The sequence below is a fragment of the Schistocerca serialis genome, chromosome 2, assembly GCF_023864345.2.
Source record: "Schistocerca serialis cubense isolate TAMUIC-IGC-003099 chromosome 2, iqSchSeri2.2, whole genome shotgun sequence".
NCBI lineage: Eukaryota > Metazoa > Arthropoda > Insecta > Orthoptera > Acrididae > Schistocerca > Schistocerca serialis.
Window position 1 is genome coordinate 1,102,287,288 of NC_064639.1, and position 144,179 is coordinate 1,102,431,466.

At 41.3% G+C, this 144,179-nt stretch overlaps 1 long non-coding RNA gene across 1 annotated transcript; it reads left to right on the plus strand.

Moving 5' to 3' along the window:
* The first annotated feature begins 35,398 nt into the window (after nt 1–35,398).
* On the plus strand, nt 35,399–107,445 carry LOC126458561 (uncharacterized). The gene is made up of 3 exons (XR_007585660.1): nt 35,399–35,507; nt 61,065–61,239; nt 107,309–107,445. It is a non-coding gene; the product is annotated as an uncharacterized LOC126458561 (long non-coding RNA).
* The last annotated feature ends 36,734 nt before the right edge of the window (nt 107,446–144,179 follow it).

Below are 144,179 nucleotides of genomic sequence, written 5' to 3' on the forward strand. Positions count from 1 at the left end.
TCATTACTTTCATTCCACATCCACACATGTTAGTTTTTTAACCATCTACTTCCAAAACTTTCTTTTACTCACTCTCTCACTCCCTTATTTTCTGATGCCTCTATTCTCTTTATCTACTTTTATCTCCATTTCCCACTACGATAGGGAAGAAGGAAAAAACATAGCAAAAAGTTGTGAATGATGAAGAGTTAGGTTGCCAATATGAAACGAAAAGAAAATAATGTTGCCAACAATTCAGGATGCCTGGTGTTCGTCAAACACCAGACAACACAAAGAATGCACGTCCCCTGAGGCTAATTATGCCTCTTTACCACATTCTTTTCTATGATTGGGAAGAAGGAAAGAAGATAACAAAAGTTCTGAATGATAAAGAGTTAGGCAGACAATATGAAAGTAAAATAAATAACATTGCCAACAGCTCGAGATGCCTGGTGTTCGTCAAACACCTGATGACACAAGGAATGCACGTCCTCTGAGGCTTGTTAATTGCTACTGTCCCCATCGACCTTTTGTATGTACCTCTAAAAGTCAATGATGTTTCGCAATCCTAGAAGTCTGTGCGATTTGACATATTCTAATTTATAGCCATTGGCATGAGGTTCGGTCACAATCCTAAAGGGTCCCACTTATTCATCTGTTAACCTTTTGGTTTCAGTGATAAGTTTTTTAGATTTTTCCTTTGTTTTCACCAGCACTAAATCGCCCACTTGAAAACTTGTCACACACTCGCATATTGCCTTCTTTTTCTCTTCAGAGCCTTTTTTCTAATATTCGCCCATACTATCCTCTTTTTCTGTTCCATGGCCATTTCCATAAGAGTAGGAAATTCAACTAGGTCAAATAACAAGTTATTTGGTCTGCTTCCACACATTAACCATACAGGTGCAAAACCAGTTGCTTCATGTTTCGTGATTAAGTACTTCTTGTCCACCTTCAGTAGCTGACTGGTCAGTGTGACAGAATGTCAATCCTAAGGGCCTGGGATCGATTCCCGTCTGGGTCGGATATTTTCTCCCGTCATGGGCTGGGTGTTGTGTTGTCCTAATCATCATCATTTCATCCCCATCGACGCGCAAGTCACAGAAGTGGCGTCAAACCGAAAGAATTGCACCCAGCGAACAGTCTAACTGACGGGAGGCCCTAGTCACACGACATTACTTCTTCAAAATATTCCAAGTAGTTGGCCCAAACTGAGTCCTTCTTGTGACAATACGTTCTGCAGAGACGATTCAGTTCATTCATTATCTTTCACACATATTTCCCTGGGGAAAATAGGCTGAAATCCTTACATGTTCTATATTTCTTTGTTCAAACATTCCTCAGACCGCTTGGATACAAACTGTGTCCCATTATCTGATAAGATGGCTTTTGGCACTCCAATATTTACAAAATAATCTTTCTCTAGTTTACTGACAATCACTTTGGAATTTGCCTTTTTTATTAGATAAAACCTGACATGCTTCGTAAATTCATTCACCAGTACCAATACGTACTCACAACCCCCCCTTAAAAGTGGTAAAAGGCCAAAAAGGTCCACAGTTATGAGATCTAGCCTATTTTGTGGTTCTGCAGAATACATTTGTCCCTTTATGGTCCTATTATTTGCTCATACCTTCTGACATCCATCACAAGATTCCAGTCTTTCCTGCACTCTATGCCATATGTTATCAAAAATTATGACCTCATTCAATTTTGCAATGCATTTTCTGGCTCCATAATGCCCATACTTTCCATTCATGTAATCTATTAACAAGCTCACATGTTGTTCTGGGAAACAGATACACCACTTTTCTTCATTATTCTTTCTTCACCTAAATAGAATATCCTGATGTATTTTTTAATATTCCACTATTTTCGGAAAATCTGGGTGACCTAGCCTGCATTTTACCAATTTAATATTGCCATCTTGGTTTTGTTTCCTGCTGAGGTTTTTACAATTGCGTTTGAGCGATCCTTCTTCCTGTAATTGTATTGTTGCCAAAAAACATTACTCCATTGCCGTTGTCCTAAGGGATCTGATTTCTGCCCGTTTTCTTTCACATTTCTAGACAACACATCTGCTACCAATGTTCTATGATGTACTTTATCTCTATATTAGAACAAATAAGCCCTCGGTCACAAATATTAAGTCAAAATTGACCAGGTTTCGACGCTTCTATGAGCGTCGTCTTCAGAATTAGACTAACTGTTCTAAAACATATTAAGTATGTAATACATTAATGAAATTAAAGTTTGTACTGACTGGAAAAAGATGCAGTACTTACAAGTCACATACTACAAAATATCTAAGCCGGAAAGGCGACGTCATGAATAGTTGTAAGTAAGATGGCGAGCCGCTAAGGGCTGCTCGTACTTTAGTGAACAAGGGTTCCAACAAGACTGAGGTGCCCAGCTATGCCCTGAGGTGGGCACCTCAGTCTTGTTGCAACCCTTGTTCACTAAAGTACGAGCAGCCCTTAGCGGCTCGCCATCTTACTATTCATGACGTCGCCTTTCCGGCTTAGATATTTTTTAATATGTGACTTGTAAGTACTGCATCTTTTTTTCCAGTCAGTACAAACTTTAATTTTATTAATGTATTATATACTTAATATGTTTTAGAACAGTTAGTCTAATTCTGAAGACTAACGCTCAGAGTAGCGTCGAAACCTGGTCAATTTTGACTTAATATTTGTGACCGAGGGCTTATTTGTTCTAATATAATTCTGACACGGTCACTGAACCTTAGCAGCTATGTTCAAAGTTTTACTTTATCTCTATATCAAATTGCTGGAGATACATTGACCACCTTCTCAGTCTGCCATGTTTAAGTTGGCATGTCTGCGAATAGGTTAAGATGTCTCAGAAGCGATCTCACAATCTCAGGAAACTATCTCATCAGTGGTGAAAATAGGAACTACTGTGATTGTATTCTTCTACCCACTACCGTACAAACCAGGTCGATATGTGACCTTATAGTGACCTTCTACTAAGCATGTGTTTGATACGGTGGTAAGATATCGGGTCGACTTTAAATTATTGTAAACTCCCCTTTCAAATTTCTACAGCGTGCAGAACAAACACGGAATACTATCGCATGAAAGGACATTCGACAGTTCTACGATCGTGTCTATACACATTGCTGCACTACTGCAGATAAAGAAAACTGCGTCGATAGTTGACAAAGACTGTGTCCATACGTCTGTGATCCTGAACAATGTACGATATGTATAATACACCAACAGGAATTCATTCTAGGTTTAGCGCTGTTGTAGGAATTTTACTTTAGATTCCTTGTTAGTGCAGGTATGTCTGTGCTGTTTGGATGAAGTATCCTACGGCGATGAAGGAGTCATATTTCAGTGTTAATTTCCGAGCTCATTGCTCTGTGGGATGTCTACAGCCGACGACTTCCACATACACAACGCTGATGCAGCACTGCGTTATATACTGCGTGTTTTAGAATTCCTATTACAGGCATCTAGAGGTCGTAGAGGCCACTTACTGTGTGACACTTATATCGATTAGGAGCAGGTTTATTTTAACTATATATGAAGGATGTATCTGTTCCCGAAAGAATAGATACCATTGATGACTGTGCAGCTTATCTAGAATGAAATGATAATTAAATCGACGCCCTAGCTGCAAACAGGTTTATTTTACATAAATGTGTATCTGCAATTTATGAAGGAGCGTTTTGTGTTGTTTGAACTCTTTATGTATGGAAAGAAAATTAAAGTTTTGTGATGTATATATAAAGATAGCAAAATAATATGATGAAATTCTAAATTATTATAATATGAATATGTTTATGAAAGGAGTATGTTTGTTAAAAGCTGGTTCATGCTTAGGGCACTTGTATTTGTAACATGTAAACGCTGTAGGAAAGTCCCTCCGCAACGGAAGTGGCATGGCGTGATGTAAAAGGTGGGTGTGGCGGTCGAACTGAGCGGCTCCTTTGTGTGAACGGCACGCAGAGTGTTGCTAGCCTTAGCGTGGTACACCTCGAAGGTGTTAAGAGAGGCGACTGGAAGCTGCATTAGAAGGGATTTGACTTGGATGTGGATTTGGCTATTATTTGGTACCCACGAAATAATGGAATGGCTCTAATATGTTGAAAATCCGATGTCAAGAAGAGATTTTATAGAGCATTTGCACATCAAGAGCTGTGAGTACAGTTAGACGCCAGTTCACCTGCCAATAACCTTCGTTACAGCTTCACGGATATCATACATTTAGAAATGTAATGCATACTGGTATGGACCATACGCACCTCAACGATAAAATTCAGATGATGAGCCAGTCGTATATAAAACAAGGTATGAAGGACGACACAAAGGAAGACAGTGGTTATGTTAACTAATCAGTGGATATGTTCAAATCATCGAAAGTCGAAAGTGAGCCGAGTGAAACAAGAGAAGTACAATCTGAATGTGAGGTCACCTTACAACAAAGTAGTGAAAAACCACTGAGCATGAACGATTTGTTAAAAATGTTGTCTGCACAAATTGCAGCACAAGGTAGTAATATTAACAATCAGATTAAAACACAAGGTGTTAAAATCAGTGAAGAGATCGGATAAGTAGACTCAAAAATAGGTGTTGTGAGTAATGCTATCAGTTATTTAAAAACTGAAATAGATACTATCAATAACAATGTCGCAACTATACAGGGACAGATTAATGATATCAACGATAGATTCGATACCGTAACAATGAAGACTAGAGACGCTGTAGAACCTCTGGTTGTAACAAACGTTGATGAATAGGTTTTCGGCCTCAAACCCAAAACAGAAAACAAATGTAAAACAGAAGTTTCTCAATTCAGACAAACAATGATTCCGAAAAGGCACTGATTAAACAAGTAAAAACATGCGAAAAGTAAAACTTTCCAAATTCAAGGTAAAGTGAACGACCTTGAACGGAAAATAAGAGAAAAACCGAATTATATCACTGACAGAATAACGTGTAACAAATTGCTAGACGGCAAAGAATTATTCGGTCTGGCAGAAAGGTGTAATGGATGGCACCCATTAGATTTTTTGAAAAATTGTGAAAAGGAATTTTCCTGATTATGTAAGGCACCAGGAAAAGATACATGTGGTCATTAGCACATTAGCTGCCAGCCAGAGTGGCCGTGCGGTTCTAGGCTCTTCAGTCTTGAACCATTTTTGAACCAAATTAGCGCATTAGCTGGCGATCTGACAAGATGGGGCCTAAATTTGGATACAGAGCAAATGTCATTTGGCGATTTTAAACAGAAACTCATAGAGGAAGACTGGTCAGAGCAAAAACAGGACTGCCTATGGCGGGAGTTTATCATGGCCAGGTTATATGACAACAGAGGCAGAAACTCTGTAAAAGATTTTTGGGAAATTGGGTATCAGAAACTGACACACTTGAGGAGCAGATAAACAGAATCTGAAATAGAGTGGGAACTATAGTAAAAGCTTCTAGATTCAAAATATTACGTGGGAAGTCATCACAAAAGCTTCTCGTCATTTTTGGAAAGGGTGAAAGACGAGGATTACTGTTGAGGGAACTGTGATTATCGTGAAAATAATAAAAACTGGAATCGGGTTAATCCGAGAATAATGAACAGAATGAGAACAAACGTTACCACGTAAATATGATGCAAAAAGGTAGAGGCAGAGGTCGTGGTAACGTGTTATTTCGTGGTAGAGGATTTGCACTGCAAAACTATCAAAACCAATATGAGGCGTAAAACTAAGGCCTGCGTGTTTTATGGGCCAGATTCGCGCGGACTAATATTACAGGCCCAAACTAAAGGAAACATACAGGCCAAAACAAAGTGAAGACAGCACAGCGGCACAGGACTGTGCACACAGAACAACAGATGCACACATAAGTGAGTGACAGGCGACAGACAATACTACAGGGGCGAGCGTGCGAACTGATCAATGGCGTCCAATGCTCTTGACGGAATTATCAGCTGTCCGTAGCACAGCTGCAGTAAAGGCTGCAGGGAAAGATGACGTCACAAGGGAATTCAGTGGACCTGTTTAGGTGGGAAATATCACCGAAATGAGAAAGGAAACGGACATGTTGTTAAGTAAAAGTGCAAGCATTGACAGCCAAAGCAAAGACAGACAATTTGTGCGAAAAGGAGTCTTTAGGGATTGTGAAGTGGCGTGATGATTTGTTTTACAGTTTAACACAATATGAGTGGGAAGATTTTAAAAAGGGTTATAAGGCCAGGTGATTAACAAAAGGGAGAAACGAAAGTGGAAACGTCGAAAAGAGGGCGTTGTCCGAAAATGAAAAGGAGATGAAAATAGTTAGCGCCACGCAGGGTGCACGAGCAGTGATTTCGGATGAAGTGGTTGGTAAGGGAGAGGAAAGCGCCACGCAAAGCATGCATGCTGCCAGTGTTAAAGAAATTGGTGCTAGAAACAGAAAAATGGTCGGTATAAATAGGAATGTGGAGGAGGATGAAATCCTCGATACTGCGGATGAGGCGATCCTGGTTGACGAAAGACTCGTACAATTAGCTGTTGTTGATGGTTAAGAGAACATAGATTCAGATGAGTATATGCGAACCACTGAAATCCATGATGATTATACTAAATATGAAGTTAAGGTTGACTTCATCAAAAGTGATATTGAAGATAGTTTGGACGAAGAACCACATTTGACTGTAAACGCAATAGAAATTTTAGGAAAGAGTCGAAATTTTGGAAATACCGAAACTGACGGAAGGTCAAAAGAGGAGCTTGCTCGTTGTCTAAGAGTAGCGTTCATGTTAGAATCAGACAGTGAATATGAAATAAATGATGGTTCAAATAAGGAATACGCAGAAACGGAGGAAAGGGAGCAAAATATAAAGGAAGATGTCTCTGGAAACAAAAAGGAAATCTTATCCAATCAAAATGCGGTAGTAAATACCGAACCGAAAAAGAAAGAGCCACCAGACCTTACGATATCAGGACAAGAAATGATTATAGTCGTAAATGCAAATGTCGTGTGACTAGGGCCTCCCGTCGGGTGTATTGGCAACCTGCAAATCCAGCAAGCCTATTCGAAGACAAGTGTTGTTGACATCTGAAATTAATGGGCGGAAATTTGAACACGACTTCCTGGTCGTGCCTGAATTGAATACTAAGATGATAATAATAATGGCGTGTGACCTGAGCTCCCAGTTGGAAAGACCACATAGATAATATTGTGGGGAAGGCGAGCCAAAGGTTGCGTTTCATTGGCAGGACACTTAGAAGATGTAACAAGTCCACTAAAGAGACAGCTTACACTACACTCGTTCGTCCTCTGTTATAATATTGCTGCGCGGTGTGGGATCCTTACCAGGTGGGATTGACGGAGGACATCGAAAGGGTGAAAAAAGGGCAGCTCGTTTTGTATTATCACGTAATAGGGGAGAGAGTGTGGCAGATATGATACGCGAGTTGAGATGGAAGTCATTAAAGCAAAGACGTTTTTCGTCGCGAGGAGATATATTTACGAAATTTCAGTCACCAACTTTCTCTCCCAAATGCGAAAATATTTTGTTGAGCCCAACCTACATAGGTAGGAATGATCATCAAAATAAAATAAGAGAAATCAGAGCTTGAACAGAAAGGTTTAGGTGTTCGTTTCTCCCGCGCGCTGTTCGGGAGTGGGATGGTAGAGAGATAGTATGATTGTGGTTCGATGAACCCTCTGCCAAGCGCTAAAATGTGAATTGCAGAGTAATCATGTAGATGTAGATGTAGACGAGGGTCTCCCGTCGGGTAGACTGCTCGCCTGGTGCAAGTCTTTCGATTTGACGCCACTTCGGCGACTTGCGCGTCGATGGGGACGAAATGACGAAAATTAGGACAACACAACACCCAGTCCCTGAGCGGAGAAAATCTCCGACCCAGCCGGGAATCGAACCCGGGCCCTTAGGATTGACAGTCTGTCGCGCTAACCAAATACTGAGATGATTTTAGGTATCGATTGGTTAGATAAGGAAAAAGTATTCGTTGATTGTGGTAGCGGAACTGTCAAAATTAATAATAAATCTGGTATTTTGGAAGTTGGATTTGAGGAGAACGAAATTTCACAAGACACCAAAGTTGATTCATTGCTGTTAGAATAAGACATTAGGAATGATCGTTTGTCCAATTTATATGAAATATACCATGTAAAGAAATTAATGATTGTTGATCCAAAAATTTAAAGAAATTATTAAAGAGATACAGAAACTTACGTCAGAACAGAAAGCCTATCTGTTTAACATTCTGACTAATAATCAGGAAGTGTTTTCAGATAAATCAGGAGTAGTAAAGAATTCTGAACACCGTATTGAAGCAATAGAACGTGAACCATTTTTCGTGAGACCTTATCCAGTACCTTTACCTAAGAAAGAAGCTGTGCAGGCGAAAATCGACGAAATGATTGAATGGAGAATTATCGAAAAAAGTATAACAGCCCTCTCATTATCGTAAACAAGAAAGATGGAGGCGCGCGAGTTGTAATCGATGCACGAACACTAAACAAGGCTGTAAAAAAAGAAGTAGACCGTCCAGAAAATTTAGACGAACTGATGCAAAAGTTCCACAATGTGCGGTATTTGACTAGCTTAGATCTCACGGCGGGGTACTGCCAAATTCCATTGCATAAAGAGTCTCGAAAGTATACCGTATTTCTATTCGTGGGAAAATGTTCTCAATACAAAGTTGTTCCTTTTGGTCTTAATACTTCCGTCTCAGTCTTTATTAGGGATTTAGATTCCGTGTTAGGAAGGGAACTAAGTGCCAGATTGACCATATACGTGGACGACTTGTTGTTCGCCACGGAAAATTGGAAAGAAAAGTGCGAATTATTACACAAAACCTTTTCTGCTCTTCACCAGGGATGACACTAAAACCGAAGAAATGCGAATTCGTAAAATAGGAAATAAAATTCTTGCGGCATATTATTACTACTTCTGGGATTGGAAAGGACCCAGACAAGTTAAATGCCTTTGAAAAATGCACACCACCTGACACCCGAAAGCAATTAAAAGCGTATCTCGGTCTCTACGGATTTTACCACAAATTCGTGAAGGGGTAAGCATTTCATAGTCCTCATTTAAATGGGTTACTTAAGAAAAATAGTGCATTCATTTGGACAGAGGAATGCCAACAAGATTTGGAAAATTTGAAAAATGAATTAATCAGGAGTACTGATAGCAATGCATATGCAATCGGCATAGAAATTATCCAAGAAAACATAGATACAGTATAATTAAAACATAGGACAATAGCTTTCGCTAGTTGAACCCTGACTAAATACGAAAGAAATTACACCATTTCAGAAAAGGAAGCTCTAGCCATCATATGGGGTTTGAAAAGGTTTCGAAATTATTTGTGGGGGCATAAAACAGTTATGCATACTGATCACAAAGCGTTGAAGTTTCTTAAAGACTGACAATTATTTACCGGCAGGGTAAGCCGTTGGGCACTGTACCTCCAGCAGCTTGACTACGAGTTTTTTATCTTAAAGGAACTGACAATCATGTAGCAAAGCTCTATCCAGACTACCTGAAGGGATAGACAGTGCGCCAAAGGAAATTAACGATGAAGGCACTTTCAATATCAGGTTCTTCAAAGAGGTACAAGGGAAAAAGAAAATCTAACAGATTTGCAAAAACGTGCGGTACTACCAAAATGAAGACGAAGCCTTGAAATCAGTTATAGTAAATTTTAATAATAAAAAAAATATCCTCAAATTATTAAGTATTATAAGATCTCCAAGGGTACTCTATACAAACGAAAAGATGTGAGTAGAGAGGAGTGGAAAGCGTGTCGGCCTTCTAAATTTAGGCCGAATTAAATGACTATTTTCACGTCACCTTAGGGCATTGTGGTCCGATAAAGTGTATCGAAAAACGTTCTGACGTAATAACAATAAATATCAGTGCAACAAAGAAAGTAACAGATCGAATTAAGTCATGTGATATTTCCCGGAGGACAAAGGTCACAAATGGAACCAACCCAGGTAACATGAAAAACAATGTGCCAGAAGATACTGTTGACTGATTGTCAATGGATTTATATGCACCTCTCCCGAAAACTTCCGGAAATTGTACCTACGTTTTAGTGGTATTAGAAGTATCTTCGAAGTTTATCATACTTTTTCCCATTAGGAAAACTACCGCAAAAGCAGTATTTAATAGAATGACTCAATATTTCAATGCGATAGGAAAGCCAAAGGCAGTACTATCAGACAATGGATCGCAATTCATTTAAAAAATCTGGAAGGAAGGGATGGAACAGAATGGCACTCAAGTGAAATATATTTCGGCATACCATCCTGCAAGTAATCCAGTGTAGCACTATATGTGTGAACTAGGCAGATTGCGTCGAACTTACTGCCACCACAATCATAAGGTGTGGGGCAGGTTTATTGCAGATTTTGAAATTATAATGAATACCCTCCACCATGAAACTATAGATTTACACCTGAGAAAATTCTGCTTAATCATAAGAGCATACGTATAATTGAAGAAACCTTGCAATTTCCACCCTGTGTAGAACTAGATCTGAGGAAGGAAAAAAAGGCTTAGTAAGAAAAAGAATTAAATAAAAAAACGGAAGCCAGATCCAAAGGGCATGATAAGGGCCTTAAAGTGAGCAAATTCAAAATTGGGGGATTTGTTCTCGTAAAAACTAACGAAGAATCAAGTGAAATAAACCAAGAAATTTCTAAGTTCAAATATATTTATAATGGTCCCTTTGAATTGCAAGTCAAAGAAGCCATTAGGTGTTCATAACATTGTAGATTTAAAAACTTACGTCCACAGAGATGAGTAATATGGGGCAACATTAAAAAGTGTACATGGAATTAATCAAACAGTATTTTACTCTTTATATTCTTGTTCATGATGTTGTGTTATCAAGTGTTGTTATGTTGAAAAACTCTTCTGTTATGAGACTTCTGACACATGTGTGTAAGTTTCAGATTATGTACAATATAATTGGATATATAAATTATATGTAAACTCCAGGCTATGACATGCTTAAGGTCTGCATTGACTGAATACTTGCAGCATAATCAGGAGGACTGCCAAATATGTTAATAGGCAGACAAGTGTTGAAGTTGAAAATAAAGGTGGACTGCCTAGAATGTTGAAGGTGCAGTGATGAAAATTTTGTATAGTGTACTAAGTGTTACGTTTTTCGTGATGAACTGCATGAATGTTTAAAGCAGACAAAACATAGTTTCTTAATGCTCATACAGTAAAAAATATGTATGAACTAATCATGTGAAAGGAAATCATTAAAAATGTTGACATTTATTATCATCCAAATGAAAATATTGTGTAATGTAAGCTGTATATGTAAACAATATGTAAATTCCTATATATGTTTTTCGCAACATGGATACGTGAATAGACTAGTATATATTTTCTAAATATGACAAAAATTTATGTTTTAGTACTTGTATAATGTCCTTGTGTAACGTATTTGCAAATTTTTTTCTGGTCGCCCAACACTGTTTTGAAGTGCTATTGATGTTTCATTGATGTATCCCTGTCGAGAAACCTCAATGAAACATGGGGCATGTGTAACATTTATATCAATTAGAAGTAGATTTATATAAAGTAACTGTGTATCTGCAATTTATCAAGTGTACATTCTGTGTTGTTTCAACTCCTTGGTGTATGGCAAGAAAATTAGAGTTTTGTAGTGCAAATATGAAAAAAGCAAAAGAATATGTTGAAATTTTAAATTATTATAATGTGAATATGTTTATGAAAGAAGTGTGTTTGTTAAAAGCTGGTTCATGTGTAGAGCACTTGTATTTGTAACATGTAAACGCTGTAGGAAAGTCCCTCCGCAACGAAAGTGACATGGCGCGATGTAAAAGGTGGGTTTGAGGACGAACTGAGCGGCTCCTTTGTATGAACCGCACACAGTGTGTGGCTAGCCTTAGCACGGTACACTTCGACTACTAAGAGAGGCAATTGGAAATTGTATTAGAAGGGATCTGACTCGGATGTGGATTTGGCTATTATTTGGTATTCACAGAATAATGGAATGGCTCTAATATGTTGAAAACCCGACGCCAAGAAGAGATTTTATAGGGCATTCGCACTTCAAAGGCCATGAGTACAGTTAGCAGCCATTTCGCCAGCCAGTAATCTTCACCACTGCCTCACAGACTTCATACACTCAGTTATGTAATGTATATTGGCATGGACCAGTTAATTTGTGTGTTGTTTCAATAAAAATCACATAAAACGTCAGTTCCTGTGTGAGTGACGTGTGGGTGCTATTCTGTCATTCTGCGCAACAGATTAATCTGAGATGTACCCTTTACCCTGTTGCTCTTGCAAGATGCAATTTCCACCCCCACACTACTACAGAAGTCAGACAGACGCTCCTAACGTTCTGAAGAGAAATGCCTGAAAAACTTTCAGCAATAAATACCTTCTGGAGTCGTCCGCTGTAAGGAAATGACACAAAAATTCACAAAATTTCTTACCTAACTAGTGGGATACTTGGGTACTGGAGTAGTGCTAGTTAGTGTAACAAAAACATGAAACTAACGAAAATTATTATTTATTTAGCTAAAATTCTGAGAAATCACAATGGCACCTTTAGTTATTAACTAAACAAGCTATGTCTAGGTTCTTTTCGGAATGTGAAGTTACCTCTCAAGGGTAGGATTCGCTAATGAAATTTCTGTACAAAGTTTAAGATTAAGATTGTTATTGACTTCGCAGAATAGCTGAGAGCCGCTCCTAATCAACTTGAATAATTATCCGTTAGAATGTTGCTAGGTATGGTCGAGGCTGTCGCGTGTGAAATGCAGTGAAGTGTACTGTTGTGGAGGAAATACGGAGCTCGCAAGATCTGCAGTGTACAATACTGCTATGACTGCTGTCTGCGCCGCTCGCTGCTGACAAATAAGATAACTCTCGTTCTATCTGGATTGACCTTCGCCAATCAAACTCTCCTTGCGCCTTGATGAAGTCAAGGACTCCTATTCGCTCCTAGTCTAACTATTGGCGTGGTACACTGGTCAGATAACCAGTCCACCGCGATGTCACTCAAATATTCGCTCGCAGGCATTTAACTATAACTCTGCCCATTCACACCGCACAAGAAGTGTAGTGGCCAACACAGTGAACAACACTTCATCGCAAGGACTCAATATAGAGTCGCACTCAGATTTGCTCTCGACGGAGGTGCTCTCCCAGTAAAATACTGAGGAGAGACTTGTTCCTCGCTCTTTGAGTACACATATGAGCGCGCACGCTCTCGTTACGTGTTCTCACTCCAAGAGCGACAACGGAACGGCCCCTCTCCACACCAGATGTGAAGGGGTATATCTTTTGGTCTCTTCCATTACTCCTTCAGCTCAAGGCATCAGAAATATCGTCTGCCAATCAGCACTGCTCTTCTAAAACGGGAGAATGACGTTTCGTTTAAGGCGACCAATCCAGAAATCTGTAGCATCGGCGTTTGGCGTTTGCTGTCTCCCTGTGAAAATCTCTGAATCTCTCAAAGAGCGTGCTCTGTTTGTAAAGAATGCGTAGGCTGGGCGCTCCCACACAATGTAGCGGAATTCGCTTTTAAGCCGAACACGGGGTCGTTCTCCCTTTCACTCAGGCAAACGCTGTCTGCTCTATGGGCAGTCACCGGCTGACATAGATAGGCTGTCGTCCTCTGAAGGGACCGGTTCCCCGTTGCGCAGTTTGGGTCTCCCAAACTAAAAGCCCCCGTGATGGTCGGGTCTGGAATGTATGTGTGTACGCCTGCCTCAAGTACTTCAATCTCGGTGCACATTAGTCATTTACTAGTTATTTGCATATCGTTTGCATGAACTCATACAACATTGACTTTAGCTTATCGAGTTTGGGTTTGAATGAAGCGTCTTGATGTGCGGAATATGATTGTGAGGGCGGAATATGTAAGCAATGAAGGTCAGGAGACAACGACGTCTTACACCTATTCGAAACCACAACTTCAATCCTGTTCAAGAACCTACACAGGGTCCTCACCTAAGTGCTACTAAAGCCGAGTATCCTGATTTAAATGAACAGTTCTGGCATTCATATGTTTAAAAGTGATTTTTGTCTAAAGTAAAAGGAGTAGCACTCCAAGTGAAATTGTTAAAGTAGGAAGTTTAAGCACAAAAATGTACATATCAATCAATAGTAAAATGAAAACCTTATTATTTAAAGGCTAATACCATAAAAGTGATGTTGGATAGGCTCTTGCTAAAGTTTCCTTAATTTATTATAAAATATAGTTTTGTAGGATTACAGTGTCAGATTTTGTAGACCAAGAGTGGTAGCACAGTGGTCAGCACACTGGACTCGCATTGGGAGGACGACGGTTCTATACCACGTCCGGCCATCCTTATTAAGGTTTTCCGTGATTTCACTAAATCGCCCCAGGCAAGTGCCGGGATGGTTCCTTTGGAAGGGCACAGCCGAATTCCTCCCCCATCCTTCGCTAATCCGATGAGACCAATGACCTCACTGTTTGGTCTCTTCCCCCAAACAATCCAATCCAATCCAAGATTGTGTAAATATTATTGCCAAGAATACCTGCTTCACAAGTGATTTAAGTACAAGTACATTAACGAACCGATTTGCGGTAGTACTGTTAGAAGTGAAGTTATGCACATTATTAAAGATAGTGTAGTTTTGGTACTCATCATGAATGGTTCGTTTTGAAGTTAATTAATCCCAGTGCTGCATTTTATTACCTTGCGAAGTACTTTAAGTGAATGATTAGCTTTTAGGGATAGTTTTTACTTTTGCAATAATCAAAGAACCCTGGCTAGTGAAAATATGCTAGTTTATGGGTCCCAATCGTATCGTCCTCCTACTAAGAAAAAAATGAACTATTAAGAAAACTGGCATTCTACAGATCGGAGCGTGGAATGTCAGATCCCTTAATAGGGCAGGTAGGTTAGAAAATTTAAAAAGGGAAATGGATAGGTTAAAGTTAGATATAGTGGGAATTAGTGAAGTTCGGTGGCAGGACGAACAAGGCTTTTGGTCAGGTGAATACAGGGTTATAAATACAAAATCAAATAGGGGTAATGCAGGAGTAGGTTTAATAATGAATAAAAAAATAGGAGTGCGGGTAAGCTACTACAAACAGCATAGTGAACGTATTATTGTGGCCAAAATAGACACGAAGCCCACTCCTGCTACAATAGTACAAGTTTATATGCCAACTGGCTATGCAGATGACGAAGAAATTGATGAAATGTATGATGAGATAAAAGAAATTATTCAGATAGTGAAGGGAGACGAAGATTTAATAGTCATGGGTAACTGGAATTCGATACTAAGAAAAGGGAGAGAAGTAAATGTAGTAGGTGAATACGGATTGGGGGTAAGAAATGAAAGAGGAAGCTGCCTGCTAGAATTTTGCACAGAGCATAAGTTAATCATAGCTAACACTTGGTTCAAGAATCATAAAAGAAGGTTGTATACAAGGAAGGATTCTGGAAATACTAGGTGTCAGATAGATTATATAATGATAAGACAGAGATTTAGGAACCAGATTTTAAATTGTAAGACATTTCCAGGAGCAGATGTGGACTCTGACCACGATCTACTGGTTATGAACTGTAGATTAAAACTGAAGATACTGCAAAAAGTGGGAATTTAAGCAGATGGGACCTGGATAAACTGAAAGAACCAGAGGTTGTACAGAGTTTCAGGGAGAGCATAAGGGAACAATTGTCACAAATGGGAGAAAGAAATACAGTAGAAGAAGAATGTGTAGCTTTGAGGGATGAAATAGTGATGGTAGCAGAGGATCAAATAGGTAAAAAGATGAGGGCTAGTAGAAACCCTTGGGTAACAGAAGAAATATTGAATTTAATTGATGACAGGAGAAAACATAAAAATGCAGTAAATGAAGCGGGCAAAAGGAATACAAACGTCTTAAAAATATCGACAGGAAGTGCAAAATGGCTAAGCAGGGATGGCTAGAGGACAAATGTAAGGATATAGAGGCTTATCTCACTAGGGGTAAGATTGATACTGCCTACAGGATAATTAAAGAGACCTTTGGAGAAAAGAGAACCACTTGTATGAATATCAAGAGCTCAGATGGAAACCCAGTTCTAAGCAAAGAAAGGAAAGCAGAAAGGTAGAAGGAGTATATAGAGGGTCTATACAAGGGCGATGTACTTGAGGACAATATTATGGAATTGGAAGACCATGTAGATGAAGATGAAATGGGAGATATGATACTGTGTGAAGAGTTTGACAGAGCATTGAAAGACCTGAGTCGAAACAAGGCCCCCGGAGTAGAAAACATTCCATTAGGACTACTGACGGCCTTGGGAGAGCCAGTCCTGACAAAACTCTACCATCTGGTGAGCAAGATATATGAGACAGGCGAAATTCCCTCAGACTTCAAGAAGAATGTAATAATTCCAATCCCAAAGAAAGCAGGTGTTGACAGATGTGAAAATTACCGAACTATCAGTTTAATAAGTCACAGCTGCAAAATACTAACACGAATTCTTTACAGACGAATGGAAAAACTGGTAGAAGCTGACCTCGGGAACATCAGTTTGGATTCCATAGAACTATTGGAACACGTGAGGCAATACTAACCCTACAACGTATCTTAGAAGAAAGATTAAGGAAAGGCAAACCTACGTTTCTAGCATTTGTAGACTTAGAGGGAACGTTTGGCAATGTTGACTGGAATATTCTCTTTCAAATTCTGAAGGAGGCATCGGTAAAACACAGGGAGCGAAATGCTATTTACAATTTGTACAGAAAACAGATAGCAGTCGAGGGGCATGAAAGGGAAGGGAGTGAGACAGGGTTGTAGCCTATCCACGATGTTATTCAATCTGTGTATTGAGTTAGCAGTAAAGGAAAGAAAAGAAAAATTCAGAGTAGGATTTAAAATCCATGGAGAAGAAATAAAAACTTTCGCCAATGACAATGTAATTCTGTCAGAGACAGCAAAGGACCTGCAAGAGTAGCTGAACGGAATGGAAAGTGTCTTGAAAGGGGGATATAAGATGAACGATGACGATAAACAGTTTGGACAGGAAGAGAATAGAAGCTTTCGAAATGTGGTGTTACAGAAGAATTCTGAAGATTAGATGGGTAGATCACATAACTAATTAGGAGGTATTCAATAGAATTGGGGAGAAGGGGAGTTTGTGGCACAACATGGCTAGAAGAAGGGATCGGTTGGTAGGACATGTTCTGAGGTATCAAGGGATGACCACTTTAGCATTGGAGGGCAGCGTGGAGGGTAAAAATCATAGAGGGAGAACAAGAGATGAATACACTAAGCAGATTCAGAATGATGTAGATTGCAGTAGGTACTGGGAGATGAAGAAGCTTGCACAGGATAGAGTAGCATGGAGAGCTGCATCAAACCAGTCTCAGGACTGAAGACCACAACAACAACAACAATGTTACTAAGGAAAACTTCTATACGCAGAGAAGCTTAAACATTGTATTTAAGATGTTATTCATTTTTATTTGTGTTATTCGTGTCAGTCAAGATAAAAGCCTCTCGTGTCCAAAATTATTTCTGCACTTCATGCAGTGATGGTTCAGTATTTTGATTAAGTAATGCTATTGTTTGTGGCCGTCATTAGTATGAGCTCGGTGCAATTTTGCTATCCATAATTTACTGGAGTGTGTGTTGCTGGTAACTGCTGCTACACACAGTACAGAGTGCACTGTGTCTGTATCCTGTTTGCTATTCAAAGGGAAATCTCAACAAAAGTAACTTCAACAACCAATATCCAGTTTTCTCAGATATATATTTCCCAATTAATGTTCCTAATTATGATGGCGAACGTTCATTTATTTTCATTCACTTGCTGTTTTACTATTTCTGTTAACTCCCAAGGTTAACACCCGTTTGATTTTACTGTCAACTTCACAAACTCTGAAATTATAGTATGATACCCTTTTCCACTAGACACAAGCACGGTCGAACTTTGAAATCCTCTCAGAGGATAACATTAGCGTGTTTCACGGCATTTCAGGGTTATAACTGAATAATGTGTTGAAAAGGAACAAGTGTTCACAAATCCACCGTCTGGCTACAAATGAGTTTTGAAAATTTAGGGGCGACATTTCGTACCTGTCAAGTTCGTTTATGCGTCATGAGCTCTCACGAAAAACTTAATGCGGTGATTCGAAGGGTGTAGCTCGATGTACACTTGTACAATAAATCTCAAATTGCAATTATTTACATATAACTGCCTCAGTCACTGCAGAACAGCGATTGCGATATGCTGGAGACTATGGCATGATAACCAATGAACCTTAACTAAGGAGACTGCTGGAGCAGACAAATTCTCCGGTCTTGCAAACGGTGAGATCTGTCACCGACCTACCTGTCGGCTGCTATCTCTACCTTTCTTGGCACCGAACTTCTTTTCTTCTGGCAGGGATTCAGTTGATGGTTAATTGAAATAATGAACGGAACAACAGGGGAAGCTACAGCTCAGAGAAAATGCGTCTGTTCTGGTACAGTTGTGGTATATTGTACATCCAGTAACACACAAAAGGAAGGTGAGATAGTCTGTTTTACAGGTATTACGGTATATTTATAAAAAATAAATAAAAAATAAACCAGTTCCTGTCTCTTCTTGCTGCAGGTCAAGTACACAGAAAACATTCAATCTGTAGTAAAGCCTCGAATTAGCTTCGTCCAGCTCCTGAGCAATGCGATAGTGTAAGGAGAGAAACCACGGAGGAATCTGATTATTGGAAAGAAATGTAGCGGAAGCCCAGGCAGGGTATTCCATACAGTTATTCAGTACTCATTTGAAAGAGCGCCCAGTCTATGGCGTGCCGTATGACGACAAATATAATCGCGATCGCCGCTGAATGATAGAACTTATTATCATCTCGCTAGTGGAACGAACACGGTAGAGAAAGGTGTATTGAATTTGACCATCGGTGCCAACATGACGGGTAGCTCCGAAATGACGACCGTCGCAGCTGTTGACATCGGTTCCACTTAGTCTACTAGTAACAACTGCCTGTCTCTGGTCACTTTTGTTGACAGAGGAGCCATCAGCAGAGTATGCGACCGCCGACGAAAGGAGGGGCGTACAGCCAACCTAACCAGCGTGGGTGTGACCGTCATCACCTCTGTGTGGTGGTCAGAGCCCCCGGTCAGAGGTTGGTGCTCCTACTGTGGAAGGAATTCTACGGAAACGGTGAGCCCTCACGTGCCCTTCCGAGGTGAGTAGCCGTGGCCTGAATTGGAAGCTAACGGCTGGATAGCCTACGCCGACATTCGCCATCTTGCGGCATTGTAGAATTAATTGAATCTCGACCATGAAAATTCGTCCGACTCCAAGACCTCTATTCCGCTGGTTAGGATAGCCGACAGTGGTCTAAAATCGTCGTGGGAAATTATTTTTAAATCGTATAACCAAAGATTAACTATTACGATTTTTGAGATAATTATTTTATCAGCTCGAGCGGCATATCAAATGAAAAGTAAGTTGAGGAACAGCCCGAATCTGAAATCAAAATTACTGATTTAATGTAATCTGTGCTCTCTCCCTGTGTCACTGAGCTGGACCATGCAGCAATATAGGCAGGTCAGGTCTTGTGGCCAATCCACGAAAAGTCTGCACCCTGCAGCAGTATAATTTGTCAGTACAGATCTGTCAGCAGCTCAACCGCTGCTAATTACTAACGTAGTAATCGCCAGTTGTCGGTCCCAGATATCGCCATCGTATCTCAAGATATCGGCAGCACAGTGGCAAGGAGATAAAAAAGCACAGCAGTCTGCAACATCAAGTAGACAGAAGCTTTGCAGCAGCTGCTCGGCAAACAATACCGCTAGAAATGTAAGTATTAAACACTTCACGGTTGTTGTTCTCAGAAATCATGTTTAGCCTTACTCGCTGCATGAAATTTTCCAGTTACGGTACATCAGTTATGAAGTCTGTGAAGGCTTATTGAAACGCAAAATTCATTGAAATAAGTTCATTTCTCTTATCTTTCCACCTAGTTTTCGATTCCACGGGAATCTTCTACGACGTCCAAAGTGTAACTGAGTGCAACGTCACCGGGTCGAAGTTCTTTTGACTTTACAGCTTATTTCTTACAAATGTCGTTTTGCTTCTCCACGAAGTATGAAGGTATTAAAATTAGTAAAAATATACCTTGACATTTCACGTAATAATGAAACTTCTTAGCGTAAAAGCCATAATACTGGGGGCGATGAACCATGGCAACCGATATCAAACACAGACCACACTACTTTTCATCGTGTAATCATAAAAGATAGTGAGTTGCCATGCACTTTTATGCCTTTCGCCTCTTTTCGGAAAGCACCTTTCGACCAAACAACTTTTCATCTGTAATCATAAAAGATAGTGAGTTGCCATGCACTCTTAAGCCTTTCGCCTCTTTTCAGAAAGCAACTTCCACTATCCTAGTTTGCGTGATATCATTAATCAGAATGATAAAAGACAATTTAAGACATAGGGGAATAGCTTCCATGGTACTAAAGTGAGCTGTAGAGGATAAAAACTGTAGGCGGAAAGAGAGATTAGAATTAACCTGATCTTGTAGAAAGTAGGCACTATGGCAACCGTCCCTGAAATACAGTTATAACGTTCATAAGTTTTATAATTTGAATCCACAATCACCACACGCACAGTTTCAAAAGTTTATTTAAGTAAAATTATTAACTGTATAGGAGCCCGCATCTCGTGGTCGTGCGGTAGCGTTCTCGCTTCCCGCGCCCGGGTTCCCGGGTTCGATTCCCGGCGGGGTCAGGGATTTTCTCTGCCTCGTGATGGCTGGGTGTTGTGTGCTGTCCTTAGGTTAGTTAGGTTTAAGTAGTTCTAAGTTCTAGGGGACTTATGACCACAGCAGTTGAGTCCCATAGTGCTCAGAGCCATTTGAACCATTTTTGAACTGTATAGGATTTGTTACTACGAATCTATCTTCAGCTGGGCCTCAGAAGTTGTTTTTTTTTCCTCTCCGGCTGGGGCCTTGTTTCGTCGTTGTTATTGGTTTTGGGCGTTAAAGTAAAGAAAAAGTTTTGCATTCAAAATTTGATGAACATGGAAGACACCGTTTCTCTTTTTCGTACTTCACGGATACACACATTAATTGACAAATTGCCTGTTGGCTTCCGTCTGGATTCTTCGGCCGACATTCGTTTGATAATTTTTCTGACGCGTCGCTAGCACAAGTGGCTGGCATTGTCAAAGCTTCACCCTCCATTGGTGGTGATGGACTGGAGTCGAGCTCGCGGCCGCACGTTATGTGTGCCTGGCGCGCCATCGTACGAGGGATTTTCCGTGGTCATCACTCTGTGGTTATCCCCTTGCTATCTGAAACGGCCTTTAGCTGCAGGACAGAAATCCAGCATCCATTCACTTTGAGGCTTTCATCTTTCTTGTTGATGCTATTGTTAGCTTTTAGACATGTACAGTCGTGGACAAAACGAGCGAGACCCTTCGCCTTTTCGTTATGCTGATCCGCACAGCTTTATAGTCTGCTACACAGCATAACAGGCAAGGCGACGAAGTGCTACCAACATATTACGCAAGTTCGCTCAGCTGATGTGCTGAGATAGCTCTAGCGCTGGAGAAACTCGCGCTTCGAAGACGCCACAGCATCGTCTGCCACCACTTCGTGGGAAACGAACTACCTCAAGTATAAGCCAATGTGTTGTATTCGCATATCTGTGACTATGACTTGGATCTGAAGTGTAGTTATGGATAGTACGTATGCTCAGATTGCGAATCTAACATCATGAATAAAAACTAGGGGAAATGAATTAGGCGTCCTTCCTCTTCCGTAACATGAAATATATTTTAGTTAATCTTTCTTAAATGAACTGCGCAGAAAATCAATCACCAGAAGTGAATAACTTTTTAGTAACACCAGATGATATTAACAGCTTGCCGGCGCGGGTTAGACGCGCGCTCAAAGGCGTCATATCGCCGACCGCTTGGCTCCTTGCGCCGTCAGTTCGAATCCCTCCCCGGGCATGGATGTGTGCTACGTTAGGTAGGTTTAAATAGTTCTAAATCTAGGGGACTGATAACCTAAGCAGTTTGGTGGCATAGTTCTTAGAGCCATTTTTTGCCCTTTCGCGTTAATTTTCTTCACATAAACTGCCGTATCTTTAGCTTTCGTTGACATAGCTCACTTTTTTAGATCACCAAGGGACCGTATACCGCAGGAAGTGCGATACATTTCCGCTTATGATGTCCACCCGCACTCGAGGTAAACGGGTTTTAAGAGTTGGGTAGACTGATAGACGGTCACGAAAGTGAGACTAGTAGGGTTCCATTTTTACCGATTTACGTGACGAAATCCTAACAACGAAAATAGCTACCACAGTTACTGAAGATGAGGACCGCATAATAATTTCCCCTACTCTTTATTTGAAATGTTCCAGTTGCAGCCGATACATCAGCATATTAATCGTAGCCACGCTTTCGATCCAAATCACGCTTACAGGAATGCAAATAAAATCCATTTGCCTATACACGTGGTAATTCAGATCCCACTATTATTGCTACCGCGTTTTAGATGTGCGAGCATTCCCATTTACTAGCTGCCTTAAGGAACACTTCGGCTAATGAACGTTTTCTGGTTGTGGCACGTCTAATGGAGAATTCGAAACATTGTAGAATACGTTTGGCAGGTACGTCGCCGTTTATTTCCTGGGGTGGTGCAGAATTATCCTACTAAATTTACTAGCTAATAACAGGTTTTTGTTATTTCGATAAACGTCCCGAATGATTGTCACATAAGCGGTGACATAAAGGTAGACAATTTAAGTTTTTGAGTCCAGAAAGCTCTATGCAACAGAAACTGCAGATCATTTTGCCATTTGCAATGCAAAATTGCCGGCTTACTCATGTCTGGGGTAATAATAGAGGGCTGTTTGCCTGGGTTGTCTGCTAGCGTACTGAAAGGTGTTTGCTACTGCAAGGGAGGTCTGGTTTATTTTCGGTTCTAATCTCGATGGAGGCAGATAGACTATCAGTAAAGGAATTTTAAGAAATTCTCGCACCCCAGTACGTTTTACTCCTACCTTTATTCTATACCGGCGCCCTGTGGATGTCGATATAAAACATACTTCTTTCTGCCTACTTTTTCCGCTTCTGTCAATAACTTAATTGACTTAAGTGTGGCACTGAATGATTTTTAACTGAATTGCGTTATGAATCTTCACGAATTGCTAAATTTGCACACTTTGATGGTAGGTCAGCAACGGTAATCCAGTACGACTGGTCTCAACGTTGACACAGACCATTTCGCGGTCGAATGCGCATAATATTTTGCTAATTCGTAACGATCTGGAGTACTTTGTCGTACTAAAACAGTTATGTTATCTCGATAATGTTATGTTACCTGGTTAACACATTGATCAGCATTAATATAGTCTTACACATGATTGAAAACAGTCTCACAAATTTCGGATAGTTCTTCAATTTCACGCCTGTGCATAGTATGCTGGTAGCACTTCGTCGCCTTGCCTGTTATGCTGTCTTGCAGACTTTAAAGCTGTGAGGATCAGCATAACGAAAAGGCGAGGGGTCTCGCTCGTTTTGTCCACCACTGTACATGGAATGCAATATGTTCTCGACATTCCAAGTGGGTCCCTTTTTACTTTTTGCCGATCTGAGACACTTAAGATAAAAGAGTTTCTCAAATCGGAAAAGGGAAAAAGTGGAGCTACTTGCAATGTCGAGAATATACAGCAAACGACGTACACGTGGAACCACGCTTCTGCTACGGTCGCAGGTTCGAATCCTGCCTCGGACATGGATGTGTGTGATGTCCTTAAGTTAGTTAGGTTTAAGTAGTTCTAAGTCTAGGGGACTGATGACCTCAGATGTTAAGTCCCATAGTGCTTAGAGCCATTTGAACCATTTTTGATGTACACTTGGAAAAGTCTATGTTGGAGTAACTGGATGATCAATCAACATCAGGATCACGGACATAAGCGCCATTCCGGGTTGGGACAGGTCGAGAAATCGGCCATGGTGGAACATGCGCTGCATGAGACTGACCACATAACAAAATTCGCCGAAACGGGAGTTTTTGCTGTACAGAAGATCTATCACACCCGCTTGTTCAGGGGAGCTATAGAAAAACACAAGCATGACAGTAGCTTCAACAAGAGAGAAGAAAGCCTCAAAGTGAACAGATCCTGGATTCCCGTGCTGCATCGAACGACCGCTACAGGTAGCAAGGGGCTACGGCCGCGAGCTTGACTCCAGTTCAGCACTAGCAATAGAGGGTACTGCTTTGACAATGTCCTCGTGTTGGCGAAACATCAGAAAAATCATCAAACAAACGTCGGACGAAGAACCTTAGACAGAAACCAACAGGCAATTTGTCATTTCATGTATGCTTCCACGAAGTACGAAAAAGAGGAAAAAAAAATTCTCGTAAATTTACGGAATTGTGAACGAAAATCTTTGTTTACCTTAGCGCACTAAACCAATAACGAAATGGAACCCCGGCGGGAAAGCAAGGAAATCTGTAAGAACCATCTGAAGAAGGATATGTAATAAAGCCGAAACCGTTGATGGCTTTATTCAAAAGTTTTTATGCCATGCTTTTGGTTGGCTGTTGTTTCAGGTTATAAACCTTATAAGAAATTTGAATGTATGCAACAATTAACTGCGAACGTTGTGTATAAATGCTACAATGAGATGAGGAGATTGGCCCTGCAGAGGAACTCGTGAGGGGCCGCATCAAACCATTCAGGAGACGTACGACACGAACCAGAGCCCTCAGCAACCAGGAATTTTCTCATAAAATGAATAATTACATATGTGAACCTGACTAATAATATAACGTCATTGCCTCAGTTTCTAACAAAAGTGAAACAATTTTTCGTTATGCTGCTATGTGCGGATACTTGCTCAATTTCATTATTGTTTTTACCACTTGTTTATCCACATCTGCTTGTATCCTCCCGTGCTCATTGTACTTTTGGCAATAAGTGTATCATATCAAAACCTCCAACCAATTATACGACTGCAAGGCTCAGCTGTCGTCGGGCGTTAGAGGATTAAGTAGAGAATCTTATCTGCTTAATTTTTATATTTTCTTCTTCAACCATATGTCTCATAAGATGTAAATCACATCATCCCCCACACGCGTATGCTTTATTTTATGACAGCGTACGGCCGATACCCTGAATATTCGCACAAAATAGGGTTGGGTTGGGTTGTTGTGGGAGAGAATACCAGACAGCGAGGTCATCGGTCTCAACGGATTAGGGAAGGACGGGGAAGGAAGTCGGCCGTGCCCTTTCAAAGGAACCACCCCGGCATTTGCCTGAAGCGATTTAGGGAAATCACGGAAAACTAAATCAGGATGGCCGAATGCGGGACCGAACCGTCGTCCTCCCGAATGCGAGTCCAGTGTGCTAACCACTGCGCCACCTCGCTCGGGCAGAATAGGGAAGAGACAATGAGTGTTGACGTGAAAGGTGATTTAGGATGCCCTGTGCAAGTGATGTTCACGTTCCCTATCCAAGTGGAAACTAGGAGACGTAAACACTCTCAGAGCGAAGCGCAGCTGTTATTTTTCATATCCTAAGCTCAGGACAATGTGGAGCAGTGGCTGGTCCATTTCTTGACCAACATCCTAGATAATGGATCACTGCCCAAGGATCTAAAGAAAACAAAACTAGTGGCAATTTTGAAGCCAGGTAAACCAGCTGACCACCTTCAAAGTTTCAGGAGAATTTTCCTTTTGAGCTGTACTTATAAACCCTTGAAGAAGCTCATTTATAACTGAATTAGCGCCGCGCGGGATTAGCCGAGCGGTCTCAGGCGCTGTAGTCATGTACTGTGCGGCTGGTCCCGGCGGAGGTTCGAGTCCTCCCTCGGTCATGGGTGTGTGTGTTTGTCCCTTGGATAATTTAGGTTATTAGTGTGTAAGCTTAGGGACTGATGACCTTAGCAGTTAAGTCCCATAAGATTTCACACACATTTGAACAGTTTGAACAGAATTAGCGGCTTTGTTCTTGAACGTGTCCCAGCTGAAAAGCGGGTTTCAGGCCGCAGAGAAGTTACTGCGACCATGTACTGACCTTAATAACTTTCATAGAGGCTGTGCCCAAGAAAACGTGAAGACATCTGTCGCATTCGTAGAGCTAATCGCGGAATGTGTGACACAGTCTGGAGGGAAGGGATATTATACAATAACTATACTAAAAACAATAAGAGGCCGAAAAACTGGAAGTCTCATCAACACCGTGATAAGTAATAGATATTTCTGTGTTTACTTCGGAGAAAGTGTGAGCAAGGAGAAGACATTAAGTAATGATCTATCACAGGGCTCCGTCTTAGCACCCTCCCCCCTATTATTCAAAAACGTATATATCTCAGATCTCCCTGACGAACAATTAAATTCTCCTACGCGGACAATACCGCTCCTGTTCGTAGAACCAAGGATCTCGGAAAATCAGTGACAATCTTCACATAAGATCTAGCCGTTATGAGCTTCTGTTTTAGGAAGTGGTCACTTAAACCCAATACAAGTAAAACTGAAGTATGTGCACTCCATCTGAACGACAAACAAGCTATCGCGGAACTCGGAGTGAAACTTAACGGAAACACTCTTTGCCACAACAAGTGCCCTAAGTACCTTGGTGTCATCCTTGACTGCACACTTTCACATAGAAAAAGTCTTGAAAATACTGCTGTCAAGATAAAAACTCGTAACAATATTATTCAAAAATTGTGTGGAATGACATGGGGAGCTTCAGCAGACACCCTGAGCACATCATCCATTGCGCTGGTCCTCTCAGCAGCCGATGATTGTATCCCTGTGCGGCTAAACAATTGCCACACCAACTTGATGTCCAGTTAAACCACACTGTGCGGTTAATATCTCAGACAATCTGACTAACATCGATTTATTGGCTTCCCCTGCTGAGCAACATCTATCCACCCACCAGCCGTAGAACGAGACCTTGCTTAAGGAATGCCGCAAGCTACAAGAGAACCTGGAATTACACACACCGAAAGACAAGTCTACAACGAAATAGACTCCGTTCAAGAAACCTACCATTTCGGCAAGCAGAACAGCTAGATGCCAATAATACCGGGGTGAGAGACCCATGGAATCTGATCTGTCAACTTATGGAAAATCTTAAAGAGCGTGAGTTCCGAAAGAATAACTGTGATAATGCTGGAACGGAACTCGACAGGGAATTATGGGTCAAATTCGACAGAGCTCGCACTGGGCATGGACTACGCGCAGACTCTGTTTACAAATGCAGCGCTACAGGGGCTGCGGTCTGTGACTGTGGGTCTTCGAACCAGGCAATCAAGGACATTAGAGACTAATGCACTTTGTGTTCCCCTCAGGGGAATTGGAGTGACTTCACGAAGGCTGATGATACAGTTGTTATATGCATTTCGAGGAAATGTTAGAAGCACAGGTCAGAGAGTTATTGAGAGATGACATGGGATGAGTGAGGGGGAATATGCCAATGATGGGGAGATGTGAAAAGACGTCAGTAGTGCCAACGGTGAGGGAGTGAGTGCCATGACATGATACACAAGTAACAGAAACCAAAACGAGTAAATGCATAAATATTGAAAGGAAAAAGATGTTTCCGTTTCACATGTTTTTCTCATTGAGCGAACCATCAGGCCATGATCGGTTGTTTTCTAAAGTTTGTTTTATTGGTATGCACGAAACCTTTGCAGAGGAGACGGACAATGAGTTCTTAATTATTCATTTTTCTACACGTTCCTTCCCCCCACTCCTGTGTCCGCAATTTTCAATATATGTAACCTTGTTTTGTTGTTTCTTGAATGTTTGCTTTGCAAGGTATGATTGTGGGTGGGTGTCGTCTGCTTGGCAGCAGAGTGGTGAAGCGAAAGCTGCTGTTTGAATCTTTGGTTGTTACCAACAGAAATTAACTCTGCTTGGAACCCAAAGAAAGTGGTCACGCCAAAGAGGGTAGTGGACTGTGAATAAGGGTGTGCGGTTGGCCGCAGTGGTCACGTCCGTTTCCCCTCATCACTGTTTCTGGAGTGAAGAATGATCTGGAGGTCGTCATGTTTGACACTCTATGACTAACTTCGGAGGTTTGAGGTTGACTATGATATATGTTCTGTAATTTCATCCTGGAGGAGACAGTGTAAGCGTGTGGAACATCTAAGTTGAATAGTGAAGTAATTCACATTTTCCGGTTCCGGTTTTCAGTACATTTTGGGGGGATATAGAGTCTGTAGTCAGAGTTCTTTCAGTAGCTGCAATCGGTTGGAGCTAGGGTTCCTTTGTGTGAGATAACGGCCATGCAGCACATGGTTGAATCTTAAGAGAAATCTTGGTCGTGTAATTATAATTTGAAATACTTAAGAACCCGTTTGTTGGATTTATTCTGGGAAACTTAAGAATCCGACTGTTAAATTTAGTCTGAAATCCTTAACAAACCGTGTGCTAGACTTAGTCTGGAGTGCTTAAGAATTCGTGTGTTAATTCCAACCTAAACGCCGTGTGTTAAATGTAGTTTTGGTTAACTACTGCATGTGGAATCGTTTTGCTCTTCCTAGCAAGCCACTTGTACAGTGAGTACAGTGTAGCCTTTCGTGCGGCCCCGTGGTCACAAGCTGAACCGACTACTGGGAATCGGCATGCTTTGGCCACTTTTCATTGTAGTTTCTACATCTGATACATCTAAGATCAAATTACTTTTTCATTTGCTGAATTTTGTTGCTGCTCACGAACATTTTATTGAGTAATTCCTTTGTCACTCTCTCCATCAAATATAATTTGTGATACTTTTTCCTTTGATTATCAAGAAGCGGAGTTATGCTGAGTAGTATACAGGGCGGTCCATTGATCGTGACCGGGCCAAATATCTCACGAAATAAGCATCAAACGAAAAAACTACAAAGAATGAAACTTGTCTAGCTTGAGGGGGAAACCAGATGGCGCTATGGTTGGCCCGCTAGATGGCTCTGCCATAGGTCAAACGGATATCAACAGCGTTTTTTTTTTTAAATAGGAACCCCCATTTTTATTACATATTCGTGTAGTACGTAAAGAAATATGAATGTTTTAGTTGGACCACATTTTTCGCTTTCTGATAGACGGTGCTGTAATAGTCACAAACATATGGCTCACAATTTTAGACGAACGGTTGGTAACAGGTAGATTTTTTAAACTAAAATACAAAACGTAGGTACGATTGAACATTTTATTTCGGTTGTTCCAATGTGATACATGTACCTTTGTGAATTTATCATTTCTGAGAACGCATGCTGTTACAGCGTGATTACCTGTAAATGCCACATTAATGCAATAATTGCTCAAAATGATGTCCGTCAACGTCAATGCATTTGGCAATACGTGCAACGACATTCCTCTCAACAGCGAGTAGTTCGCCTTCCGTAATGTTCGCAAATGCATTGACAATGCGCTGACGCGCATGTTGTCAGGCGTTGTCAGTGGATCACGATAGCAAATATCCTTCAACGTTCCCCACAGAAAGAATTCCGGGGACGTCAGATCCGGTGAACGTGCGGGCTATGGTACGGTGCTTCGACGACCAATCCACCTGTCATGAAATATGCTATTCAATACCGCTTCAACCGCACGCGAGCTATGTGCCGGACATCCATCATGTTGGAAGTACATCGCCATTCTGTCACGCAGTGAAACATCTTGTAGTAACATCGGTAGAACATTACGTAGGAAATCAGCATACATTGCACCATTTAGATTGCCATCGATAAAATAGGGGCCAATTATCCTTCCTCCCATAATGCCGCACCATACATTAGCCCGCTAAGGTCACTGATGTTCCACTTGTCGCAGCCATCGTGGATTTTCCGTTGCCCAATAGTGCATATTATGCCGGTTTACGTTACCGCTGTTGGTGAATGACGCTTCGTCGCTAAATAGGGCGCGTGCAAAAGATCTGTCATCGTACCGTAATTTCTCTTGTACCGCGAACTGTACACGACGTTCGAAGTCGTCGCCATGCAATTGCTGGCGCATAGAAATATGGTACGGGTGCAGTCAATGTTGATGTAGCATTCTCAACACCGACGTTTTTGACATTCCCAATTCTAGCGCAATTTGTCTGCTACTGATGCGCGGATTAGCCGCGACAGCAGCTACAACACCTACTTGGGCATCATCATTTGTTGCAGGACGTGGTTGACTTTTCACATGTAGCTGAACACTTCCTATTTCCTTAAATAACGTAACTACCCGGCGAACGGTCCGGAGAGTTGGATGACGCCGTCCAGGATACATAGCACACGCCCGTTGGGCATTTTGATCACAATAGCCAGACATCAACACGATATCGACCTTTTCCGCAATTGGTAAACGGTCCATTTTAACACGGGTAATGTATCACGAAGCAAATACCGTTCGCACTGGCGGAATGTTACGAGATACCACTTACTTATACGTTTGTGACTATTACAGCGCCGTCTATCAGAAAGCGAAAAAAGTGGTCCAACTAAAACATTCATATTTCTTTACGTACTACACGAATATGTAATAAAAATGCGGATTCCTATTTAAAAAAACGCAGTTGATTTCCTATGGCAGCGCCATCTGGAGGGCCAACCATAACGCCATCTGGTTTCCCCCTTGAAGCTAGCTGAGTTTCGTTCTTTGTAGGTTTTTTCGTTTGACGCTTATTTCGTGAGATATTTGGCCCGGTCGCTATCAATGGACCACCCTGTACATCCAATGACCTAACGGTTCTATGCGGACCGTCTGTATTAGGCACTGAGCATTACCGCCCCAGCGGAAGGTTTTCTGACAGGCCTGTGCGTGTGCAGAGCATCTATACACTCACGTGATAGAATACGGTTATGACCGCCATAAGGTGAGTGAAAGTTGCGTTTTGTCCAGCAGGGACAAGGCCATGACCGAGTTAGGATAAAAATAGTTGCGTGTGGCGGAGGAATATTTGGTGGGAAAAGGGTTTGTGCTTGTGCACATAACCTTGTTAATTATTTGTATGGATTTTATGTGTACTGTACAGTGTCTTTCTGCTCTAAATTAGTGCCTATTTCCGCATTGCCTTGCTTAGCGAATAATTCTGAGGGGCGAGTTTAAGTGTGACCTGTGGGGAGAACAATTCAGGTGTACAATTGTGGAGTACGTAGTTTCTCTAGTAGAAGAACCGTTCTTTTCGTTTGCGGACACACCCAAACCCATATCCTCAGTACAGTAGTAATCGCAAGAGATCACGTAGTAAATCATATTTATTGAATAGTTCAAAAATGGTTCAAATGGGTCTGAGCACTATGGGACTCAACAGCTGTGGTCATAAGTCCCCTAGAACTTAGAACTACTTAAACCTAACTAACCTAAGGATATCACACACATCCATGCCCGAGGCAGGATTCGAACCAGCGACCGTAGCAGTCGCGCGGTTCCTGACTGAGCGCCTAGAACCGCTAGACCACCGCGGCCGGCTATTGAATAGTTCTGGGATGGCGATTATGTGATACTTCGGTGCTTCACGCGGGTCATATCCGGTAAAAAGAGTAAATTCAATAGTTTAGAGTTCATGCATTGTTTATCGTGAAAAGTGGGTTCCATGGTCGCAAATAAAATGTTCAGTGAGTCTAAACCAAAAGCGTCCATCTTGTCATTAGGCCGGTATTACACTATCAAATTTCTTTGACCAATAACTTTGTCAAAGAAATTTGATGGTGTAATAGGGAACTTTGTCAAATGTCGTCAAATATTTGATCAAGTCTAGGGCCTCGCTGTAGATATGATCAAAGAAGTCGCTTGTCTTCTGTTCACTGCAGTGTGACATGTTACCACGTGGAGCGCTAGCATCGCTGCGGCGTTCTGTCATCTGTAGTGTTTTTATAAGCATTGCCAATAAATGCAATTGGTGTGTACCGACAACTACAAAATTAAGAGAGAAGTAAGAAGCTGATGAGGCGCTTTACAACATGAGGCACCCTGAATACAAAAACAGATTAAGAAAATTGGAGACCTGACCTAAGCTAACCTAACCTAATTCTCTCCTGTAGCGAGGAATCGGAGTGTTACAGTGAGCCTGTCTTCTCCAGATATAGCAGTTCTTAACTGAGTATTGTGCTTTGTGATATGTGTGATATGAGGATACACTTCACTGAGCGCATACAGAAATGTATGCTCATTTATTCTTAAGTAACTGATGTACGACTTGACGTCCTCCACTATAAGCTCACATAACAAGTTTTGTTGAATGCTTTTATCGTGTTGTCGTAAAACCCACAGCTTCACCCAGATACGTTTCCTTTTCTCCCCCACTTCTCTTCCGCACGTGCACACAGTGCAATTGTGGTACATGCAACTGCTGCTGTTAATTACAAGTTGCTGTTGTCAGCCATCTTGAACTTTGACGAAAAATATGATGACAGTGTAATACCCCTTTTCCTTTTTAGCGCCACGTCAAAGGTCTTTGTCAAATATTTTTGACGAATATTTGATCACATCTTTGATCAAATCTTTGACAAAGAAATTTAATAGTCTAATACCGGTCATACCCATTCACCACTGTCCGCCATATTACCACATCCAGACACTCTGATCTTATGGACGATGTACCACCAATGATAATTAGAAAGTGTTGCCACTGAAATGTAGCATTGTGATGTGGTACAGAGGGGAAACATCTAGTGCAGCATTCTTGCCTCAGTTGGCCTATTTAATATTCGCGTTATCCGTAGCCCAAAGTTATTAGTTATCAGCTGTCAGTCTTGACCAGATGTCAAAGGGTTATTTGGGCTTTAAAACTAGCAAATGCACCCTGGCCACTTAAGTAAGACAATAGTGTCGTCGTCAACGAACCTCCACCGAACAGCCCCAGATTAGACAGCAACAGATTAGGTATCTATGGTATGTCTCATAGATACGCTAGAGTCGGTGCCTATAAACAGTACCCTCTCAATATATACATCTACATCATACTCCGAAAGTGACCTACAGGTCTGTCGGGGAGGGTACTTAAGCAACCACTAACTAATTTCCCCTCCCACCTTTCCCTATTCCGCTTGCGAATGGCACGTGGGAAGAATAATTATCGATAGTCTCTCTATTAGCTCTAATTTCTCGACTTTTCTTGTAGTGGTCATTTAGCGAGATGCTAATTTCCTACAGACAACAGTATCGTGTGAAAACAGTCTTAAAGAGCTTACAACGCTTTCTACTACATCATTCACATACATTGTAAGCAGTAACGGTTCTGTCATACTTCCTTGGCGTACACAGGAAATTGCTTTTGCATCTGTCGATTTTATTCCGTTAAGAGCTCACAAATAGTGTAAAAACACTTTGGGATGAGGAAAATGTTGTACAGCAGCATGAGTATTTGCAATTTAGTTCAACAGAAATACATTAGTTCCTCGTAGGGTTGGAAAACTACGGTAGACTGTCATAGTCTACCATATGTAAGAGCAGAATGTGGTAGTTTTCCTAGTATCCCTAGTCAGCTAAGATCATAACCACATTATCTGTACATCAGGTGTGTTGCATATTTGCTGGGCGTTACCTCACTTCGATCACTTATTTGCTTATATGGTCTGTGTCGTACTAGATTTCCCTAGAAACTGGGAGCAGTGAACCATCTAGGAACTGAGTGAGGATTTATAAAAGATCGTATAGCCTACAGAACATTTTTGTTCTACATAGTAATCCACCTGCCTCTTAAAATGTTCAAATGTGTGTGAATTCCTAAGGGACCAAGCTGCTTAGGTCATCGGTCCCTAGACTTACATACTACTTAAACTAACTTACGCTAAGAGCAACACACACAACCATGTCCGAGGGAGGACTCGTACCTCCGGCGGGAGGGGCCGCGCAGTTCGTGACATGACGCCTCAAACCGCGCGGCCACTCCGCTCTCCCTGCCTCTTACTGGAAAGGAAATAGCAACTATAGCAAAATTTAAATTGTCAAAATTTAATCCAAATTTTATTAGAAAATTGTTGATTTGTAACGTGGAACAGAGGAATATTACAGCAAAAAAATTTTAAAAAATACAGATTCATCGTATAGTGCTAGAAAACGCAATTTCCTTAAAATAAAAGTAATTCAAAACAAAAACGTACCAAATATCGCCTCAGTAAGTCATCGACCTCAAATAAAACATGTGTCTGTCATTTATAAACAACCTCCACGCTTACCAATAAGAAAAGGAAACTGGCTTTGACTATGACAAAGGACGTTCTGTGGTGTATAAAATAACAAGAATTATTTAGATTTTTTATGTTTGAGGGTGTAAACTGTACTTGCATCCGAAATAATTGCTTAGTTTGCATAAAAGCGTAGAAATTACAAGATCAACTCGTTTTTATTACTCATAAAATGCCACTTATATTTTTAAAGATATAGAATACAGAATGGACTAACATTGAGCAGAATCGACTAACACTGATCAAAAAAACAAAGAGAAGTTTTCCCCTATCATTTACTCGGTCACACATTCGTTTATGTATATTTTTCTTCCTAAACTACCTGTCTATAATCCTACAATTTACTACATCATTTATGTACTTTACCAAATTTGCCTAACTGTAGTTTTGCTACAGCATAACTCGTAACAGGATAGTACGTTCATTCACAGACAGTTGTGATAAATGGAGTTTTACCGTGTCGCTTGATAACTCGACAGTTAATTATAGTTAAATTCCACAAGTTTAACGTTAGGTAAGTAGACGCAAAAATATAATGTGTGGAACTCGTACAGGATAGGCTGGCATGAGGATTACCAAGCTACACACCAACAGAAGGACTGCCCACGATATACTGTACTAGGTTTTGTGGCTAGAAAAAGATATTTTTCTGCCTTAATCCCCCTATTCAAGCGTTCTGGGGCGGTTCATACGCTCAACCACAGTTACACGGTGGGCCATATTGAACTATTGATAGCCTTGGTTGAGCCAGCAGAGACAAAACTCTACCATTTGGTTAGCCAGATGTATGATAGACGCGAAATACCCTCAGACTTCAAGAAGAATGTAATAATTCTAATCCCAAAGAAAGCAGGTGTTGGTATGGATTAATTCTGTTCTTGAGTTGAAGGAATATGGATTGACGTATTCGTACTCGTATTTGTCATCCGAGGCTCGATGCACGGCCGAGTTGCCCCTAATGTTGCTGTCAGATGTGGCAGGCCTGTCTACTAAATATCCTTACTTTACAAAACAACTTACGTATTTTCCCTATTACACTGTAAACACACAAAAAGTTAAATTTCATTACTTGCATACCTTATAAGTGTTCCAGTCTTAAATTCCCGACGGTTTATTTGTGAAATGGACACTAAGGCAGAAATGCGAAATTTTATAGTACATGATGTTTAGTTGCATAATGGAAACATTCCTCTTCACAGGTACAGTTTGATGTCTACTCTGTCATCGGAATTTGTCTTTAGAAATTTCTCTCGTGCTGCAGGGCAATGTGGCAGTGCGTCATCATCGGCATTCTGGGTCTTGCGGCTTCTTCCAATGCTCTCTCCGCCTGCATCACACAGGCCAACAGCAACGATTCGGTTCAACACGATGTGTGCCCTTCAACTTCAAGTAAGTATCGTTAACACACAGTTTTTATGTAGGCAGCAGCAGCTTGATCTATGCATAGTTCAAATCTCTCTTAAAAACCTTGTGGTAAAATCTTCGGAAACATTGCAGTATCCGTTTGTAGCTGCTAATCCTCATTTATTGCGGGTTCAGGTTACAACCGCTTTCGTAATATTGAATCGCGTCTTCAGGTTAATTTGGCTGGATTATGTTAAGGTATTAAACCAATACGACCTCCCAACACTCAGGTACATATCATGGCACATCAAATGTGTTGGATGTTCAAAGATCCACCAATAATCTTAGGTAATTACGGGTCATCACTGAAGGACATACTACACTACTGGCCATTAAATTGGCTACATCACGAAGATAACGTGCTACACATGCGAAATTTAACCGACAGGAAGAAGATGCTCTGATATGCAAATGATTAGCTTTCCAGAGCATTCACATAACGTTGGTGCCGGTGTGACACCTACAACGTGCTGACATGAGGAAAGTTTCCAACCGATTTCTCATACACAAACGGCGTTGCCTGGTGAAACGTTGTTCTGATGTCTAGTGTAAGGAGGAGAAATACGTACCATCACGTTTCCGACTATGATAAAGGTCGGATTGTAGCCTATCGCAATTGCGGTTTATCGTATCGCGACATTGCTGCTTGCGTTGGTATAGATCCAATGACTGTTAGCAGAATATGGAATCGGTGGGTTCAGGAGGGTAATACGGAACGCCGTGCTGGATCCCAACGGCCTCGTATCACTAGCAGTCGAGATGACAGTCGTCTTATCCGCATGGCTGTAACGGATCGTGCAGCCACGTCTCGATCACTGAGTCAACAGATGGGGACGTTTGCAAGACAACAACCATCTGTACGAATAGTTCGACGACGTTTGCAGCAGCATGGACTATCAGCTCGGAGATCATGGCTGCGGTTAGCCTTGACGCTGCATCACAGACAGGAGCGCCTGCTATGGTGTACTCAACGACGAACCTGGGTGCACGAGTGACAAAACGTCATTTTTTCATATGAATCCATGTTCTGTTTACAGCATCATGATGTTCGCATCCGTGTTTGGCGACATCGCGGTGAACGGACATTGGAAGCGTGTATTCGTCATCCACATACTGGCGTATCACCCGGCGTGATGGTATGGGGTGCCATTGGTTACACGTCTCGGTCACCTCTTGTTCACATTGACGGCACTTTGAACAGTGGACGTTACATTTCAGATACGATCCGTGGCTCTACCCTTCATTCGATCCCTGCGAAGCCCTACATTTCAGCAGGATAATGCACGACCGCCTGTTGCAGGTCGTGTACGGGCCTTTCTGGATGCAGAAAATGTTCGACTGCTGCCCTGGCCAGCACATTCTCCAGATCTCTCACCAACTGAAAACGTCTGGTCAATGGTGGCCGAGCAACTGGCTCGTCAAAATACCCCAGTCACTACTCTTGATGAACTGTGGTATCGTGTTGAAGCTGCATGGGCAGCTGTACCTGTTCACGGCATCCAAGCTCTGTGTGACAATGCCCAGGCGTATCAAGGCCGTTATTACGGCCAGAGGTGGTTGTTCTGGGTACTGATTTCTCAGGATCTATGCGCCCACAATGCTTGAAAAGTAATCATACGTCACTTCTAGTATAATATATTTGTCCAATGAATACCCGTTTATCATCTGCATTTCTTTTTGGTGTAGCAATTTTAATGGCCAGTAGTGTAATTTGGACCGGTTGGAATTCAACATCGGTTTAAGTTAGTATGTCCCTCAATGATGAGCCGTAATTATCTGAGATTAATAATGGATGTTTCAACATATATTGTATCTGATGTTGCTAGGATATGTGTCTCACAGAACTTTGCGTGATCGTATTGGTTTAATATCTTAATGTAATCCGGTCAAACTAACCTTAAGTTGCTATTCATTATCGTGAAATCGGTTGTTCCTTGATCTCACCGCAAATGAGGATTAACAGCTACCAGCGGATATTAGAGTGGTTAGATGATTTTACCACAAAGATTTTTTAAGTAATCATCGTCAAAATCCAATTGTTAAGCTTATTATCGGAAAACTGCTTGAGCGCTGAAATGAAAATGATATATTACATTCTACCAGCAACAATTTTACCACTAATAATGAACACAAAAGTATATGTCAGACTTGCTGCATGCATAAGGAACACTTCTTCTGTATTACTGTATTAGTCACTGCTGAGCTGTTTAATTAATTAAAGTGGTAAAAATATGCTTAACTTTCAACAAAATTATAGTTTTGTATGATTATTAGGGCCTCAATAGCTCTATGAATCGTGAAATCGAAGATAAAAGTATATATTTTTCCCGTTATTTATCTGCTTTTAATCAGTCTAACATAGTGTACAAACATGTCTACTTCAAAATATCCACTTGATGGGCGTTGGCTGAGAGCTGTTGCAATGGTGAAAAGATTCAACGTTTGGACAGCAGACAGCGTTTAGTGTTACGAACTGTCAAATTATTCTCTGTCTCATTTATGTTATTTCTTTAACGTAGACTGAAATATATTCGCGTAATACAGACAATAGGTTTTGCTTCAGTGGAAGAACTGTTCATGGAAACAATTAATTCTCTGAGTGCACGAACTAACCTGTATCTAGCTGCGCTACTGAGGCAGTTAATCAAATACCTGGTTTGTTATAACGCCAAACACAAGAAACCAGAACAGCTGTTAGCATGAGTGACATAAAAGTAGATATCTTAGGTGTTGCGAAACAACTCAAATCACTTAAGAAAGGCAAGTCTTGCGGTCCAGATGGCATACCAATCAGGTTCCTTTCAGAGTATGCAGACACAATAGCGCCTTTCTTAGCAGTCATACACAACCGCTCACTTGACGAAGAGTCTGTTCCTAAAGATTGGAAAGTAGCGCAGGTCACACCAATGATCAAGAAAGGAAATAGGTGTAACCCATTGAATTACAGACCCATATCACTGGCCTCAATTTGCAGTATGATTTTGGAGCATATACTGTACTCGAACATTATAAATCACCTTGAAGAAAATTAGTTATTGATACATAACCAACACGGATTCAGAAAATATCGTTCTTGTCCAACGCACTTAGCTCTTATTCCCATGAATTAATGAGTACTGCCGACAAGGGATCTCAGATCGATTTCATATTCTTAGATTCCCAGAAGGCTTTTGATACCGTTCCTCACAAAAGACTATAAATCAAATTGTGTGCATATGGAGTATCGTTTCAGTTGTGTGACTGGATTCGTGATTTCCTCACAGAGAGGTCACAGTTCGTAGAGATAGACGGTAAATCATCGAGTAGAACAGAAGTGATATCCGGCGTTCCGCAAGGTAGTGTCATAGGCCCTCTGCTGTTCCTGATTTATATAAATGATCTAGGTGATAATCTGAGCAGACACCTTAGATTGTTTACAGATGACGCTGTAATTCACCGTCTAGTAAATCATCAGACGATCAATTCCAATTACAAAATGATCTAGAGAAAATTTCTGTATGATGCTAAAACTGGCAATTAGCACTAAACAAAGAAAAAAAGTGCGAGGTCATTCAAATGGGTACTAAAAGAAATCTGATAAATTTTGGGTATACGATAATCGGAGAGCTGTCAATTCGACTAAATACCTAGGAATTACAATTAGGAGCAATTAAAATTGGTAAGACCACATAGATAATATTGTGGGGAAGGCGAAACAAAGACTGCGCTTTGTTGGCAGAACACTTAGAAGATGCGACAAACCCACTAAAGAGGCAGACTACATTACACTTGTCCGTCCTCTCCTGGAATATTGCTGCGCTGTATGGGATCCTTACCAGGTAGGATTGATGGAGGACATCCAAAAAGTGCAAAGAAGGGCAGCTCATTTCGTGTTATCGTGCAATAGGGGTGAGAGTGTCACTGAAATGATACGCGAGTTGGGGTGGCAGTCACTGAAAAAAATGCGGTTTTCTTTGCGGCGATCTATTACGAAATTTCTATCACCAACTTTCTCTTCCGAATGCGAAAATATTTTATTGACATCCACCTACGTAGGGAGAAATGATCATCATAATAAAACAAGAGAAATCAGAGCTCTAAAGGAAAGATTTAGGTGTTCCTTTTTCCTACGTGCCATTCGAGAGTGGAATGGTACAGAAGTAGTACGAAAATGGTTCGATGAACCCTCAGCCAGGCACTTAAGTGTGAATTGCAGAGTAACCATGTAGATGTAGGTCTATATGAAAAAGCGACACATTGGCCTAAAAGTTCACCTGCAAGGTAGGTGGTTCATAGTAAAACAACAGTATAGGAACAGTAGTCTGGAGTAGACCAAAGGAACACCTTAGACGAAAGAAACTATTTCCATATCTAGAGTTTAAAAAGAAAAAAAAAGTATCTGTGATACTAGTTGTGCATCGACTTACAAAGAACAGAAACTGGAGACAAATATGGATATAATGAAACTCAAAAATAAGAGTACTGACACTAAGTAATCGGATTCAGTTTAACAAAAAATTAAAAGAAGCCTTGTGGATTTTCTTCAGTATTAATTTAGTTCGTTAAACGGTTTCTAGCTTACAAGACCTCATCGTCAGGTTATTACTATCGTCATCCAAGACGATAGAGTTATGGTGGTTCAAATGGTTCAAATGGCTCTGAGCACTATGGGACTTAACTGCTACGGTCATCAGTCCCCTAGAACTTAGAACTACTTAAACCTAACTGACCTAAGGACAGCACACAACACCCAGCCATCACGAGGCAGAGAAAATCCCTGACCCCGCCGGGAATCGAACCCGGGAACCCGGGCGTGGGAAGCGAGAACGCTACCGCACGACCACGAGATGCGGGCCTGTTATGGTGACTAGCACTGAAAACCACATTACTCATGGAGAGGGAGGTTCAAACATAGAGTAAAAGTCATCATTGACAGTGAAATAGTAAAGTAATTGAAGATGTTGTTAAGTGGACACTCTACCAAAAAATGTATTTTTCTTCCAATTTTACTATTTCAGCCGACTTTAAAAAACATGTGTATCACGTAAAGATGTAGCATTATCCAATCTTTGACGTCCAGACCATCGTGGTTTTCGAGGCATAAATTTTCAAAACGCTTTTAACCAACTTGTGATACAAGAGCTCAGTTTCCAAATTCCATATTCCTTAGGTACATTAAAAAGACATTATTCAACGATTCCATTCATTCATTTTATGAGAAATGGTCTTAATTTACTTCAAATATTCTTTTTTCAAGTTTTAAACTTAATTACTGGTACACAAATGTGATGATAATGTAGACAAACTACATTATCTATATCATTAAGTCGTAGAAATACTCAAATACCTCGGAGTACGACATTTCATTTCACTGAGATTGTTTAATATTTAGGATAGAGAAGTTGCCATTGAACTTAGAAAATAATATTTACCCTGAGGTGACAAAAGGCATTGGAAAGAGATATTGCACGTATACAGATGACGGTAGTATTACGTACACAAGGGATAAAACGGCAGTGCAGTGGCGGAGCTCAACATGCCGGGCAAGGAAAGCTCACCAAAGGAGCGTCAAGCGTCAAGGAGTTGTCGCTTGTACTCAGGTGATTCATGTGGGAAGGTTTCCGACGCGATTATGACCGCACAACGAGAATTAACAGACCTTCAACGTGGGATGGTATTAGGAGCTAGACGCATGGGACACTCCGTTCCGGAAATCGTTGCGGAATCAAATATTCCGAGATCCTCATTGTCAAGAGTGTGCCGAGAATTCCAAATTTCAGGCATTATATCTCACTACGGATAAGCAACACTGCATGAAGTAACCACAGAAATCAATGTGGGACGTACGGCGAACGTATCAGTTAGGACAGAGCGGCGAAATCTGACGTTAATGGGCTATGGCAGCAAACGACTGACGTGTGTGCCTTTGCTAACAGCACTACACCGCCTGCAGCACATCTACATCTCCATCTACATCCGTACTCCGCAAGCCACCTGACGGTGAGTGGCGGAGGGTACCTTGAGTACCTCTATCGGTTCTCCCATCTATTCCAGTCTCAAATTGTTCGTGGATAGAAGGATTGTCGGTATGCCTCTGTGTGGGCTCTAATCTCTCTCACTTTATCCTCATGGTCTCTTCGCGAGATATACGTAGGAGGGAGCAATATACTGCTTGACTCCTCGGTAAAGGTATGTTCTCGCAACTTCAACAAAAGCCCGTACCGAGCTAGTGAGCGTCTCTCCTGCAGAGTCTTCCACTGGAGTTTATCTATCATCTCCGTAACGCTTTCGCGATTACTAAATGATCCTGTAACGAAGCGCGCTGCTCTCCGTTGGATCTTCTCTATCTCTTCTATCAACCCTATCTGGCACGGATCCCACACTGCTTAGCAGTATTCAAGCAGTGGGCGAACAAGCGCACTGTAACCTACTTCCTTTGTTTTCGGATTGCACTTCCTTAGGATACCTCCAATGAATCTCAGTCTGGCATATGCTTTACCGACGATCAACTTTATATGATCATCCCATTTCAAATCACTCCCAATGCGTACTCCCAGATAATTTATGGAATTAACTGCTTCCAGTTGCTGACCTGCTATATTGTATCTAAATGATATGTGATCTTTCTTTCTATGTATTCGCAGCACATTACACTTGTCTACATTGAGATTCAATTGCCATTCCCTGCACCGTGCGTCAATTCGCTGCAGATCCTCGTGCATTTCAGTACAATTTTCCATTGTTACAACCTCTCGTTATATCACAGCATCATCCGCAAAAAGCCTCAGTGAACTTTCGATGTCATCCACAAGGTCATTTATGTATATTGTGAATAGCAACGGTCCTATGACACTCCCCTGCGGCACACCTGAAATCACTCTTACTTCGGAAGACTCCTCTCTATTAAGAATGACATGCTGCGTTCTGTTATCTAGAAACTCTTCAATCCAATCACACAATTGGTCTGATAGCCCATATGCTCTTACTTTGTTCATTAAACGACTGTGGGGAACTGTATCGAACGCCTTGCGGAAGTCAAGAAACACGGCATCTACCTGGGAACCCGTGTCTATGGCCCTCTGAGTCTCGTGGACGAATAGCGCGAGCTGGGTTTCACACGACGGTCTTTTTCGAATCCCATGCTGATTCCTACAGAGTAGATTTCTAGTTTCCAGAAAAGTCATTATACTCGAACATAATACGTGTTCCAAAATTCTGCAACTGATCGACGTTAGAGATATAGGTCTATAGTTCTGCACATCTGTTCGACGTCCCTTCTTGAAAACGGGGATGACCTGTGCCCTTTTCCAATCCTTTGGAACGCTACGCTCTTCTAAAGACCTACGGTACACCGCTGCAAGAAGGGGGGCAAGTTCCTTCGCGTGCTCTGTGTAAAATCGAACTGGTATCCCTTCAGGTCCAGCGGCCTTTCCCCTTTTGAGAGATTTTAATTGTTTCTCTATCCCTCTGTCGTCTATTTCGATATGTACCGTTTTGTCATCTGTGAGACAATCTAGAGAAGGAACTACAGTGCCGTCTTCCTCTGTGAAACAGCTTTGGAAAAAGACATCTAGTATTTCGGCCTTTAGGCTGTCATCCTCTGTTTCAGTACCATTTTGGTCACAGAGTGTCTGGACATTTAGTTTTGATCCACCTACCGCTTTGACGTAAGACCAAAATTTCTTAGGATTTTCTGCCAAGTCAGAACATAGAACTTTACTTTCGAATTCATTGAACGCCTCTCGTATGGCCCTCCTCACATTACATTTCGTTTCACGTAATTTTTGTTTGTCTGGTTTCCTTGACCACATCGGTTAGATACTAGACTACTGGAAAATCGTGGCCTGGCAATATGAATCCCGATTCCTGTTGGTAAGATCTGATGGTTGATTTCTGGTGTGGCGCAGTCCCGACGAAGCTATGACCCAAGTTGTCAACAAGGCACTCTGCAAACTAGTGGTGGCTCCATAGTGGTACAGGCTGTGTTTTCATGGAATGGGTCACCGACTGCAAATGGTTATGTTCGCCTACCTGGAGACCATTTGCAGCCATTCATGAGCTTCATGCTCCCAAACAGCGAAGGAATATTTATGGATGACAATGCGATTGGATTGAAGAACATTCTGGACAGATCGACCAAATGATTTGGCACCCATATGAGACGTAGTAGAGAAGTTATCTCGTGCACAAATTCCTGCTCTGGCGACACTCTCACAATTATGGACGGCTATAGACGCGACGTGGCTCAATATTTATGCAGGGGCTTCCAATTGCTTGTTGAGTCCACTTCACGTCGAGATCCTACACTAAGGCGGGCGTAATGACGTCCGACATCATATTAGAAGGTATCCATACTCTAGAAACTGAAGAAATTTCTTAAGAATTGTGAATCATGTTGCGTCTAGACAAGACAGCCTAGACACAATGAGAGGGAGCCGAAAGGCACGCGCTTAAACTCACGCAGGCTGGCGTGAGGTCTGAAACAGGATGCGTAATGAATGCTATAAAGAAAAGTACGTAGCTTCTGGAACACTTAACTTTAATCCATTATTTTATAACATCGCTCTTGTACAGCTATAATCTCCATTTCAATATACTTGATGATGGCGCCTTGCTAGGTCGTAGCATATGACTTAGCTGAAGGCTATGCTAACTATCGTCTCTGCAAATGAGAGCGTGATTGTCAGTGAACCACGGCTAGCAACGTCGGCTGTACAACTGGGGCGAGTGCTAGTACGTCTCTCTAGACCTGCCGTGTGGTGGCGCTCGGTCTGCTATCACTGTGGCGACACGCGGGTCCGACGTATACTAATGGACCGCGGCCAATTTAAAAGCTACCACCTAGCAAGTGTGGTGTCTGGCGGTGACACCACAAATCACTGAGGTGAAAAATCACTCAGATTGTGTGAAATCACGTGCACTGACAAAATTCAATAAACAGTAACTCGCAAAATTACTAAAATTCTCCAAAAGAGACTAAATAATTTTCCTTGTTTTTTTTACAACTGTTTGAAGAAATTATCGCCATAAACAAAGTCATTTATTTATAATCAATAAATAAAAAGACATTAGGTACCACTAGAGTATATTAAAGACTTCATTGTGTGAACAGCATCCCCAGTTTAAGCCCATTACCAATATGAAGAACGACGGTCTTCACACTGTGAGAAGAAGAGGCAATGAATAGTCTTCACACCTCAGGATTATAATTAATTCCATCTTCTATCCCGACTTTTATATTAGTGCATGCAACAGGACTGGCTTGCATTGTGAAAATAACTGACCACTTGCTAGGAGGACTCGCGCCGTGAGGATCCCGTACAAACTTAATTATGTACACTACTGACCATTAAAATTGATACATCTGACCGGTTGGCTTACGAGCTAAAATGCTGCAGTATTTATGGAGCGAAGTAGTGGCTAATACACTACTGGCCATTAAAATTGCTACACTAAGAAGAAATGCAGATGATAAACGGGTATTCATTCAATAAATATACTATATTAGAACTGACATGTGATTACATTTTCACGCAATTTTGGTGCATAGATTCTGAGAAATCAGTACCCACAACAACCATCTCTGGCCGTAATAATGGCCTTGATACGCCTGAGCATTAAGTCAAACAGAGCTTGGATGGCGTATACAGGTACAGCTGCCCGTGCAGCTTCAAAACGAAAGAGTAGTGACTGGCGTATTGCGACGAGCCAGTTGCTCGGCCACCATTAACCAGACGTTTTCAATTGGTGAGAAATCTGGAGAATGTGCTGGCCACAGCAGCAGTCAAACATTTTCTGTATCCTGAAAGGCCCGTACAGGACCTGCAACATGCGGTCCTACATTATCCTGCTGGTTGGTTGGTTGGTTGTTTCGGGGAAGGAGACCAGACAGCGAGGTCATCGGTCTCATCGGATTAGGGAAGGACGGGGAAGGAAGTCGGCCGTGCCCTTTGAAAGGAACCATCCGGAATTTGCCTGGAGCGATTTAGGGAAATCACGGAAAACCTAAATCAGGAGGGCCGGACGCGGGATTGAACCGTCGTCCTCCCGAATGCGATTCCAGTGTCGAACCACTGCGCCACCTCGCTCGGTCCTATCCTGCTGAAATGTAGGGTTTCGCAGGGATCGAATGAAGGGTAGAGCCACGGGTCGTAACACATCTGAAATGTAACGTCCACTGTTCAAAGTGCCGTCAATGCGAACAAGAGCTGACCGAGACGTGTAACCAATGGTACCCGATACCATCACGCTGGGTAATATGCCAGTATGGCGATGACGAATACGCGCTTCCAATGTGCGTTCACCGCGATGTCGCCAAACACGGATGCGACCATCATGATGCTGTACACAAAACCTGGATTCATCCGAAAAAATGACGTTTTGCCATTCGTGCACCCAGGTTCGTCGTTGAGTACACCATCGCCGGCGCTCTTGTCTGTGATGCAGCGTCAAGGGTAACCGCAGCCATGGTCTCCGAGCTGATAGTCCATGCTGCTGCAATTGTCGTCGAACTGTTCGTGCAGGTGGTTGTTGTCTTGCAAACGACCCCATTTATTGACTCAGGGATCGAGACGTGGCTGCACGATCCGTTACAGCCATGCGGGTAAGATGCCTGTCATCTCGACTGCTAGTGATACGAGGCCGTTGGGATCCAGCACGGCGTTCCGTATTAACCTTCTGAACCCACCGATTCCATATTCTGCTAACAGTCATTGGACCTCGACCAACGCGAGCAGCAGTATCGCGATACGATAAACCGCAATCGCGATGGGCTACAATCCGATCTTTATCAAAGTCGGAAACGTGATGGTACGCATTTCTCCTCCTTACACGAGGCATCACAACAACGTTTCACCAGGCAACGGCGGTCAACAAATGTTTGTGTATGAGAAATCGGTTGGAATCTTTCCTCATGTCAGCACGTTGTAGGTGTGACACCGGCGCCAACTTCGTGTGAATGCTCTGAACGGCTAATCAAATGCATATCACAGCATCTTCTTCCTGTCGGTTAAATTTTGCGTCTGTAGCACGTCATCTTTGTGGTGTAGCAATTTTAATAGGCAGCAGTGTACATAGACAATTCATCCATTCCAGAAATCTAGGAGTTTGAAGACTTTTGACTTTGATACTGGCAATATATCGGTCCCAGAGACTCCAAAACTTTAGAAAATTACGAAACGCATTCGCAAACTGGGAGTACGACTGTATAACGGCTATAGGATTTACTACTATCACATGAAAATTTGTCACGGTGACCCAGTACAGACTGTTAACGAAGGTCAGAGCAGACCGAATTTGTTCCTCAATATGGGAGCGGTCTGAAAACTTCTTAAGCTGTAGAATCCAGTACGTTGTCACCGACGGTGAACGTTCATGAGAGACAAGGGTATCGTCAGGGGTGACCCCAGTAGTGTGATACGAGCGCTCTTGTTCCCTGTATACATAAATGATAGGGCGAAAAGGGTGAACACCAATCTGCGACAGTTTGCGGATAACGTTGTAGGATATAGGAAAGGAGCATCGTTAAGTGACTGTAAAGGATACAGGGTGAGTCAGACAGAACTTTTGTGCGATGAATGGCAGCTTGTACTAAATTTAGAAGAATGTAAGTTAATACATGTTGTTGTTGTTGTGGTCTTAAGTCCTGAGACGGGTTTGATGCAGCTCTCCATGCTACTCTATCCTGTGCAATCTGCTTCATCTCCCAGTACGTACTGCAACCTACATCCTTCTGAATCTGCTTAGTGAATTCATCTCTTGGTCTCCCTCTACGATTTTTACCCTCCACGCTGCCCTCCAACACTAAATTGCTGATCCCTTGATGCCTCAGAACATGTCCTACCAATCGATCCCTTCTTCTAGTCAAGTTGTGCCACAAACTCCTCTTCTCCCCAATCCTATTCAATACCTCCTCATTTGTTATGTGATCTACCCATCTAATTTTCAGCGTTTTTCGGTAGCACCACATTTCGAAAGCTTCTATTCTCTTCTAGTCCAAACTATTTATCGTCCACGTTTCACTTCCATACATGGCTACACTCCATACAAATAGTTTCAGAAACGACTTCCTGACACTTAAATCTATACTTGATGTTAACAAATTTCTCTTCTTCAGAAACACTTTCCTTGCCGTTGCCAGTCTACATTTTATATCTTCTCTACTTAGACCATCATCAGTTATTTTGCTCCCCAAATAGCAAAACTCCTTTACTACTGTAAGTGTCTCCTTTTCTAATCTAATTCCCTCCGCATCACCCGAGTTAACTCGACTATATTCCATTATCCTCGTTTTGCTTTTGTTGATGTTCATCTTATATTCGCCTTTCAAGACACTGTCCAATCCGTTCAATTGCTCTCCTTAAGTCCTTTGCTGTCTTTGACAGAATTACAATGTCATCGGCGAACCTTAAAGTTTTAATTTCTTCTCCATGGATTTTAATACCTACTCCGAATTTTTCTGTTGTTTCCTTTACTGCTTGCTCAATATACAGATTGAATAACATCGGGGAGAGGCTACAACCCTGTCTCACTCCCTTCCCAACCACTGCTTCCCTTTCATGTCCCTCGACACTTATAACTGCCATCTGGTTTCTGTACAAATTGTAAATAGCCTTTCGCTCCCTGTGTTTTACCCCTGCCACCTTGATAATTTGAAAGAGGGTACTCCAGTCAATATACATATGAGTATGAAAAACATTTCTGTAATATTCGAATACAGCATTAGTGAGGTGCTGCTTAACATCGTGACGTCGATTAAATATCTAGGCGTAACGCTGCAAAAGGAAATAAAATGGAACGATCACCTAAGGACGGTAATAGAGAAGACGAAAGGTACACCTTAGTTTACTGGGAGAAATTTTTTTTTTTTTTTTGAAAGTGTAGCTCATCTACAGAGAAAACCGCGAACAAAACACTTGGGCCACCCATTCTTGAGAACTTCTCTATTTTTGGGATTAAAGGTAAACATCGTAGCAGTTCAGAGGCGTGCTTCTAGATTTCTTCCCGGAAGGTTCGATCAACATGCGGGTGTTAAGGACATGCTTCGTGAACTGAAATGGGAATCACCGGACGATAGGTGAGTTTCGTTTCTCAGACCACACACAACAAGCTTCATAGAATAGCCTTTTGTAGCTCACAGCAGAGAGGATGTACTGCCGCCGATGAAAGTTTCATGGAATAACCGTGCAAACTAAATGAAACAAGTTCGGGTCCGGGGCTTATAAATAATCATTTCCCTTGTTCCACCTGCGAGTGGAATAAGAAAGAAAGTGACTAGTATTGGTGGAGAGTACCATCCGCCACGAACCATACGTTGGCTTGCGGAGATGCATGTAGATGCACATGTAGACAATTATTGCAAAGTCTGTGAAGAAATGATATTTCCTCTCCAAAACCAAAACATTACACAATTAATTAAAAAGGAATCGAATTACAGAATATTTTGGCTGCAAAATCGAAGATCAGTGTAAAACATCATTATTTTTGCAATTTCCATGCAGTATCCGCTTCAGTTCCTGTGGTAGTAGGGAGCTCACAGATCACATTTCAGATTGGTGTTTCTGTATTCTTCCCACTAGGAAGTACGGAATTCCAAAGAAAAAGAGACTAATAGGATCCTACCCTGATACACTGTCTCTCATGCGCCCAGTTCCATATGGAGAATGGCTAGGTGTACCTGAAACACCAATAGAATACAGAGTTCATTTTGAATACAGTCGTCAAAAAACTCAGTCTCATGAGTGTAGAACTTCGAAAAACACGTATTTCAAAACTGGTGTGTTTGATGAGAAGTCACTCACAGCTACTAAAAAGCAGCTAAGTGATCATTTAGAAAATAAAGCTGAACCGATAGAAAAGCGCTTACAAGAATGACAAGTCCTATCAGCAAATGCAAATGCTTCATTGTACAGGAAAAGAGGGGATAAAATTCACATGCTTTTTAAGGTTCCGTACATCAGTCCGGACTTCTGGTGAGGTGAATACAGGGTTATAAATACAAATAGGGGTAATTCAAGAGTAGGTTTAATAATAAATTTAAAAAATACGACCGGGGGGAAGCTACTACGAATAGCATAGTGAACGCATTATTATAGCCAAAATAGACATGAAGCCCACGCCTAACACAGTGGCACAAATTTATATTCCAACTAGCTCCGCAGATGAAGAAGAGATTGAAGAAATATATGACGAGATACAAGCAATTGTTCAGATAGTGAAAAGAGACGAAAATTTAATACTCATTGGGGATTGGAATTCGATAGCAGGAAAAGGAAGAGAAGAAAAACTAGCAGGCGAATAAGGAATTGGGGTAAGGAATGAAACAGGAAGCCGCCTGGTAGAATTTTGCACAGAGAATAACATAATTATAGCTAACACTTGGTTTAAGAATCATGAAAGAAGGCTGTATACGTGGAACAGGCCTGGAGACACAGGAAGGTTTCAGACAGATTATATAATGGCAAAGCAGAGATTTCAGAACCAAGTTTTAAACTGCAAGACATTTCCATGGGAAGATGTGGACTCTAACCACAATCTATTGGTTATGAACTGTGGATTAAAACTGAAGAAACTGCAAAAAGGTGGGAAATTAAGGAGATGGGATATGAATAAACTGAAAGAATCAGAGGTGGTAGAGAGTTTCAGAGAGAGCATTTGGGAACGATTGACAAGAACGGGAGAAAGAAATACAGCAGAAGAATAATGGGTAGCTTTGAGAGGTGAAATGGTGAAGGCAGCAGAGGATCAAGTAGGTAAAAAGACGAAGGCTAGTAGAACTCCATGGGTAACAGAAGAGATACTGAATATAACTGATGAAAGGAGAAAAGATAAAAATGCTAAATGAAGCAGGCAAAAAGGAATACAAATGTCTCAAAAATGAGACCGACAGGAAGTGCAAAATGGCTAAGCAGGAATGGCTAGAGGATAATGTAGAATCTTATGTCACTAGGGGTAAGATAGATTCTGCCTACAGGAAAATTAAAGAGACCTTTGGAGGAAAGAGAACCACTTGCTTGAATATAAAGAGCTCAGATGGAAACCCAGTTCTAAGCAAAGAAGGGAAAGCAGAAAAGTGGAAGGAATATAAGAGAGTCTATACAAGGGCGCTGACTTGAGAGTAATTTTATGGAAATGGAAGAGGACATAGATAAAGATGAAATGGGAGATATGATACTGCGTGAAGAATTTGACAGAGTACTGAAAGATCTAAGTCGAAACAAGGCCCCGAGAGTAGACAACATTCCATTAGAGCTACTGATAGACTTGGGAGTGCCAGCCATGACAAAACTCTTCCAGATGGTGAGCAAGATGTATGAGACAGGTGAAATACCCTCAGACTTCAAGAAGAATGTAACAATTCCAATGCCAGAGAAAGTTCGTGTTGACAGGTGTGAAAATTACCAAACTATCAATGTAATAAGTCGCGGCTGCAAAATACTAACACGAATTCTTTACAGACGAATGGCAAAACTGGTAGAAGCTGACTACTGGAAGATCAGTTTGGATGACATAGAAATGTTGGAATACGTGAGGCAATACTGACCTTACGACTTATCTTAGAAAATAGATTAAGGAAAGGCAAACCTACGTTTCTAGCATTTGTAGACTTAGAGAAAGCTTTTAACAATGTTGACTGGAACACTCTTTCATATTTTTACGGTGGCAGGGGTAAAATACATGGAGTGAAAGGCTATTTACAATTTGTTCAGAAACCAGATTGCAGTTATAAGAGTCGAGGGGCATGAAAGGGAATGGGTGTTTTGGAAGGATGTGAGACAGGGTTGTGGCCTATCCCTGATGTTATTCAATCTGTATATTGAGCAAGCAGGAAAGGAAATAGAAGAAAAATGTGAAGTAGGAATTAAAATCCATGGAGAAGTAACAAAAATTTTGAGATTTGCCGATGACATCGTAATTCTGTCGGAGACAGCAAAGGACCTGGAAGAGCAGTTGAACGGAATGAACAGTTCTTGAAAGGAGGATATAAGATGAACATCAACAAAAGCAAAACGAGGGTGACGGAATATAGTCAGATTAAATCAGGTGATATTGATGGATTAGATTAGGAAATGAGACACTTAAAGTAGTAAATGAGTTTTGGTATTTGGGAAACAAAATAACTGATGATGGTCGAAGTAGAGAGGATATAAAATGTAGACTGGTAGTGGCAAGGATAGCGTTTCTGAAGAAGAGAAATTTGTTAACATCGAGTATAGATTTTAGTGTCAGGAAGTCTTTTCTGGAAGGATTTGTATGGAGTCCAGCCATGTATGGAAGTGAAACACGTACGACAAATATTTTAGATAAGAACGAATAGAAGCTTTCGAAATGTGGTGCTACAAAAGAATGCTGAAGATGAGATGGGTAGACCACGTAACTAATGAAGAGGTACTGAACAGAACTGGGGAGAAGAGGAATTTGTGGCACAACTTGACTGGAAGAAGGGATCGGTTGGTAGGACATGTTCTGAGGCATCAAGGGAACACCAGTTTAGCACTGGAGGGCAGCCTGAAGGGTAAAAATTGTAGAGGGAGACCAAGAGATGGATACACTAAAGAGATTCAGAAGGATGTAGGTTTCAGTAGTTACTCGGAGATGAAGAAGCTTGCACAGGACAGAGTAGCGTGTAGAGCTGCATCAAACCAGTCTCTGGATTGAAGACCACAACAACAACAACAACAGTCCGTCTGTCTGTCTCTCTGCCCGACTGATGAAAATCTTTTTAGTCAGAACAGGTTGACGTATCAAGTTGAAATTAGTCACATTCTAGAGTTCATGGTCCCTTGGCGATAGAATAAACATTAACATTAACATAAACATTAACTTCTAAATCAAGACAGTCAAAAACACAGTCATTCATGTCACATATTTTGATACTCGCAAACTCACTCATTAAAACCTATGGGGTACTTCCCCTTGAAATAGAATCATGAAAAGTGGCAAGAAGAAAGGATTCACAGTACAAGCAAAGAAACAAAAACTGAAAATTGTTAATGTGTGTACATACAGTAGCACAGTGTCTGTATTTTATAATGTCTGTGTAGTCCGGTGCAATGTTCCTTGGCACACTGTAAGATACACACACTGCTCCACTCAATTTCATACCAAAGAAAGGCACTCAGAAGAGCAAAACAATGTCGTCCATGTGTGGGAATGCTACGATATGTTTGCGAGTACTATGGGATGTACATACTAGGACAAGGAAGTCCGAGTGGCTCCTGTAGGTGTGTTCGTATCATCGAACCGGTTAACGCGACCACTCACGTAAATCAGGAAATCAATGTTCCATTCCCAGTATGGCCAAATTTTCGTGTGTTTCTATTAAATCGTATAGCCTCTGGACAATCGTACTGCCGCGCGGGATTAGCCGAGCGGTCTAGGGCGCTGCAGTCACGGACTGTGCGGCTGGTCCCGGCGGAGGATCGAGTCCTCCCTCGGGCATGGGTGTGTGTGTGTTTGTCCTTAGGATAATTTAGGTTAAGTAGTGTGTAAGCTTAGGGACTGATGACCTTAGCAGTTAAGTCCCATAAGATTTCACACACATTTGAACATTTTTGACAATCGTACTTGCAGTTGGTGAATGCATTTCAGAATTTGGTAAGCTGTCAATCGTCAGCAGTCTCCGTTAATTTGGACACGTATGCATGTCCGAAGGAACGTTTCACTGAGCTATACAGACGATGTAAAACACAGATATTGCCTTACTGATGCTCCAAAGTGTTTAAATTTCAGGTTCGAAGTCGCATAACAAATGACAAAAGAAAAATTATTTCGCGTGATATCAGTACAAATTAACGATTTTCTGATTGTGTTCCTTTACTTGTACTGTGAAAACTTTCTTCCTGCCATATTTGATGAAACTGCATCAAGAGAAGGTACCCAGGTTTTAATTAATTACTTTGCGAGCCTCAAAATACGTGACATAAATGGCCGTATCTTTTCATTGCATTGACTTAGAAGCTAACGTCTATTATGCCGCCAACGGACCATAGACCTTAGAATGAGCCATAAATTTCAACTTACTGTATATACCGTTGCTGAGAGAAAAGGTTTTGAACATGTAACCTCCCCCTCACCATTAAACCGCGTGCACCTAATGGAAATTTGGGAAAAGCAATCGTCACCGAAGTTAATTTGTCGGTAGAGAGGGAGGAAAGGGTTACATCTAAATGAAAGGAAAAATGCAAATGAAATTGGTGGAAATTAATTTTGAGAAAAGGGTAAAATTAATAAAGAAAGTAAATGTGCGGTCGTTACGTTAACAATTAATTGGCGTTAATTAGATATTTCAGATTTGGGGAAAATTACGGTCGCCAGTCCTATGGACAACTACTATAATAACTGAAAATGAAAGATTAATGCACATATAATTAGCCCTAAAAGCGTGGCAACAGGAGGTTGACACGTGTTGTGTGAAAACTGAATGTTTGTCAGAAATAATAAATTTCACTGCACTCTGAATTAATTTAGCAAAAGAATTAATAAAACCAGAAAATTGAAAGTTAATTTAGTGACTGAAATTAATAGTGAACTTTGTTTCTGAAGCACTACGAAATTCAATAAAAATAAGGTTAGTCTTTAGCTACCTCAACAATCATTTCAAAAGCTACTTGAATCTACGCAATTTAGAAATAAGAAATTTAACTTTGAACTTGAATTAAATGATTCTGAGCAAATTAACAATAGTAAAATTTAGTACGTACCAAGCTGAGCTGCAGTCACAGGTAAGCTAAAATATGGTAACAAAACTCGCTCTCTTAATTTCTGCTCGTGTTATCTAAGTATTGTAGCCAGCTATGAATACTTTAACTGAACTTTGAAATTAAAACAGTGAAATGGAATGATATTACTTTAATGCTTGCGTATGAATTTCAGCGACACTCGGGTTCATTCCAGAAAAGGAAAGGACCCTGCTTGGCAATGCAATTGGGACAATGAGCAACAAAGGTTCATGCTAAGTTGCTGTAATTTTGCGAGGCAAATGGAACAATTTGAAAAGCTGAGGTCTGCCATACAGTTCTGAAACTTTACGTGCTTTTAGACTTCCTTGTTGGTTGATTGAAGGTTTGAAGCCGTCGATCGAGGAGGTGGCGACAGTCACTCATTGTCGGCCGTCGCTGTTGCAGAAGCTGGATGTTGGCGCGCCTTCTTCTCGACACGGTCACCAGGCGAAACGGGTTCTTGATGTGCCCCAGCTAATGCTTCCCGTCCGCGACACCGTGTCAGAAACTATCATATCAACTCGAGCGCAATTACATGCTGCCAAACCCCGAAAGCGCGGCAACTCGCGGGAGCGTCACACACCACACCTGCTCCCACCGCCCTATTCCAGCCAGACTCCCCTCTGCCCATGCTCCATGCGGCACAGTTAACACTACCGAAGATCCTAAACACTTTGGTTCTCCACACGACCTATCGATGTAATCGTTCGATAGCATAGTTTTCCCTAGGCCAGACTCAGCGTAAAAATACAAATAATATTTACAAAACAAACCAACTATACATCGACATAAATGCAAATATATATATATATATATATATATATATATATATATACACAAATAGTAGAACAATTACAATATATAAAGACACAGAAATGTCATATCTTCAGGTAACAAAATAAGGAAAAGAAATTATAGTACAGTAGATGGAAATAGGAGGATATACATTTCCGGCATTACAAACAGTTGGACAAACACACAACAAAGTGATCCTATTAAGGGTCCAGAATTTATCCGCTGAGATATGGAACCCTTAAAATAGCACATAAAGTTTGTCCCCTCTTTCCTAATCTCTTGTCAGATCATGTAGTTACTATTGGATAACTGTGGGTGACTTGTTATAAGACACTCCAGTTATATGAATATTCTGAACGCCAGTTTATATAAGTCTCTCCACACTTCACTGTATACCGGGTGTATCATAACTAACAGCGAAAACTTATATCGGTAAAAAAAAAAAAACTTAATAGAAGCAAGAACGTTCGATTGAAAATGGTTCTGCGAACGATCCATTTGCGAGGTAACTGTGAATGCGAGGCTACGGGCCACCACAGACTTTGTGTGAATTATTGTCCTAGATAATAAGAGTGTACGTGAAACGTAAACTTCTCGTTTAAATCCCCGACTTAATGGGCTCGAATTGCACCTGTGGCGCAACAAGAAATACAATACCAGTTCAGGACATCACACTATACAATTTACTATATCCTTGACCCGTAAAATTGGTTTTTCTACGTCCCGCCCTCGCATTTTCGTAGAATATCAAATCTTCACAAAATTGTACAATTCGTTACTCCCGTTCTTCAACGACGTCGACGTAAGTGCTATACACTTCACTTTCGAGATGACCCCCGGCACAAAGACCCCAAAGAATTAAGGTTACGCGATCTTAGGTCAAGTTGAACGCTCTCCTCAACCCTTCGTCTAGCGCCATTGACGCGATAGCTATTCTTTTACGTCTGTAGGAAAATGTCAGTTCCCTAAAGAGCATCCGCCAGTTTCTCCAACCACGGGCCACGGGTGCTATCAGGTTCATTCTTCTGCTTGGTTTGATGTGACGCGCCACCAATTCCTCTCCTGTGCCAATCTTTTCATCTCACAGTAGCAGTCGCAATCTATGTCCTCAATTATCTGCTGAATGTATTCCAATTTCTGTCTTCCTCTACAGTTTTTACTCCCTACAGCTCTTTCCAGTGCCGTGATGTTATTCTATGATGTCTTAATACATTCCCTATCGTATTGTCCCTTCTTCTTGTCAGTTTTATACACATCTTCCTTCCCTCACCGGTATAGCGGAGAACCACCTCGTTCCTTACTTTGTCGCACCATATCTCAAATGCGTCGATTCTCTTCTGTTCACGTTTTCGCACATACGATGTTTCACCACCATACAGCGCTGTGTTCCAAACGTATTTACTTCAGCGAATTAAGACCTATGTTTGACACTAGTAGACTTGTCTTGGTCAGGATTGTCCTTTTTGCCAGTGTTAGTCTGCTTTCTACATCACCCTTACTCCATCCATCATGCGTTATTTTGCTTCCTAGGTAGCAGACTTCCTTAACAAGGTCTACTTCGTAATTCAGACTTTAATACTAAATTTCCTGCTGTCCTCATTTCTAATACTTATCATTGCTTTCATCTTCCTTCGATTTACTCTCGGTCCGTATTATGTATTCTTTAGACTGTTCATTCTATTCAGTAGAACCTGTAATTCTTCTTTACTTTGACTAAGGGTAACAATGTCATCGGTGAATCTTATCATTCATATCCTTTCACCCTGAACTATAACCCCCTTTTTAAACTTTCCTTCTTTGCTACTTCGTTGTATAAACTGAAGAGTAGAGGTGAAAGATTACATCCCTATCTTACACCGTTTGAAATCCAAGTACTTCGCTCTTAGTTCTTGTACTTGCTGTATATTACCAGTCTTTCCCTATAGCCTACTCCTATTTTTCTTAGAAATTCGAACATTTTGCACCATTTTACACTGCCGAATGCTCTTTCCAGGTCGTCAAATCCTATGAACGTATCTTGATTTTTCTTCAGTCTTGCTTCCATTATTAACCGCAACTTCAGAATTGCCTCTCTGGTGGCATTACTTATTCTAAAATCAAACTGATCGTCCTCTAACAGATCCTCAATTTTCTTTTCCTTGTCAGCTGCTTGGATGCATGAGCTCATTGTGCGATAATTCTCTTCACTTGTTCGCTCTTACTGTCTTCGAAATTGTATGAATAATTTTTTTTCCGGAAGTCTGACGATATATCGCCAGTCTCATATGTCCTACACGCCAACGTGAATAACCGTTCAGTTCTCACTTGCTCCAATAATTTTAGTAACTCTGATGAAATATTATCTATTGCTTCTGCCTTGTTTGACCATAAGTCGTCCAAAACTCTGTTAAATTACGATTCTAACACTGTATCCCCTATCTCTTTCCTGCCAACAGTTGTTTCTGCATCTATCATGTCATGAGGGAGGTGGTCCTCCTCATAGACCTTCAATGTACTCTTCCCAATTATCCATTCGCTCTCCTGCATTTAACAGTGGAATTCCCATTAATGTTATCATCCTTGCTTTTAATTTCACCGAGGGCTGTCTTGAATTTTCTATACGGTGAGGCAGTCCTCCCGACAATCATCTTTTTCTCGATTTCTTCACATTCTTCATGCACCCATTTCGTCTTGTCTTCCCTGCACTTCCGCTTTATGTCGTTCGTAAGTGACCTTTATTTCTGAATCCCTTAATTTCCTGCAACAGTTCTGCACTTCCTTCTTTCGTCGATCATTTACCCAATTGGTTCTCGCAGTTACCATCTTTGTACCTATGTTTTTCTTTCAAGCTTCTATGAGTTTTCTTTTTTAGCGTTGTCCATTCCTCTTCGACTGAACTGCCTACTGAGTTATCCATTATCGCAGTATCCACAGCCTCAGAGAACATCAAGAGCATCTTTTTGTTCGTTAGTACTTCCGTATCCCACTTCTTCACGCGCTTATTCTTCCTGACAAGTCTCTTAAACGTCGGGCTACTCTTAAATCTGTTTACATTTCAAATACAGGACAATGTTTCATACTGAAGTCAGTGGTGACTAGTGACCACACAATCGCAATGACCTCAAAAATCTAAAACATTTGATCAGGTGAACATTCGCAGCTGCGGATAGTATTTATACAACAAAAAACCCCTTCAGCTGTCAGTAATTTCTTAATTTATTGCACGACCGGTTTCGAAGCATAAAGCTTCATCATCAGCTGCTGCCAAATAATTATACGAACATAAATGTGTGGCGGTCGGAAGGACGGCTCATGACTGACTGGCTCGACCGCCACACTTTTATGTTCCCATAATTATTTGGCAGCATCTGATGATGAAGCTTTATGTTTCGAAACCGTTCGTGCAATTCACTGAGGTGACAGGTATTGTAATAGCAATACGCACATATACAGATGGCAGTCATATCACGTATTCAAGGTATAAAAAGACAATGCCTCGGCGGAGCTGTCATTTCTACTTACGTGATTCATGTGAAAAGATTTCCCGCGTGATTAAGGCCGCACGACGTGAATTAACAGACTGAACGTGGAATGGTAGTTGAGAGTTAGGGGCACAGGCCATCTCATTTAGACAATCGTCAGGGAGTTCAATTTACCGAGATCCGCAGTGTAAAGAGTGTACCGAGAATACCGAATTTTAGGCAACACTTCTCACCACGGACAACATAGTGTTCGGTGGCCTGCACCTGACGACCACAGCAGCGGCGATGGGTATAGTTGTGTGGTGAGCGTACGGTAAGACCTTCAGTACACACACCATCAGATTATCTGACTTGTCGCTCTAACGAAGTAGGCGAGTGTCTGCAATATGTCTTGTGGTGTTATCGTGGCGTGTTTATCTTCTGCCGTTAGGTCAGACAATAGAAATGCCACTTGCACGCTTAGAGTAGCAGATTGACGCTGACCAGCTTTATGTCCGCAGCTCGTGGTCGTGCGCTAGCGTTCTCGCTTCCCACGCCCGGGTCCCCGAATTCGATTCCCGGCGGGGTCAGGGATTTTCTCTGCCTCGTGATGACTGGGTGTTGTGTGATATCCCTAGGTTAGTTAAGTTTAAGTAGTTCTAAGTTCTAGGGGACTGATGACCATAGATGTTTAGTTCCATAGTGCTCAGAGCCATTTTTTTGACCAGCTTTAAACAGAACTTGATTAATTTTCACGCACATTTATTAAAATAATAACAAGCATAAAAATTACTTAACTTGGTTCTGGATGCTATTTACAATTGACAATCTGAAGTTCCTTTGGTACTGGTACGTTAATCTTATTCTCACAGATATCTCTGATACTTGACCAAAGTGTCTATACATTTATCTTCATGGCTATGTACAGGAATATGATAATCTTATTAGGCGCAGACTGAAAACTTGACTACAGACTAGTACAGACAAATGCAGAACTTGTACAGACTGGTACAGACTAATGCAGACTAGTACAGACTGGTGCAGACAAATGCAGACTGACTAATCGGAGGTCTGTACACTCGTTATAATACCTCGCGCGTTCATGTATCACTGCGCGAGTGTGATCCGCGAGGAGAAAAGGTTCTACGTTAGCAGCAATCTCATTGGCTGCGTTACATATTAATACGCGGATCGTTGAAAGCAGAATTTGGTCCGTCTCTATGGCAGTGCCATCTCGTAGTGCAGAGACGGACGAGCGCTGCGCCTGCGCTTTTGTGCTTAGCGGGGCGCGCTCTAGTGGGAAAGTTGTGTACGCGCTGACTACGCGGAACTATGTACACAACAAGTTGTCAGTGTTAACAGACAAGCAACACTGCGTAAAATAAGCGCAGAAACCAATGTGAGACATACGACCAACGTATCCATTACAACACTGCTACGAAATTTGGCCTTAATCAGCTATTGTAGCAGAGGACCGACCCGAGTGCGTTTGCTAACAGTATCTCATTCAGCGCCCGTCCTGGGCTCATGACCAAATCGGTTGGACCCTAGACGCCTGGTAAACCGTCCCCTCAGATGAGTCCCATTTCCAGTTAGTAATAGTTGAGGGTAGTGCTAGAGGATGGCGCAGACCACACGCAGCCTTGGACCCAAGGTGTCAACAAAGCACTGTGCAACAAGCTGGTGGTGGCTCCATAGCTTTCTGGGCTGTGTTTACATGGAATGGACTGTATGGCTCAAATGGCTCTGAGCACTATGGGACTCAACTGCTGTGGTCATCAGTCCCCTAGAACTTAGAACTACTTAAACCTAACTAACCTAAGGACAGCACATACACCCATGCCCAAGGCAGGATTCGAACCAGACTGGAGCGCCTAGAACCGCACGGCCACCGCGGCCGGCAATGGACTGTATCCTCTCGTCCAATTCAACCAATCATTGACTAGAAACGGTTATGTTTGGCTACTCTGACACAATCTGCAGCCATTACTGGACTTAATGTTCCCAAACAACTATGAAATTTTTATCGATGACATTGCGCCGTCTCAGAGGGTCACACCTGTTTGCAATTGGTTTGAAGAACATTCTGGACAGTTCGAGCGAATCATTTGGCAACTCAGATTGCCCCATAAGAATCCCATCGAACATTTATGGGGCATAATCGAGAGGTCAGCTAGTGCACAAAATTCTGCACTGGCAACAGTTTCGGAACTGTGGACGGTTACAGGGGCATCATGGCTCAGTACTTCTGCTGGGGACTTCCACGTTACGTCGGGTTGCTCCACTACGCCGTGCAAAAGGATGTCCGACACGATATTAGGTTGTTTCCTATGCGTTTTGTCACCTCACTGCAAATTAAGAAATTGCTGACAACTGACGCGGATTTTTATTCTGTAAACATCTTAAGTGGCTCGTTTGCGGTCCTATGTTCACGGAGCATTTTTGATTGTTATCGCATGCTATTACACGTCTTAGCTTTCACTGTTGGTTGTAATATACCCTATACAAAAATCGAATGTTTCGATCGCGAGAAAACTATGCTCGCAGTATCTTAATGTTTCACCATATTAGTATGCAACTGTAACAGCTAACCAAGCCTCCTCATGTAGGCTCGTCGCTGTTGCTGAGGAGTGACCGGGGCTTCAGTGACCAGTTCTTTGACTTCATCGATGTGACACTGCGTGAAATTCTGAGGAATGGGACTGGGCCGCTGCCACCACTGGATCCACTCGAGATCAGCAATCTGAGCCTGACGCTAGGATCGGAAAGTGAAGCCTATCAACCGTAAGTGTTCACCGCAAGAGTTACATCTAAAATATATCGTCTTTTCTCTGTCATTATTCTTGGCTTTGATTGCCGTGTCAAATTATTACAAAGAACATCTTGTAACTAGATTAATCATCGCACTCAGTACATGTAAGGTTTACAAGTTCTGAAAGTATCTCAGTGTTGTAATGATTGGTTTCTATGGCTTTATAAAACTGTTGGCCCCATAGGCTTTCCAACATCTGCTATAATATGCTTTTCACAGTGTTCACATAGCGATGTACAGTGAGGGCCGATACTGAATGGATTTATCAGTATAAAGTTTGATTTTTATTTTTTCACTTCATGTTCGTCAGTGCCTTCTGCGAGGCGGTAAGTCTGGTACCGCCCGCCGCGGAATCTGAATTCCCGCCAGACGTCATGGACGTCGAAGACCCCTAGAGGTCTCTGCACCATCACGCCGTATGCTGTGGAGGCGCGCGCCTCCTGGCCTGCATTTAGTGTGAGGGCGCCATAGTGGAACACGTGGTTCCAGCAGCCAATAGCGGCGCCCCCGATAGAGCATTTAAGCACCTGCCTCTTGCTCAGCCAGTGCGCCAGCTCCCCCTCCCTGATGATGCCCTCCTCCCCTCCATCTACCCCTCCTACCAACTTTTATACTCCCTCCCTCTTCCTGTGATTGTTCCTATGGGCACCCCCTCTCTCCCTTCTATCCCCTTTCCCTCCCTCCTCTCTCTCTCCCCCTCCACCGCTAGGCTTCCCCTACCCCCATACCTTCATTCCTCCCTCCATCTCCTCTGCCCTTGGCATCTTTGCTCTCTCCTCTCCCTCCCCCACCACCTTCTTCCCCTCTTGGCAGGTCCCCGGACTCGCACATGCAAAGTGGACATTCGCGCGCCGGAGATCATCACCATCAGTTTCTCGTGTGTGTGACATCGTGTTTGTGTTTAGTGTTCTTCGCCGTCACGCTCCTTCATTCACCTGCACTGTCGAAGTCGTCAGTGTTTGTGCGCCGTGCCAACAGTTTTTAGTGTTTTTTCGTCGAGTGTGAACGGCTTCATGTCATTTGTTTTCTGTGTCTACTGTTTTTTGCCCCCCACTTTGTTCAGTATCTTCTGTGTCTCCTTTGTATTTTCATTGTCAAACTTGTGGCTGAAGAGCAGCGTAGTATGCTGCTGCTGGCCCACCGTATGTAAGGTTTAAATGACAATAAAGAAAAAAAAAGCTTACCCAGTCCCACATTCCACCTGCTCTCCATCTCTCCACTCTCCATACCCTCTCCCAAGATGGCTTCCACCAGCTCCCACTCCCTGATGATGCCCTCATCTGCGCGGTTCTGGCGTTGCAGTCTGGAACCGCGAGACCGCTACAGTCGCAGGTTCGAATCCTGCCTCGGGCATGGATGTGTGTGATGTCCTTAGGTTAGTTAGGTTTAACTAGTTCTAAGTTCTAGGGGACTAATGACCTCAGCAGTTGAGTCCCATAGTGCTCAGAGCCATCTGAACCATTTTGATGCCCTCATCCCCTCCATCTACCCATGCTATCAACTTTGATCCTCCTCTTCCACATCCTGTGTTTTTGCCGTAGGGCACCTCTCTCCCTTCTGTCCCTCTTCCCTTCCTCCCCCCTCCTCCCCCCTCCTCCCCCCGGCCTTCCCCTACCCCCCATACCTTCTTTCCTCCCCCCATCTCCTCTGCCATTGCCATCTACACTCTCCCCTCTCCCTCCTCCCCCACCTTTTTCCCCTTTTTGCAGGTCGCCGGACTCCCACACGTCACGTGAACTTTCGCGCACCAGAGACCATCGCCATCAGTTTGTGTGTGAGCCGTCGTGTTTGTGCTTCAGTATTTTCGCCGCCCACACTCCATCGTTCACGTGTGTCATCTCAATGATCGGAGTTCGTGTACAGTGCTGACAGTTTTTTGTTTTTCTACACCTGTGAACAGCTTCGTGTTTTTTAATTACTGTGTCTAGTGTTTTTTGTCCATCGTTATGTTCTGTTATTCTGTGTCTTCATTGTGTCTTTTTGTACTAACTGTGGATGAAGAGCGGCGTAATGTTGCTGCTGCCAGCCCACCTTTTGTATTAGGTGTAAAATCACAATACAGAAAAGAAAAAAAACTCAGCCAGCCAGTTTAATCTTGCTTACGTCTCCGCGTCTCTGGACACATCGCCTCGCCCTAGACAGCTTATTTACTTTCTTGTTGTGTGCACGAGTGAACGTGGTTGTTAGGTTTTCTTGCGACTCCGTTGTTTCGATCTTGTTGTTGTTCGTTCTGTCCTCCGTTGGTCCTGTCCGTCCTCTCCCGTTATGTTGTTGTTCTCTCGCCGCTCCGCGGGTCCTGCCGCGCTTTCTGTCACTTCAACCCCGCGACCGTTCCGGTCGCCGTTACAACAGTAAGCTGCAGCGTCTCAGTCACGTTGCCCACAACCGGATAGAACCATCCTGAAACTTACCTGTTGAACCACCAGCAGCTAAACTCACGTGTTGCTGACAAGATAACGCTACCGATCTACGCGTCTTACGATCTGACCGACCAATAGGGAGGCTTGCAGGTGCTCAAGTGGGGGTGGAACCGCGGCCGGCAGCCGGAAGCGGACACGCCGTTCGCTCTCTTCTGCTGGCAGCTTCCAAACCGATCAGGCGCCCTCCTCACCTGCTCTCTTAGGCAGCTCCCCATTCGGTCTCGGCGGCTTCTCCAGGCCTGCCTTTCTTTATGGCATTAAAACTTCATACAGTTTAAACTATGTTTTATTCTTCTCCTCAACAGGTACCTACTGCTTTCCCCTCCTGGCCAATCCTGACGCATTAACAGCAAATAAGAGATTTGAGGTGATGATTTCTAGCCGTATAATGAGCCACATTATCATTCTTATATTTCTTATTCTCCCTGCAAACATAATGTACACCATGCATCTGCGCTTGAGGACAGATTCATTCAGTTCGTTTGCTAGAGTCATTCATACCATTTAATGGTCCTAGAGAATATTATGGAAACGTTTCCGAGGGCACAACGCTTACTTCATTGCCGTATGTGTAGCCATCAAGAGTTTCGGAATGTTTGCCCTTCGGGTTCTAAGTCCAAAAGAGTCGATAGCTACGCTACTGGCCATTAAAATTGCTACACCAAGAAGAAAGGCAGATGATAAACGTATATTCATTGCACAAATGTATTATACTGGAACTGACATGTGATTACATTTTCACGCAATTTGGGTGCATAGATCCTGAGAAATCAGTACCCAGAACAACCACCTCTGGCCGTAATAACGGCCTTGATACGCCTGGGCATTGAGTCAAACAGAGCTTGGTTGGCGTGTACAGGTACAGTTGCCCATGCAGATTCAACACGATACCACAGTTCATCAAGAGTAGTGACTGGCGTATTGTGACGAGCCAGTTGCTCGGCCACCATTGACCAGACGTTTTCAATTGGTGAGAGATCTGGAGAATGTGCTGGCCAGGGCAGCAGTCGAACATTTTCTGTATCCAGAAAGGCCAGTACAGGACCTGCAACATGCGGTCGTGCATTATCCTGCTCAAATGTAGAGTTTCGAAGGGATCGAATGAAGGGTAGAGCCACGGGTCGTAACACATCTGAAATGTAACGTCCACTGTTCAAAGTGCCGTCAAGGCGAACAAGAGGTGACCGAGACGTGTAACCAATGGCAACCCATACCATCACGCCGTGTGATACGCCAGTATGGCGATGACGAATACACGCTTCCAATGTGCGTTCACGCGATGTCGCCAAACACGGATGCGAACATCATGATGCTGTAAACAGAACCTCGATTCATCCGAAAAAAGGACGTTTTGCCGTTCGTGCACCCAGGTTCGTCGTTGAGTACACCATCGCAGGCGCTCCTGTCTGTGATGCAGCGTCAAGGGTAACCGCAGCCATGGTCTCCGAGCTGATAGTCCATGCTGCTGCAAACGTCGTCGAATTGTTCGTGCAGATGGTTGTTGTCTTGCAAACGTCCCCATCTGTTGACTCAGGGATCGAGACGTGGCTGCACGACCCGTTACAGCCATGCGGATAAGATACCTGTCATATCGATTGCTAGTGATACGAGGCCGTTGGGATCCAGTACGGAGTTCCGTATTACCCTCCTGAACCCACCGATTCCACACTCTGCTAACAGTCACTGGATCTCGACCATCGAGAGCAGCAATGTCGCGATACGATAAACCGCAATCGCGATAGGCTACAATTCGACCTTTATCATAGTCGGAAACGTGATGGTACGTATTTCTCCTCCCTACGTGAGGCATCACAACAACGTTACACCAGGCAACGCCGGTCAACTGCTGTTTGTGTATGAGAAATCCGTTGGGAACTTTCGTCATGTCAGCACGTTGTAGGTGTCGCCACCGGCGCCAACCTTTTGTGAATGCTCTGAAAAGCTAATCATTTGCATATCACAGCATCTTCAGCCTGTCGGTTAAATTTCGCGTCTGTAGCACGTCATCTTCGTGGTGTAGCAATTTTAATGGCCAGTAGTGTATTTATCCCGTGATTCACTGCAAGATACAAAGGCTTGCTGAAATGTAATCCATCCGGATTTTTTACTCTGTTCGCAGTATCGGTTTAGGTGTTACATGCCACGGATATTACTCGACCGACATTCCCGGTTCGCTGACGCTAGTTCCAACCCTCTGCCGCTGGAGGGCTCAAAATTGTAGCTTGTAACATGGCGGCGTCTATCGTCACTGCGCATGCGCGTGAGAAACAGCGTGCTGCATCCGAGTTCCGAATTCGAATTCATCCACGCACGGAGCACCCTCTCCTTTAACTTGACTATGCTCGAACACACACGAGCACTGCGACATCTTCAACAATCCGGCGTCTTTGGTTCACCGACATGGAGCGGCCTCCGTACAGTCCCGACTTCGTCCCGTCCGATTTTGATCTGTTTCCAGAACTTAAAGAACACCCTCCAGGACTTCTCTTTGACAGTGATGAAGCGGTGCAGGCAGAGGTGAGGTTGTGTCTCCGTCAACAAAGTCAAACATTCCAAGGTGACGCTGTCAACAAGTCTGGTCTCTCGCTGGGAGATATGGGTTCGTCGTCTGGGTGGCTGTGTTAATTTGTAGACATGAATAATAAATATGAAGGATGTTGATAACGTTTGTTTTGTTAGAAAGGTTTAAGAGTTTGCATACACAAATTTCGGTAGCAATACTTTTTAGCACGCTCTGGTACAAACAGACACTACTTAAGTTTCCATAATGGCAACCGGATTCAAGTTTTTCTTTTGTCAGTCAACCATTCGTCAGCAAGTGTTACGACAACACCCTCCTGAATTTGAGTCCTACTGACAGCCTTGGGAGAGCCAGTCCTGACAAAACTCTACCATCTGGTGAGCAAGATGTATCAGACAGGCGAAATACCCTCAGACTTCACGAAGAATATAATAATTCCAATGCCAAAGAAAGCAGGTGTTGACAGATGTGAAAATTACCGAACTATCAGTTCAATAAGTCACAGCTGCAAAATACTAACGCGAATTCTTTACAGACGAATGGAAAAACTAGTAGAAGCCGACCTCGGGGAAGATCAGTTTGGATTCCGTAGAAATATTGGAACACGTGAGGCAATACTAACCCTATGACTTATCTTGGAAGCTAGATTAACGAAAGGCAAACCTACGTTTCTAGCATTTGTAGACTTAGAGAAAGCTTTTGACAATGTTGACTGGAATACTCTCTTTCAGATTCTGAAGGTGGCAGGGGTAAAATACAGAGAGCGAAAGGCTATTTACAATTTGTACAGAAACCAAATGGTAGTTACAAGAGTCGAGGGGCATGAAAGGGAAGCAGTGGTTGGGAAGGGAGTGAGACAGGGTTGTAGCCTCTCCCCAATGTTATTCAATCTGTATACTGAGCAAGCATTGAAGGAAACGAAAGAAAAATTCGGAGTAGGTATTAAAATCCATGGAGAAGAAATAAAAACCTTGAGGTTCGCCGATGACATTGTAATTCTGTCAGAGACAGCAAAGGACTTAGAAGAGCAGTTGAACGGAATGGATGGCATCTTGAAAGGAGGCTATAAGATGAACATCAGCAAAAGCAAAACGAGGTTAATGGAATGTAGTCGAATTAAATCGGGAGATGCTGATGGTATTAGATTAGGAAATGAGACACTTAAAGTAGTAAATGAGTTTCGCTATTTGGGGAGCAAAATAACTGATGATGGTCTAAGTAGAGGGGATATAAAATGTAGACTGGCAACGGCAAGGAAAGCGTTTCTGAAGAAGAGAAATTTGTCAACATCGAGTATAGATTTAAGTGTCAGGAAGTCGTTTCTGAAAGTATTTGTATGGAGTGAAGCTATGTATGGAAGTGAAACATGGACGATAAATAGTCTAGACAAGAAGAGAACAGAAGCTTTCGAAATGTGATGCTACAGAAGAATGCTGAAGATTAGATGGGTAGATCACGTAACTAATGAGGAGGTATTGAATAGGATTGGGGAGAAGAGAAGTTTGTGGCACAACTTGACTAGAAGAAGGGATCTGTTGGTAGGACATGTTCTGAGGCATCAAGGGATCACCAATTTAGTATTGGAGGGCAGCGTGGTGGGTAAAAATCGTAGAGGGAGACCAAGAGATGAATACACCAAGCAAATTCAGAAGGATGTAGGTTGCAGTAGGTACTGGGAGATGAAGAAGCTTGCACAGGATAGAGTAGCATGGAGAGCTGCATCAAACCAGTCTCAGGACTGAAGACCACAACAACAGCAACGTGTTTTCCGAATGATTGCAAGAGACACGAAACACACCCCCTGTTATTTAGATGGGTTGAAACTTCTTCTTTGGTGAATTGCATATCGCTTTTGCAGAGTTCACGTTGGATATCGGTTACATTTGCTGGTAACGATTCCAGTTACCTACACATGATACACTATCAGCTTACAGGCCGATGAAGAGCCTCAAGCAGTTTGATAACATAAGCACCGAGTCTCTTATCCTGGAAGTCGGTATTCATCCGTTTTCGACGAACATGAAAAATCACTTCATGTACGCTTTGTGTCTATAATGTAAAAGTACTCACGGTATCTGATTCTTTTCTACACAGGCCAATCAGTGTAACCTACCTGCTCTCCCTGGTGCACTAAGTTTACAGTGGGTGTTCCGGCACACTTCTATTACATTCGTGACGATGTCACAGCCCCTTTCTCCATGACGTCATCAAGCGACAGTTCCTGACCTCTTTCCCTCCATTCCCCCTCCCAGTCAATCACAGCTTAGTATGGGTAAAAATAGCGTCAAATACAAACATACGCAGAAAAAAAATGTTACGGAATCTTCACAGCCACCAAGGCCAAAGACAGTTATGTAAAATATTTGTCTCTGAAATGCGTGCGTGCGCGCTCCCACATACACACCACACACACACACACACACACACACACACACACACACATACACGCACACACACATGCAATGCTTGTGAGTACCATCACTCACTCTGTGTGTGTGTGTGTGTGTGTGTGTGTGTCTGAGAGAGAGAGAGAGAGAGAGAGAGAGAGAGAGAGAGAGAGAAAGAGAGAGAGAGAGGGAGGGAGGGAGAGAGAAGTCCAGTGTCCCATAACACAGAGTCCAACCAGGACTGCCAAGAAATGATACATGTAAACTCGCTAAGTTATCTTGGATGAAGTACGAACAGTATATTACTGATGAAATGAGAAGGGAAAACAAAAGTACTCTTGGAGGTTAAAATTTAGCACAATTTTTTCTATGTACAATGTTTTTGCATTCTTTGTTCGAACATTTGAGCATTGTGGCCTAGCTACAACAAGGGATATCGTACAAAGTTTTTCACTATCTGAGCAACTGTAAACAAACTAAACTGCCATCGGAAAGAATAACTCAGGTTAATGAGGGAGGAGTGTATTAACATCAGTCACAATTATGATGTTCAGTTTACACTCATTTTTAGGTATTTCCATTATTTATAGTTATTTACATTATTTACGGTTATCATTTTTATACGATAGTGACTCAAAGCTAGTGTATTCACCTTATCTAGAAATAGGAAATGCTTATCGTCCTTCACCGAAAGTGCTAATTCGCACTATGTTATGGTCGAAACTGAGTGTAGCTTACAATGAATTACGAAGGGCTTTCAACAAGAAACGCAACACATTTCTTTCTCGAACAATTTCGGTTGAAAAAATGCGGGGTTTTTTTGTAGGACATCGTGGAATATTCCCGCTTCGGTCCCCGTATTTCCATGTAGTTATAAAAACTGGTGGCACTTTACGCGAGAAGGTGAAGTCCCAACAGCGACATGCAGGACAGCCCGATTGGTTGTCCCAGTGTACAGCCGGTATGTCTGTATATACACTGCCAAAGAGTGGTGGCACCTCCATGCTCCCAACTCGAAGAGTTTGCAGTCAGGTAGATTAGTTCTTCACTCAAAGACGATCTGTGTGGTCCTCATCTTCGGTCAGTCACCATTGTGACTAGCAGGAAAGGCAGCTCGCAGAGTTGAAGTGCCGTCGTCGCATAACTCCCCCCCCCCCCCCGCCCCCCTTTCCCTCGCCAAATGGCTGTGGACTGCCAACTGGCATCAGCTGGCGGCAGTTCGTCATGTGACGATCGCTTATCCTGCAGCTAATGGAGCTGACCTTCTGTCGGCATCAGTGATGACCAAACCCTGATTACTAAGTGAAAAGAAGGAGCCGGCCGCGGTGGCCAAGCGGTTCTAGACGCTTCAGTCCAGGGAAATGGGGGGGGGGGGAGTTAGGCGACGACGACACTTCAACTCTGTGAGCTGCCTTTCCTGCTAGTTACAATGGTGACTGACCGAAGATGAGGACCACGCAGATCATCTCCGAGTGAAGAACTAATCTATTTGACTGCAAACTCTTCGAGTTGGGAGCATGGAAATACGGGGACTACAGCGGGAATATTCCACGATGTCCCACAACAAAATCCCGCATTTTTTCAACCGAAATTCTTCGAGAAAAAAAATGTTGCTTTACTTGTTGAAAGCCCTTCGTAATTCATTCTAAGCTACACTCTGTTTCGACCATAATGCAATGCAAATTAGCACTTTCGGTGAAGGACGATAAGAATTCCCTATTTCTAGATTGGGTGAAAACACTAGCTTGGAGCCGGCCGCGATGGCCGAGCGGTTCTAGGCGCTTCAGTTCGGAACCGCGCGACTGCTACGTTCGCAGGTTCGAATTCTGCCTCGTGCATGGATGTGAGTAATGTCCTTAGGTTAGTTAGGTTTAAGTAGTTCTAAGCTCTAGGGGACTGATGACCTCAGATGTTAAGTCCCATAGTGCTCAGAGCCTTTTGAACCATTTTTGGAAAGACGGAGAGGTTTATATAATGATCGATGACGTGATTCCCTTGCACGGGTGGCCGAATGTTCTCCAGTTTTTCGGGCCTGTCAGCATTCTCTGCTGAGCTAATGTTTAGTTTCAGAGCGTCAGAGCGTTCTCTTATGCAAGGTTTACAGCCTGAAAGGCTTTGTTGCGTAGTCTTTACGTGTAGTCGCGCCATGCTGGCTCCTTAAAAGAATATCATTACGCCTCCTTTGCAATGACATCATGGTGGTGAATCAGGTGCTCCTGACGCTCTCTCTCGCACAGGCTGTGGTGATGTGTCCCTTGCTTGCTTGTGATCCCTAATCCCTAAGTGTTTATACGCGTTTCGCAACCACTGCATACCAGGCGGGCGCACTACGCCTGTACATCATTCCAGACAGCTGAAAATTTGTATTCTTTTCTGTAATACTATTTTTTCTGTGGAACAATATTCGCTATTTTTATTCAGACCTGACAGAAGAAATCTAAGCGAGCTTATATGATATACCGATGTTATTCGTTACAGAAAACTAAAACAATGTTTGCAACATAAATTGGTTTCAAGAAAGGTTCCTCGAATTTTATCATCTGCGTAAGCTCCCTGAATGAAGCCGTACATTTAGACTAATGCACAAGAAAAAACGCACGAGTTCAAGCACATATTTTGTGAAAACTTTTTTCAAACTGTAGAATGATAGTGTGTCTGGATACACAATGCAAACTTGTGAAAAATGCAGGACATAAGATTAGACTAGGGAAGGCAGATATGGAGAAGCTGTATTAACTTCCAAACCAATTTTCAGACGAGTGTTACTCTTAACATTGAAGTGAACAGGTTGATGTAGTTTTTCACAAAAGCATCGCTGTAAGAATGACCTTTGGCTACGTTGAACACCTTTATTTTGGAGTGCCATTATGGACAGATACTGAACAAGTTTCCGGCAAGCAACATAAAACCGTGCTACACAGATAGCGTAATTTATCACACTAAAATTCCAAATATTTATGAGGATATCGTGAAAGAGATTCATAAAAGTTTTAATACTTCAAGTTTTCCTGTAAATATCAGATACAATATTCACCTTATGACTATATGATAGTGCACTACACTGAGTGACACAATGGTTGATAATGTAGATTATCAGAGTATAAATTCGAATTGCCAAAACCAGTTGTCTATATACGTATTCATTGTCATATGGGCAAAACTTTTCTAATCATAAGATTTCATTTTTCAAATGTAAGAGAGGTTGGGTTAGTGAAAGACGTATTAAGTGGTAAACTTATTACAGAATTTGTCCGTCTATGAACAAACGTGTGGAGTCAAGACTGAGACTGGACCCACAATGTGCAGAGCAAAGTGTACAAAACAGTATTCTGTTAATAGGTAAACCATTTATGATTACTGGCAATGTGTGTTAAATTTGGAAGGTAAAATACCTATGCATTATGTAATTTATTCAAAACACCATATACTTTCTTCTATTAAACAACATAAGCTAGGTTTATTTGCTCAGCATGGTCGTTTTAAACTTTCATGTAAGGTGAAATCACTGAAAAATGATGATGATGATGACTGATTTTATTGTAAAATGGTATATACCTGAAAAAGCGTGCCGGCCGCTGTGGCCGAGCAGTTCTAGGCGCTTCAGTCCGGAAACGCGCGACTGCTACGGTCGCAGGTTCGAATCCTGACTCGGGCATGAATGTGTGTGATGTCCTTAGGTTAGTTAGGTTTAAGTAGCTCTAAGTTCTAGGGGACTGATGACCTCAGATGTTAAGTCCCATAGTGCTCAGAGCCATTTGAACCATTTTGAAAAAGTGTAAACTGTTTGTATGTTTGTGTGTGTGCATGTGTTGTGCAAAAAATGTAAACTGTAGACTTAAATGCTAATTTTAATTGCAAATGATGTGAATTGACACACTGTATTCTGATTGACTAGATTACAGTTGAGATCGTCCGAAAAATATGGTTTATTATGTTGAGTGCGTCTGATTTCAGCTATGATTTATACTTTTCAGTAATTAAGAAAATTACAAATTTCGTTCATGTGTTTGTGATCAAGAGATGTCAATCATAATTGTTCATATAGCGAATTTATCGATTAATCTAAAAACGATGAAGGAAAAAGTATTGTACTAACAAAGTATGCTGTTGTAGTGACAAACTATGCTAAAATGTAAACACAGAGTATGAAAATGAAAAAACCTTGTACTGTTTAAACTTCTGTGATTTACTCTATGAAAATGTAAACTAAGTTTTTATAATTAATAAACACACGTTCAGAAAAAAGAACACCTTCGACGACTAGAGACAGGACGTTCATACTCAGAGGACATGAACACTATTATGTTCTGCAGAAATGATTAGTATTTCAGTCACTACAGTTCAGCGTGTGTCCTGTTGCCTAGCAGGCATAGGGTCCACCATAGGCCCTGACAACTTCTTCCATTCTTGATGGCAGCCATGTGTATACGGCATGAAAGGCGTCCCGTGGTATAGCCATCCATGCTGGATTCTTCTCGATCCGATGTTCATCTGTGGTGGCTATCATTGGGTCAGAACACTGCACTCATTGTTCCACCATATCCCACACATTTCGACTGGTAACAGGTCTGGTGATTTGGTGTGTCAGGGCAAAAAGCTAACATTCTGTGACACCAAGTAGGCATGTATTCATGCAGAAATATGTGGTCGTGCATTGTCTTGCTGGAAAATAGCGTCCAGGGATTTGAGCAGAAAGGGTATGGCTGCAGGTCACAGGATGCCACTCACGTAGGTCACACTGGTCGTAGTGCCCTGGGCGCACCAAATGTGATTTGTGGTTGTACCCAATAACGTTCCCCACCATGAGGCCTTGAGGTGTCGCCGTATGTCCTGTGCGAATGCAATCACTGTGATGCCGCTCCCGCTGTCTGTGGCGAACCAAAATGCGGCCATCACTTCAAAACAAACAGAACCTGTATTCGTCCGAAAACACTGTCTCGTGCCATTTCTGCCCCCAGTGACGTCGCCCCATACACCATTGCCGGCTAGCAAGATTCTGCAAGTCCCTCAAAGGTAGGCAGAGAAGTGAACGATGCACAAGTAACCCATGACGTAATAAGGGGCGACGGACTCTCACCCCTGATAGTGTCCGATGTATTCCACAAAGTTCCACTGTTGCGCCAGAGCCGAGAATGACGCAGATCTGTCCTGCATCCTGCAATGCCAATCGGATGAGATGTGTCGATCTACTCCGGAGGAGGGGGGGGGGGGTGGGGTCTGGGCGGTGCGACCTGACCGATCTCGTCTTGCTCTGTGTCCTACAATAATGCACCCTCTTTCAAACTCCCTGATTTGACAGTACGGTTCGCGCATACTACCGATTCGATAACCTAACGCGAAATGCAATGTAGAAGTTCCGATTTCCAAAACTAATATGCTGCTGTGACGGCACTGCAGCCACGGTCCGTATGACCTGACTAAAAATGACAGGAAACTAGAAAAATGCAGGAAGCACACTTGTGTGTTGTTGTTGTGGTCTTCAGTCCTGAGACTGGTTTGCTACTCTATCCTGTGCAAGCTTCTTCATCTCCCAGTACTTGCTGCAACCTACGTCCTTCTGAATTTGCTTAGTGTATTCATCTCTTGGTCTCCCTCTATGATTTTTACCCTCCACACTGCCCTCCAATGCTAAATTTGTGATCCCTTGATGCCTCAGAACATGTCCTACAAACCGGTCCCTTCTTCTTGTCAAATTCTGCCACAAACTCCTCTTCTCCCCAATTATATTCAATACCTCCTCATTAGTTATGTGATCTACCCATCTAATCTTCAGCATTCTTCTGTAGCACCACATTTCGAAAGCTTCTATTCTCTTCTAGTCTAAACTATTTATCGTCCATGTTTCACTTCCATACATGGCTACACTCCATACAAATACTTTCAGAAACGACTTCCTGACACTTAAATCTATACTCGATGTTAACAAATTTCTCTTCTTCAGAAAGGCTTTTCTTGCCATTGCCAGTCTATCTTTTATATCCTCTCTACTTCGACCATCATCAGTTATTTTGCTCCCCAAATAGCGAAACTCATTTACTACTTTAAGTGTCTCATTTCCTAATCTAATACCATCAGCATCTCCCGATTTAATTCGACTACATTCCATTAACCTCGTTTTGCTTTTGCTGATGTTCATCTTATAGCCTCCTTTCAAGATGCCATCCATTCCGTTCAACTGCTCTTCTAAGTCCTTTGCTGTCTCTGACAGAATTACAATGTCATCGGCGAACCTCAAGGTTTTTATTTCTTCTCCATGGATTTTAATACCTACTCCGAATTTTTCTTTCGTTTCCTTCAATGCTTGCTCAGTATACAGATTGAATAACATTGGGGAGAGGCTACAACCCTGTCTCACTCCCTTCCCAACCACTGCTTCCCTTTCATGCCCCTCGACTCTTGTAACTACCATTTGGTTTCTGTACAAATTGTAAATAGCCTTTCGCTCTCTGTATTTTACCCCTGCCACCTTCAGAATCTGAAAGAGAGTATTCCAGTCAACATTGTCAAAAGCTTTCTCTAAGTCTACAAATGCTAGAAACGTAGGTTTGCCTTTCGTTAATCTAGCTTCCAAGATAAGTCATAGGGTTAGTATTGCCTCACGTGTTCCAATATTTCTACGGAATCCAAACTGATCTTCCCCGAGGTCGGCTTCTACTAGTTTTTCCATTCGTCTGTAAAGAATTCGCGTTAGTATTTTGTAGCTGTGACTTATTGAACTGATAGTTCGATAATTTTCACATCTGTCAACACCTGCTTTCTTTGGGATTGCAATTATTATATTCTTCTTGAAGTCTGAGGGTATTTCGCCTGTCTCATACATCTTGCTCACCAGATGGTAGAGTTTTGTCAAGACTGGCTCTCAAAAGGCCGTCAGTAGTTCTAATGGAATGTTGTCTATTCACGGGGCCTTGTTCCGACTCGGGTCTTTCAGTGCTCTGTCAAACTCTTCACGCAGTATTGTATCTCCCATTTCACCTTCATCTACATTCTCCTCCATTTCCAGAATATTGTCCTCAAGTACGTCGCCCTTGTATAGACCCTCTATGTACTCCTTCCACCTTTCTGCTTTCCCTTCTTTGCTTAGAACTGGGTTTCCATCTGCGCTCTTGATATTCATACAAGTGGTTCTCTTTTCTCCAAAGGTCTCTAATTTTCCTGTTGGTAGTATCTATCTTACCTCTAATGAGATAAGCGCCTTCATCCTTACATTTGTCCTCTAGCCATCCCTGCTTAGCCATTTTGCACTTCCTGTCGATCTCATTTTTGAGACGTTTGTATTCCTTTTTGCGTGCTTCATTTACTGCATTTTTATATTTTCTCCTTTCATCAATTAAATTCAATATTTCTTGTGTTACATAAGGTGAAACGTCCCCTTTGAACAATTATACACGACTGTGCTTGTTCTGACACACAATGTTTTTAGCGCAACGCAATCTGACTTTCAAAATTCCCTACTAAAGAATGGCCCTGACTAACATCAAACTATACTTTTCACAAATCACTTACCTCACAAAAATCTTCGCTGCTCAAGTTACTGCAATACAGCGAGCGCCACTACTGCCAGCTAAATAAAAGATTCAAACTATGGAAGGCACTAACTACTGATAGGGACAGTTAGCAAATGAAAGATATTAATAGAGAACAAACAATGTATTTAACTTGATATCATCATATATAAATATAGCAGTTCATGACAAATTACAAATCTCAGCCATCTCTCTCCCCACATCCACCACTGCTGGCGGCTCACCTCCAACTGCGCAACGCTACGCGCTGTTCACAGCCAGCTGCCGCTGCCCAACACTACAATGGCGAGTATTACAACAATGCAAAGCAGACACAGACTGCCCACAGCACAGCCAGTGATTTTCATACAGAGGTGGCGTTACCAATGAAAAAACCTAAACAGCCTACTTACATAGCCCCCATGCTCCCCACAAAAATTTTTACAAATAGGATTGGGCAGTGGCCAATACAGAATTGAAAAAAAATTTTCATAATTACAATAACAAAGATATCAAATGCACACACTTATTGATACAACGTTGGTCAAAAGCTCAAATTTTCTCATAGTCCATAAAGACAGTCCTAATCATACATAACAGTAGAATAGCAGTGTTTTTCTCAAAGTCTGAGCAGTAAAAGAAAATGCACACGGAAGTAGTGGATTTCCATGCAGTCTTGAAGAAGTAGTGTTGTCCTTCCAACGGAAAGACAGTGCTGACTCTCGACATGCTGACAGGTAATGGGCCACAACAGAGCAAACCCACTGCAGAGTCAGTCGAAGTTTTGATGAATATTGGTAGGTAGGTCATCACAGAGCAGACCCACTGTAGTCCTGGTAGAGATTACGGTATTGGTGGGCCACCAGAGGTGCAGACCCACTGCAGTCCTTGTAGAAATAATGGTATTGATGGATCATCAAAGATGTAGACCTACTGTAGTCCTTGAAGAGATGGCCAGCAGCCATCTGTTGTGACTGTGCTGGTGCACAATCACCACTGAAGAGTCTTGCGGACAATATAGCAAGTCCATAAACCACCACTTGTGCACTCACAAAGTTTTTGAAATTGTTCTTAGAACCAGCAATGCTGTTATCCAGTCCCTTGCTGAATTATTAACACACGTGCAAACACTATCAGTCCCCACTTCTCACATATTGTCCATATACTATGACCAACAGAAACGTGTGCAGTGAAATGTTACTTAATTTGAAGAACTGGTAACAATTACAATTTTATAACATGAGAATACAATAACAAAGGTACTCAATACATCATTAAAAACATAACAATATAGATAACATTTGTAGTAACACAGGCTTTACAAAAGAATCGAACTAACATATACATCAGTGGAATTATGACATGAGTACATACATAAAAGATCACAATAACTTTTGAAACATCAACTTCACACATGAGCATTAAAACAAAACAGAATAATAATATCTAACATCTTTACAAAGTAAATAACATATTATTAATGCCAATTATATTCGAGGATAACAGTATTCCTCATCATAGTGAATGTAGCTTAATATTAAAAGAAAACAAAATTCTATGAAACTACACAGAGACAGGAAGAAAACAAATACACAAGGGTACACAAACACATAGTGGGATAACACCAATAGGAAAGGACAGGGTTCGTTTTCAGTGTAACATTTGGTACTGCAGTCCAACCCAAAACTTCATATATCTTTCCTCTTATTTCATCCTTTGTTTCCATCAAAAAAATTCTATCTAAGCATGCTTTCTGTATTTATATGTTCACACATTTCTTACCTCAACATATATTTCCAAGAAAATCCTACCTAAACCTGTTTTCTCAATGCATTTCTTCCAATTCATCGCAACTCATTCTCTTAGAGGCTACCCCCTCTTAAGCTAACTTAAATCTACTGAGCTCAGATGCTAAACTAAGGGACGAGGCAATGCAGCATCACATAACAAATCAACACAAACAGCAATGCAAAAAAATGCAAATTGGCAAAGCTAGCAGCAATAATGAGCAAAAGTCAAATTCAATAACACTATGCCTGGCAAACAGCAGCAACTTATACCTAAACATGACATAGCGCAAGCAGAAAAAATATTACACTAAAATGGCCATGTCTAATACCTATGTCACATCTTAACATTAGAGTGATGCATCACAATTTATTCTACAAAAGAAATTACCAAGTACTTGAAAAGAAAATTATGTGTTACTGTTATTAGTTCCTTCTTATTGTTCTTTCCTTTCCAAGTGCTCCTTTTTTTAAAGAATGTGGATCATAAAATAATTATTTAATAGATCTGTTGACAGAAAGTGTTCACATTAGCAAATGCATTTCATTTTATAAAAGCAATGCTGCAACACAGCTGAAAAACAGGTATCAAATGAAATAAGCAATTACGCAAACCAAAGCATAAAAATATCATTCAATAGTCATGTGACATTTCATAAGTTAGTAGAAATTCTCTCAACTCTCGTAGAAAGACGCTTGTCGTAATCAGGTGTGCAGATGTACGAATATTTCCCATCAGTTCATAAGCATTTCAGTAATTAGCACAAAGTGCGAGTAATCATATGTTTTCAAATAACGAGGGTGTCGCATTAGCGATGAAAGGCACACCCTAATGGCTTGTTCTCCAGGTGTTTGACACAGCTGTGTGCCCACAACGCATTACAAAAATCATATGTTTTCAAGTTCGACCGTGTCGTTTTTGCGATGCTTTCTACAAAGGAATGTCAGAAGCGAGGTTAATGGCGTCCCCTTTTTTTTCTACCTGTGCCGCTGAAAAGGGCTCGCAATAATGGCTTTTTCTCCAGGCGTCTGACACAGCTGGGTGCCCGCGACGCATTACGTGCAGGTGGTCACTTAACTTTCTTACGGAAATATTTATGACAGCAGTTTCCGCTACAGTGACAGTCTCACATAAAAATATTTCACAGGTCAAGAATTAGCGTTGCAAATCTGTAGAAACAAAATCCCATGAATATAACAGTGTCCAAAAAATGTTCAGTGGCATTGTGATACATTCACACATGATTCACACATGTCATAACTCTTAAAGTACGATTCTTGGTTTCCAACATCCTTTTTCACAAGTCAAGAGTGCCTACCCACTATTCATTACTCCTTACCTTATTACACATATACGTATCCATCGACACTCGTCAATATTTCGTCATTATAAATATGAAGCATAATCAAATAACTCATATAGCCTCAGCCTATTAATCGTAAACATACCTCAGCAGCATAATACACATCGTCGTCGTAAAAATAACATTATAACACCTCAGTCAAATCTCAAAATCGTCGTAGCTTCCTCCAATAATTAAAAAAATTCTCTGCTCATGTCAAAAGTGTCATCTGCCTCAAACGTACTTTAAAAATCATAATCCCTTTACCAAATACATCATTCAAAGCTCTCATAGTATCACAATGGTTCCGAAAAAATATGAACAGTTTACAAAGTACAGACAAAATACAGTTTCATAAGTGTGAAGTTATCCAACTGTGTAATTACGTAAACATCTGTCACTGATATAGTAAAAATAAATGTTTGTCTCTCTCAATTAAATGATCAGATAGCTGTGTAAATTGTGTGTTAGAGAAATATGGTACCGATGTGTAAAGTTGTATAAGCAAATACCATATTAGCTAGGGTTCCTTGTGGTTGCCACACACATGGTACACAAAGTAAGCATGTACCCCCCTGAGGATTTATGTAATTATACCCTCAGGTGTTACAGATTACACCAATGGAATGAAATATATCACGGAAAACTTTCTTTGTAATTCAAAAATCTTTAAAAATAAATGTTTTAAGTACAAAATTAATCACTGAAATGCGTGTCCTGTAGCGCTAAATGTGCATCTTGTTGTAAGATAATCTCTGTGGAAGTGTCGTAGTTATTTTCCTCCGAAAGCTAAGTTCTGCAGAAGCCAATGTACTTACCTCATGATAAACAAAAGTGAAATGCTTTGCGTATAGATATCGTAGTTATTATGCTTATTGGCGTGATGAAGAAAGTACTGTACAGTAACATAATGTTGTGCCACGAAAAAGGCTGTCTCATTGTTGCTATACCACAAAAGTTACTACTAAAACATGTTTTTCTTTCCAGAAGAATTCAGAAAACTGTGCAGATATAAAACAGATACACCGCAAAAGCAACATTGTAAATTGTCACTCATTAGTAGCGTCGTGATAAAAATCGTGTAGCTGTCACATAACTAACCTCTGTGTCATCTGGTATCTCTCAGAAAGCACTTTAAATTCAGAATGTATTTTCAAATAAACCAAAATGTTGCATTAAAATCTCATTAGCACTACTGGTAAATGTTCTAAGTATGTGAGCCTTATAGTCGTTACGTAATCGTGCAACAAACAAGCAAGAATGTACACACACAATAACACTGTGACGTCTGTTCACTATAACAATGCATTCGTCATTTCTGTTTAAATAAGTTCTCTTGGTTCTTGATTGGATATTTAACTTCAAACATTGTTGTATGTTAACAGATTCTAAATCTGACAATGCGTACTAGAAATGTGAAGTGAAAAGTTTTATGCCAAAGACAAAGTTAAAAAGCAGATTATCTTTCAATAAACGGTTTTACATGTGAAATGTGGTGTAAACCTTTACTCTTCCTAGTACGCAGAGTTTCAACTTTAACGCAATTATCATGTGGTGTACGTCGGTAAAGAAAACTGGAATTTTTCTCAAGGTTAGCGTCTATGTTATTTTTCCTTGAGCCAGCCGGCGCACGCGGCTGCCTGCTGTGCGAGTCATTGTCTGTCTCTTTGTTGGCGCGCGTCGTTATTGGGATTTGGAGACCTAACTTCTACAAATTCGCCTTGCCGAGAGGGCCCAGCTCTGTTTAAAGCTCGCCAGTACTGATGGAATTCAGGTCTGTCGTTTTGTCGGTAGTTTACACAGTTTCTTTCGTGTCGGTCATGTGGTGGAGAATTTCTCCCTGAATCGTAACTGCGCGCTGAACTGTTGCGTCTGAAATTATTCTGTCTCCCTTGATAATAATTATTTTGGTTCCCATATTGTCTGTTTCTATGGTTATCTCTGTCATACTCATTACTACAGACATGCGATCTTTCTCTGTAACTATTACTCTGCCAATGGTTGTCATATGGGTGGTGTCTGTTTTGGTCACGATTTGGGTTGTAAGAATAGACCTGTCGTGTCCAGTTATTGTTTCTGTCGTCACGGAATTGTGACGGAAGTGACCTGTAGTGATTGTTTTCCTGTTTTCGCATCCCGCGACTGTCTGTGTCAATTTCCAGTTCTTGTAACAGTCCCTGAAAAGTCTCAATGTCTTCTTTACAACGTCCTGCTAAAATAATATGTCGTAAATGTTCAGGCAATTTGAGTAAGCAAATGCGGATGAGTTCTGAGGGGCTGTATGGGTTTGAAAGATATTGATTCTTATGCAACATGTCTTCAAAATATTTGACAAGACTGGAAAATTCAGATTGTTCAAAGTGTTTCATCATCATGATGCTATGTTTTATTCGATCTTGTGCGGCTTGAGACCAATATGCTGAGAGGAAGGCATGGTAAAACTCTCCTTCACTGTGGCAATCGTGAATGACCGATCGCATTCTTACAGCTGGTTCATTCTCTAAGTAGCCACACATAAATTCTAATCTGTGCTCCAATGACCAGTTGGGAGGAAAACAATGAGAGAATTGATGGAGCCATGCTTGTGGATGAATGTCGTTGCCAGAATTCTTAAACATTTTGAATTTACGTGTAGTAATGAACAGCTTATAGTCAAAATCATCGTGTCGGCGAGTAGCATCTCGGTCATAGTTACGTCGTGTCGGCGGTTCCATCTCAAAATTCGGTGTACCTTGCCAATTTCTTTCATAATTACCGAAATGCCCTGTGTTATTATTTTGTGGCTTTTGCGTATTTCTAAGTTCCTCTTCCCGTGTTGCAGCGCGAGTGTCTTCTGAAATACGTAATTCTTGTATTACCTGTGTCAGCTGATCTTGTACTTCCCGGATTTCTCTTTGGTGTTGCGTATCAATTTGATTCAGATTTTGTTTCAGTTTCCTAATTTGTTCGCTCTGTTCTGTGTCATTAAAGACTACCGGTTTTGCATCATTCAGATTATCATCTACCTTCGTAGATAAATTATTTAGCTGATCCGAAAGTTCAACTACTTTCTCTGATAATGAACACATTTCCTCAGTGTGTTTTTCTGAACCAAGTTTCAGTGTGTCCATTTGTGTTGAAATCGAATCTACTGTGTCCTTTAAGTTATCCTGAGTTTTTGCAAGTTATGTAACCGAATCGGTAGATGCAACTGAGTCAAATTTAGCTTGCAAGGTCTCATGATTTTCATGAACAATAATTTGCAGTTCTTTTATGGCTGCTTCGTGATTCTGTAATGCATTTTCATGCCGCGAAAAAATAGGTTGAAAATGCTCACAAATTTGTGTTTTTACGTCATTACAGACTTTTTGACATTTCGATTCAATGTTATGTAACTCAGTAGTTAAGTCTTCACGTGTTTGTTCAAGAGTTTGTTCCAATGAGTGTAACTTTTTAAGATTTTGTTCCACTGTGTCTAACTTTTTAAGATTTTGTTCCACTGTGTCTAACTTTCGAAGATTTTGTTCCATTGTGTCTAACTTTTGAAGCTTTTGCTGTGTTTGTCCCATTTGCTGTATTAATTGTAATAACAATGCACTGGTGTCTGGAACATGTTCCTCAGTGCTTTTCGGCAGTGAATTTGCACCGGCAACATTCACATTTTGACAAGCAGAAAATGTGTCTTGACTTATTTGAGAAAACGGTGAGGAACCAAAACCTCAATCTACAGTATTTGCGAGATTGTTTCCTGGCATTTCGGATTCCTGAGGCGAGCTGTTGCCGACCGATAGTTCGATAATGCGTCCCTCTTCACTAATTGTTTCACTGTCCACGCCATTGTTTGCCGCCCGCTCCATTTCCCTATGCACAGTTACCAAATTACTACTTTGAATGTCTGTTAATTCATTACTCTGCGGCGCTAACACACTGCTTTCGTCTTCACTGTCATTTCTCAGTTTACTTTGGAGCCTAGTATTACGTTTTTCACACGCCATTATTGTCACAATATTTCACACGACAACACAGAAAAGCACAATTTGAAGAGCAAAAATAAGAGAACACATTAACATAACACTGAAAAAATATCTAGTTAATTGCCCGCGCTGCTGAGAAATACTTGGTGTAAAACTGCATGCATGCTACAACTGTTTTACTGTACCACAATGAAAGACTGCAACTACAAAGAAGATTCTCTCTACAATTACGCGCTAGCAATAAACAAAGGCTACACTAATTACACAAACTACAAGAAAAAAAATCAGAAGACTCCAGTGAGGTATCCTAGGCCAAGGGTCGACATATGAAACGTCCCCTTTGAACAATTATACACGACTGTGCTTATTCTGACACACAATGTTTTTAGCGCAACGCAATCTGACTTTCAAAATTCCCTACTAAAGAATGGCCCTGACTAACATCAAACTATACCTTTCACAAATCACTTACCTCACAAAAATCTTCGCTGCTCAAGTTACTGCAATACAGCGAGCGCCACTACTGCCAGCTAAATAAAAGATTCAAACTATGGAAGGCACTAACTACTGATAGGGATAGTTAGCAAATGAAAGATATTAATAGAGAACAAACAATGTATTTAACTTGATATCATCATATATAAATATAGCAGTTCATGACAAATTACAAATCTCAGCCATCTCTCTCCCCACATCCACCACTGCTGGCGGCTCACCTCCAACTGCGCAACGCTACGCGCTGTTCACAGCCAGCTGCCGCTGCCCAACACTACAATGGCGAGTATTACAACAATGCAAAGCAGACACAGACTGCCCACAGCACAGCCAGTGATTTTCATACAGAGGTGGCGTTACCAATGAAAAAACCTAAACAGCCTACTTACAAAGGATTTCTACTAGCCCTCGTCTTTTTACCTACTTGATCCTCTGCTGCCTTCACTACTTCATCCCTTAGAGCTACCCATTCTTCTTCTACTGTATTTCTTTCCCCCATTTGTGACAATTGTTCCCTTATGCTCTACCTGAAACTCTGTACAACCTCTGGTTCTTTCAATTTATCCAGGTCCCATCTCCTTAAACTCCCACCTTTTTGCAGTTTCTTCAGTTTTAATCTACAGCTCATAACCAATAGATTGTGGTCAGAGTCCACATCTGCCCCTGGAAATGTCTTACAATTTAATACCAGGTTCCTAAATCTCTGTCTTACCATTATATAATCTATCTGATACATTCTAGTATTTCCAGGATTCTTCCATGTGTACAACCTTCTTTTGTGATTCTTGAACCAAGTGTTAGCTATGATTAAGTTGTGCTCTATGCAAAATTCTACCAGACGGCTTCCTCTTTCATTTCTTTCCCCCAATCCACATTCACCTACTATGTTTCCTTACTCCCTTTTCCTACTCTCGCATTCCAGTCACCCATGACTATTAAATTTTCGTCTCCCTTCACTACCTGAATAATTTCTTTTATCTCATCATACATTTCATCAATTTGTTCATCATCTGCAGAGCTAGTTGGCATATAAACTTGTACTATTGTGCCGGCCGCGGTGGTCTAGCGGTTCTAGGCGCGCAGTCCGGAACCGCGCGACTGCTACGGTCGCAGGTTCGAATCCTGCCTCAGGCATGGATGTGTGTGATGTCCTTAGGTTAGTTAGGTTTAAGTAGTTCTAAGATCTAGGGGACTAATGACCTCAGAAGTTAAGTCCCATAGTGCTCAGAGCCATTTGAACCATTTGTACTATTGTAGTAGGTGTGGGCTTCGTGTCTATCTTGGCCACAATAATACGTTCACTATGCTGTTTGTAGTAGCTTACCCGCACTCCTATTTTCCTATTCATTATTAAAGCTACTCCTGCATTACCCCTATTTGATTTTGTATTTATAACCCTGTATTCACCTGACCAAAAGTCTTGTTCCTCCTGCCATCGAACTTCACTAATTCCCACTATATCTAACTTTAACCTATCCATTTCCCTTTTTAAGTTTTTTAACCTACCTGCCCGATTAAGGGATCTGACGTTCCACGCTCCGATCCGCAGAACGCCAGTTTTCTTTCTCCTGAACACTTGTACTTCACCCTAATGACAGGGAGTCAAAATTCATGCAATCTGAACACGAACTGGAGCCCACACACACGTTTTGCTTGGAACATAAAAATCTAGAGATGCACTTTCGTCCTCCTGGCCACGGACACTTGTGTGATGGCTCTGAAGCAAAAATAAAGGTGGGGTTGAGTACTATGTTCGTAAAACCTGCCACGTTAATTTACGTGTGTGGAATGGACGGTGGCTATTTCATCGGCACTGACTGAACTAGTCGTCACAGAGAAGTGAAACATGCGAACGTAGATGTATTCAGGCAAGTAGCTTTTGAGAATGACACACTTACACGTATTTACATGTCGAATAATCCCCTTATGAAACGTATCAAATACATAAACGTGAAACTATGGTATTTTCTATGAGAATAGTGGTCAATACCATAATTTTACACGACATTTCAAAAGGGAAAACTGAACTGCAATCACCCGCAGAGTCTGAAACGGCGGTCGGCCGTAATACACAATCTAAAGTCCATCATATATACTAATATGGTATCTGTTCTTTCGGACATGTCCGAAAGAACAGATACCATCGGTGACGATGCAGCTCGTTAGAATGAAATTACAATGAAATGAACACCCTTAGCTGCTTACAGGCATTGACATACGTCAACGGGGACAGATGAAAGTGTGTGCCCCGAGCGGGACTCGAACCCGGGATCTCCTGCTTACATGGCAGACGCTCTATCCATCTGAGCCACCGAGGACACACAGGATAGCGCGACTGCAGGGATTTATCTCTGGCACGCCTCCCGCGAAATGGGCGGGGGCACTACGAATGTAGTGCGGGACAATACGTTGAGAATGTGGGTTTCGCGGGAGGCGTGCCGGAGATAAATCCCTGCAGCCGCGCTATCTTCTGTGTCCTCGGTGGCTCAGATGGATAGAGCGTCTGCCATGTAAGCTGGAGATCCCGGGTTCGAGTCTCGTTCGGAGCACACATTTTCATCTGTCCCCGTTGACGTATGTCAACGCCTGTAAGCAGCTAAGGCTGTTCATTTCATTGTAAAGTCCATCAGCACGTTGCTCAATGTGAGGTAGACTACAGTTATGTGATTCACGCCCCACGTCAGCCGCAGCCGACTGTGGTTGTAGTACAGAACAGCACCCCACCTGTCATCAGTTAGGAGGAAGACATCTAAACAGTGTACTGATAACAGTGAATTTTGCTTTGAAAATCTTGACTATCCGTTGAATTATCACACTGAGGAGTACCCACATTTTTTTCAACCATTCAGACGGAACGCGTAATAGCACCCCAGAGTTCGACTAGAAGGAACGGTAATGGTATAGAGCCAGTGTCAGTAATCCAGGTCAAGCAACACGAAAAAGGACAGCAACCACGAATTTGCCATCTAAGGGCTCCCAACTCCCCATGTATTCCACGTTGCATATATGACATCAGACGTCTCCATGGTTCAAATGGCTCTGAGCACTATGGGACTTAACATCTGAGGTCATCAGTCGCCTAGAACTTAGTACTACTTAAACCTAACTAACCTAAGGACATCACACACATCCATGCCCGAGGCAGGATTCGAACCAGCGACCGTAACGGTCGCGCGGTTCCAGACTGTAGCGCCTAGAACCATTCTGCCACTCCGGCCGGCCCAGATGTGTCCATAGGATTTGCAAATGAAGACAGTTGATAGGCATACATAAAATCGTTCAATGTATATCGAATAAGACTTGGCAAAATTGTCCACTGAATTATTATGTTAAGTCGTACCCATATCTGTTACAGATGAATTATCATGTTAAGTTGTTCCCATGTCTGTTACAGATGTTAAATCACAACAACTCGGAAACTGAGAGTTCCACACATTTTAGGCGAATGATAGTGATGGTATTATAACGTCCTTTACGTTTTCAGAAAAACCGAGTCTTCCATCCGCTTCTCTTGTATAATATGACGCCAAAGAATGACTCGACTCTAACCACTCTCCCTGTCGGGAAGTCTCGGTATTTGTTCCCGCATCAGTCAGTCAGTCGTAGGATTTGTATCTGTCACTTACCATTTCCTCTTTTTGAGTCAACATTTTCCTGACTGGTCTGACGTGGCCCACCACGAATTCCTCTCCTGTGCCAACCTTTTCATCTCAGAGCAACACTTAGAACCTACTTTCTCAATTATTTGCTGGACGTATTTCGATCTCTGATTGCCCTTACAGCTTTTACCCTCTACAGCTCCCTCTAGTACCACGGAAGTTATTCCCTAATGTCTTAACAAGTGTCTTATCATCCTCCTCCTTCTTCTTGTCAGTGTTTTCCGTATATTCCTTTCTTCGTCGATTCTGCAGAGGACCTCCTCATTCCTTATCTTATCGGCCTCCCTTATTTTCGACATTCTTCTGTAGCACCACATCTCAAATGCTTCGATTTTCTTCTGTTGCGGTTTTCCCACAGTCCATGTTTCAGTACCATACAATGCTGTGCTCCAAACGTACATTCTCAGGAAATTCTTCTGCAAATTAAGGCCTATTTTTTACAGTAGCACACCTCTCGTGGCCAAGAATGCCCTTTTTGCCAGGTTTAGTCTGCTTTTTATGTCCTCCTTGCCACGTCTGTCTTCGGTTATCTTGCTGCCTATATAGCAGAATTCCTTGACTTTGTCTACTTCATGATCCCCAGTTCTGATGTTAATTTTCTCGCAGTTCTCGTTTCTGCTACTTCTCACTACTTTTGTCTTACTTTAGTTTAGTTTCAATCCATATTCTGTACCCATTAGACTGTTCATTCCATGAACAGATATCGTAATTCTTCTTCACTTTCTCTGACGACAGCGATGTCATCAGCGAATCTTATAATTGATATTCTTTCATCCTGAATTTTAATCTCGCACTTGAATCATTCATTTATTTCGATCATTGCTTCTTCACTATATAGATTGAACAGTAGAGGCGAAAGACTACATCCTTGTGTTACACCCTTTTCAATCCGAGCTCTTCGTTCTTGGTCGCCTCTTGGCTCTTGTACATATTGAGTCTTACCCCTCTCTCCCTATAGCTTAAAGCTATTTTTCTCAGAATTTCGAGCATCTTACACCATTTTACATTGTTGAACGCTTTTTGCAGGTCGACAGATCCTATGAACGTGTCTTGATTTTTCTTAAGTTTTGCGTCTGTTTGCAATCGCAAAATTAGAAATGCCTCTCTGTTGCCTTTACCTGTCCTAAAGTCAAACTGATCGTCATCTAAAACATACTCAATTTTCTTTTCCACTCTTCTGTATATTAATCTTGCAGGTAACTTGGATGATTAGCTGACTGTACGAGAATTCCCGCACTTTTCCTCTCTTCCTATCTTCGGACCTGTGTGGATAATGTTTTTCTTAAAGTCAGATGGTATACCTCGAGTCTCATACCTCCTACACACCAACGTGAATAGTCGTTTTGTTACTACTTCCACCAATAATTTTAGAAATTCCGATGACACTAATGCTGGCTCCCCTATCTCTTCCCTCTCGACTCCTGTTTCTTCTTCTATCACATCGTCAGGCAAATCCTCCCCCTCCTATAGACATTCAGTGTGTTCTTTCCATCTATCCGCTTTCTCCACTGCATTTAACAGTGGAATATCCATTGCACTCTCAGTGTTACCGCCCTGGCTTTTAATTTCACCGACGGTTATTTAACTTTCCTGTATGCTAGTCACTTATTTCCGTTTCGACTTATTCATATTTTTCATGCAATCATTTCGCCTAAGTTTCCCTGGCCTTCCTATTTATTTCGTTCCGAAGTGACTTGTATTTCTGAATGTCCTGAACACTTTTGTTCTTCCTTCTTTCTCCAATCATCTGAAATGTTTCCTCTGTCGCATATGGCTTCTTCGCAGTTATCTTCTTTGTACCTACGTTTTTCTTTCCAGGTTCTGTGATTTCCCATTTTAGAGATGTCCATTCCTCTTCAAATGAGCTGCTTACTGGGCTATTCATTATCGCAGTATCTATAACCTCAGAGAAATTCAAGAGTATGTCTTGAATCCTTAATATTCCTGTGTCCTACTTCTTTGCACATTGTTTCTTCTTGACTAGAATTTTAAACTTCAGCATACTCTTCATCATTACTAAATTGTGACCGAGTCTGTATGCTCCTGGGAACGCCTTACAACCCAATATCTGATTTCGGTATCTCTTCCTGACCATGAAGTAATCTAAATAATATCTTCACGTACCTACCAGCTTTTTCCAAGTATATCTCCTCCTCTTGTGATTCTTGAACAGAATATTACTTCAGAACTCAGTCTTTTTCCTCTCTCATTCCTAGTTCCACTCCAATAGTCTACCGTAACCGTTTCTTCTACTCCTATCCCTACAACAGCATTCAAATCTCCCATGACTATTAATTTTTAATCCCCCTTTCCATACTGAATTAACCGTTCAGTATCCTCATATACTTGCTCTATCTCTTCATCTCATGCTTGCGATGTTGGTATGTAAGCCTGAAAGATTGTTGTCGGTGTTGGTTTGCTGTAGATTCTAATGAGAACAACACTATCACTGAAATGTCCACAGTGATACATTCCCTGCCTGATCACAACGAACCCTACTCTCATTGTACTATTTTCTGCAGCTGTTGATGTTACCCTATATTCATCTGACCAGATATCTTCATGCTCTTTCCATTTCATGTCAGTGATTCCCACTATATCTTGATTGAGCGATAGCATTACCCTTTTCGTATTTCCCTTCTTCCCTATCGTATTACAACTTCTGACATTCTACGCCCCAACCTGTAGAACTTTATCCATTCGTTGGTTATTCAATCTCTTTCTCATGATCACCATCCCCCTTCGCAGTTCCCTCTCGGAGATTCGGGAATCTTTTGGGAATGCAGAGAAGAGATCATCGTGACACTTTTTCAATTACAGGCCGCATGTCCTCTGGATACACATTACGTGTCTTTAATGCTGTAGTTTCCATTCCCTTCTGCATCCTCATGTTGTTGGTTAATACCGTTTCTTCGGCCTCTTAGAGGCATTTTCCACCCCAAGTTGGGATGTGCCTTAAAGGCAGAATGAGGGCGACCCCTTCTTTGGTTGCAATTGCTGATTATTTTTATTCAAAATTTGAACAGCGGCAGGTTTTGAATCTGGAACCGAGAGCGCTCTGATTATTTGTCAAAGAATCTATGGCTAGAACATGGGTAATGTACTTTGTGATACTCTTAATATTTGTTTGTTTAGACGCAAACACTGTAGATATAAGTCGTAGCCTGATTGCTATCTCTTTCTTCGTTCAGGCATTTCATACATTCAGTAGATTGACCAAAGAGTCATAAACACTGTTGGAGTCTATGAAATCGAGTTCCATATAGTCTACACATGAGTTAACTACATAGCAAAAGATTTTAAATGCTGTTATATCACCAGTTTTAATAACTCAGCAAACTTCCCCAGCTTCTAGACCCACAATGTTGTCTTCTCATAAACCAGTGGACAGGCTGCAGAACACTGGTACCCAATCTACATCTTCACATTGCACACATGACATCAGACATCTCGATAGGATTTGAGAATGGAGACCAGCTGTCTCCACGCAAACAGAAAATCGTTGAATATACGTCGAATACACTCGAATCCACTGAATTATCAGGTTAATGTGTTCCCATTTCTGGTAGAGTTTCGAAACCTATATAGCAATCCGTATTGCAAAGTACAAGTCGCATAGATTCATTCCATTTGAATGCTTGAAAGTTACTTGACAGAGAACAGTTAATGTAGAGAGGCACGTAATCGTCCTCTCATTGTTCAATTTGCTAGTGGAGTAGGAAAGGGAATGACCAGCAGCGATATAAGATGTGCTCAACAGTTAGGTGTATGAAAGTTTGCAAAGTGTATGTAGTCACTTTTCCTAGGTGTGGGGCTCAGCAGAAGTAGCATCACAGTCTTTAACACCACACGCATCACATCTCAGCACATGCACCCCAAACAAAACATTACAACACACCCCAAACACAAATACCACATCATACCACAAGACACACCACACATGATATCACACCACACACAATACACGAGCAACACAACACTCACCAAACACCACAGATGACTACAGACAACACAGCACAGAGCACAATACACACCACAGATGACAAAACACACACATCACACCCACCATAAACCACACGTTACCCACCTAACACACCTCATACAGCACACTCAATGCTCACCACACATACTACATATCACACACCACCCACACATCGCACCTCTTATTTCTGATTAATTTTAAGGGTGCTTGTACAAGAAAATGTGATTTAATAGTTCATGTAGGCGTGAGGATCATGTATACCATCGATTGTAGTAGTGGTAGTAGTAGTAGTAGTAGTAGTTGCAGGTTCAACAGATTCAAACAGTAGGTCGCTTGGCAACTTTGGATCGCTACCAGCTCTCAATGATTCTTAACTGAATGTTACACAGTGACCTACACATTCTGTTGATGGGTGAGAGTATTATTTTCATTGTACATATGGCTTGGTATGATGGAAATTTGACATCAGTGTAGATGGAAACCCACCTAAGAACAGTGAAAATATACATCAATAATGAGAATACTATATAGTGCACTCACTTTCAGAAGCCTGATGCATGTCACCAAAACTATGTACAGATATTATGGAATTCTCTTAAGAAACTTTGTAGAGCTCATCCACCAGAAAACTGAGGAAGTAGTCTCTGCTGTAAATTCACGTTTATTCACATGTTACATTCCAATACAGTAAACCTCTGAGCAGGGTAACATTATTTCTATGATGTTGCCCTACAGGTACTAACCTGGACAGTACTGTCACACATTACTCATGTATATTCAACAATTTTTGTATGCATATCAACTGTCTCAATTTACAAAACATAAGTAAACATCTGATGTCATGTGTGCAGGACGGAACACATGGAGAGATGGGAGCCCATAGATGCGAAATTCAGTTACCTGGTTGCTGTCATGGCCCATGTTGGCTCTCCTGGAATACTGGCGCAGCCTCTATACCATTCTCTTAGCTTCTACTCGAACTTTTTGGGGCTATTGTGCATTCTCTCTGAAGACTGAAAAAATATGCGTACACCTTTATGTGATAATTCAACGGATATTCACAGTTTTCAACGCAAAATTTAATATTTTCGGTACAATATTCGTTGTAGCAAGCATCCAGCCACTGTCCATTTCACACACAGAAATTTTTGTGGTGAGTTTTACAAGCATATTACCTCGACCTACTTCTTTTGGCTTCAGAGCCACCATACAAATGTCCTTTGCCAGGAGGAAGAACGTGGCATGTCTAGATTTTTATGGTTTCAGGCAGAACGTATGTGTGAGTTGTAGGTTTCTTCAGATTTTATTAATTTTCACTCCCCGTTTCCAGCAGCTTGACCCAAAGTCTCCAACCTGTTTCCAAAGTCTTCCCATGATTTCTTCTTAATTGCAGCATCCAAGAAGAAATCTTGGGAAGACTTTGGAAACAGGTTGGAGACTTTGGGTCAAGCTGCTGGAAAACCATTCTGGAGTGTAATTAGCAGTCTTCGAAAGGGAGGTAAGAAGGAAATGACAAGTATTTTGGACAGGTCAGGAAAACTGCTGGTGAATCCTATGGGCAGATGGAGGGAATATTTTGAAGAGTTGCTCAATGTAGGTGAAACTACGATCAGTAATGTTTCAGATTTCGATGTACAATGGGATGATGATGGAAATAGGATCACATTTGAGGAAGTGGAGAAAATGGTCAGTAGATTGCAGTTCAATCAAGCAGCTGGGGTGGATGAAATTAAGTCGGAACTCATCAAATACAGTGGAAAGTTAGGTCTTAAATGGCTACACAGGATAATTGAAATGGCCTGGGAGTCGGGACAGGTTCCATCAGACTGGACAAAAGCAGTAATCACACCAATCTTTCAACATGGAAACAGAAAAGATTGTAACAACTACAGAGGTATCTCTTTAATCAGCATTGTGGGTAAAATCTTCTCAGGTATTGTTGAAAGGAAAGTGCGAATATTAGCTGAGGACCAATTGGACGAAAGTCAGTGTGGGTTTAGGCCTCTTAGAGGTTGTCAGGACCAGATCTTTAGCTTACTGCAAATAATGGAGAAGTTTTATGAGTGGAACAGGGAATTGTATCTATGCTTTATAGATCTAGAAAAGGCATATGACCGGGTTCCTAGGAGGAAGTTATTGTCTGTTCTACGAGATTATGGAATAGGAGGCAAACTTTTGCAAGCAATTAAAAGTCTTTACCTGGATAGTCAGGCAGCAGTTAGAGTTGACAGTAAATTGAGTTCATGGTTCAGAGTAGTTTCAGGGGTGAGACAAGGCTGCAACCTGTCTCCAATGTTGTTCATATTTTTATGGATCATATGTTGAAAACAATAGACTGGCTGTGTGAGATTAAGATATGTGAACACAAAATAAGCAGTCTTGCACATGCGGACGACTTAGTTGTCATGGCAGATCCAATTGAAAGTTTGCAAAGTAATATTTCAGAGCTAGATCAGAAATGTAAGGACTATGGTATGAAGATTAGCATCTCCAAAACGAAAGTAATGTCAGTGGGAAAAAGATATAAACGGATTGAGTGCCAAATAGGAGGAACAAAGTTAGAACAGGTGGACGGTTTCAAGTACTTAGGATGCATATTCTCACAGGATGGCAACATAGTGAAAGAACTGGAAGCGAGGTGTAGCAAAGCTAATATAGTGAGTGCTCAGCTACGATCTACTCTCTTCTGCAAGAAGGAAGTCAGTACCAAGACTAAGTTCAATCTTTCGACCAACTTTGTTGTATGGGAGCGAAATCTGGGTGGATTCAGGTTACCTTATCAATAAGGCTGAGGTTACGGATATGAAAGTAGCTAGGATGACTGCAGGTATTAGTAAAATGGTTCAAATGGCTCTGAGCACTATGGGACTCAACTGCTGTGGTCATAAGTCCCCTAGAACTTAGAACTACTTAAACCTAACTAACCTAAGGACAGCACACAACACCCAGCCATCACGAGGCAGAGAAAATCCCTGACCCCGCCGGGAATCGAACCCGGGAACCCGGGCGTCGGAAGCGAGAACGCAGGTATTAGTAGATGGGAACAATGGCAGGAGGGTGTCCACAATGAGGAAATCAAAGAAAAACTGGGAATGAACTCTATAGATGTAGCAGTCAGGGCGAACAGGCTTAGATGGTGGGGTCATGTTACACGCATGGGAGAAGCAAGGTTAGCCAAGAGACTCATGGGTTCAGCAGTAGAGGGTAGGAGGAGTCGGGGCAGACCAAGGAGAAGGTACCTGGATTCGGTTAAGAATGATTTTGAAGTAATAGGCTTAACATCAGAAGAGGCACCAATGTTAGCACTGAACAGGGGATCATGGAGGAATTTTATAAGGGGGACTATGCTTCAGACTGAACGCTGAAAGGCATAATCAGTCTTAAATGATGATGATGATGATGATGATGATGATCACTCCCCATCATTTGTGTGAAGTACAAATGTGCCTCCTACATTGTTATAGCTTTGTGTCGGTTAACTCAGGACATGCCGGTTGCGGTTGTAGTTTTGATAATTGGAACCTCTACACTCCATTTCGCACTAGGTTATGGAATCGGTACTACGCATGTGGTGTCCCTCTGCACGGAGCTGTCGTCGACGGATGGTGAGCTGACTGCCGGCTGCCAGACATTTAATGGAATTTAATAATGTGTGTGAAATCTTATGGGACTTAACTGCTAAGGTCATCAGTCCCTAAGCTTACACACTACTTAACTCAAAGTATCCTAAGGACAAACACACGCACACCCATGCCCGAGGGAGGACTCGAACCTCCGCCGGGACCAGCCGCACGCCTTACATTTAGGAGATGACAGTGGTGCGTGGTGGCTTCGCTGTTAGTGGGCTACCACAGACTGAGCAGTGGTGGCCTTCGCGACTGGTCTGGCGATTACGTCCTTCACGACCGCAGAAACGGAGTTCCCACTGGCAAGGTGTCTAAATAAAGACGCAAGTGTTCCTTCTACACAGCATACAGTTTGGGCTTTAACTTAGGGGAATAAGTCGGGGCAGCGGTGAAGGGGCATATGTAGAAGGTAGAAGGCACGCTTCAAATGATCGCAGTAGTTTATGGTTACTAGTTGTGTTACTTAAAAGTTTCCCAGTGTGTGGTAATGGATAGCTGTTTTGACCATTTGGTCTGGATATTTAATGACCACTTCCCGTTTTTAAGGTGTGTGAGCATGTCGTTTGTCTCGTATGTTGTTTCGCCCTTTTTACTACATTGTGTGTGCTTTTGTAGTATTCAGTTGTGACTTTGTTGCCATTGAAGTTATGCAGTGTAATGAATGGCTTCATCTGGCACTTTTGCTTTAAGTGTATGGTTTTGACTCTAGTTCATTAGTAACTGGGAGGGGTTCAGTGTTGAGTTTCACTGTATGAAGTGCCTTTTGGGAGCACAATTTGGTTTTACAGTGGTGTTCCACTATCAACGTGTAGTTAAGGTGTTCAGAGCTTTAGTATATGAATTATGCATTCCGTTTAATATCTAATCTTTTCACATCTTTGGTGTGACGTCACGTGTGATGGACTGCTGTTTAACTTGCTGTTAAAATTGTTTGTCAATATTTTATAAACTTTTAGTCTTCAGTTATCCATTTTAAAGTTTATCTGTGTTAATATTTGCTGTAAAGGAAACTTATTAGTGGATTTTCATTAAAGCCTTTCTTCGTGTGTTATTGACTCGAGTGGTCTATTATTCGTGAGTGGGCTTACGTCGATCGTCCAGTCCTCACGCCTCAGTAGTGTATTTACATTTTGCAGCGTGCAGTTGGAGCTGTAGCGGGTATAAAGCTAAGTACTGAATAAGTTATTTGCGCACTGTTATACAGTTATTAAATCTAATAGTTTTCATCGGTGTTTCGTGCTGTTTGTGGCGAAATAACAATTTATTAAACTTTTGGAAACGTTCGCTCGCTGTGTTTTTTAGAGTTTTCTGCGCGTTGAAGTCGTTTAGTAAATTTCGTGCTTTAGTTTCCAGCTGAGGTTTCTTATTGTTTCATTTCAGTAATATTTTCATTCAGTGTTTTAACTTCTTCGAGTGTTCCAGTAGTAGCTTGAATTTTTGGTTTTAGCTAATAATTTTCTGTAATTTTGTTGGTATTGGTATTAGCTGTGAGTAGTAGTATTAATACAAGCAGTTGCCTTCTTAGTAGACAGAGAATTTCGAGACCGCTATTGTTAGTTCTATAAATAGCTTTATTGGCGTAAATTAAGTTAGGTAGCGTTGTTGTTGTTGTTGTGGTCTTCAGTCCTGAGACTGGTTTGATGCAGCTCTCCATGCTACTCTACACTGTGCAAGCTTTTTCATCTCCCAGTACCTACTGCAACCTACATCCTTCTGAATCTGCTTAGTGTATTCATCTCTTGGCGTCCCTCTACGATTTTTACCTTCCACACTGCCCTCCAATCCTAAATTGGTGATCCCTTGATGCCTCAGAACATGTCCTACCAACCGATCCCTTCTTCTGGTCAAGTTGTGCCACAAACTTCTCTTCTCCCCAATCCTATTCAATACTTCCTCATTAGTTATGTGATCTACCCATCTAATCTTCAGCATTCTTCTGTAGCACCACATTTCGAAAGCTTCTATTCTCTTCTTGTCCAAACTATTTATCGTCCATGTTTCACTTCCATACATGGCTACACTCCATACGAATACTTTCAGAAATGACTTCCTGACACTTAAATCAATACTGGATGTTAACAAATTTCTCTTCTTCAGAAACGCTTTCCTTGCCATTGCCAGCTTACATTTTATATCCTCTCTACTTCGACCATCATCAGTTATTTTGCTCCCCAAATAGCAAAACTCCTTTACTACTTTAAGTGCCTCATTTCCTAATCTAATTCCCTCAGCATCACCCGACTTAATTAGACTACATTCCATTACTCTTGTTTTGCTTTTGTTGATGTTCATCTTATATCCTCCTTTCAAGACACTGTCCATTCCATTCAACTGCTCTTCCAAGTCCTTTGCTGTCTCTGACAGAATTACAATGTCATCGGCGAACCTCAAAGTTTTTATTTCTTCTCCATGAATTTTAATACCTAATCCGAATTTTTCTTTTGTTTCCTTTACTGCTTGCTCAATATACAGATTGAACAACATCGGGGAGAGGCTACAACCCTGTCTTACTCCCTTCCCAACCACTGCTTCCCTTTCATGTCCCTCGACTCTTATAACTGCCATCTGGTTTCTGTACAAATTGTAAATAGCCTTTCGCTCCCTGTATTTTACCCCTGTCACCTTTAGAATTTGAAAGAGAGTATTCCAGTCAACATTGACAAAAGCTTTCTCTAAGTCTACAAATGCTAGAAACGTAGGTTTGCCTTTCCTTAATCTTTCTTCTAAGATAAGTCGTAAGGTCAGTATTGCCTCACGTGTTCCCGTGTTTCTACGGAATCCAAACTGATCTTCCCCGAGGTTGGCTTCTACTAGTTTTTCCATTCGTCTGTAAAGAATTCGTGTTAGTATTTTGCAGCTGTGACTTATTAAGCTGATAGTTCGGTAATTTTCACATCTGTCAACACCTGCTTTCTTTTGGATTGGAATTATTATATTCTTCTTGAAGTCTGAGGGTATTTCGCCTGTTTCATACATCTTGCTCACCAGATGGTAGAGTTTTGTCAGGACTGGCTCTCCCACGTTCCAATGGAATATTGTCTACTCCGGGGGCCTTGCTTCGACTCAGGTCTTTCAGTGCTCTGTCAAACTCTTCACGCAGTATCATATCTCCCATTTCATCTTCATCTACATCCTCTTCCATTTCCATAATATTGTCCTCAAGTACATCGCCCTTGTATAGACCCTCTATATACTCCTTCCACCTTTCTGCTTTCCCTTCTTTGCTTAGAACTGGGTTTCCATCTGAGCTCTTGATATTCATACAAGTCGTTCTCTTATCTCCAAAGGTCTCTTTAATTTTCCTGTAGGCGGTATCTATCTTACCCCTAGTGAGATAGGCCTCTACATCCGTACATTTGTCCTCTAGCCATCCCTGCTTAGCCATTTTGCACTTCCTGTCGATCTCATTTTTAAGACGTTCGTATTCCTTTTTGCCTGTTTCACTTACTGCATTTTTATATTTTCTCCTTTCATCAATTAAATTCAATATTTCTTCTGTTACCCAAGGATTTCTACTAGCCCTCGTCTTTTTACCTATTTGATCCTCTGCTGCCTTCACTACTTCATCCCTCAAAGCTACCGATTCTTCTTCTACTGTATTTATTTCCCCCATTCCTGTCAATTGCTCCCTTATGCTCTCCCTGAATCTCTGTACAACCTCTGGTTCTTTTAGTTTATCCAGGTCCCATCTCCTTAAATTCCCACCTTTTTGCAGTTTCTTCAGTTTTAATCTACAGGTCATAACCAATAGATTGTGGTCAGAGTCCACATCTGCCCCTGGAAATGTCTTACAATTTAAAATCTGGTTCCTAAATCTCTGTCTTACCATTATATAATCTATCTGATACCTTTTAGTATCTCCAGGGTTCTTCCATGTATACAACCTTCTTTCATGATTCTTAAACCAAGTGTTAGTTATGATTATGTTGTGCTCTGTGCAAAATTCGACCAGGCGGCTTCCTCTTTCATTTCTGTCCCCCAATCCATATTCACCTACTATGTTTCCTTCTCTCCCTTTTCCTACACTCGAATTCCAGTCACCCATGACTATTAAATTTTCGTCTCCTTTCACAATCTGAATAATTTCTTTTATTTCATCATACATTTCTTCAATTTCTTCGTCATCTGCAGAGGTAATTGGCATATAAACTTGTACTACTGTAGTAGGCATGGGCTTCGTATCTATCTTGGCCACAATAATGCGTTCACTATGCTGTTTGTAGTAGCTTACCCGCATTCCTATTTTCCTATTCATTATTAAACCTACTCCTGCATTACCCCTATTTGATTTTGTGTTTATAACCCTGTAGTCACCTGACCAGAAGTGTTGTTCCTCCTGCCACCGAACTTCACTAATTCCCACTATATCTAACTTCAACCTATCCATTTCCCTTTTTAAATTTTCTAACCTACCTGCCCGATTAAGGGATCTAACATTCCACGCTCCGATCCGTAGAATGCCAGTTTTCTTTCTCCTGATAACGACATCCTCTTGAGTAGGCCCCGCCCGGAGATCCGAATGGGGGACTATTTTACCTCCGGAATATTTTACCCAAGAGGACGCCATCATCATGTAATCATACAGTAAAGCTGCATGCCCTCGGGAAAAATTACGGCTGTAGTTTCCCCTTGCTTTCAGCCGTTCGCAGTACCAGCACAGCAAGGCCGTTTTGGTTATTGTTACAAGGCCAGATCAGTCAATCATCCAGACTGTTGCCCTTGCAACTACTGAAAAGGCTGCTGCCCCTCTTCAGGAACCACACGTTTGTCTGGCCTCTCAACACATACCCCTCCGTTGTGGTTGCACCTACGGTACGGCTATCTGTATCGCTGAGGCACGCAAGCCTCCCCACCAATGGCAAGGTCCATGGTTCATGGGGGGCGTGTATAGTTTTTTTTTCAGTGACTGTAAAATTTTACCATGAATAAGAAGTGTGTGCTCTGTCGAAGGTTTGTGAGTAGTGGGTTACGGTGTGGGCGTTGTTCGAAGTATTTTCATTGGGGGGAACGCAGTGGGCTTCCTGGTAATGCAGAGTCCGTAGTAGAAGTAAGTTGCTCGAACAGTCCACGGGTGTACTGCTGGTGCATAGTCTGCAACGGGCACAATATTTCGGCGATCAGACATGTCGCCATCGTCCGGTGCGCTGACGAACATACACTCCTGGAAATGGAAAAAAGAACACATTGACACCGGTGCGTCAGACCCACCATACCTGCTCCGGACACTGCGAGAGGGCTGTACAAGCAATGATCACACGCACGGCACAGCGGACACACCAGGAACCGCGATGTTGGCCGTCGAATCACGCTAGCTGCGCAGCATTTGTGCACCGCCGCCGTCAGTGTCAGCCAGTTTGCCGTGGCATACGGAGCTCCATCGCAGTCTTTAACACTGGTAGCATGCCGCGACAGCGTGGACGTGAACCGTATGTGCAGTTGACGGACTTTGAGCGAGGGCGTATAGTGGGCATGAGGGAGGCCGAGTGGACGTACCGCCGAATTGCTCAACACGTGGGGCGTGAGGTCTCCACAGTACATCGATGTTGTCGCCAGTGGTCGGCGGAAGGTGCACGTGCCCGTCGACCTGGGACCGGACCGCAGCGACGCACGGATGCACGCCACGACCGTAGGATCCTACGCAGTGCCGTAGGGGACCGCACCGCCACTTCCCAGCAAATTAGGGACACTGTTGCTCCTGGGGTATCGGCGAGGACCATTCGCAACCGTCTCCATGAAGCTGGGCTACGGTCCCGCACACCGTTAGGCCGTCTTCCGCTCACGCCCCAACATCGTACAGCCCGCCTCCACTGGTGTCGCGACAGGCGTGAATGGAGGGACGAATGGAGACGTGTCGTCTTCAGCGATGAGAGTCGCTTCTGCCTTGGTGCCAATGATGGTCGTATGCGTGTTTGGCGCCGTGCAGGTGAGCGCCACAATCAGGACTGCATACGACCGAGGCACACAGGGCCAACACCCGGCATCATGGTGTGGGGAGCCATCTCCTACACTGGCCGTACACCACTGGTGATCGTCGAGGGGACACTGAATAGTGCACGGTACATCCAAACCGTCATCGAACCCATCGTTCTACCATTCCTAGACCGGCAAGGGAACTTGCTGTTCCAACAGGACAATGCACGTCCGCATGTATCCCGTGCCACCCAACGTGCTCTAGAAGGTGTAAGTCAACTACCCTGGCCAGCAAGATCTCCGGATCTGTCCCCCATTGAGCATGTTTGGGACTGGATGAAGCGTCGTCTCACGCGGTCTGCACGTCCAGCACGAACGCTGGTCCAACTGAGGCGCCAGGTGGAAATGGCATGGCAAGCCGTTCCACAGGACTACATCCAGCATCTCTACGATCGTCTCCATGGGGGAATAGCAGCCGGCATTGCTGCGAAAGGTGGATATACACTGTACTAGTGCCAACATTGTGCATGCTCTGTTGCCTGTGTCTATTTGCCTGTGGTTCTGTCAGTGTGATCATGTGATGTATCTGACCCCAGGAATGTGTCAATAAAGTTTCCCCTTCCTGGGACAATGAATTCACGGTGTTCTTATTTCAATTTCCAGGAGTGTAGTTGTGCCCGGTGGACACTATGAACCAGCAGTACACCCGAGCAAGAAATACTCCGGGAGAAACTGAAGAATCATAGAAATAAGTTGATAGAGGAGCAGCAGCGTAAGATCTGTGCCCTTCATGTACAGTTACAACATGCAAAGGAGGAACTAGATAGGTTGAGCAGGGTGAAGGGTGGTGGGGAATTGGAACTGGCAGTTGGCAAGAAGGCAGCTAGGAGAAGGAGGTATTCAGACAGTTATACTTTGCGTATATGCAATAGATTTGACCAACTGTCAAAGTAGAATGGAGAGGAGCCTCTTGTAGCTGTAGATATAGGGAACGTACAGCAGTCCTCAGCAGTTAGGAGGCCTAGGTCAGTTGCAAAGTCTAACAGAGAAAGGAAGGTTCTGCCTCTAGGTAGTTCCCATGGTAGGGGTGTGGGCCAGCAGTTGCAGGAAGTGTTGGGGAGTGAGTACCAGGTCACCAGCAGTGTGAAGCCTAGTGCAGGACTGGCTCAAGTGACTGGCAGCGTGGGAGAGCTGTGTAGGAATTTTACAGAGAAGGATCAGGTACTGATAGTGGGTGGAGCAGGGAACAGTCTTCATAATGAGAGGGAATATGATGTAGGTGGTCATCTGGTAAAGAGAGCTACTCAAACTGGTGGCACTAATTTGCATTTCGTACAACTGTTTCAGCATTATGATCAGCCTCATCTTAATGTGGCTGTTAGGGGTGTTAACAAAGGTCTGGAGAAGATGCTGTTGGCGTAGGGTATGGGTCACATTTCAGAGGTGCCGCTGGAGTCTATCAGTAGACCAGGTTTCACAAGGCATCACCTGCACCTCAATAGGTATGGGAAAGGGAGGCTGGCAAGGCTTATGGGTGACAGTGTAGTGGGTGGTGGTGGGATCACGCATGGAAAAATTGCTGTAGTAGTTGGTGTTAGAGCTGCACCTTTTTTAGATTGAAGTCAGCTGATAGGTATACCTGCTTAAAGGAAGTCCCTCCAACTAAGGGCTCACCTTCAGAGGATGTCATCTTTCCAAGTAGAGAAGGAATTAGTATATTTCATCAAAATATGAGGTATTAGAGATAAAGTTAGTGGGCTGCTTATAGATGTTGACTCTGAAATTATTGGTATATCAGAGCACCACTTAAATAATTTTAAAATTCAGGGGCTCCCTTTATCAGGTTACAGATTAGCTGGCTGTTTTTCACGGAGATCCTTGTAGGGTGGGGGAGTGGCTATGTGTGTAAAAAACAGTATTCCATTTGAGTTCATGCACATATCACAGCACTGCACTGAACAGATATTTGAATGTTGTACAGGGGCAGTTGAATTTAGTGAAACTAAACATCTAATTGGTGTTGTTTATAGGTCCACTAACTGTGACTTCAGAGCATTTCTGCTCAAGCTAGAGTGGGGTCTTTGTTCACTTTATAGGAAGTACCATAAATTAGTTATGTGTGGTGACTTCAGTATAAATTTTATATATGATAGTGCAAGAAAAAGGATGTTAGTAGATCTCCTAAATTCATATGATCTGATGCAGAATGTGGTTTTTTTTTCAGCTAGGGTGCAAGGTAACAGTAGCACAGCCATAGACAATATTTTTATACATTCTTCATTACTGGATGGGCATTTCGTTAGTAAGAGCGTGAATGGCCTTTCAGACCATGATGCACAAATTTTAACACTAAAAGGCTTTTGTACTCAAAGAAATGTCACATATAATTACAAACAATGTACGAAAGTTAAGACAACAGCAACAGAGTTTTTTAAACCTTGTCAAGGAACAAGAGTGGCAGGACTTTTATAGTGCTGATAACAAGATAATAAGTATAATGTTTTCCTTAACACATTTCTCATGCCCTTTGAGATCTGCTTTCCTTTAGAACATTCTAAATGGGGTACTAGCAGTAATAGGGAGCCCGGGTGGCTGACTAGTGGGATAAGGATATCATGTAGAGCAAAGTGGGAACTATATCAAAATGTTAGAAGTAGTCACAATCAAACTACAAACAGTATTGTAAGGTGCTTAAAATGTTATTAGGAAGGCAAAGAGCATGTGGTATTCAAGTAGAATAGCTAATTCACAGAATAAAATTAAAATCATATGGTCAGTTCTGAAGGAAGTGTCTGGTCAGCAGCACAAGGTCGATGATATAAAGTCAGTTCGTAGTAAAAATATTTCTGTTAGTGATAATTCAGATATATGTACAGTATTTAACAATCATTTTCCGAGCATTGCTGGTGAATTAAATAAAATTTAGTTTCTACAGGGAATCATATAACCCTCTTGACAAATGCCTTTCTGAGACTGATGTCTGAAATACTCCTCTGTGATACAGACAAGGGGGAGATTGAGTCAATAATTAAATCACTTAAGACTAAGGGCTCTCATGAATATAACAGAGTGCTTAGCAGAATATTAAAATACTATGATGCACATGTTAGCCCTGTATTTAGCCATATTTGTAATTTTTCGTTTAGAAATGGTCAGTTTCCTGAACGATTAAAGTATTCGGTAGTAAAGCCGCTTTATAAGAATGAAGAAAGGGGTAATGTAAACAATTTTACCTATTTCTGTGCCATCAGTGTTTGCTAAATTTATTGAAAAGGCTGAGTATGTAAGAATAATTCATCATTTTATGTCACATGATTTGCTGTCAAATGTACAGTTCAGCTTTAGAAGTTATTTAACAATTGAAAATGCTATATCCTCTTTTGTCTATGAGGAACTGGATGGGTTAAACTAAAGGTTTCGAACGATAGGCGTATTTTTTGATGTAACTAAGTCATTTGATTGTGTTGATCACAAAATATTGCTCCAGATTTGGACCATTAGGGAATATGGGGAGTATGTCACAACTGGTTCACCTCTTACTTTATCAACAGACAGCAGAAGGTCATAATTTTCAATGTTGAGAATGTCTGTGATGTGGGATCTAAGTGGGGTATTGTCAAGTGGGGGGAGGGGAGGTACCCCAGGGATCAGTGTTGGGGCCACTCCTGTTCCTTATTTATATAAATGATATGCCCCCTAATATTATGGGTAACTCTAAAATTTTTCTGTTTGGTGATGACAGTGGCTTGGTAGTAAAAGATGTGATGTGCAACAGTGGCTCAGTTTCAAATAGTGCAGTTCATGACCTAAGTTCATGGCTTGTAGAAAATAAACTAACTCTAAATCACAGTAAGACTCAGTTTTTCAGTTTCTAAAACACAATACAACAAAAACTGACGTTTTAATTTCGCAGAAAGGGCATGTGATTAGTGAAACTGAACAGTTCAAATTTCTTGGTATTCAGCTAGATAGTAAACGGTCATGGAAAGCCCACAAACAGGATCGTGTTGAAAGACTTAATGCTGCCATTTTTACTATTCGAATGGTATCTGGAGTGAGTGATTGTTCGGCACGAAAATTAGTCTACTTTGCTTATTTTCATCCGCTTATGTTGCCTGGTATTATATTTTGGGGTAAAACTCTTCCCATTCTAAAAGGATATTTTTTGCTCTGAAACTGGTGGTTTGGGCAATAGGTGGTGTCAGTTCATGAACTTCTTGTCGCCCCCTGTTCATGAGTCTTGGTATTTTAACACTGGCCTCTCAATATACATATTCCTTACTGTCATTTCTTGTTAACAATATTAGCTTATTCCCAAGAATATGCAGCTTTCACTCGGTTAATACTCGGAAGAAATCAAACCTGCATTGTGATCGGAATCTCTTAACTCTTGTGCAGAAAGGTGTGCAGTATATTGCTTGCATCTATTTTCGATAAGCTACCGCCAGAATTCAATTCTTACCAGTAATCCACGACCTTTCATATCGAAACTGGAGAGTTTCCTCATGGGTCAATCTTTCTATTCCGTCGAGGAGTTCCTTGAAAAATTAAGCTGATAATTATTGTATTGTTGATTGCATTTACCTAAACTTATAGCTTTACTTATTTAGGGTTCATAAACATTTTATTTTTATCTGTTATTACTATTATGTTGTAATTTCATGTACTGACAAGTTCCATAACCTTGGAGATTTGCTCTTCAATTTGGTCCTATGGAACTTAATGTGTAAATAAAATAAAATAAATTACCCCATGTAGATTGCGATTTGGTATGGGACAGATGGCACCACCTTTTTTCCCAGGACATGAAAGGATGTGCTCAGCATTTGTCAGTTTTGTGTAAGTCATTGTCTGAGATCCCCTTCTTCAGATTTCATTGTCTTGTATGTTAATACATATGTCTCTCATGGTTCATTCTATTGGATTTCCATATGGAAGTTTCTACACTCATGGTCCTCTGTGTGTATATTTATTCATATATCTGTTGGTGTTTCTGACTGACTTCTACTAGGCTATTTTGTAGGCTACTGCTATATACTGTAGAAAGAGGGGATTTGCAACATGAAATGGTCTTCGGTAATTGTTCATAGATATGTATTGTGTATGTTACTTTTGACCCTATTGGTACATAATTGATGGTGGATGGTACTAATATTGGCCACATTGTTTTATGTCCATTATATTTCCTGGAATTACTAGAAACATTAGTAACGTGTTTCGTTGTTATTCTAGAGATAGTGCATATTTATGGCATTTTACTTGCACAAGTTACACATTTTCTATGTTAGTATGTTCGTGGGCCTTTGGGATATGACTGGGTTGCTGTCTACTTATATCAGTGGAGCATCTGTTTATAGTTTTTGTGACTTCAACGTTATTTTCATACTAAGTTTTAGACTGTGATTTACATTATTTATGTACTGGAGGTCGTTAGAGCATATATGGTATTAATTCAGTGTTGTTAAATTATACAATCACGTTTGTTCATTAATTTTTTGTTTGTTTTCAGGTTATTAGGTTGTTTCGTTCTCTTATCGTACATCCTGTATTCATAGGTTTCCTGCTTACCTGATATAAATGGCTTCGGTTGCTTTGCCGGTATAATTCATTGTATGCTTGGGCTCCCCTCTGGTAAATTAATTATTGAAAAAAAGGAAAAAAATTTAAGCAGTATAAATTAGATGTTGAACTGTGTTTTGTGTGAGTACTGTTAGTGTTTTTATATTATATAATTTCATTATACGATTTATTCCTTTTTAGTCACAAAATGTGATTTTTGTTCCTGTACTCACATTATACTTTACTTTCATGCAGTGTGTTTCCATATACAGGAGTCTGAAGATAACACTCTTTCATGTCGAAACTTGTAGCATGTTTTGAATAAGCGACCTTTGAATTATAATACAAGTGTGGTTTCAATTTTCATTTTTCAAGTACAAGTTTATTTCATTCAGGTAGTTCTTTTACACACCTTAATATTTTCACAAACGTCAGTCTACACTACTGTGTAACAAACTTATATCAGACTCTGTGGTGTTTAATGTTATCAATAAATTTCAACAATAACAAACTATTCTCACATATTGCAATCTTTTCATTTCTTATGTAGATTACTTAATCAAAATCCCAAACTTCACACAGAAATTATTTTTCTCTATCTGTTAATTTCTAACTTAACATCAAAACACACTTCAGAAGAGCTGATATGTCATGCGGCTGCTTGCTTTTCCATCTGCTTAGTTAATCTATTAACTATTTCTCTGTATAACATTTACTGTGATGGTCAATGGGCGATATATGATGCACATACAGGTCACAAGGTTGACAAAAAAATTCTTTCATTTCTGTGTCACAAATTGAGAATCTAATACCAGTGCTCTTTTACAGAGGAGTTTCGTTTATATGTGGTTGACGCAGATAAATAATCGTAACATCTGTTTCTTACTGTTACAGGCTAATTCTGAACCTGAAAGACATTGTCATCGAAAATATATTGGACTATGTAGTGTTCAATGCCTCTTACGTACCTGTTGGATTCAGATTAATTGTAGCTATAGACTTTCCTGATATCACATTAAATGCAAAATACGACATGGATGGGTGGCTGGGAGGTGGACTTCTCTACTTGTTCGGTAATGGAGATATTAAGTAAGTATGTTATTCAGTACAAACATTCAATAATCACTTAATATTACATTTCAGTATTTCCAGTAGTTGTGTAAGATGACTCCTATAGGAATTGTCTCTTAATGCCTAATCAGCCATTCTGGGCAGTTATCCACTCTTGAAGGATATAGCTCCCTCTCATCACGCCCATCTTCATCTTGCTACTTTTGTAATACTGCACGTAGCAGAGGTAATCCATGTGTATTATCCACCCTCAGGACAAGTGGAAGGTCACTTTGTTTCTGGGACTTAAATAATTAAAAAGTACCTTAACACTGATCACCTTTAGTCCAATAGCTCATTACCCTTACGATTACTGTACATGCATAATTTGATTTCCTTGATGTTTTCCATTCTTTGCATTTTACATTACATAAACACTCGCCATGCAGTCTGTGAAGCGATCTCTGGGATGAGCACAAGCTAATAAAACAGAATGGTTTTTCATGAAAAATCATGGTATCATAGTGTTAAGATTAATGTTACTAGTTGTTACCTGTGGCTGCATTCGCATATCAGTAGAGTTGTCATACTGAGTGATGGTGAGTAGATAAGCTGTTGTACATGCAATAATATCAGCTGCCACCACGTGTCTGCCTGCTCTGGTAAACACAGTTAGTGATCTACGCCCCTCCACCTCCGACTACGCTCGACTGCCCCAATGCACAACACTGCTGCAACTGCAGAATCGCTGCCGAGCTATTTCCAGATCAAGTTTCATCGAAATTGGTTCATCAGTTTAGTCGTAAAAACCTAACAGATAGAGTTGCTTCGCACTTAATAATATTAGTAGTGAATTGTGGATTAAACACGCTGAGGATTGTATAAACATAGTATTCACTACGTTGAATCGTATTATGTAGAATATTCAATCAATAAAAGTATTTTCACAAATGATTCAGTTCAGTTTCCGCAACAGCCTTTGTTCCATAACTGCTAGTGCTGCAAGTTTCACACGAGTACATCTCCGATGTTTGTAGGATAGGAGACGAGGTACTGGCTGAAGTGAAAGTTTGAGGACGGGTCGTGAGTCATGTTTGGATAGCTCAGTTGGTAGAGCACTTCCCCGCAAAAGGTGAAGGTCCAGAGAGTCCCGGTCCAGCACACAGTTTTACTGTGACGGGAAGTTTCAAACCGGGGTGCACTCCCTTGCAGAGTGAAAATTTCGTTCTGGCAGTAAGAACAATTATTAAAACTGAATCTGATTTCACTAGCAACCAGGAACACTAAATAAAATCTAGGTGTCAAAAAGTAATTGTAAATTCTTCTCAGCTATCACAATATTTCAATGATTCTGCATTTCAAACGAAATCAGTGAAATTTGAAGAAAAAATGTGTTGAATATTATAAGTTGAAAGCAAAAATATGAAATCCATTGCTAAGCCAGAAATGAAAGGCTGTAAGGTGGGAGGACACACAGAATACATTAACGAACATTAGTTGGGACCATACACATACGTAGCCACTTTACTAAAATTTTGAACAGACATTTTACTTGGCAAACATTGGTTGGTTTGAGAAGGGGCATAGCCCGAAACCAATCACCGACTAAACAAACATCCATTTTAGCTGCAAATCTGCCTGTCTTTCTTTGCCTCATAAAGAAATAAACTTGAAGATAATATTGTAAAATGGAAAGACGAGTGGACAAAGACGAGATGGGGCAAGAATAATTAGACTTGGCTCTGAAGACCTAAGTCAAAGAAAAGCACCTGATGTAGGTGACATTCGCTCACAAGTATTAACAGACTTTTGAGAACCAACCATGACAAAACTGTCCTACCTCGTATGTGATATATACCTTCGCACTTACAGAACAAGACAAGGTTGCAAAATACGAACACGTTATTTATAAAAGAACAGAAAGATTGTTAGATATCAACATGGGGAAGGATCATTTTGGAACCACGAGGAACGTGGGCACATGTAGGACAATACAGACCTTATGAGTTATCTTAGATGATAGATTGAAGGAAAGCAAATAAAAATCTATAAGCGGAAGTAAGGCTCTGAGGAAGCGACGTGAGTCATGCTTGGGTAACGCAGATGGTAGAGCACTTGCCCGCAAAAGGAAAGGTCCCGAGCTCAAGACTCGGTCCGGCACACAGCTTTAATATGCCAGGAAGTTTCACATTTATAAGCAGTTTGAACACATAAAAAAAATTTGCCAATGTAGACTGCTACTTATTCTTTGAAATTCTAAAGTTATTTGGGATAAAATACAGCGACTGTTCGTTGAAATTTGTGTAGAAATCAGATTGTAGTCATAAGAGTTGAAGGACATCACACGGACGCAATAATTGAGAGAGTCACATAGGTTCGCCGCCTATTCTTCATGTTATTTGAGCTCTGTATTAAACCCACAGCAAACGAACCTATGGATAAATTTGGAAAATGAATTAAAGTTCAGGAAGGAAAAATAAGGAATTTTAGATTAACTAATGATATTGCAATATGGACACAGTCGGAAAGGACAGAAAAGATCGATTGAATTGACAAAAGTAAAACAAGTGTAACGGAGTCTTGTCGAATTAAATCCGGTTATATATTAGATTAGAAAATAAGACACTAAAGGCACTAGTTAAGTTATGCTCCTGTGTCAGCAAAGTAACTAACGATGGCAGAAATGAAAAGCATATAAAATGCGGGCTGAGAATAGCAATGAAAGCTTTTATTAAAAACAGAAATATTTTAGTATCAAATAAAAGTTTAACCATAAGATTTTTTTTAAGCATTCGTGTGGATTTCAACATTATATGGGACTGAAACATGGGCAATAAATAGTACAGGAAGGAAGAAACAGAAGCTCTTGAAGTGTGGTAGTACAGAAGAATACTGAAGAGTAGATGGCTACTGGTCCAGTACTTGATTAGGAAATGGACAAACTCATACGACACATCCTAAACCGTCATAAAGAATTTAATTTGGTAATTGATGTGTGAGATTAAGAAGTTACACAAGGGATTCGGGGTCAAATGAATGTAGGCTAGTAACTATACAGGAATGAATAGACTTGTGTTGACAGTAACAGCTATAGAATGAAATACAGGATGATGAGGAAGTACGTTGACATTTGAAAACTCACAAATTTACCTAATAATGTAGGTAGAGAGATAAAACTTGACACACAAGCCTGAAATGACATGGGCCTTTACTAAAACCGGAAAGGAATGCAAAAACCGGCCAACAGATGGCGCTGGACAGCTAGATGTCAGTCACGTCACATAGCAATCGTGATTGCAGTAAGCTGTAGCGAGAAAGGAAGTCAGATATGGAGATAATTAGCGATGTGGGCTCTTCAAATAATGGAGCAAGATAACGACTGGTTGTCTAACGTGTTGCGGAGCGACGACACACATTTCACACTCAGAGTGTCTGTCAACAGCAACAGCTGCAGAATTTTGGGCAATCGAAACTCCCAGAACTGTCGTGGAAAGAACCACTGCATTACGAGAAAGTCATGATGTGGTGTGGATTTACCACATCAGTTTTGATCGGACCGTTTTCCTTCGAGGAAATGCGGGGTGCTGCTTTTCAGGCTATCAGCGTGATGGGTGCAAGGTACGCCGATATGTTACAAATTCGCGTCATCCCTAGCCTGGCTGATAAACACATGCTGGAAGGTACGACTTTTATGCAGAATGGCGCTCCACACCATACGGCTACACGTGTGAAAGACCTCTTGCGCACATCTTCTGGTGAGGAACGTGTGCTGAGCCGCCACTTCCTCATGCTTGGCGTTCCAGGACCCCAGAACTCAACCCATGTGGTTATTGGTTGTGGGGTTGCTTGAAGTCGCAAGTCTACCACGATCGTCAGACTTCATTAGGGATGGTAAAAGAGAACATTCGAGGGTAATTTCTCACCATACCTATAAACAGTATATGCTGTACTGGGCTGTTCACAACATTGTCGCTTGAGTGCACTATTGTTGATGAAAAACGGCTGACATTCTGAGCGTTTGTTATAAAAATATTGTCTTTGCTAAAAATCAGTTATGTTAATTATTGCTTTTGTATCATACAAAGTGCCATCTCCTGGTTATTTAGTGCACTTCATGTTATTTCAAGCAAGTGCGTCAATTTGTACCTCTCTAGATATATTATTCCGTGAAGTATTGAATTCTCAAATGTTAACATACTCTTGTGTCGCCCTGCACGCAACAGAGTATTTGATGCACTCCCTTATTCAATAACTTTCATCACCCATATTAGTTAATGACGCACCTTAAATATTTGCAGTACAGAGAGCTGCAACTGCTACTTGAGAAAGGTTGTTACATAAAAATTTCTTTATTATACAAAAAAGTCAATTGCATAACTATGAAGTCATATATAAATTTCGTTTCACTATGGAAAATTAATTGCAATGCGTAATACAATCTTTATTGATTCCTAATTTGGAAACCTAGGGGTCAGAGTTAAAATCTTTTGAATTGAGACTGTCAAAACGTCTTAAATATCTTGATTGTTGTTGGGCATTAATAACTGCCGATCTTATTCAATTAAGAATTACAACTACACTTTTCAGGATAATGCATAATCGTAGAATACCAAGTCAGATTATTAGAGTCAATTCTTTGACCTTTTGCAGTAGTTTTTCCTTCTGAGCAGTAGCAGTTTTCTTAGTATTCTACAGATCAGTTCTGGTCTGCAGTTACTTTGTATGATTATAGCTTAACAAAACTTTTCTTAAATAACCGAATCTAACTATTCGCTTGTTATTTATCGTTACTGAGAGTGCTGTAAATAATGTATTCAAATGTAATGAGTGAACAGTTGCAAAGTATAACATAACATCTACATTTTATGTACGTGGAATCAATGTGAAACAATCAAACTGAAAATAGTCGGAACGAAGTCGCTGGAAACACTGCAGTGTACTAATGTAACCAGCACTCACATTTTACAGTGCCTATCAACCAGGTAACAGACTGTTGTTGTAACATTCAGTAGAGAAAATGTTAATGTTAATGCTGTGGTCAAGTTTAGAAGAAGGTCGATAATATTTCATGAATCATCGACCTTTGTTCCCGTTCTGTAGAAAAATTTATACATAACAAACAGCCCCAGTCACTTTTATTTAAAAATCAACTCTTGCCATGGGCAGCATACCTCGTTTTAACGTTAGCTCAACATTTTATTGTTTGGAAGGAGTTGCGCAGACGTTTTAACTGAGACGTAAAAGTGATAACATTTATTCGCCGCAATTTCATACACAGTTGATTACATAAATTAATAAGAATAACAGACGATCCCTTGATCGCTTGAACTAGATCGTAATTAGGATAGTACATTACTTTACAATTATTAGATATATAGTCCGCTTGCTATGTAAAACACTGTTTTTTTCGTATGATTCTGTGCCAGCATCAGTGGGTTTTCTTTATTAAAAACTGTGAAATGTGAACATACATTAAGGGCTAAATAATATACGAAAATCGGGCCCAAAGAGCAGTTTTTGCATGTTTTTGCCATCGTCTTAATTTTACATCATATGCTTCAGAGAGACCACTTGTACTTTGCTAGCTAACAATGTGAATGTGAATATGGTTGCCGAGTTAAAACAATACTTTATGTTTAAACGTAATTTTGTTGTGCCAAAATATTTAGTGCATATATTTGTTATTACTTAAGTTGTCCTTTGGTAGGCCTATTTTTAAACTAAGTTATAACAAGTACAACCCTCAGACAAGAAACAACGCACCAGGAAGGAACTATCCTAATGGTGCGGAAATCGCTAAATATGGTGTACATGTACAGACAAACAAATAATTTCAATTTCAGGAAAATTGGATGATTTATTCAAGAACAAGAGCTTCACAAATTGAGCAAGTCAATAACGCGTTGCCCCGCCTCTTTCTATTACATAGGCACTTTTTCGACTTGGCATTGATTGAAAGAGTTGTTGGGTGCCCTAAAGATGGATATCGTGCAAAATTCTGCCCGGTTGGCACGTTTGTTCCTCAAAATACTGACCTGGATGGAGGGCCCCGCCCATAATGCTCCAAACGTTCTCCGATGGGGAGAGACTCGGCGATCTTGGTGGCCAAGGTAGGGTTTGGAAGCATGAAGACAAGCAGCAGAAACTTCGCCGAGTGCGCGCAGGCATTATCTTGCTCAAGTGTAAGCCCAGGATGGTCTGTCATGATGGGTAACAAATCGGGGCGTAAAATATCGTCGATGTACCGCTGTGCTGTAAGGGTCCCGCGGATCACACCCAAAGCTGTCCTACTATGAAAAGAAATGGCACCCAGACCATCACCCCTGTGTGTCAGGCTGTATGGCGGGTGACAATCATGTTGGTACACCACAGCTGTCCATAACGTCCCCAGATATGTCTTTGCTGGTTATCGGGGCTCATCTGAAGCAGGACACCAACCAAAATGTCAGCTGCCGTATGGTCTGACAACCAGGAGTGGTCGACTGGACTGCCATCTCTTTTCATAGCAGGTCTCCTTTGGTTGTCATCCACGCACCCTTACAACACAACTGTACGTTGACGATATTCTACTGCCCGTTTTGTTGCCCTTCATGGCTGTCCCTCCGTGGGCTTACGTTTCAGCAAGATGATGCACACGGCGAGAGTTTCTACCACTTTTCTTCATTCTTGCCGAATCTCGACCTCGGCCAGCAAGGTTGCTGAATTGGACACGTTTGGAGCATTATTGGCGGGGCCCTCCAACCAGCTCGGAATTTTCACGATCCAAAGCGCCAATTGGGCAGAATTTCTCACAGAATCCCTCAGGAGGACATCCAATAACTCTGTCAATCAATCCCAAGCAGAATAACTGCTTGCACAAGGGACAGACGTAGACCAACGTGTTCTTGACTTACTCAATTTGAGAAGTTCTTGCTCTTAAATTAATCATCTAGTTTTTCTGAAACTTATCATTTGTTAATCTTTACATATACTGGGTGATCTGGATACGCTTCCTGAAACTGATGTAGTGCTGTATAGAGTACTATCAAGTGTGTGGAGAAATAGTACAATACCTGACGATTGGAGAAGAGGAGACATTGTTCTCATCTTCAAAAAAGGCAATAAAAGACTTCGTAAAAACTATAGAGGAATAACCCTTATGAGTCATACAGCCAAGATTTTTGAAAGAATTTTACTAAATCGAGTAAGTGAAAAGATAGAAAAGGAGCTGAATGAAGAACAGCATGCTTTTAGGAAAGGAAGAAGCACGATCGACCTGATATTTTCTATCCGTCAAATGATGGAAAAAAGATGGGAGTATAACAAAAGGGTGATAATGGTTTTTGTAGACATAGAAAAGGCATATGACTCAGTTAACTGGGAAATACTCTGGGAAGAAATGAAGAAGATAGATATAGAACATGGATACATTAATGTAATAAAGACAGTGTATAGAGGACACAATTGTAGAATTAGAACACTATTGGGGAACTCTGAATACTTCGAAATAAGACAAGGACTTAATCAAGGAAGTATTCTATCTCCTGCACATTTTAATGTTGTGATGGAGGGAATGAATAGGACAGTTAAAGATATAGTACAAGGAAAAGACAAAAAGATGTTTTTTGCAGATGATATAGAAATATGGGGTGATAAAGAGGTAGATGTACAGTTACAACTTGATGTGTGGAAGGAAATAATGAAAAGGTATTGATTAAAAATAAATAAAGATAAGAGTGAAGTAATGGTATTTGGAAGAGAGAAAGGGATCAACGGAAATATTACCTTGAATCGAGAACCCCTCAAAGTGGTAGAAAGTTTCACTTATTTAGGGAGTGAAATATCTAGGGATGGAAGCATAACTAACGAAATGAATAGGAGGTTACAAAAGGGAGGCAATTTCTACCAAACAAGAAAACACCTGATTTGGAATAAGGAAGTTTCAGAAAAAGCAAAACTCCTTATGTATAAGAATTATTACTTCCCTATTGTCATCTATGATGGAGAAACATGGACAATGACAGAAAGGGACTGGAGCAGACTGCAAGCAGGGGAAATGAAATTTCTCAGAGCAGTTAAGGGAAAAACAAGAATGGACAGAGTAAGGAATGTAGAGATTAGAAAGGACCTTAAACAAGAAAGTATGAGAGAAGAAATTGAAAAGAAAAAGAGATTAAGATGGTATGGGCATGTTAAGAGGAAGCATGGGCAGAGACTCTCCAAAATTATGGAAGAACTAAAGATGGATGGGAAAAGACCTAGAGGGCGCCCAAGAACACGGTGGAAAATGGGAGTGAGAATACCTGTGGAAAGGAGGGGTGTGACCTGGCAGCAAGTGGAGGAAGAAAAGAGGCGGGAGGACGGTGCCAAATGGAGAGGACTCATCAGCACCCAGACCTGGGAGTAGCTGGAGCGGGATCCGGATATAGGTAGACTAAACGTTATTGATTCCTGCGAGATCTGTGGTGAAATGGAATTTGCTTTGTCGTCTGTAGCTCCATGTACTTCAGGCACCTAGCCCATTTCTGCTTTTAGGTGGGTGATGCATCATCTATTGTGAAACAGCTTGCATTACCTTTAGTTCTCCAGGGGGAGAAGCACACTCCAAAACTACCGTCGAAATTAGAATAACACTGTGTCTTTCCACAATTACGGACACACTCTAATGATCGGTTCGTAACGCCGTCATTTTCTGCAACAAAAAAACAAGCCCTACATGCTTCCCGCCTAATGGCATAAAAAATCAAATGCCCACATCAAAATTGCAAACTTCACTGTTTAAAATGGTGACAAATAATGTATTTACGTTCAGTATTGCGAAAAATGTAGTCATGAAACGGTTCAGCGATTTCTCTTGTTTACTCTGTCAAATTGTTTTTTATAGTCTTTAAAATTTTGTCATTGCAGGTGTCATATTGTAGTATTTACATATTTTACTTGAAATCGTCACCTTTTCGTTATAAGACTGTCAGTTTCGAAGCATATGTTCAGTCTAATGAGATCCCTAATTGTGGAGAGGAACTTTTTTATTTCATTGATACTCTTTCACAAGATCCACATGTGTTACTACAAAACTGAATTTCTTTCCAGACTTTCTCTCGTCGACATTTCCCTTTATGTCGGGTTGGGTCTGAGAACTGTCGAGAATATAGTCGACGTGACTTGCGTCGCCTTAGACTACAACGTTGGCGATGTAAAGGTGAGTGTTTTCTGCAAGAAGAAACGATATAGAGCTTGATTGCATCATATTTTCAAATAACAATAGTATTTTAAAACGAATTGTTTACTCTGAAAGGCAAATATTTACGTAGCTGATTACTCCCCAGGTATAACGTGTATTGATTTGTGTTTATAAGCACATACTTTTAGGGATCAGGCTTCCATTGTAGAGTTTGTAGGAAGTGACATTACATGGAGTTTCATTAAGCTGGCTCGAAGCAGTTTACTGGTAAATGATCCTTGATTATGCTGCCAAGAACAGGTGTATACCCCCCCACCCCCCATCTTCAGGGTTGTGAAGTTTCCTTCAATTAAAACTACCACACATTTGACAATAAGACAAGGAAACAGTGGGGGGAATCCTGTATTGCTGTCCTGGGTAACGAACGAGTGGATGGATGTGGATGTATCTGCAACGTGAAGGTAACAGTGCTGAGTGTTTGTGCTCTGCAGTATTGTTTTTGTACTGCTTTGATCAGTGCAGAATGAAAATATCGTGATGTTTCCCCCAGGACACTTTCCACTACTGCATAAAAGCTGAGTTGTTGTTTACAATAAAGTGTGTGCATGTGGGAGAGGAATGATATCTTTATTGGACAGCGATGGGGTAATGAAGTTATTGGCGAATCCATATGGGGACCAAAGATTTTTAAACGGGACCACAGGCAGAAGCCGTCATGGTACACGCCTTCAATGGGCAGAGTTCCAGGCATGCTACGCGCGTTACAGCAGACAGCACATCCCTAAATTTTGCACCATATGCAGTCGCACTACACCGACTCTGCTGTGTTTCTCAGTTTACAACTTGACTATTATTGTCAAACCAACAAGAGATTTATCCTCAGTTTGTAATTGTGCTACGATTCACAAAAAGTGTCTGGAAGGTTTGGTCTCTTTTGACATTACAGCACAAACTGGGTTTCTTCAGTCACTACATTCTACCAAGTTGCTGCTGCTCTCTCTGTAGTTATTTGTTCCTGAGGAAAAACGGTCAGCATGTAACGAAGTCCAAGGGAGTCTAAAGCCTATCTCACACAGAGATTCACCACAAATTTAGTAGCTGGTACGCTTGACTGTTGGCGTGGCATGGAGATTGGTCACCTGGCTTCTATGAAGAAACTCTCACGTGGTTTAGTGTTCTACGTAGCAAGTGGCACATTTGATGTAGTCCAAGAACAGCAGCAAATGCAAGCCAGCTACAATATAGCCTTTCCCCAACAGTTTTAAACAAGCTATTCCATAAAAAGATATGATATTCTTGCATCTCATTCATTCATCAGCTTTGTGATGAACTGCTTATTATTTTGTTAATGATCATAGTAACTTTGATACTTCGAAATTAAGTAAGCGACTGCATGAAATTAAAATAGTGTGCAATGAAAAACGGAGTGTCTATGCTTTCACATTTGGTGCATATTGGGCCATACGTTGCTATACGAAATGTAACTAACATATTGAATATTTGTGTATGTTTGAGAGGAGATCTACATGTGTCTTCAATCTTGATAATATGAACTGCATACAGGGCACTCACTACCACCAATGTGTGTAAGTAGTACACTAAGACTGAACTATTCAAGTAGTAAATCTACAGGCTTTATGAAACATTTTGGCCTTCAAATGTCAGTTACAGTTCCTGAAGGTGATCACATGCACATCACATGACATCACAATCCCCAACTTTCTTTTGAGTGATATCAGCACATTTAGCAGTGAAACCTTCACAATCATCAATGATGTCATCAGTCTTATCAGTGACATCATCATAAGACAAGTCCCACCTGATCTCTTTCATCTACCCCTCCCCTCTCCTCTCCTTCCCATCTTCCTCCCTCCCCTTCCCCTATTATACTTAACCCTCCCGCCTTCCCCCTCACCAACCAATAACACTATACTATTAAAATAAGGCAGCCAATTAGAACGTAGATGTAAAATTACGCTGGTTTGTCAATTACAGGTGGGACTCCGTCACCTCCAAAGGTCCGAGGTATTTTGCTCTGATTGTTGCCAGCATCATATTTAAAGTACCAGGGAAGCAGGTTGCTAGCCTTACTTTCCCCAGGTCCCATTGAGTTTTATCCCTAACGGTTGAGGGACTAACCGGTGGATTTGGTAGTCTTTGCCATCTGAGTACAAAGATGACCATGACTCGGAATATGTCCGAGATGCCCAGCCTTATTCCAAAGTAACTGGTATCCCGACTGTCAGGACCACTTACTTGGCCACTCATACGTTGCCTGTGGTTCATGAACTAGGACATGACAACAGGAACCCACACCATGAACCACTTGTTGTTGGTGTTGTTGTTGTTGTTGTTGTGGTCTTCAGTCCAGAGATTGGTTTGATGCCGTGCTCCATGCTACTCTATCCTGTGCAAGCCTCTTCATCTCAGAATAGCTACTGCAACTTACATCCTTCTGAGGTTGCTAAGTGTATTCATCTCTTGGTCTCCGTCTACGATTTTTTACCCTCCACGATTCCCTCCAGTACTAAATTAGTGATCCCTTGATGCCTCAGAACGGGTTCTACGAACCGATCCCTTCTTCTTGTCAAGTTGTGCCACAAATTCCTGTTCTCCACAATTTTATTCAGTACCTCCTCAGTAGTTACGTGATCTACCTATCCATGTAAACCATATCGTTGATATTACACAGAAGTCACATGCAGCAGCCTGCGCTTTTCTGACAGTCATCCTCCCGTAACTGCTGCACGACTGTCACACGATTTAGTTTCAAATTAAGACTGTTCAGTATCGACTGGCAATTCCTACTTACATGCACCTGTTGGGTCAGTTTAAGTGTAGACTACTTTGGGCTTTGAGTAATTCTTCGGCGAATGTTTGCAATAACTTCCGGTGCGCAAACTGAAGAAATTTTTGAATCAGCACATGTCCGTAGGCGCCAATTTTTATACAGACTCTGTATTCCTCTCTTTGCTGGTAGTCTTCTATCCGGATTCTTGACCCTGAAGAGTTCGCCAGTTTCCTTAATCGAAACTTTTTCAAATATGCTCCCACAATTTCAATTCTTTCTTCTAGCAAGAAAGTCATTTCGCAGACCCCAAATAAAAACGTCTGAGTTCGCTGCTGAAATAAACTGAAATGCTGACAGAATGATGTCAACAATCGATTATGGAACAAAACTGTCGTTGTTGTAGCTGTTTACTCGATTTCACAGATCGAAATATTGCGTTCCCATTCAAATAGAGGCTGGCTACTTTTAGCAGCGCCGTCCTGTATCATGAAGAAACCACTGCTGTTGACAAAATCAAGTTTTCTGGTACTGATGGTTGACTATCTTGATGGCAGATAAATCTTCCATTATTTCAGATGAAATAGCACTTTCACTCCAAATTTGGTGTTTCGCATCTAGCACCGAATACTGAATAGGACCACCACTTCTCAAATTTTGATAGTCTTTCAGAGCATACTCTGCTTCCCAGATGCTTCGAGTTCTGGGATATGCAAGCAGAAGAACCCTTGATTTCTTGTATTACAACAAGTTATTGATAAGCAAACTGTAGAGATTTTGTTAAAAGCAGTATGTAATGCAGTAACTGAACATGATACAAATTTCAAATCTTCAAGATACTTTTGAACATGACAGCTGCGTTCTGCCTGCCAATCCATGGCGCAGTCATCTACATGCGTATCTCACAAGTGTGCCATCATTCATAACCTGAGATGTGTGTCTGTGAACTGTCTCATTTGAGTGTCGTCACTGAATGCGTGTCTTGTATGGTCTTCCAAGTACAACACAAGTGCTTTCGACGAAAAACAAAAAAAAAATTCTCAAGAGCACTTTATCAAGTCAATTCATTTCTTAATCTATCTTAATGTTTCCTCAAGATAATACACTAAATTCGTTATTGGAAGGTAACGAGAATACATACTCTCAAATAGGAAAACGGCTAGCTTACGAATTTGAATAACAGCAATAAAGGCCACCAAAAATTAACAAAAGTATTTCTTTAAAACACGTACAGTTTATTAAAAATTAAATTATATAACAGTGCCTCTGTGGGTGTAAAATTTTCCTACAGCTTTACAGATAACCACCACATCTAGCATTCCAAATACACTCTCTTCCCAAACAGATATCAATTATTATAGAAAGGGTATCATTGTCTCCAGTAATCTAAAACAAACATAAAAAGTAATTCTAATATATGTCTTAAATTAGACTAAACAGTTACAACATATTAAGTTCTACAATTAAGGAGCACGTCGCACAAAAGCCCCTTGGTAAGAGACAGTGAAACACTTTTGCTTAATGCAATTTGAAAGCCAAGTAACTGTGCTAGAAGAGATCTTAAATCAGAGGATCCTCATTGGATAAATATTTAATCCTTGAGTATGGTTTGAACAAACAAGTTTTTACCAACAATTGGCCAAAAACTAGAAAAAAAATTCTCAAAATTATTTCAAAAGCACCTTCAATGAAGTGAATCACAGGCTAGCCAAAATCTCTAAGAAAAACAGATTACTAATCTTAACCAAGGGCAAAGCTTTAAAAATATATTTAACAAAATATTTAAGAAGAATAAAATTGCCTGTTCGTATGTAGTTTTTTAAAGACTGCACCAATAACAGGCAAAACGACTAATCAAAATGCTTAACAGCATTCTGCAAAAATTAAATATTGAATAGATCGGTGTACAGTCTGACCATATTAGTATACCACTTCCAGTATACAGCTTGAACACAAACGCTCTCAAACACCATGAAAGTATTAAACAAAGCTAATCAGCGTCGTACGTTAATACCAGAAGCTGACCAGCGTTTGCGAAGTAAAATGAAAAGATCGCCATTTATTGGTTTGCGTTCTTCTTTTTTTCCATACTATGAAAATTCACAAGCAAAAGGGGTAATTCAGTCAAATTAGAAAAATTTATACATGCTGCACTTGTTTCGCCTGTGATCTTTACGTAACGTAGGCAGCACGTTAATGAACAGATCGTGATAATTTGCAAGAAGCTTTGCCTATCGAACGTTCAGGCTCCGAGTGATGTACGGTATGTCCAACGCGAGGGTCTCGTAGCGTTAAATAGGGATACTGTTTCTTGTGGTGACTAGCGCGACAACAAAAGACGAATGCTTATTAATTTGACATTAATTACGAAGTAAACTAGTAATTTCGCTGACTTTATTGGTCTGCCACGTCTTTTTCGTGAATTATTCCCCCAGTTTTATGCGCCGCCGGAAGCAATCCTTGTTTCCTGTAACCCCGGTACACTCTAGCGACGTCTCTGAGGAATATTGTAAGAGTCTGAGGCTCAATTTTCCCACGCAACCGCAAATTGTGGAAGTACAGGTACTAGAACAAGTGCAGTTTGTTTCTGTCTCCCGATCGACTCTCTCTTTTGATCAACGATTTGACAGATTTCCAGAAGCGATCTTTATTCTGTGTGTGCACAGATAGATCGTTCGAACTTTAACGGTTGTAGGACTTAAGCCCATCCGTTATAACTTTGGTCCCTCGCAAGACGAAATGCTTTATGACAAACGCTAAAGTTTTCTTGCCCCTCGAATACTAGTATACTCGAACTGTGAAGCATTTCCAGCATACCCTTTCAGTGTCTCCGATGATCCATACGTATACAATTTCATTTTTTAGGGGTCGTCTTTTCTTGTATTTCTGAGTGGTTCTATGTGATTCGTCTCCTCCATGTATCTTGTTTTGTCAATCGATAGGAACACTGTCATTCGTGACTATCACATAGCAGACATCTCGTCAGAACCCTTAGCAGTCACAAACGGTGTTTGTTGATAACTCAGTTTCGGAAGCGGTCATTTGCAGAGTATATTCTCTTACCCAACACCAGACTAAAATGGTCAATTGTCAATTGTCGAACCATTTACGTTTCCTTATCGATGTCATTTTGACACCGCGTGCACTATAACTGAAATGTAAAATAAGCATCGGCGTTTTGCTTACGAAGTCTCAGAAAACTGTCTCCCCCCTCACAATCCATTCAATTCGTGAAATCGTCTTTTAGCACCAATCCATATTGCCAACAGAAATCCGAACAAGACTGCACACTACATAATTGAGGAAAGAAGTTTCGGAAAGTAAGAGAATCGGGACTCGAGGCCACAACGGCCTTACTTACTTCTATTCACAACGCTAAACACCTTCCATCTCCCGGCACGATAACTGTGCCTTCGACAAATTTCGTCGTTCGATATACATTGTTCAGAGTTGACTTAAGGAATGAAAACATTTTTTACCACAAAATTGAGGCACAGAGATGCAGTGTTCCTTGGCTTTCTCAACAGTGGAATCGTATACATGACATATTGTAGAAGAGTTAAAAAAATGAACACAGTTGGTTTCGAAAATATTAAAACATGGCGCAGTTTTTTAAATCAGTGAACCTACAAAAGCTTGTTTCTCCTCTTTCGAATCTTCTCCAGTCCATCTTTTACCCATATGAAGCATCAAAATGGATAAAATCAATTCACAGGATGACCACGCTGTTTTATTCAACAACTGTGTGATAAACGAACTGGCCTTACCTATGGGTCCGATTCATTTCCAGTTTTGAATCTGATCTGCAGTGTGCTGCGAGGTACTTTAAAATTTTCAACAGCCTTTTTAATCGAAATATCTGCATCAGCGACTTGCGTTACCGTTTTTCAAATCTCCTGCAATCAATTTAGCTTGCTCTGGCTTCCATATACAGGGTGAGTCACCTAACATTACCGCTGGATATATTTCGTAAACCACATCAAATACTGACGAATCGATTCCACGGACCGAACGTGAGGAGAGGGGCTAGTGTAACTGTTTAATACAAACCATAAAAAAATGCATGGAAGTATGTTTTTTAACACAAACCTACGTTTTTTTAAATGGAACCCCGTTTGTTTTGTTAGCACATCTGAACATATAAACAAATACGTAATCAGTGCCGTTTGTTGCACTGTAAAATGTTAATTACATTCGGAGATATTGTAACCTAAAGTTGACGCTTGAGTACCACTCCTCCGCTGTTCGATCGTGTGTATCGGAGAGCACCGAATTACGTAGGGATCCAAAGGGAACGGTGATGGACCTTAGGTACAGAAGAGACTGGAACAGCACATTACGTCCACATGCTAACCTTTTTATTGGTCTTTTTCACTGACGCACATGTCCATTACCATGAGTTAATTGCGGAATGTGCAGGTGCACCATCATGCTGATACCACATACGTCGACGCGTTTCCAGTGGGACATTTTCGAGCAACGTTGGCAGATCATTCTGTAGAAACGCGACGTATGTTGCAGCTGTCTGGGCCCCTGCAATGAAGTGAGGACCAATGAGGTGGTCACCAATGATTCCGCACCATACATTTACAGTCCACGGTCGCTGTCGCTCTGGCTGTCTGAGCCAGCGAGGATTGTCCATGGACCAGTAATGCATATTCCGTAGATTCACTGCCCCGTGGTTTGTGAAACCCGCTTCATCGGTAAACAGGTAGAACTGCAACGCATTCTCTGTTAAGGCCCATTGACAGAATTGCACTCGATGATTAAAGTCATCACCATGTAATTGCTGATGTAGCGACACATGAAACGGGTGAAAGCGGTGACGATGCAGTATGCGCATGTCACTACTTTGACTCAGTCCACCGGCTCTCGCAATGTCCCGTGTACTCACGTGTGGGTTCATGGCAACAGCAGCTAACACACCAACTGCACCCGCTTCTCCTGTGACGGGCCTGTTACGGACCCGTTTGCGTGCTACGACCATACCTGTTGCATACAGTTGGCGGTAGATGTTTTGCAATGTGCGGCACGTTGGATGCTCTCTGTCCGGGTACCGTTCTGCATACACCGTGCAGGCTTCAGCTGCATTTCGTCGACACTCGCCATAGATGAGTATCATCTCCGCCTTTTCAGAGTTCGAATACACCATGGTCACAGTTCCTACAACACTACACTATCACAGACGTCTGGTAACACGGTGTACTACAGTTCGTCTGCGTGCGGAGACGAATGCAGAATAACAATAGCAGCAAGCGCTACATGCGGACACTGCGACAGCTAGACCAAACCACAACAGTGCACTACAGCCACACTCGTAAACACGGTCGTCATCGTAAACATGTCCCTGCAGATGCAGCTCACCGACCGTGGCCCGTGTTTGTTACAACATGCAACTGAACGTCGGAGGTTTGAAGCGTCAACTTTAGGTTACAATATCTCCGGATGTAATTAACATTTTACAATGCAACAAACGGCACTGATTACGTATTTTTTTATATGTTCAGATGTGCTAACAAAACTAACGTGGTTCCATTTAAAAAAACGCAGGTTTGTGTTAAAAAACATACTTCCGTGCATTTTTGTATGGTTTGTATTAAACAATTACACTAGCCCCTCTCCTCACTTTCGGTCTGTGGAATCGGTTCGTCAGTATCTGATGTGGTTTACGAAATATATCCAGCGGTAACGTTAGGTGACTCACCCTGTATATTTTCTGACTACCTGAAGCACAAAGAAAACTGTGATACTATTAAGCCAAAGATGAGCAGTTTACAAGACGAACTGTATTACTCTGAATGCGTGATTTCATCCAACAAATACCTGATGCTACTAGGGTTTACCTTAAATGCTGTATAATCAATAATATGTTAGCGAAAGCAGTGGAACAGGCAATTAATTGTGAAGTGCACTATGGTTTTGTTTACAACAAACACTTATTTACTGAAAAAACTGAAAATGTAGTTCACACTATGACTCTTAAATACAGAAGCTACTGCTGATGTTAGCGAAAGCAGTGAAACAGGCAATTAATTGTGAAGTGCACTAGGTTTTGTTTACAACAGACGCTCTTACTTACTAAAAAAACTGAAAATGTACTTCACGCTATGACTCTTAAATACAGAAGGTTACTGCTGCTGGACTAGCACTAAGCGCCACGTATGGTTGACAGTTGACAGGGTGACCAACATTACCCAAAAAAAAGAACGACATTATTTATTTATATTTCCAAACCCGCTGCTATCAGTAGTACGGTTGTCCTGCATGACACTTTTTGTAAGCTCGTGATGTCACATCATCTTGATGAAGTCATCGTATCTTGAGATCTTTCTATTGGTTTACTGGAAATGATGTTGCCATTTTACTTAATGCCTCTGGTATAATCTTTTTTCATGACTCTTCTTCATTTCCATCACCATTTTCCTCACTGTATTCATTCTCCGGTTCTTCTTCGACTTTCATAAAAATTTTGTTTTCTTTAGATCCCTCTCCTTCGTCTTTGTATGTTTTACACTTGTGAGTTAACGAGCATTTCGCTCTCATTTAAGCATATGAGCAAAAGAGACAGCCATCAAGGAATTGTGAAACGAATCCTGTCGTCCAGGACCGTGTGTAACAAAGACGGCAGATTCGCCACGAGATGGGGAAATTCACAAGCATCTATTGTGCTGAATGAGGTCAGGTTGATCAGGCCTCAGCGTTGTAGTGTGTGAGTGAGACAAACGAGAACCTACGTCATAGGGAAACCCCGTAGGAGCTGTTTGTGCCCAGGCAGATGCAGCAGTGTTAAATATGGCGGACCTAAGATCGGCCATAAAAGGAAACATTTATGAAAACTATTTAACCCTGAAGTAATGCAGGGAACGGAGCCACAGTAATTTTAATCCACCATCTCTCTTAAATTTTGATGGTGATACCAATAAAACATTAATATTGATCATAATACGAGGCGTGTTTGTTAAGTAAGTACCGTTTTGAAATTAAAAAAAGACGTGCTAAGATATCTCGATAATATTATTTTTACATGAAAGCCTGTACCTAAATCCACTTTTCTACATAATTTCCGTCAATATTGAGGCACTTGTCACAACGTTGTACCAGTTTTTGAATACCCTCCTCATAGAAGTCTGCCGCCTGACTTGTTAACCAGTGCATGACCACTGTTTTGACTTCGTCATCGTCTTGAAGGCGCTGACCGCCCAGGTGTTTCTTCAAGTGCAGGAACAGCTGGTGTTCACTGGGCGCAAGATCGGGGCTGTACGGAGGATGATCTATAGCTTCCCATCGAAAAGATGTGATGAGATCTTTGGTCTGATTCGCCACATGTTGACGGGCATTGCAGCAAAACGATGCCCTTGCTCAACTTCCATGGGCTAATGCTTTTTATTCTGGTGTGACGTAGGCCACCCATGTTTCGTCGCCCGTAACAATTTTGCTTAAGAAATCATCACCGTCGTTGTGGTACCGCTCAAGGAATGTCAATGCACTGTCTAAACGTTTGGTTTTGTGCACATCTGTCAACATTTTCGGTACCCAACGTGCGCACAATTTTCGGTAATTCAAGTGCTCGATCACAATGCCATACAAAACACTACGGGAAACATTAAGAAAGTCATCCCGCAAGGAGGAAATTGTAAATCGTCTTTTTTCTGTCACATTATTGTCCACTTCCTGCACCAAACTTTCATTAACGACCAAAGGACGCCTACTCCGTTGTTCATCATGCACATTTGTGAGTCCATCTTTAATGCTCTCACCTACTTTCTTACCATTCCATCACTCATAATGTTTTCTCCGTAAAGTGCACAGATCTCACGATGAATATCGATCGCTTTTAGGACTTTAGCACTAAGAAACCTTATAACAGCCCGCACTTCACAGTCAGCGGGACTCACGATTATCGGAAGCATCTTAAACACTCAGTACACAAGGTAAACAAGGAAGAATCAGAATGTAATCGCGTCAGTGCGTATATTAAGGTACAGGCTTTCATGTACAAATACAATTATTGAGATATCTTAGCATGTCTTTTTTAATTTCAAATCGGTGCTTACTTAAAAAACAGGCCTCATAGTTTAGGATTTACTGTTAAAGTGAAATTAACAAGTTTTGTAACAAAGACCTCAATGCCAAAATCTGAACGATTCGTCCAACTTAGCAATCGCGATTCATATAAAAACGCATCATTAAAATGACAAATGTTGTAAATACCATCTCTGTAACTATATTTGTTTAAAAGATATAGGAAATTTAAATTATCAGTATTTTCAGTTAAGCATCACATCATTTCCTCCACACAAACCACATTGAACGATGACAGCATGACACCTTATTGAATCATTAGGTTAAGTTTAGTGCATAATAGTTACTTTTGTTGTTCATTTATCAGAAAGCACATTGGTGCAAGGCTCTGGCCGTAACATTCAAATTTAAGAAGGAAATTGTACTGGTTTTATGTAAAAGAATTTAACATTTATTATGTAATGGATACTATTGTTATTTTATTTAGAACGTGAAAGAGGTCAAGCTTTGAATATTTAAATATCTTAAAATATAAAATAGTGTAGAATAAGCTGTAGCCAATTAGATGGACGGCTTCGGGTAAGGGAACTGCACTAGTCAGTTGAGCGACGATGTTCGGTACGCGGGAGACACGGCCGGAGGTGGGCAGAGCGCCAGTTCTGGTCTACACACCAAAGGGTACAGTGTGGATTGAGACACGAAGGCGGACAGTCGGTCTTTAGGTACCTAGGAAGTGAAATGACTTAGAAAATTTCGCTTTATGTGGTATCGCGGGACTTAGTCTCTGAGTGGTGAGCAGCTGCAAACCTGGTGTGAACTCGTAACTTTTCGCTTACATGACGAAGTGAAGTGTTGGACTTGTATTTCGCGATGAAATTGTGAATGATCGAACTGTGTCGAATGGATGTGCGCTCGAGTGTAAAAGTAACTCTAAATACGAGCACTTTCGCTGTTAGTTTGCTTTCTGAATAAACATTGTTCTAACCAAATCGCAACTGTGTGGCCTACATCATTCATGGGTCGTTAATTTAGTTCCCGATATTATTATTACTGTTATTACATGTCATATTAACTTTGTATGTTTCATAAAATTTTGCAAACTTGCCATCAGCCAGACAATTTAACCAAAGGCTCACAAGTGTGTAATTTAGGGCGTGTAATGCGACACGTGCGGTTCAACCCCTAGACGAGTTTTGTCAAGACATTTCGATGAAGAGGAACCACATGTGAGCCCAAACATCTTTGGGATGTTAGTTTGAACGCTTCTTTCAGTGTAGCTTTCCCAGTCTCTCTGGTGATTGAGAAAAATGTAAATGTTCTTTGCAGTACAGTATCTGGTTCGGCTTCCGTTTTTCTTTACAGCAACAGTTATTTGCGGATATTTCGTGCATAGTTCAACACCTGCTTTTTAAGACTAGTTTTGTAACCAACGGAACTGAGATCCATATGACAACTGCTGTGCTCAATGATCATATGAACTGACTATAAGTAAATGACTCAATTTATACCACTGCTTACAAAGGTAAACGGTAAATGGTAAACACTTAAATGGTTAAATGGGTAAACGGTTAAACTGTAAGTCATTAAATGGTAAATGGTTAAACAGTTAAACACTTAAATGGTTAAATGCTTAAACAATTTTGTTAAATGGTAAACAGTAAGTAGTATTTTTATAAATTGTTCAATACTGTTGCATCGCTAGAAGATGACAGTGAGTATGAGCAGTGGGTTCTCGCTACTGGAGATTAAGTCTCCAACATCACCTAAATTTATTTTCAAGTGAAGAATTTGTTGCTTTAAGTGGTGATGTACTATCATAGTATTTAAGCCTTAAATGAAAGAGTGACGAAATCATACAAATATAACAAATGTAGTAGTGCCCGCTAGGAATAGCTATGAAGCGAACCGCCCACTCTGAACTAGGATTGTTACATGACCTTTGTATAAAGCTGTTTACGTTTTGTCTAAGTACTAAACTATAAAATTACTTATATTTCTTTATTCTTAATACCAATTCTTAATACCAATTGGTATTCTTAATACCAATGAACATCGAAGTAAGTCAAGGGGGAAACAGTTAATTTCCATGCATAAGTATCACAAAGTGCTAAATACAGTTTTCAAACTAGTATGAGGAGCTTTAATGTGTTGGCGAATATCAAGACAAAGGGATGTTTTTCGTCAGCAGAAAAATCTGTGTTGTAAAAAAGTCACTGTTTGTTCATGAAGTGTCACATGGTGGATCTATAAGATTCATTAATATTAGGTACCTAAAAGAAGATTGTTGAGGTTCCTTGTTTAATTTGAAGCGGCGCCTATTTCTAAAACATAAACTCGTTGGTTTTGTTTGTGGACGAAATACTTTTTCCGAACTGAATGCAAAAATAATACACTCACTTAAGAGAGAGTGCTTTACAGTTTCTGAACACTGCATTGTTTTTGAATTAGATGACATGTACGAAAGTACTTATAACAATAAACTATTTCTGTTCCAGTACGACAAAAATGATTGACTACAACGTTGAGAATATATTATTCATATTATGTACAGTTTTCCTCCAAGATGCAATTCAGTGGCATTTCTATTTTATTAACACAGATACCGCAGTCAAAACTGGGCTTCTAATGGAGTTGTCTCAAATATTTACTCAAATTGTAACAACCTCCCTTTTGCAATAGATGTTTACACTGTGTATGACATCACAAACTGCCAAATGATTTGAAAAATTTCACTGTGGTTTACTGCATGAAAACTTTTTATTATAAAATTTATATCTACAGAACTTTTTGTTTTTCCTTTCTTCCCTCTGTAAAATATTATTGTGATAAAGTAAATGTGAAATGTGGAAGTATGAGACAGGTGATAACGGCGAGGCACGTGTGGATATATTTTGTGCGCGTACACACACACACACAAATATACAGGGCTATTACAAATGATTGAAGCGATTTCACAGCTCTACAATAACTTTATTATTTGAGATATTTTCACAATGCTTTGCACACACATACAAAAACTTAAAAAGTTTTTTTAGGCATTCACAAATGTGCCACTTTAGTGATTCGGCAGACATCAAGCCCATAATCAAGTTCCTCCCACACTCGGCGCAGCATGTCCCCATCAATGAGTTCGAAAGCATCGTTGATGCGAGCTCGCAGTTCTGGCACGTTTCTTGGTAGAGGAGGTTTAAACACTGAATCTTTCACATAACCCCACAGAAAGAAATCGCATGGGGTTAAGTCGGGAGAGCGTGGAGGCCATGACATGAATTGCTGATCATGAACTCCACCACCACCGATCCATCGGTTTTCCAATCTCCTGTTTAAGAAATGCCGAACATCGTGATGGAAGTGCGGTGGAGCACCATCCTGTTGAAAGATGAAGTCGGCGCTGTCGGTCTCCAGTTGTGGCATGAGCCAATTTTCCAGCATGTCCAGATACACGTGTCCTGTAACGTTTTTTTCGCAGAAGAAAAAGGGGCCGTAAACTTTAAACCGTGAGACTGCACAAAACACGTTAACTTTTGGTGAATTGCGAATTTGCTGCACGAATTTGTGAGGATTCTCTACCGCCCAGATTCGCACATTGTGTCTGTTCACTTCACCATTAATAAAAAAATGTTGCTTCATCACTGAAAGCAAGTTTTGCACTGAACGCATCCTCTTCCATGAGCTGTTGCAACCGCGCCGAAAATTCAAAGCGTTTGACTTTGTCATCGGGTGTCAGGGCTTGTAGCAATTGTAAACGGTAAGGCTTCTGCTTTAGCCTTTTCCGTAAGATTTTCCAAACCGTCGGCTGTGGTACGTTTAGCTCCCTGCTTGCTTTATTCGTCGACTTCCGCGGGCTACGCGTGAAACTTGCCCGCACGCGTTCAACCATTTCTTCGTTCACTGCAGGCCGACCTGTTGATTTCCCCTTACAGAGGCATCCAGAAGCTTTAAACTGCGCATACCATCGCCGAATGGAGTTAGCAGTTGGTGGATCTTTGTTGAACTTCGTCCTGAAGTGTCGTTGCACTGTTATGACTGACTGATGTGAGTGCATTTCAAGCACGACATACGCTTTCTCGGCTCCTGTCGCCATTTTGTCTCACTGCGCTCTCGAGCAGAAACCTGAAGTGCGACTTCAGCCGAACAAAACTTTGTGAGTTTTTCTACGTATCTGTAGTGTGTCGTGACCATATGTCAATGAATGGAGCTACAGTGAATTTATGAAATCGCTTCAATCATTTGTAATAGCCCTGTATAATTTCCGCCACACATGTGATATGAAATTTAAAGTGAGACAGTGCAGTATTTACAAAGATATTAATCTAGTGTGTGTGTGTGTGTGTGTGTGTGTGTGTGTGTGTGTGTGTGTGTGTGTGTGTTCATGGGAAATTATCTTCGAAAATTTTTTGAAACAGCGATCTGGCTAGCTACATAAAAGTAATGAAAAAGCAGTCTAAACCACGATGGTTATTTTACTCAAAATGATCGAGTTTGATCTAGTGTCAGACCATCTGCAGAATAGCACTGTGAAAGACAGAAAACGTGCCATCAGCTGAAGTTGAAGGTGTCCAGAATAGTCAATAGACCTCTGTCGTTAAATCCGTTTCAGCGACTGAGATCTACTAACTGTTGTGAACATTGTCAACTTCATGTTATGGCACGTTTTCTGCCTTTTGCACATGGCCTAAGACTACGTCGAAATTGGTCATTTTAAATAAAATAACTATCGCGATTTAGACTGTTTTTTCGAAAATGATCCTATTGTATACAAATAGACTGACTGCCTAATTTGAAACCTGAATACTATGCTAACGAAATACAGAGGTATCTATCTAAGTGTGCAATTTAGAGCAAATATCTTTGAAGGTAACGTTATATTATGCAATTAGCTTTAAGTTTCAAAGTTATACAATTATTTTTCAAAATAATACATATCTTCGAATTTAATGCCAGCTGAAATGAAGCTTGTATAACTGGAAATCTAATCTATGATTGCCTCATTTTAATACTTCATTGTGAATTGGTCTTGAGGGGGAGGGAGACGTAAAAGGGGAAGGCGTAAGGGGGGAGGTAAGATGGAGTGGGGGAGGCACGGGGTGTGGCTTGTCATGTGATGAAGTCATCGAAAACACTGATGACCTTATGTTACTGATTAATGTTAGCATGTCATGATAAGAATAGCTGGGCTTGTGACGTTATGGAGGGGATCATGCGATGTCACATGACCACCTTCATTACCCTAAGCAAATGTTTGATTGTCGAAGTGGCTCAGAATGCTTATTAATATGCTACTTATTCGTAACATCCATCTTACGAACGGTTGAAGATACTCAAAAGAGTTTTTGGCAGATGATAGCAAGCAAAGAAGAGAGTACTTCGCTATGTGGATAATACGTGAAACTTCCTTGTCTACAGCGATATCGAATAACTACACAGTATTTCATTCGAGTTATATCTTTTGACCCATCAATAGCTGGTGAAATCCAATTTGTTGATTTTGCAAAATTATATGCCAACAAGTTACATGCTTATTTTTAAGCCGAGGATGAGCTTCTTCATAAGCTGTGGATATTTCAGTTGCTTGTGTAGTAATACAATGTTCAAGAATTTTGTTGCAGTTTTAACTGCATTAGTGTTAGTGAGGTGAATCTTCGCAAACCCTGGTGTGTTTTAGCAAAAGAAGGAAAATTACAATGGTAACAAGAGAAGTGTATGTGTTACTCAAAACTTCCATAAAGAAAAAAGGGGTAACAAATCTACGGGAAATAAATCACCACTTTTGTCGCAGTTTCGGTGGAAATAGTTGTTTCGATGTCTCGAACCGTTTGCGTGCACACGCCCTCGTGTATGTGGCTATGTGTGTGTGTGTGTGTGTGTGTGTGTGTGTGTGTGTGTGTGTGTGTGTCTGTGTGTGTTTGTGGTTCATGGGCCCTCAAAAATTAGTAGAAAGGATGTGGTTAAAACAACTATCGCTTATCTAATTTCTGCTCGTCCTTATCACTCTCCCCTTTCTTCGGTTTACTCTCAATCCATATTCTGTAGTCATGAGACCACTCATTCCGTTCAACAGGACCTGCGATTCTTCTTCATTTTCACTGAAGATAGCAACGTCATCAGTAACTCTTGTACAGGGTGTTACAAAAAGGTACGGCCAAACTTTCAGGAAACATTCCTCACACACAAATAAAATAAAGATGTTATGTGGACATGTGTCCGGAAACGCTTAATTTCAATGTTAGAGCTCATTTTATTACTTCTCTTCAAATCACGTACTTGTTTCGTCTTTCACTGAAGTATTTCTTCTGTTAGCCAAGGCTACTTGGCAGACATCTTCCTTGTGCTTGTACTTGCATAGCCTATTTCTGTAATTGTATCTTTTAGGCATGTCCGTTCTTCTACAACTGAACTGGGTGTTGTGGTATTCGTTACAGGATTATCTACAGCCTTAACCGACTTCAAGCACTCCTCGTTATGCCTCAGTACTTGAGTATGCCACTTCTTTCCATACCGATTCATCTGACCGATTCTCTTTAATCTGAGTCAACTCTTCATTGTTACTTAATTGTGATCTGAGTCTGTATCAATTTCTAGATACAGCTTGCAGTCCAGTATCCGAGTTCGGCTTCTTGTCTCACCATAATATAATACAGGTCGAATCTTCCTGCCTCTGCCGTCCTCTGCCAAGTGCATCTCCTCCTCTTTCTTGTTTGAATGCGTGCATCACTCTTGATATCTCTATTGCTTCTTCCATCTCTTTTGTTTTAGGTGCTATGTTAACGGAATTACTGTTTTCCTGTGGTATGTTTCTCATTGAGTCATTGCCTTATGCTTAAATCTCGTTGCTTGCTTTCCATATTTAATTTCAATTTGTAAAATTTCATGATGATTCTGTTACAAACTGATCGATCGGATCATTTTCCTTGCGTACACTATTTTGTGCTTGGTATCTGAATTTCTTGCCCGAGCGCAACTACACTGGACGCTCGGCAACGAATAATAATTAATTAATCGCCCAGTCAGCATTAGTTCGTTGATACCCAAGCACTAGACGGTCAGTATAAGACCTTCCAAAGGATTGTTGTTGTTGTTGTGGTCTTCAGTCCTGAGACTGGTTTGATGCAGCTCTCCATGCTACCCTATCCAGTGCAAGCTTCTTCATCTCCCAGTACTTACTGCAACCTACATCCTTCTGATTCTGCTTAGTGCATTCATCTCTTGGTCTCCCTTACGATTTTTACCCTCCACACTGCCCTCCAATGCTGAATTTGTGATCCTTTGATGCCTCGGAACATGTCCTGCCAACCGGTCCCTTCTTCTTGTCAAGTTGTGCCAATAACTCCTCTTCTCCCCAATTCTATTCAATACCTCCTCATTAGTTATGTGATCTACCCATCTAATCTTCGGCATCCTCCTGTAGCACCACATTTCGAAAGCTTCTATTCTCTTCTTGTCCAATCTGTTTATCGTCCATGTTTCACTTCCATACATGGCTACACCCCATACAAATACTTTCAGAAACGACTTCCTGACACTTAAGTATATACTCGATGTTAACAAATTTCTCTTCTTCAGAAACGCTTTCCTTGCCATTGGCAGTCTACATTTTATATCCTCTCTACTTGGACCATCATCAGTTATTTTGCTCCCCAAACAGGAAAACTCCTTAACCACTTTAAGTGTCCCATTTCCTAATCTAATTCCCTCAGCATCACCCGACTTAATTCGACTACATTCCAGTATCTTCATTTTGCTTTTGTTGATGTTCATATTATATCCTCCTTTCAAGACACTGTCCATTCCGTTCAACTGCTTTTCCAAGTCCTTTGCTGTCTCTGACAGAATTACAATGTCATCGGCAAACCTCAAAGCTTTTATTTCTTATCCATGGATTTTAATACCTACTCCGAATTTTTCTTTTGTTTCCTTTACTGCTTGCTCAATATACAGATTGAATAACATCAGGGAGAGGCTACAACCCTGTCTCACTCCCTTCCCAATCATTGTTTCCCTTTCATGCCCGTCGACTCTGATAACTGCCATCTGTTTTCTGTACAAATCGTAAATAGCCTCTCGCTCCCTTTATTTTACCCCTGCCACCTTTAGTATTTGAATGAGAGTATTCCAGTCAACATTGTCAAAAGCTTTCTCTAAATCCACAAATGCTAGAAATGTAGGTTTGCCTTTCCTTAATCTATCACCTAAGATAAGTCGTAGGGTCAGTATTGCCTCATGTGTTCCAATATTTCTACGGAATCCAAACTGATCTTCCCCGAGGTCGGCTTCTGCCAGTTTTTCCATTCGTCTAAAAAGAATACGCGTTAGTATTTTGCAGCCGTGACTTATTAAACTGATAGTTCGGTAATTTTCGCATCTGTCAACATCTGCTTTCTTTGGGACTGGAATTATTATATTCTTCTTAAAGTCTGAGAGTATTTCACCTGTCTCATACATCTTTACACTACCTCACCTTAAACCACAAGTTTCACTGGCCGTGTTCTTAATCTAAACACTATTTTCTACGACTGGCCCACTGATATTCTCTGATCTTGACACTTGTACACGTCACCATTTAATCGTCACATAGAAATTCTTAAAGAAACGTTACCCAATTCTGTCTTTTGACGAATTCCTTAGCAATTATTTAACAAAAAATGATCCCACTCAATTAACTCCTCTATCTTGGTGTTCCTCTTTGTTACGAAGTCCATTGGCACCTCATATAATGGGAGTTCACTGGATTAAATGGTATTCTGCCTAAAACATACGTATTCTGCACTAAGTAGAGTCAAAACCACGAAGGTACCAGATATTGTGTGCCATTCGTGTTTGTGTCTGTGTGATGCTAGCTATCACGGTACTCCTGCACGTCCTGAAGCAACTGCTCTGCAAAAACGTGTTCCTCTTTTGCTGTCGTGAGTTTGTCGGGGGAGTAGACAAGGGAGAGTTCCAGAGTATCATTTCTACAGGTCAGATTCTGGACTAGAAGTATTTCCAGTGCTTCATCTGGCTAGTACAATAAAGTCTGCGATGCTGGTCCCAGTGACGGTAGCTGGAAGATGGAAAGTGGTCCCTTTATGTTGCAAGCTGTACTGCTGACCAGCAGTGCACGACTGTGTAGCTGTACATCTACATCTAACATCTACATTTATACTCCGCAAGCCACCCAACGGTGTGTGGTGGAGGGCACTTTACGTGCCACTGTCATTACCTCCCTTTCCTGTTCCAGTCGCGTATGGTTCGCGGGAAGAACGACTGTCGGAAAGCCTCCGAGCGCGCTAGAAATCTCTCTAATTTTACATTCGTGATCTCGGGAGGTATAAGTAGAGGGAAGCAATATTTTCGATACCTCATCCAGAAACGCACCCTCTCGAAAACTGGACAGCAAGCTACACCGCGATGCAGAGCGCCTTTCTTGCAGAGTCTGCCACTTGAGTTTGCTAAACATCTCCGTAATGCTATCATGGTTACCAAATAACCCTGTGACGAAACGCGCCGCTCTTCTTTGGATCTTCTCTACCTCCTCCGTCAACCCTATCTAGTACGGATCCCACACTGATGAGCAATACTCAAGCATAGGTCGAACGAGTGTTTCGTAAGCCACCTCCTGTGATGATGGACTACATTTTCTAAGGACTCTCCCAATGAATCTCAACCTGGTACCCACCTTACCAGCAATTAATTTTATATGATCATTCCACTTCAAATCGTTCCGCACGCATACTCCCAGATATTTTACAGAAGTAACTGCTACCAGTGTTTATTCCGCTATCATATAATCATTCTTTCTATGTATTCGCAATACATTACATTTGTCTATGTTAAGGGTCAGTTGCCACCCCCTGCACCAAGTGCCTATCCGCTGCAGATCTTCCTGTATTCCGCTGCAATTTTCTAATGCTGCAACTTCTCTATATACTACAGCATCATCCGCGAAAAGCCGCATGGAACTTCCGACACTATCTACTAGGTCATTTATATATATTGTGAAAAGCAATGGTCCCATAACACTCCCAAGTGGCACGCCAGAGGATACTTTAACGTCTGTAGACGTCTCTCCATTTAGAACAACATGCTGTGTTCTGTTTGCTAAAAACTCTTCAATCCAGCCACACAGCTGGTCTGATATTCCGTAGGCTGTTTGTTTATCAGGCGACAGTGCGGAACTGTATCGAACGCCTTCCGGAAGCCAAGGAGAATGGCATCCACCTGGGAGCCTGTATCTAACATTTTCTGGGTCTCGTGAACAAATAAAACGAGTTGGGTCTCAGACGATCGCTGTTTCCGGAATCCATGTTGATTCCTCCAAAGTAGATTCTGGGTTTCCAGAAACGACATGATACGCGAGCAAAAAACATGTTCTAAAATTCTACAACAGATCGACGTCAGAGATATAGGTCTATAGTTTTGCGCATCTGCTCGACGACCCTTCTTGAAAACTGGGACTATCTGTGCTCTTTTCCAATCATTTGGAACCTTCCGTTCCTCTAGAGACTTGCGGTACATGGCTGTTAGAAGGGGGGCAAATTCTTTCGCGTACTCTGTGTAGAATCGAACTGTTATCCCGTCAGGTCCAGTGGACTTTCCTCTGTTGAGTGATTTCAGTTCCTTTTCTATTCCTTGGACACTTATTTCAATGGCAGCCATTTTTTCGTTTGTGCGAGGATTTAGAGAAGGAACTGTTGTGCGGTCTTCCTCTGTGAAACAGCTTTGGAAAAAGGTGTTTAGTATTTCATCTTTACGCGTGTCATCCTCTGTTTCAATGCCATCATCATCCCGGAGTGTCTGGATATGCTGTTTTGAGCCACTACTGATTTAACGTAAGACCAGAACTTCCTAGGATTTTCTGTCAAGTCGGTACATAGAATTGCACTTTCGAATTCACTGAACGCTTCACGCATAGCCCTCCTTACGCTAACTTTGACATCGTTTAGCTTCTGTTTGCCTGAGAGGTTTTGGCTGCGTTTAAACTTGCAGTGAAGCTCTCTTTGCTTTCGCAGTAGTTCCCTAACTTTGTTGTTGAACCACGGTGGGATTTTCCCGTCCCTCACAGTTTTACTCGGCACGTACCTGTCTAAAACGCATTTTACGATTGCCTTGAACTTTTTCCATAAACACTCAACATTGTCAGTGTCGGAACAGAAATTTTCGTTTTGATCTGTTAGGTAGTCTGAAATCTGCCTTCTATTACTCTTGCTAAATAGGTAAACCTTCCTCCCTTTTTTTATATTCCTATTTACTTCCATATTCAGGGATGCTGCAACGGCCTTATGATCACTGATTCCCTGTTCTGGGCTTACAGAGTCGAAAAGTTCGGGTCTGTTTGTTATCAGTAGGTCCAACATGTTATCTCCACGAGTCGGTTCTCTGCTCGAGGTAATTTTCGGATAGTGCACTCAGTATAATGTCACTCGATGCTGGCTGATAGTGGGTCTTATCCGTTTTCGACGTTGGTGAATTCACATCTTCCCATTGCTGTAATCGTATTGCACCGCAAGATCTAGCTCCCTCGTAGCAGTTTGCAGTAATCACTTCCGATTCATATGTGGAATAGATCCAGAGTACGTCTGCCCTCTGGAAGCAGGCTTCCAGAGCCATGATGTCCTGCGGGCATCCCTCTTCTCCTGCTTTATATGAAAACAATCGAAACTTTTGATCATTTGCATCATTGTAGACCACCCAGGTGGGCGCTTACAACGAACTGTAATGGACAATAAACGCCTTCCCGAACTAGCCTTAGATTATAAACCAGCAGGAAGAACGGATGTTGGAAAACCCAAGAAGAGGTGACCAGACAATTTGTGAACACGAAACAGGCTCATTGTGTAATCCAGGAAGTGAATAATAAGAATGCTACAATTTTTCCCAGTTAAAGGACGACCTGTAGAAAACCAGTCTCGAAGAAGTCAGCATTTTGGTTGTTTGGGAAATGAGCCATCTCAAAAATCGCTTCGACGTTATTGCTGGAATATTTGCCACGTAATGGTTTCTCCATCCAAGTGAAGAGAAAGAAATTATTGGATACTGTGTGAGGAGAATACGTGTAGTGAGGCAAAATTTGACAGTCCAAAGAAGCCTCCTGCGCAGAACGATCCCCCTTGGATGGATCCCACAGCGCTTCGTCTTCATAGCTTCCTGTAGCCTCATCATGAGAAACACCGACTCAAAGGAAGGCCATGGCGCTTGTTCGTGACGTCACGCCAGCTAGGCACGGCGAACGCCAGGTCTGTTGCAGGCATACTCATAATGGTGGTGTCTCCCTCTCTGACACAGGAAAATGTGAAACTATTGGCGGTAGTTGACCAACACACATTGTTCTGAGAGATTTCTGCAATCAATTAATTGTGCAATTCATTACACTTCTTAACAAATAGTGTATTCCTGAACTCAAATGTCCACCTGTTCTAAGGATTGACGTACAAAAATAACTTCATGGTCCAGCAGCAACAGAATTCGTGCTTCTTTACCTTGTTTGTAAATCTGAGGAAGTTACGTTTGTACTGGGTTGCTTTTACAAGAAACTGTGAACATATTGGTGCTTTTCTTTAGGTACCTTGGTTGACTGTGGGGTGAATGTTAATGAAATATCTTGCGATTGTACACGTTGGTAGAGGGGGTGGGGGACAGAAGAAGAGGCAAAAGAGAGATACTTGTTTTATGAAATAAAATTGTTTTTATCTTATAAAGTTTCTCCTTTCAGTTGCAAGAGGGGAACATCTATCTTTTCTAGTGTGCATGTTTAAAAAAGTTTAAGCTCAGCAGTATTTTCGATGTATGAAGCTATTTTGTTTCCTGTTTACAATTTCTTTCGCTGAAAACGACTGTAATCTAATGACTGGCAACACTTGGACATTTACACATGTAAATTAGTTCACATTTCCAGTGATGATGTCAAACGAAAATAAATAAATAAATAAAAGAAACGAGTTCATTGTAAGGGGGTTGGGGTAAGTTTCGATAACAAAATGGATCAAGTAAATATAGTTACTTGAATGTAAAATTTCCGAAGCTTGCAATGGGGCAAAACGTCTTCTCATATTGATCTACGTTTGTTTCGACAGGATTCAGTAATACATTCTTCATTTGTAGCTTTACGATAGTAAGAAAATCTTTCATCTAAATAAAACTGCAGAATACAAAACAATACCAAACATTTTGTCCAAAAATAAGAGATTTATAGTGATAAGCACGCCCAGGCGTTTCTGCCTGCAACAGACCTGGCGTTCGCCGTGCCTAGCTGACGTGACGTCACCAACAAGCGCCGAGGCCTTCCTTTGAGTCGGTGTTGGTAAGTACCACACCATGGTAGACACCAAAAAAAAAAAATTACACAGCATTGCCTTGCTGGTTGATAGTAGGTCTTAGCCGTTTTTGACGTTGATGAATTCACATGTTTCCATTGCTGGCTCTCCTTCTTTGTATCAAGGTCGTAGCGGTACCCTCTTCACTTGTCCATCGTGTTCAGGCGGCTGAAGGAGTCATCTGCATTAGCCTGATACAGTTGCAACATTTTCGCTGCTGCGTTGGTTCAGCGGGCTTTTTGAATGTGTTTGGGCAACCGCAAAACCCACCGGGCGGCAGCATTTATCATGTTCAAAATGTCTTGCACGTTGTTGACTACTGATCCATGACTGATTTTTACTTTTACAACTATCATTGTTGTGGCTTTCAATCCGAAGATTCACTTCATTCAGCTCTCTATGCTACTCTGTCCTATGCAAGCCTCTTCATCTCCGAATAACTACTGCGACTTACATTGTTTTGAATCTGCTGACTGCATTTATCTCTTGATCTCTTTCTCTCTCTCTACGAGCTTTACCTTCAGCACTTCTCTCTAGTGCTAATCTGGTGATTACTTGATATCTCGGAATATGTCCTATCAACGGATCCCTTCTTCTGGTCAGGTTGTGCCATAAGTTTCTTTCCCCTCGAATTCTATTCAGTACCTCCTCATTAGTTACGTGATCTATCCATCTGATCTTCAGCATTCTCCTGCAGCACCACATTTCAAAAGTTTCTATTCTCTCCTTGTCTAAACTGCTTATAGTCCATGTTTCACTTCCATTCATGACTACATTTCGTACAAATACTTCCCGAAAAGACTTCCTAACACCTGAATCTATATTTGATGTAAACAAGCTTCTCTTCTTCAAATATGTTTTTCTTGCCATTGCCAATCTACATTTTGTATCTTCTCAGCCGTCATCAGTTACTTTGTTGCCCAAAAAACAATACCCATCTACTACTTGCAGTCTCTGGTTTCCTAATCATTCCTTCAGTCTCACCTGATTTAATACGACTACATTCCTTTATCTTCGCTTTGCTTTCGTTGTTCATCTCATATCCTCCTTTCAAGATCACGTCCACTCCACTGAATTGCTCTTCCAAGGCCTTTCCTGTCTCTGACAGAATTATGATGATATCGGATAGCCTCAAAGTTTTTATTTCTCCTCCTTGAGTTTTAATTCCTACTATAGATTTTTCTTTGGTTTCGTTTACTGCTTGCACCGAGTACAGATCTACAACTATCTCCTCTATTTCGATGTGCCTGTCTGGTTTTCACCAATCGTTCTTAAATAAACGATCGCACTCATATGCATTCTGCCCCAACATGCCTCTCCTGTTACTCAGTTCTTATTCTCACTGAAATAAGTACCTACATTGGCAGTAAACGAGGTTATTGACTGACCAGATCACTGTGACGTCTTAAACTGAATGTCCATTGTACAAAAGAAAACTTTTGCTACATATTTCAGCTTCAGATGGCACCAATTGTATCGCAACCGGTTTAGCTTTTTCAGTAAGCCATCAACTACATCTGCATCTACATACAAATTCTGGAAACCACCGTCAAATGCATGGCATAGGGTATTTCGCGATCCAGTAGGTATTACGTCTTCTTCATGTTCCGTTCACGTAAGTAGCAATGGAATAATGATTGTTTAAACGCCTCTTTGCGCGCTGTAAGTAATCTAATCTAGCCCTCGCGATCCCTGCGGGAGCTATAAGTAGTGGCTTTTAGTATGTTCCTAGTTTCATCAACGAAAGTTGATTATAGCAGACTTCTAATTAGGTTTAACAGGATATTTTGCGACTACCTTCAAGCGTTTTCCCTGTTTCTTTCAGCATCTTTGTGACTTCTTCCCATCGTCCGAACACAGTTGTGACCATTCGTGATGCCCTTCTTGTATCTGCTCAGTATTCCCCACTAACTGTGTAACCTCCTCCTCACTTATCGACCTTAATGACAGTGAAAAATTAAACCGCGTGTACCTAATGGAAATTTGGGAAAAGCAATCGTCACCGAAGTTTATCTGTCGGTACAGAGGGAGGAAAGGGTTACATCTAAATGAAAGGAAAAATGCAAATGAAACTGGTGGAAATTAATTTTGAAAAGGGGTAAAGTTAATAAAGAAAGTAAATGTGCGGCCGTTACGTTAGCAATTAACTAGCGGTAATTAGATATTTGAGATTTGGGGGAAATTACAGTCGCCAGTCCTATGGACAATTACTATAGTAACTGAAAAAGAAAGGTTATTACACATATAATTAGCACTAGCACTGAAGGTTGACACGTGTAGTGTGAAAACTGAAAGTTTGTCAGAAGTAATAAATTTCGCTACACTCTGACTTAATTTAGCAAAAGAATTAATAAAACCGGAAAATTGAAAGTTAATTTAGTGACTGAAATTAATAGTGAGCTTTGTTTCTGAAGCACATCGAAATTCAGTAAAATACGGTTAGTCTTGAGCTACCTCAACAATCATTTCAAAAGCTACTTGAATCTACGCAATTTAGAGATAAGAGATTTAACTTTGAACTTGAATTAAATGATTCTGAACAATTAACAATAGTAAAATTTAGTACGTACCAAGCTGAGCTGCAGTCACAGGTAAGCTAAAATACGGTAACGAAATTCGCACCCTTAATTTGTGCTTGTGTAATCTAAATATTGTAGCCAGCTATGAATACCTTAACTGAACTTTGAAATTAAAGCAGTGAAATCGAATGATGTTACTTTAATGCTGGCGTTTGAATTTCAGCGACACTCGGGTTCATTCCAGAAAAGGAAGGGACCCTGCCTAGTAAAGCAATTGGGACAATGAGCAACAAAGGTTCATGCTACGTTGCTGTAATTTAGTGAGAAAAATTTAACAGTTTGAAAAGCTGAGGTCTGCTATACAGCTCTAAAACTTTACGTGCTACCAGTCTTCCTTGTTGGTTGATTAAACGTTTGAAGTCGTCGATCGAGGAGGTGGCGACAATCACTCATTGTCGGCCGTCGCTGTTGCAGAAGCTGGATGTTGGCGCGCCTTCTTCTCGACACGGTCTCCAGCCGAAACGGGCTCTTGATGTGTGTCAGCTAACGCTTCCCGTCCGCGACACCATGTCAGAAACTAACATAGCAAGTCGGGCGCAATTACATGCTGCCAAACCCCGAAAGCCCAGCAACTCGCGGGAGCGCCACACAACACACCTGCTCCACCACCCTACTCCAGCCAGACTCTTTGTGCTCTGCCTGCACTCCACGCGGCAGAGTTAACACTACCAAAGATCCTAAACACTTTGGTTCTCCACACGACCTATCGATGTATTCGTTCGATAGCATAGTTTTCCCTAGGCAAGACCCAGCGTAAAAATACAAATAGTATTTACACAACAAGCCAATTATACATCGACATAAATGCATATATATATATATATATATACAAATAGTAAAACAATTACAATATACAAAGACGCAGAAACGTCATATC